Below are 128,428 nucleotides of genomic sequence, written 5' to 3' on the forward strand. Positions count from 1 at the left end.
CTAAAAACAGTCTGAATCTTCACAGCAGCCCACCTTTCCCTCCCTCCAGCAAACAATGCTCCCCGTCCCTGGCTTGTCAGCCGGACAACCGCCACCGCTGCCTGTGCAGCGGCAACTGCAGCATCAGCGGCGGCTGCTGTCGCAGCAGCCACGGCAATTGCATGCTTGTTCTGCTCCTTCTCTGACTCAGTAATGTAGGATCTTAGCCAAGCCGCATCGGTGGCTGGTATTTTACCCGAAGTGCTCGCCGGAGACTGAGCAACTGCGCTAGAATCTCTTAGCGACTTGCCAAAACTCCACCTTTTCTTTTCCCTCCGGTCTCCAGTCAATTGACTTGAATTTTCGACATGAGCCTTCTCCTTCTTCATTCCCAACAAGCCTTTCAACCATCTGGTAGCCTTTCCCATTTTTTCTCTATCTCTAGTGACTTTGGAGTGACAAACTAGAGAGAGAAAGTAAACAGCCAAAAAGTCCAAAGAGAAATAAAATGTTAGGTACAAAGTCAAAATCCCAGGTCGGGTTTCCACTTTCCCTAACAAGTCCCCATCTTTTCCCTCTCAAAAATTTGAACTGAAAATCAGAATGAGCTAAACAAGCCCAGCAAATCCTAGACAAACAAATGCGATAACAACAAATCCTTCAATGAGCAAGAAGCTAAGAGAGGGAACGGCGTTTCAGGAATAAAAAAGCGAGAGAGAGAGAGACCAAAATATTTCAAAAACTATGACCAAACCCAGGTGTTGTTTATTGAGATGAAAACTAAAAAGTTTGTACGAGAGAGAGGGAGGGGAGGGGAAGAAACGATCTGTAAGATCTCTAGAATCTTTACAGGTTTGAAGCAGGGAAGTGATGTGAGCGAAGTGTGGAGCATACGAATCACAATTAACAAAACAAAAGGCATCCAAACCTTAAAAACAAAAAACTTCGATGAAGATTGGATTTTTTTATATTTTGAAAAGAAATTCTGACAGCTCCTCGTGAAGAACTGTATTACAAGACAAAAAGATGTCACAGAAAGATACAGAGGGCTCAAACCCGTTAAAATATAAAGTTTCAGAAACTAACCCCATGTAAACAAACAAGAATTACAGACAAAAGGCATAACAATTAAAAAGTGAAGCCGAAGAAATAATCAGAGAGAAAAAAACTCACCCACCTTCTAAAATTCAAAAACAGCGCCGAATTCACCACCAACCTCCTCCAGCCTACAAAAAGCACAGCCACTTCTCTTTGTTCCTCTCTCTCAAATTTCTCACAAAGAAAGAATTTTCTCTTATTCTCTCTCTTAACTTTCTGGAGCAACGTGTACTCCTACAAACGAAAAAATACCCACTGACAATCCCGTGAATCTCTTCACTTTTTATTATGCTTCACTTTCAACCCGCTTTCGAGTATACTCTCTCACTGTCTGTGCCCGTCTCTTTCCCTCTGACTCTTTGCTATCTTCTACGACTCTCAAAGCCATAATTTTCTCTCATATCTCTGTCTCTCTCTTGTACGAGTGCACTGAAGAGCCATTAAAAGCTTATACCCACTAAAAGGGCTATTTTATTAGCTTCTCTTTGTCCCAAATAATACGACCAAAAAAGGCTGAAACTTCGCTTTCTTTTTTGGGTTGGAGAACGTCTTTCAGTCTCCGTATCACTCAGAGTGATTCCAGAAAATTTTGCCCAATGTACCTTTCATGATTCCTACCACAATCTCTCTGCCATTGTTCCTGCAGGAAAGTCTCTGAAACAATGCCTTGGGTTGAAAAAGGGCCTCTTTCCTTGTGTATGCAATTAAAGCAAATCCAAATTGATATGGAAGCAACGCAATAAATGTTGGGTTTTCATTTTTTTGTAATTCTTGGAATCCCGAAGTTCCTCGTTACCAAATAAACAATGTTCAGGATGTTACAAATGGCAAGTGCGGAGCCACTGGGATAGGATACCTACCTTACCTACAAGTGAAAATTCGGGTGTAGTAGCTGATTTGAAAGGATTTGATCGTAAGGACAGAATTTGGCTGACATCGACGGCAACTCAAGGAAAATATAATAAGAGCATATTGCCAATCCTCTGTCAATTGCCAAGTCTAAAATAAGTTAAGATTTTAATTAAAGTAGAAGTCATTCGAGATATTAATTTATATTGGGTTATCTATTTTAAAATTAAAATAATAATATAATAATATATATTTTAATAATAATATTTTTTAATAAATTTTTTTTATATTTTATGAATATACTCCATATATAAATTAATAATTTAATTTTTACTTAAAATTATTGTTTCCTAATTAATTTTTATATCGACTTAATTATCTAACGTAATATTTGATGAATAAATAGTGACTCTCTAATTTTAAAAATTTATTTAGAGTTACCGTAACTCAAAGTTTAAACTAAAGGTTTTTAGTTAGTTCAATGCAGGTTATTTATACAAAACTTAGCTATGTTTTGAATTTCACAAACATTTGACTAGTCTAATACTAGTGCTCTTAGATATTAGGTGGTTTCCTTCTTCTATTTTATAACCTAATTTCTTTCAATGCCTTACCTAATATTTTGAAACTGACTATTTTTAAATTATCTTATCCCTCATTTTACTACCAACTAATATTAGTTAATGGCGTTATTTCATAAAGATATATGAACCAAGTTTTGAATTTGACAATAGACTTCTGTGAAATATACTACAATTTGGTTAAAATACCAATAAATAAAAAGTAATATAGCATTTGGAGTCACATGAACAAATGAAGAAAGAATAATAGTCAAGAGGATAATGTCTATCATTTCTCCTAACTGAAAATCAATTGAATGGGATCATTCCCTATTTAAAAAAAAATAGCAACTAACTTAAATTTCAATCCTTTGAAATTGTTTTCTCCACGTCAGCTAATCAGTGATCATGTGCTTGTTATACCAAAATTGCACCTTTTATAAGTGAAAATGTTATCCATCTTCGCAATATTTATTCAAATTATTGTTAAAAAAAAAAATTAATGGCAGGAAGGTATAAATTTATATGAGTCGAAAGGGAAGGAAGACAACGAAAACATTATAACTAATCTTAAAAGTTTAAAAGGACGTCATATTTCTTAAAAAATCACTTTTATCATCATATGATGTAGTATTAGGTAATTAGAAATTATTTATTATATTTTACGTATAAACTTATTATTTAATGTTATATTATAAGATGATGCAAATTAGAATGATAAATAGATTTTTTCATTGATAATAGCAATAGTGATGAGGATGATGATGATATAGCAACCTTTAGGCTCAAGTGTAAGCCTCTAGTGGCAACCTCGGTAACGGCTCAGCATTTGAGCCCTGGTTGTCTCCCATGCAGTCCACATCGGCCCATAAAAATATCAGCCTTTTTCAAAATTTCATTTGGGCCCCCTTATTAAAAAAAAGTATTTGAGTTGGGCCAAAATGCCTCCGAGTCACAGTGTGAATGACAAAATGCACCTCCAAATGGCGAATAGTGGAACTAGGGCAAAGAATTCCAAGAGGGTGGATTTAGAGAGACACACATACACAAGTAACACAATAGTTGTGGAACTCAAACTCTGTCGGTGTTTCATAAAGACTGGGCAACATTAAAAAAAAAAATAGTAATGCTATATGCAGTTATCTAGTGTATAAGTATGGTGCAGTCGTTTTGAAAAAGATTAAAATTTACTATTAAAAAAAATATTATTTTTTCATGCTCGTATTTATTTATTTTTTAAAATAATTACACAGCGCTTGCGCACTCATAACTGTAACTATCATTTTCTTAAAAAAATAAGTAGGGATTCATACATTATATCTCTCTCTTCTAATTTTACAATAACGAATAATATCCATACAAGAAAAACTGTAAATAATGGTCAACTATTAGTCCTAATCCCATTCACTGATTAATAGAACAATTAAACTAACATTTTTTTTCCAATTTTTCTAAACCCAATGGTATAAAGAAATTAAGGTCTCGTTTGGATGTTGAGATGGTCTCAACCCATCTTATCTCATCTCAGCATCTAAACACTACTAAAATACAAATATTTTTTAATTTCAAATTTTGAGATTTGTAATTTTTTCATTTAGTCATTGCTTAATCATTATAATTTTTTCAAATTTCTAAACAAAACACACAAAATAATATAACATTTTCAAATCTAAAAATAAAAATAATATTAACAAATTTTATTCTAATAATATTTTTATTCAACTTTTTATCACTCATTTTTCAAAGGATACTGCTAGGGTGTTACCCAACATTGATTGCTAGGATCCCATTTTTTTTTCTTTTTCACATTTTTTAAACATCTTTAATTATTTTTAAATAATAACAAAATATCAATACACTATATCAATAATCACTTCTTAATCATTAAGAAAAAAGTTATATATATAGAAATACATAAGTGGTCAAAATGATAGAACATACTATCATTTTCCTTTCTCAAAACCTTATAAAATATCTTATATTATGATATGATGGTTAAAGGGCCTTTTTTTCGAAGTGGAGAAATAACCTCCATAATTTAATGCAAACCCCTTTTATGGTAGGGGCAGACCATTACAACGAACCCACGACTTATGCCAACAACATCAATTAAAAAAAAAAAAAAATCAGCAAAAAAACAAATCAGAAACCAACACCGTATATTGGGAAGACCAGTTTTTTCAAGATGCAAAATGCCTTTGAGAATTGTAGGCAGCTCCCGAGCAGACCACCATTGATTATTAGAACCCTTTGCCCCCAGCCTTGCCACGTAATCCGCTGATTTATTCTCTTCCCGGGATATGTGAGAGAAATAGGCATTAAAGCCCTGCAGGCTGCAACACCACCATTACCTCGTCCCAATAATCCTCCAAGTACCAGGTTGCACATTTTTTTTCCCTTCAGCCATTGAACTACTAGCTAGGAATCGAGCTCGACATCAATATCAATTAATCCCAATTCTTTCACCAACCAAAGTCCATGCAATAGCCCTATCAATTCCGCATAATTGTTAGTACCATTTCCCAATGCTACCGAGAAAACCAAAATGATATTTTCATCCGAATCCCGCACAACACCCCTTCCTCCTACTAATCCTAGATTCTCTCTAGAAGCACCATCCACATTCAACTTCACCCTTCATACAATTGGTCGATTCCATTGAACCAATCGAGTTAACATTCTCTTCGGAGCCTTGACAGAACTTGAAATTTCAGTAAAATGGCCATATCCCGCTCTGATTGCAGTTTCGTTGATTTTAATTTTTCTCCAATCTTTATAATCAAATGCTTCAGCTGAAACCAGACATGATGCACCGAATCCTTCTTCCCTTCCATACGAGCTCTACACCTTCTCAGCCACAGAAGCCAAGTAATAACTACAGGTAAAATCCCAAGTATCTGCCCCATTTGAGAGCTATTTGAGGCCTTTATGAACCATGTATCGATTAACTGACTCCACATCGAGGTTGATACACGACCTAGCCCCACCTGAGCAGCAGCTCGCTGCCACAATTCTTTTGTACAGTTGTCAGACACAAGAACATGATCTAAATCCTCGAAACCACCTGTCAAGCAACACTCACACTTTGACACAATTGGAATCCCCACTGATCGCAATTTATCATCAACACTCAGTGAATTATTAAATGCATTCCACATAGTAACATACATATTTTTTAGGAGACAAGAATGCCACAACCAGTCTGTCCATTGAACCTTTGAAGCACGTACTCCAACACAATTTCATGCACTCTTAGAGGAGAATTTCCTGTTCGTATTGTCTGTCCATACTAACACATCTTTCCCATTTTTACTTTTGCTCAAAACTCCAAACACCTCAGCAACTTTATTCTCACCAATTAACCTAGTAATCAAATCCACGTCCCATACATTTTCAACCCGTCAATCTTTAATTTTCAAATTAGGACTTTCCATAATCGCATGTGTTGCACCAAGAAGACCATTCTCCAACCACTTATCCCACCAAAACGACACATTTTCTTCTCGAATTTTCCACCTAAACTAGTGAGAACCTTCGAAATGCACGAATGCACTTTCCTCCAAAGCTGAGTTCTCTTCCCCTGAGGCAAATTAGTATCCAACAATTATAAGGCTTTTGGATCAATAGTTGGATCTTTAATAACTAATATCAGAGCAAAGATTGCGTCACGAGTTCAAGTTTTGAGGATTCCTTGTTTGTTTTCAGAAAATATATCATCTCATCTCACTTCATCATTACAACTTTCTCAAATCCCTACACAAAATAAAATAAATAATTTAATTTTTTCAAATCCCAAAATAAAAATAATATTAAAAAATATATTCTAACAATATTTTATTAAACTTTTTAAATTTAATCTCATCTCATCTCTGAAAACAAACGAGTCTAACCAAATTAAAATCCAACAGTCCCAAGACTTTTGGATCAATGGTTGGATTTTTAACACTTAAGTCAAACAATTTCATTACTGTTCACAAATATGTCACTATTATTTACAAATTTATCATCCAATTTTATTTTATCTCATATAATTTCAGTGTCCAAAAACCTTATAAAAGCAGGAAAAATGGGGAATTCTCCATATATTTGCAGAACCTAATCCATCTTCTATACAGTCGAACCCATCTCTACATTCATTTCAAAGCAATTATGAAATCGAAGATCATAATCAATCAGCCCCAATCAGATCACTTTTCCAATTGGACAAAAAGATCCGCACAAAAATGCCGTCCCCCGTTACTGAAACGCCCCGTTTTAAGGTTTAAACAACAACATCTAGAGGAAAATTATCCCCTATTGAAAAAGAAAATCAACTTTCCTCCCATCCGCCCCAGCCACCTCTCCGTCTCGCTCTGTGTCTCGCGCCGACCCAACCTCTCCCTTTCCTACATCGTTTAGGGCTCCTCTCTCTCTCTCTCCCTCTCCCTCTCTCCCTCTTGCTGTGTGGCTGTGTCTTGGTTTTGTTTCCTTGTTCTATTTGATCTCGTATTCCCGATTTCCTTTACGTATTTTTCAACGCCTTTGGTTCTCGATCTCCTCAATTTTCTCTGCATTCTCTGGGAAAACTTTCTTTATATGTCTTCTGTGTTTCCTCCTCGTTATTTGGTCCTTCAATTTCACATTTTGTCCTTAAATTGCTTCCAAATTTCCTTTTTTTAGTTTCATGTTTCCAATCTCCCATTTCGTTTCTTCAATTTTAGGGTTTTGATTTTTCGAGTAGTTTTCTTTCCTATTTGCGATTGTCTGATTTCATGAATATCTCGGGTCTTAGGTATTAGTATTTTCGGATTTTTAAAAAAAAAAAAATTTTTGGGGGTACGGTGATGGTGAGTTCAGAGGGGCTGAGTCCTTCGCCGGCTTCGGCATCGAAGCAACACGGCGTGACGAAGCCAATATCAACGGCGGGGCCCAGTGAAGCCGATAGACAGAGAAACAAAGAACTGGAGAAGGTTTGCATTGTCTTTCTTGTTTTAAGAGAGAGATCTGTTCTCTACTGTGTTCATGTTTTATGCTAAAATCTTAGTTTCTTGGTGTGAAAGTTCTTGGTGGATGCTGGGCTTTACGAGAGAAAAGAGGAAGCTGCCAAGAGAGAGGAGGTTCTTGGTCGAATTCGCCAGGTGAGATCACTCAATTCTTTTTAACGGGAAGTTGGATTTTTGTGGTAAAATTGCGAATTGAATGCCAGTGGGACCTAACAAGTTTCGGCCTAGAAGAATCACATATTTTTATTTTAAAAAGTGCGTTATCAAAGTTAGGCTGGTATTAAAGTTGTAGAATGGTAGAGGAAACTTATGAGTTTGGAATTTCAGGAGCTCACCCTCCCATGAAATAATTTATTTGATTTCTGGGGCGGGAGCCCATTAAGACGGCAACATACAGAAGACGAAACAATTGTATAATCAATGGAACCCGGTAGCCATGGTTAGTTTGGAAAAGACGAGGAAAAGTGGTGATCATTGCTAATCTGAACATTGTGGTTTTACTAAATTTTGTTATGTAGACAGCAATGTCAGATGATGAGGTTGACGAGAATCCATGGTGTGATTTATCGTCTGAATCATGGTCGAGAATCACAATCTGATGTATATATCAGTCCGGCCATCAGGATATCAAGATTCTTTTTTTTGGTAAAAATTTAGCTACCTAATCGGAAAGGGCCATGTGTTTTCATAGTCAACGTTATGCACACTTTACCAAGTCCCTATATTGTCGAAGCCAATCAACTCTAGTCGGATCTTCCACAAGCACCATTGGGCCATTTCTGAATGGTTACCATGACCTATTGACTACATAATGAAACGATGATTGTTGACTCTTTCAAGACTAACTTTAAGGCCTCGTTTGTTTTCGCAGATGAGATGAGATGAATTGAGATTAAAGTTAAAAGTTGAATAAAATATTGTTAAAATATATTTTTTTAATATTATTTTTGTTTTGAGATTTGTAAAAGTTGAATTGTTTATTTTATTTTGTGTGGGAATTTGAAAAAGTTATAATGATTAGATGAGATGAGGTGAGAATAGTTGTGAAAACAAACGAGACCTAAGATTTTGGAAGGAGAAGCAAAGGAACTGATGGTTTGTGGAGGAAGTTGGAGTATTGAAATTTAAGGTAAACGAATAAATGCCAGTGTGGCAGACAGTAAGTGCAATCTATCTATTTGGAGCCTGGTGGAGATTAGGGAAATAGCTATCATCCAGGTTTGGTAAGGGGGTGAGATGGAAAAAGTTTCCAAGTTGGTTATTTATTGTAAAGACTATTAAGGACACGTATAACTTTTTTGGGATTGTTTGGCATCAATCTACTTTCATTTCATTTCTTTTTTATTATTGTTTTTGGGGTAGTGGTGTTCTGTTTATGTTTTTGGTGACACCATGAATTTTAATAATGTTGGTTTGAGGGGATTGCTGAAATAATTTTTTACTGGGTAATGATTGAATACGCACTAACTTCATTACATGCCGTGATATTGAGGGAGGTGTTGCACTTTATATTTAATGAATTTTATTAATGTTGCACTTTACACTTCGTTACATGTCTTGAATGATCTTGCATCTTTATTCAAGAGTAGAGTTTACGGGATCTCAATCAATGGTTTTGAAAAATAAATAACTTTTTGACAGACAAAGTAAAGTGTGACACTCAGGTTAGATGGAATGGAATATAAGATTTAATATTTTTTTGAGAGTAATGGTGTTGATATTATTAAAAATCTGAGAATGACTTTTAGAACTCATTTTATGCAATACAATTGAAATACATGTTCTTTTTTTACACTGATATTCTGATTTGTGGTTATTTTCAACTTTGTGTGCTAATTAGTGGTAAAAGTTATGTTTATATTAGATTGTAAAAGATTGGGTGAAGCAACTTACTCGGCTGAGAGGATACACTGATCAAATGGTGGAGGATGCAAATGCTGTCATTCTTACTTTTGGTTCTTATCGACTCGGGGTGAGTATGCTCTTTATGGTTTTAGTCCGTTTTGGTGAATTAAATTGCTTCCTTGAAACAATGCTCTAGACCATTCAGTTTTCTTTCCTATTATCTCAATCATCATACTTCTGCTCTTCAAAATTTTTTTGTTGTAGTATCGTTTGTTGATGCATTTGATGTTCTTTTGTAAGATGATCCTTCCAAATTATCTGCAAAGCAAACTGAAGGTAGATTCTTGACAGGTACATGGTCCTGGGACTGACATAGACACGTTGTGTGTGGGGCCATCATATGTGAATCGGGAGGTAATAATATAAATTTGGGCAATTTCTGTTATGGCTGTTGGACTCATCATTTCAGTATTTGCATCTAATTCTTTCTTGTTTTCACCAGGAAGACTTCTTCTTTATATTGCATAACATCCTGGCAGAAATGGAAGAAGTCACAGAACTGCAACCAGTTCCAGATGCTCATGTCCCAGTAATGAAATTCAAGTTTGATGGAATACCCATTGACCTTCTTTATGCAAGTATTTCTCTCTTGGTTGTACCAGAAGTAAGTTCAGAAGACTAAACGTTCTGTTAACCATGTCAATTTGTGTTCCACATCTAGCTCCTATTTTGTAACTCGGTGTTCTCAGTTGTATACTTCATGTGTACTGGGTTATGCCTTGTTACTTGCTTCAATAAAATTTTATTTTACTTAAAAAAAGCATCGCCAGTTTTGTCTAGCCAAAATGATGCATTATGTAAAGACAGCTTTTAGAATTGTTTCTTGGGTAGTAACAGTTGAATTTATTTTTTTGTGTGAGATCTTCCCTTAGCCTGATTATGGAGTATATGAATGAGAAGTTTTAAGAAAGAGTGCTCTCTCTTTCTCTCGACTGCCAGACCAAAGAAAGTGATCTTCTCTCTGTTGTGGTTAAAATCAACTTCGTATATATTTCAAATTTCTATGAATTTAGTTCCCACATTTTTTTTTTGCACTTTTGGATGATTAGCTCCTTTCATGGTGTAGAATTGAGCTTAGTTTAGACCCCAGAGGTGCATAATGTTTTGATTAAAGATCTTGTTGCACACTGTTTCTTAGTTACTTTGCCCATTCATTTTGCCTTTTTTTGACGCTTGGTTTTCTGTAAGCATAAATAGATTTGTTTGTCTGACATTACCGTTGTGCAGCGTTACTTAATATCATAGATTGCTAACAGTTGTGGCAGTGTATGTAACTAACAACAAAAATCGTTTTGTTAGGATGACAATTAGTTGCCCTATTAAATTCTTTTGACATGTACTGTTTTATGTTAAGTTTGTCTACTTGTGGGCTTCTTTTAGCTTTAGAGTGCTTGATCTTTTGGATTTATCTAAGGTAACAAATGTGTCAACAGGACTTGGACATCTCTGATGTCTCTGTATTGTACAATGTTGATGAGCCCACTGTTCGAAGTCTTAATGGCTGCAGGGTTGCTGATCAAATTTTGAAGCTTGTTCCAAATGTCAAGGTGAAATGCATCCGCTGTTTTTAATGAGTAAACAAAATTGTTTCATATTGGTTTAGTGTTTTGTATTTAATTTCTATTTTTTAAATATCATTTCTTTTTTGGTCTGCCCATTACCTACTCTTTTGTGAATTGTAGCATTTTTGTACCACACTCCGGTGCTTGAAGTTTTGGGCCAAGAGGCGTGGTGTTTATTCCAATGTGAGTGACCTTTTACTTTCCTGATAATGTAATCATTTTGTTTTTCCGCTTCTTTTAACCTCTCTTGTGTGCATCTGTTCAGGTGACTGGATTTCTTGGGGGTGTTAACTGGGCCCTTCTTGTAGCTCGTGTATGCCAGCTCTATCCTAATGCAGTTCCCAGTATGCTTGTTTCTCGATTTTTTAGGGTCTATACACAGTGGCGTTGGCCGAACCCTGTGATGTTATGTGCAATTGAAGAGGACAAACTTGGATTTTCTGTTTGGGATCCACGGAAGAACCCTCGAGACCGGACTCATCACATGCCCATCATAACGCCTGCTTACCCTTGCATGAATTCTAGCTACAACGTTTCGACAAGCACTCTCAGGGTTATGATGGAGCAATTCCAACTTGGTAACAAATTTTGTGAGGTAAGAAGATTTATTGAGATGGAAGAAAACTTTTTTTGGTTGTGTATGTCTTTCACTGTTTTGTATTTTGGGTTTTTTTTTTTTTTGCCTAAATCCAGGAGATTGAACTCAATAAAGCCCAATGGAGTGCTCTGTTTAAACCATACTTGTTCTTTGAAAGCTATAAGAACTACCTTCAGGTAGACATAGTTGCAGCTGATGTCGATGACTTGCTTGCTTGGAAAGGCTGGGTGGAATCCAGGCTGCGGCAATTGACTCTGATGGTAACATTGATGCCTTGTTTTTTGGTTTATGGCACAAAAAACAGGGTTGTTAAAATTCATGTAGTAGACAGCATATGGGTGAAGAGTTGTTTCTTTTATCCCTAATGCTATCAATTCTGTTTGCAGATTGAGCGAGACACGTTGGGGAAGTTGCAGTGCCATCCTTATCCTCATGAGTATGTGGATACATCCAAGCAGTGTGCCCATTGTGCTTTCTTTATGGGTTTGCAAAGGAAACAGGGGGAGATGATTCAAGAAGGTCAGCAGTTTGATATCCGTGGGACCGTAGATGAATTCAGGCAGTCTGTAAACATGTACATGTTTTGGAAACCAGGGATGGAAATTTATGTTTCACATGTTCGTAGAAGGCAGATCCCTTCATATGTGTTCCCCGATGGTTATAAACGATCTCGACCATCGAGGCCAACTGCCCAGCAGCAGGCCAATAAACCCTCTCATGAATATGGTGAAGTTGGTAGGACTGGCTCTGGTGAGAGATGCCTTAAGAGGAAAAATGATACTGATGTGCAAGGTATCCCTGAAAAAGGGCGATCTATAACCCCTCAGAGTCAGGGTTCAATTTCTCCTGAGAATGGCTCCAGTGAGAGATGCCTTAAGAGGAAAAATGGTACTGATGTGCAAGGTATCCGTGAAAAAGGGCGATGTATTACCCCACAGAGAGAGGATTCGATTTCTCCTGAGATTATTACTGATGAGTTCAGTAGTGTGTCTCCAGAGCAAATGGCGTCTCATATGGTGGGAAACAAAGCATCTGCTGAAACAAACAGAATATTGCAGGGTTATAACAGTAAGGTGGAAGGTCTGGCAACAAATGGATTGAGAACTGGGATTGGATCTGTTAGCCGAGAGCTGCGCTGGATTGACGGTGATAAAGGTTCTGCTGGGGAGCTAGCTGAAGCAGAAAAAGGGATGCTATGCCAAGAAACTGAGACTGCATGTGCATCAAATTCGAGCATAATAACAACTCCTACTAGTGAGGGCAGTTTTTGTGAGGATTCTGGATTTGTACCAGTGGCAGGTAGCAGTGTGGGAGAAAGCATTGCAGGGGCTAATAACCTGGGTTCTTCTCTGGGCGATTTGTGTGAAGCACATTCCATGTTGCCTTTGGAGGATGGATGTGTTAATTGTGATGGAGTTTTGCGAGATGGATCGCTGGAAGAGTTAGAGGTTTCGGATTTAAGTTCCTTCACTTGCCTTGATTTTCTATGAACTGCCATTTTTCTCTATCTTAGTCATCTGTTCATTCTCTTCTTTGGCTATTTGGCATTTTACTCTGCTAGTGGATTTCTTATTTCATCAGTCTGACCCATAGATTGTAGAGTTTTATGGTCCTTCACCAGTGCTGTACAATCTTAGAAGGTGGACAGTTGAGAATCACACTTTAGTAGGGACTGTGTCTGAGCTCAATATATCTTTTACCTAGTATTTTTTTCTTTACTTTTTGACTTATTTAATCTTGGATATGTATTATGTTCTGACCAATCGTAACCTAATTTCTTGTATTTGTCTTTTGCTTTTTAATGTGAAGCCAAATGCTGCACTTGAGATGGTGATAAATGCATCAGGTGGTGTGAACTCAGAAGCTGTGCAGAAACAAGTGTTAAGGCATGTATTTTGAAATTTTAGATGTCATATCCCGGGTTCTTCTTATATTGTCTGTCTTTATACTGCTTTCTTGGTTTTTTTTCCTCTCTCAGTAGCAGATTGAGTTTAACAACTACGGCATGAAAGATTAGATATTGGATCAATGGCAATCTTTGGCTGTGAAGACATGTTGATCTGAACAGAAAGATAGAAAGCCAGCAGTTCCGGTAAGTGTGATTTTAATTGCTGGCTTTCATTTCTTTCGTTTTTTCAGGCATGCTTGCATGGTCTACCTCGCGAAGTCAAAACCAATCAGCACCAACTAAAGAGCCCTGTGGGGTTAGTTCTGCCATGCGTGTACAGTTTATAATGTTAAGAATTATACTCCCAAGTACTGGATGCTCTGGAGCTTAGCAGATGATCATAGGTTTGTACTTTTTTTCCTCTTTCTAGCAGGCTCTGTTAAGAGCTTTCTAATTTGAAAAAAAACCACAAAAAAGAAAAAAGATGGTTGGCATTGTGTGGCAGGGTGTCGTAGTGTTGCTTGGTTAGATTGACTTATTGTTTTATTATATGTGAGGAGGGACTATGACGTGAGCCTAGGCTTATTAACTTTGGTTGGGTGTGTGCTTCTTATCCAACCTTGTGTACACTTGCTGCTTTGCATTAAACATTACAGTATTGAACTCTCTCTCTCTCTCTCTCTGTGCGTGTTCATGGACCTTGCTGCCTTGCATGTTGACGAAGTTATGCTTTGGTACAATCCATGAACACTGCTAGTAGCGATGCAACACTGTTGTTTCAGAGTCTTGGTATCTGATTAATGGAGTAACTGTTTTGACATGGGATTTCTAGAGTAGTTGTTGCTGGCTTTATTATATCCACAGATTGGATGGAATTGATGGCATGGTTGCAGCAAAAAAGACGGGACATGGAAATACGAGTGGTGCTGGCAACTTTATTTTTGTTTTCCTTAAATCGCTGTAACGCTTAAACAAACAACTAATCAGAAAGAGACCTTTTCAGGTAGTGTCAAAAACTCTGTAAAGATCTTCTTGTGGCCGCCAGTCTGCTTTGTTAGCTAGCCTTATTAAAAGGTACTGATAGCAAACTTTTAAGGAAACGTTACAAAAATTATATGAGCGCGATCATTGCCGCCTTGTCAGCGCCCAAAATTGTCATTGAGAAGGTCGATTCCTATGTACTGCACAAAACTAATCCTATTGGTGCTGTCGCATTAACTTCACATATCCTCCGCTTTTAATTAGAGTTGAAAGGCTGACATCCTGACGAAGGAGCTGAGGTGTTGAAATGTGATGCCTTCATGATTCATTTTATTAGTGGTATTGTTCTAAGATTTACGTCCATATCCAGACCAGGACCCACCACAACAGCAATGGTTATGCTCTGTGGATCCAGAAAGAAATGGTCAACCAGATGCATAGCCCGTACTCTCGAGCCTTATTGAGTTTAGAAAAAAATCACTCCTTTTACCCCCCTTTCTTTTCCTGCCCCACGGTTACTTTAAAAGTGAGGCCGGTCTTAGTTTTCGATCCTAAGTTAGGCAGCTATCAACGACAATGACCCTTGAATCTATCAAACAAACCCAAACCGTTCAATCTAGCCATGTTCTTCAGCTCATAGAGAGCGTTTAACACAGGGCTAAGGCATCTTAGTTTGTCGTTTTGGTTTGCAAGCAAAATGATCCGAGGGTCTTAAGAATGATGGATGGATTGCATCACTGTCAATGGTCTGTTAGGGGATGTTTTTTTGGTCCCACCCCCTTCAAACAAAAAGCATTTACTGTTTACACTTTCTCCCCACCCGAAGCCGAAAGTAACCTTTGAATCGTGTGTACTCTGTAGCAATGGATGTGGATGTGGTATCAACTGAATCTAAAAGGGAAAAAAGTGCAGGAGCTTTACATCCCATCATTGTTTCAATTGCTGGAGCTTGTGGTGGATCACAGCATTGATCAGTCTAAGAGCCTTGAAATTGCATTTCAGATGGGTGTTTAAAAAACCAGCCAGACTGCATTTTCTTTTCTTTTCAGCTTGATTGTCAATTCAGAAAATATTGCATTTACAACAGTAAGAAAACAACAGCCCATCATTTGTCTCTACCTGTCTGTCAGCGTTCAAATTTGTTACATCATGCTGAAACTGTCTTCCCCACCCTACCAACTCTCTCTCGACCAAGTCGTTTCCACATTGCAATGACACCTTTGGAAGTTTACAGGTTCCATTTTGGCAAATCTTTTGAGGGTTTGAAAGTATAACCAATACAATACAACCAAATGTTTAGATTCACCACGCCCACAATTGCCCTATATGCGCTATAATTTATTAATATTCCCATTCTCATCGACATTCTTCCCTACTTTTGTATCCCCAAAGAACAAAAATACAGACCAAAAACATAATAAGTCACTTGTTACAAAATAACGCATCGTCTGAACAAACATTTGTCTGGCTAATTAACTTTCTACAAGAGCCAAGACGAATACCATTAGGAATTCTCAATAAAAGTAAAACCATTCATGAAACATTACTTGGACTTGTAAACTAGAAACATAACTTGGACACGTAAGCTGATAATTTTCTCTTCACCACAAAAATATGCATCAAAATGTGGAATGGAAACACTTAAAACATCAGCGCAGTTTTCTTTTTTCACCTCCTTGGAGATTCAAGTGATGATACCTTGACTTGCTTGCTGCTGCCAACTGAACAACAATGAAAGCCATCAACCCACAAACAGCAAATAATATCAATACCACTGGTAATAATAATAATGATTCAAAGCATCTATTTATATGAAATTAGAAGATGAACTTACGGCTAAGAGCAGAAAGTTCAGAGCTCTTCAGCACCCGCAGCCTCTTCACGGTAGATACAAACATGCTGTAAATTACAAATTAAGATGTTCCAAGTCATAAAACAACTCAGTCAATTAACTGTAGAAAGTGCCAAATTAAAAATGGAATCAGTCAATTTTAGTGAAAGAGCTTTGAGATTTGGATAGGATAAATTGTACATCTGTGTAAGCAAAGCAGTTCCAGGCAATATTTATAACATAGTAGCAAAGAGTATTATGATTAAAGATAGTTTATGATTGTTATGATATTGGGAATCAAATACTATTCTTGAAATAAGTTAAAAGGAATCTAATACTATATTACCGGGCAGATTAAACAAAAATAACAACGTAAACGGGGTTATTGTGTGCCATAGGCTCATGGCTCATTAACCAGGCGAGGATATATAATATAGATAAATAAAATCTGAACTGCATTAGATCCACAGTGGTAAGATGCTTACTGCCATGGGACATCCCCAACAAGCATCCTGTCTCCTTCATTATCCTCATAAACAAGAGTATATTCACCCCTTCCGTCCAATAAACCGGTAATTGCTTTGTCTTCCTCTTGCTTGTTCTGGATTCCACACTCTCGGGAATCTCTTTGAGCTAAACAAAATCAGATAACTAGATCTCAGTGTTTTAGTCACGTTAACGCAGATAGAAGTCACTAATCCAAGAAAAAAATTAGATGTTGAGCACGTGCAAAAACTTAGGTAAAAAAACAGAACATTAGTAATAACAATAATTGGAGGAAATCACTGAATGTATAATCCCTCATTACCCCCAACAACCCCCCCAATAATTTCATGGGGCCGCATGAAACCCAATTCATTAAATTATTTGTTTGGTGAAGAGAATTTGACCAAGGGCCACAGCTACCTTACAGAATCGGGTGACATCTTTAATGCAAATACTCTTTGTTTAAGGTAAAAGACTGACCAAATTGACATCACCAAGCATCACATTACATATTTAATGTTGAATAAGTGGATATTGCTGCTTAAGGAAGAAATTTATTTAGTAAGCCCTCTATTTCAACTATATGCACTAATATATTGACTAAAATGATCAGTTAATAAAGGAGAAAAAGACGTGTAGATAACCTGCAAGTAGGCCTCTGAAGAGTTCATCAACAGCAGAGGAGAGATGCTCATAACTGTCATAGGCTTTGAGATCCACTTTTCTCCCAATTGGGACTCCATCCATATTGATCTTCACGAATAGGCCTTTGGTGCAAGACTCAACCGGTTTTTTACAGGGAACCTTGTCTGGGACCGCATTTTGCGACTCAGAAGCTGGTCTTGAAGAGCTACTGCTTGCTAGGTTCTTCCTGAATGATCGAATTGGGGGCCAACCCACGACTGGAGAAGGAGCAGTCCTATTTTGTAGAGCAGAAGACAGAGAAGCGCAATAAAATCAGTACAAAGAACATAGATCTTAAGCAGCTTTCACAAAGTGGAAAAAATGTTTCAATACCGCAAAATTTTGGTCAGTTCTGTAGTTGCTATAACACGACTAAAACAAGACAACAAAAAAACCAATGAAACTTCTCATTCGCAAATATAATCAAGAAGGCCTAATGCTTATAAATTTTGGTGTACCACATATTTCCTTTTCTTTAATCTAGATGAAGAAGGGGATGCATATATACCTCGCGAGAAAGAAAGGATGGTCAAACATGCATTGATGAAGAACAAATCGGCATTTCACATCTTTGGAGATGAAGGCTAACAAAAAAGGAAGGACGAGGGGCTAAATCTTTAACAAAAAAGGAATCGGAAACCAGCGATGACTGTTGCACCAACGAATGAATATACAGCTCTATTTGTTACCAAAACAATGATTTCATATAAAATTCAGAAATAAAAGCATTAAAAATTGGAGCAATTATGCATGGACCACAACGTGATCTGGGATTGGATATCCTGCCCAAAAGATTTTTTTTTTTTTTTAAATACGCCTACGAGAGGACAAGCGGGAGCACCTTTTTTGGGAGCTGTTGGGCATAGCTGTCATTGCAGAAGATTGTGAAAATGCTTTCTTCTCTGCACTCTGCAACTCTAACACGTTACTGCAACGGGGCTGCGACGCTTCCTGAGACAAAACCGGCAAGCTCTGAAGTGTTGACGGTACCTGAAGAAAAGATGGAGCTTTTGTCTGCTTTTGATTGTGCTGGGTCTTTCCCTGGAAAGCTGAAGAAGACCATGGAGATGACAAATTAACAGCCCCTACAGGGTTTTCAGAGGAAGAGAACATCTGTGTTTGGCTTCCATTGCTGTTGTTATTAATGCTAGTGTTTTGGGTCATGGAAGTAGTGGGAGAGAAGTACCCAAGAGAGAGTAGAGACTCGCTACTCTGTGTTTGGTTTTTCATTGTATTATCTGTCATAGACCAGTCCTCACCCGGAGGACCAAGCCTAAGCTCTAACTTGTTCTCCTCTGAAAGACCACGCCTTCTTTGTTCATCTCTGTTGACCAGCCACGCTCTCTCTTTGGGAACCAAATCTAAGAACTGAGGGCAGACATCATTTCTGGATGATCCATCCATCTCTAAACCAGGAAAGACTGTCCTGGAAATAAGTCAGATGAAAAATCTCCTTGCCTCTACAACTGTTAATCAGCACCAAGAGGCTTCGAGCACCTCACTGGAAAATGCAAAAATATTCACAGATTATAAACTTGGACTTGCAAAGGAGTATCTAAAGACTTCAAAGCTCGGTTGCCGAACAAAGTGACACGTGGAAAAACCAAAAGACAAAGTTAGGCCTGCAGAGGTGAACCGGAGCTCAAAACTAAAGCCCACGTCCTCAAATAATAAAAAAAACAGTTATAATGACCGCTGAATCGAACTTACCCAAAAAACAGACATCCGAAACCAAACCCAGATGAATAAAGTGGAAGAAACACACTGATATCTCAGGGACCGAAGTAAGAAGATAAAGGAACACTAACAAAAACCACAAATTTTAGGAGCTTCAACCCATGAAAATCTTCAAAACAAACGCCCCGTCCCTGAAAGTTAAACCTAGAGCACCATATTATAAAGCCCGAGAGAAACCCCACCAAAGAGAAAGAAAACCCAATGCGATAAACAACCCAAAAGCAAAATAGAGAGCAGGGGAGCTATTATAGCACGGGATTGATACCTAGCTTTTCGCTTTTAAAAACTTTTATTTGCACGATTAGTGGGCTCCTCTCTCTCACTCACTCACTCACTCACTCAAACTTGGTATATAGATGTTGCAGATGGAGATTTCGAACAGAGAAAAAATAGAGAGAGACGATGAAAAACCCAGAGAGATTCCCCCTTACTCAGAGCCCAAAACAGGAACGGAATTATATCATAACGCACGCAACCAGGACCCCCTAAAAAATGTTAGGTAGTTCGGCATAGGAAGCAACCAAGCGTGCTGTGCTGACCTCCCCCTAAAGATGCCTCCCCTCTGGTCTACCACACTTCACCAACAAACAAACACGCAGACTAGCCTGAGTAGCCTCTCTTATTAGCACACAATCCCAAACATCTCCCCCTTTATTTAAGTCTTGTCGAAAAGAGAAAGTTACTCAGGCGAAGACTAACGTGACATGCTGGCTACGAAAGTCACTTGCACCATTAAGTCCCGTATTAATTAAGTTGATTTGATTACACCCTATAAAAAAAAAAAACAGAGAGAGACTAAGGTAACTTAAATTGAGAGAGAGACACCTGAGACTTAATTAAATCTTGGGTTGCTTTTTAGGGAGTCATGAATTGATGGACGGTATAATTTACTCGTATTTAGTATTTTATTTCTCTGAGATAGAACCTGAAAATGATAGAGATTAGAGAGAGAAGGGGAGAGGATTCGCAGGGCTTGTGCGATAAAAACGAAGTTTAATGCAAACGAACTTTTACATCCCTGATTAAAAGGATTGGGGCTAAATAATATTTCTGTTTTATATATATATATATATAGCCACTCGACATTTGATCGGGAAAACCCAATTTTGAGTTTAGACACAAGGCTCGATAGAACTCTGATCCCTCAGTCTAAAGGAGACCTCCTTTTGATGCGCTTTTTGTGTATGAATCAAAACTGCCGTCCGTACACCACCTAATCGTTCTGAATAACTCGGCAAAAAAAAAGTCGCCCGATCATTCCCCTTTTACGTGGTTAGGTTAACCCACGTTCTAGGTGGCTAACTAGAAAAACGGAACTTAGAAACTATATGACGACAATACCCCCTTTATATAATTTCGGCTGTTGTTCTGTGATCCAGTTTAAGAACACAATCCTCTATTATTATTATCATTTCATTAATTCTATATAAAATTATAAAGTATGTAAATATCATGTAATTATTTTTAAAAAGTATAAAATTTATTATTAAAAAATTAATTTTTTTTCATATAGATATCATATTTTATTTATTTATTTAAAATAATTACGCGATGGTTGTTCAATTCACGGTTACAAATATATTTTCTCTTATTATTTCATATAAATAAATGTAAAAAGTGATTATATAAAAGTAAATTTATAAATTGACTTAATTTTATAGGATCATTTAGATTTATTTTACAATAAAAATAATTTTATAATCTAACGTACTATATTAAATTACATCAATTTATAAATTTATTTTTATATAATTCCTTTGTATCTAATATATTTTTCTTTCGTATAACTTTGGCTGAATGAACCTAACATGCCGCATTTCGTAAATAGACAGAATTCCTAGTCAACTTAATTGGGCATATTAATGGTATATTGTGTTTATATATATATATATATATATATATATGTGTCTTCTGATCATTTATGAATGTTTCATTTAATTTTGAATAGTAAAAAGGACAAATCCCACATCCCCACGTGTTAAGAAGTGAGAAATGAAGTTTGGAATGTGTTGTTTTCATCAGGATGATAGTACCCGATCGGTGAAGCATTCAACATTAAGTTCACTATATTCCAAAAACAATATCTCTGGCCAGCGATGCATGCATGGGTGCATTTTCTATCATGCGTGTTATAATCAGCTCAACCTGAGCTGCACGAGGGATACAAGCTCGGAAAAGAAATCTACGTGCCTGCACATAGCTTTATGATGCTAGAAATTCCATTCAAATTTACTGTTCCTCTGCTACAATATTTATCTTGTACTGCTCTTATGTAGGTATGACTGTCTTTTTGTTTCATTAGGTATATAGATAATAGAATGATAGGTCGACAAAAAAGCATGTTATAATGAGAGAAGATAAAATATTTTTTTGTATGATGGTAGATAAAAGTAGTTGTTACATGATGATCGTGTTATTGTACTCTTTTGATGTTGAGGATATTAGTATATATGCCTAACAAAACACATGGCAGAATTGGAATATTGGTACGTAACGATCATAAGATTGGATCGAAGAAATGTTGAACACGTAATAAGAATCAAGATAAGAGCAACATTAACAGTTTCTTTGTGGACGAATGCTCATATGTAATAGAAGATATGCAATTTTCCCTCCATTTAGCACAAAATAAGCAATTGCTCGAATCTATATGTTAACAATCAATGTTGTATATAGCAATATTACTTGTATAACACTGCAAGAGATATGGGCTTTTCTCATGAATTTTTCTCCATGTCTACAGTTTGTGGGAAATGGTGATAAGAAAATACAAAAAGATTCCGCCGCAATATGTTTTGTCAATACGCACGACATTTCGTGCGACAAGTGCAAAATGGTGGCTAAAAGTGACTTATTGCGACTAGATTTTAAAATCGTGATAAAAGGTAAGTGCTTTTTCCTATATACAAAAGAAAACTTACATACAAGTTGATATATCTTGACGTTAAACATTGTATATACTTTATAATAAATAAATAAAAATATATCCAATCTAACGTCTCATCTCAATTTATAAGTTCACATTTATAAAATCTTTGTGTAGCCCAACTATTTCTATTTTAAATATACAATACGAACTTCTTAATTTTAAAAAATTTCCTTAATAGATTTTGCGTCACTCTCGATCCTCTAAGACTAGCCATTTGATCAATATTCATTGTTACGTGATGGGTCTATGCAATTTTTCTAAAATCCTCCTCATAACTCGTTCTTTTCTTCTTCTTCTTCTTTTTTTTTTTTTGTAATTTCACTTCCTAACTTGTAAGGATAAAAACAAAAAATAAAATATAGGGTGCAACACCATAACTTATTTTTTGGCACGAGAATGTGAAAAGTTTGGATACACTGGCCACTGAACACACGCACACGCACACACATATTTACTATTTTTCTTATAAGTTGGCCGAACTCGTTTGGAACACTTTGGTTTGACGTATAATCATAAAAACCGCTTTTCCTTTATGGTAAACTACTTGCTTGAACGGAGAAGAACAAGCACCAAAAACTTGGAATATTGGTAAATGTAAATTTGCATTGTTCTGCACTTCTCTCTCTTTTATTAGTAAATGTAAATCTACTTTTCTTTCTCTGTTCACAGTCTTTTCCTTTTATTTGTTTTCCTTATATTTGAGTTGATCTCCTATGGATTCTTCCATTTATATTCTACATATCATTTCCTTAGATCCAATTTGGTTTCAAGTCTCTACAACTAAGCCATTATTTGGTTTTCTTGCCACTTGTGCTTGCCTTTTTTGTTGACTATATTTCTATAGCTTGTGTTTGTCAATATGCCATTCTAACATGTAGAAAGAGTTTTTGTTGTTTTCAGTCAATTTTAAATTTTCTTTTCGACAAGTACTTGTCACTTTCAAAGACTAGATATGAATCTAAAAGTTCAGGTGCTTATTGTAATTTTCTAGAGACCATAATATACGTGGAAAAGATAATCAAGAATAATGATCAAACTTTGGTTATAGATCATACACCAAAGCTTGGACTTGAGTTTGATTCTGAACAAGAGGCATGTAACTTCTATAATGAGTATGGACGGAACTATGGATTTAGTATTCAAAGAGAGCGGTATAATAAAAGAAAAGTAGATGTCCTTGTGACTTCAAGAAAATCTGTGTTGTAAAGAGGGACTTCGAGCCCAATAGGAGAGAGATGGACAAAAAAGATATGAGTGAGCTGAAACAAGCACAGGCTGCAAAGCACATATGATAATTCGACATGATAAAGAAAAACAAAAATATTACATACATAGTATTGAGCTCAATCATAATCATGCTCTCCATATTCCACAATGTGCTCACATAATGCGATCACAATGAAAGATTTCAAAAGCACAAACATTGGTAATTGATTTGGCAGACGATAGTGGTATAAAATTAAAGGATTCCTATGAGTTCATGGGTAGGCAAGTTGGTGGGAAAGATGCTCTTGGTTACACCAAGCAAGATCAAAAGAATTATCTTCTTAACAAATGACAACGAGAGCTAAAATATGGCGAGGCAGGGAGTTTATGGAGATACTTTCGAAAGCAAAAACGAGGGAATCATTCCTTTGATAATGTTGTACAATTAGATGTTGTAGAGCAAATAACAAATATTTTTTAGGCAAAGGCCAAATGATTGTGGATTATAATTTATTTGGTGATGTAGTTTCTTTCGATACGACATATAGGACTAACAAGGAGTATCGACCACTTGCAATGTTTGTTGGGTTTAATCATCACAAAAGAGATTGTTATATTTGGTACCGCACTTCTTTATGACGAGATCATAAAGTCATTTAAATGGTTGTTTGAAACTTTCTTTGAAGCAGTGTCAGGAAAGAAACCAAAGACAATATTTATTGATCAAGATCTAGCAATGGCAAAAGCTATCTAAATGGTAATGCCAAGTACCTATTATCATATGTGTAAATGGCATTTAATGCAAAATGCTATGAAATATGTTGGCCATTTATTAAGAGGTGAGAGTGGCTTTAGAATTGATCTTAGTGCATGTTTTAAAATTTTTGAAGAGGAAGAAGTGTTATTCAGTGCTTGGGATTCTATGCTTCATAAGTACAATGTATGTGACAATTTTTGGCTACAACATTTGTTTGAATCGAAAGAAAAATGGGCAAAATCACATGTGAAAATGTAATTTTCTGCAGGAATGACTTCCACACAATTGAGTAAAAGTTTGAACTCTGATCTGAATGATTATTTATAGTCAGATTATGCTATTGTAAAATTATTCATACATTTTGAAAGGTTACTCGATGCTAAACGCTACAAAGAGTTGCAAGCAGAGTACAACTTGAGGTGAAAGTTACCAAAAGTTAAGATTGCATAACCTATGTTGATGCAAACAACAAATATATACACTTCTCAGTTATTTTTAAAATTTCAGAAGCAATATGAAGAGTTTCAATGAGCTTTTGTTAAAGAGCGTAGTGAAAGAGACTCATCTCATGAATATGTAGTCTCAATATATGGGAAGCCTAAAGACCGTAGAGTCATATGGAATTCTTTGAAAAACAATATTTTATGTAGTTGTAGGAAGTTTGAAAGGTGTGGGATTTTGTGTAGTCATGCTTTAAAAATTCTTGATGTTATGGATATTAAAATACTTCAAGACAAATACATCCATAAGAGATGGACAAAAGAAGCAAAAAATGAGAGTGTGCAAGACTTCAATGGACATGATATCATAACGGACACTAATTTGGAAGTCACAACTCGATTTAAGTCTTTGTGCCCCATGTATGTCAAGCTTATTAGTCGGGCAGCTCAATTAAAAGAAGCATACATGTTAGCATTGGGAGATTCTAATGAGTTGAGCAAAAAGATTGAAAATATATTTAGAAAAAACATGATATTTGCCAAGTTGAAGATTCTCAACAACATTCATCAGAGTACATTATTACACCCATAAGTGTTAAGGGTCTTAAGAAAAAGCAGGGTTGTAAATGAAGATATCGATACAAAAGTTGCATTGAAATGGTTAAAAAGAAGAAAAAAATTAGCAGCCATCGTCCCTCACAAGAAAATCAGTGTACCCTTTATGCTAAAAGAAAGAAAAGAAGTAGCAACGACCAACCTCAGCAAGAAAAAAAACATTTACAAGAACAAATCTTGACACTCTATTTTAAATTTATATATGTCATTTATAATATAATCTTAATTTAGTGATTATGAAACACGAAATTTGGTTAGAGTGTAACTTCATCTATGCGAGTTAGTGGGGTGTTGATAGTTCCAATCCATTGTTTCCATGTCATTCATACCAAGTATTAATCCTTGCACTTTTCTTCTTCTGTTTTCATTTAAGGTGATTTTACTTTAATAAATTTTATACTGTTATGGATCACGAGTAAATGAAATAGAATTTGTATATACCCGATTCTACAAATACTAATCATCCTTATAATATTCACATTTACAATATTTACCCTTCATCACTATATATAGTGGCTAGCATATAGAAAAAACAAGGAAATATCTATGCGACATGAGTTTGGCCAGCATAACTCTACACGAGGTCGGTTTACTTAACATGAGATTTCCTGTTATTGTATAAGAGGACCCAAGTCGAACTCTTTGACCTCGTTCACTTTCACAAAACTTCTCAACTCATCTCATCTAATTATTATAATTTTCTTAAATTTCTATACAAAATAAAATAAACAATTTAATTTTTTTAAATTTTAAAATAAAAATGATATTAAAAAATATATTCTAATAATATTTTATTTAATTTTTAACTTTTATCTCAATTCATCTTATTTCATCAATCAAATTAGGCCCGAGACTAATCTTGCGAAGCAACTTATAACTCATAAGAGAAATGATATCTTACTATTCCGTACAATTTTTTAATAAAAAAATAATTTTTTAATATTTATTTTAGTTTTGATTTTGATGTAATGTGTTTAAAATTTTTAAAAAATATTATTTTATTAAAAAATTGTAGGTAAATTACAAATGAGGGTATGGCTATCATTGGTCATTGTAGAATTCTGATGAGATCGGTGAACTAAATCTGGGGTAATCAGACCGTTGAGGTTGTTGCGGTTAAACAATATATTAAGTAGTGAAGTGACTTTTAAAAAAAAAAAAAAGTATTGATTGACTTGATTAATAATGAATTATTGTAATAAAAAATGATTTTTATAATTATAAAATGTGTAAATATTACGTATTTTTTGAAAAAAAAACATAAAATTTATATAAAAAATAAAAATTTAATAATAATTCATAAACTCTACATTTGTTTTCAAACAGGAGTGGACGAGAATAACCCAACTCATTAATGTATAGAAGATTACTCGAAAGTCGAAATCAATATATTGAAGTAACGAAAAACGAAAAGAAAAGGGCTTCAATGTCATTTCTTCGTCCAATTGTTCAGAGATAAACTCGGCGATTTTACGGTTAGTGGATAAGTTAATGAAGTGCAAGTCTTAACCATGGTGTAAACAAACCGTACCACAAAGGTTTCAGAGGGGTTAACCTGGAATCGCTGACGGGGGAGTGAGCAGTGGTCGGCTGGTCTGATTGGATACTGGGAAACGCATCCTACTCTATCTTTAGCCCTGCGCCTCTCCTAAAATCTAAGACTTTGCCCAACACGTGCCATTGCCAGTGCTCTGAATAAAACAAAGCTCCTGCTTTACGTGGGAGGCGGGTACTGTCTCTCTCTCTCTCTCTCTCTGTGTCTCGTGATCCCCTTCACCTTTGGCCTCCGACCACCCAACAGGCACTCTTTTCCCAGTCGGCGGAAATTATTTCGCGTACAGATTGTTCGTATGGTACTTTTGTATTTATTTTTTGACGCTCTCTTCACCAATTTAGTGGAACCGCTCCCACTTTCAGTTCCAGCGCGTTGAATTGAACTTAAGGAGTAAAAAAAATTAAATAATAGATTAATTTTTTATATTCAATCCTTAGATATAATTTAAGATAAAATATTATGTTATTTCAACCCATATCACGTGGTAATCCCTTAATTTGAAGTCAATTTTTTAGGGAAATAGTATAGTTTTATTTCTCGAAATAAATAATTAAATAATAGACATTGAGTGAGTGTGAGGTATCATATTGAAAAAGGATCATGGAATGGTTTAACTATATAAATATTAAATAAAGCATAACTGTGATTTGGTATTTTTCTATTTTTTTATTAATGTCTCTGGAGTCGCGTGGACATGGAATATAGAATCTTTGCTCTGTTATTATGCTGGCTTTGCGAAGTGCAGTAAATTTAATGTATGCATATATATATATATATTAATATTAGTATATCTGGACATGTTGTTGGAATCCGTGCAATAGCTTAGCCTGAGAAAGAACATCTTAACAAGGGGATTAGACAATGATCAAGTCTCAAGATCAGCCGTTGAGTTAGGCATGAACAGTGATGAAGAGATTGTGTAGTAAATGTCGTACCAAAGTTCATCTCTATGAGAAGAGGTCGTATATGTAATGATTTTTTGTCGCACAGGGGAGAGATATGCATTGGAAGGCAAACGCGGCGCACTCAAAGCTCCGAGTCCCATCATCCAAATAACAATAAAATGGTAGTGTTTTTTTATCTGCAATTTGCTAGACAGAATAGTAGTTATTTCAAGAAAGTAATGTTAGAGAGCTGCGCAAGTTGCGCAATTTATGCGCACTTTTTTAAAAAAATTAAATAATTTTGATAAATAATTTTTTTTTTTAAATTATCATTCTCACAGGTATTAGTTGAGATTTTTTTTTTAAATATATATATATATCCTGAAAACTCGTATGCTTTGTGTGGATAAATGACGACATTTGATATGGTTATACCCTTAGCTCCGAGCCATGGCGCAGGATGATGATAAGGCAGGAATTGACATGCATCGTTGCTGGGATGGATTTGGAGGACATGATCACGAAATTAAGAGTATGTTATTAACTTATTTTGGTAATCCCGGCTGAGCCGACAACGACTACTAGTGCCGTCCATTGTGTTGATTACGACCCTTCCTTGCCGTTGTGTTGATTACGACCCTTCCTTGCCGCTTTATGATTTTAGAGATTCCATTACTTTTCCTTCTCCACATGTATCTCATTGCAAACAATGGATTTGATTGCAAGATTTTTGCAAGGAAACAAGTGTTTATAGGATGCTAAATGCACACACGTACATGCTTCAAACCGGCTTGTCTTTTTATTCACAAACTCGTGATTTGTTTGCTAGTTGGATTGTCTTCCTTCGAAGCAAACAATATCTCGGCCTTACAAAAAAAAAAAAAAACAATATCTCGGCCTATTATAGGGAAAAAGAGGAATGAGAATCAGTAGGGTTTCTCGAATACCAAACAGCAACTGCAATTCAATGACAATATTTGTCAATCAGTACTAACAGTAACCTAACACTACGATTAAAAGAAGCCTCGGAAAACCATCATTATGAAAAAGTTAAGTTGCCGAAAGCCAAACAATTCCTTGATCCCAAGGTGGCATTATTAAAACCTCCTTCCTTGATGTCCTCTCTCTCTCTCTCTCTCTCTCTCTCTGTCTGTCCTGTGCTTTCCACATCAATGTTTTTCTGATATCACTCTTTCATGCCTTTTGACGCTTTTGCGAGCAGCGTGCTAGTAAGAGGGCTGCTGTGTTGCTTAGCCCCCGCCCCATCTGTGAAGAAATCCATCCTCTTACCTTTTCCCACGTTTTTTAACATCAAATCATCCACACCACCACCAACAACAACTACAACCATATCGCAATATTAATGCATATCCCCAAAATTGTTCTTGGCAGACCCCACCATTCTTTTCATCTAATATATATTATGATAAGTTCACTAACAAGATACATTCCCACATCCCCTTTTTTTGGCTTTTCTTTTGTTAGTTTTCTTCCATGTATTCATTGCCTCCATCACTTGTCCATTTTAATTTATTTCTTTTTGGCCCCTTTTTCGTGTCCTTAACCTAAAGATTGTCCCCACGAGCCGCTGTTGTACCCAATTGTATTACAAGCAGTGGGATCCACTCCTAATTTCCTCAAAAAATGATTTCACAGGTGAAAAAAACCGAGCTTCAATCATCACACCAGCTGAATCTAATAAAACTTCTCCTTTGTAGAAGAACGTACGTACGAGATATACATTATGGAACAGACACATGCCATTTAATATTGCACCTAACACATCAAATATCCAGTGTCACGATGGTATTTCTCTGCCTAGAAATGTTCTGAGCACTGCTGTAAATGTGTTTGGCTAGATCCTCTAGCTAGTATGGGATAAGTAGACGCACGCCGAAGAAAACTTGGGTTTTTATTGGGTAGAAAGAAGTAGGTGTTGTTATTAGATGTGTGAAAAAGAAATAAGTGAGAGTCGATAACTATCATCATGAACCCTCTTCCGACGATCATTATATTGGTTAGGACTTGCAGGGAGATTACTTTTTTTTTTATTATAAATTAATGTTTATCTGTAGTGCATGTAGTCTTTTCGTATGCGATTCTGCTTCGATTCCAGAACAAATCCAGGCCTAGTTTCCGCAAAAGGGGACCATTATGTAGTCCTTATCTAATAAATAAAGCGTAGTAGTGCAATTAACAATACAGCTATGATTAGATATATAATTAGCAAGTCTGCTTACTCTGAATCTGATCGATAATGATGACTTCTTTTGATTCTCGAACGGATTACGTCCAGATTATATTTAGAAAACAACTCTCTCTCTCTCTCTCTCTCTCTCTCTAACAGAAAAGGGCAAAAGAGAATATTTCACAGATTTCATAGGCATGCTAAGGAAGAAACTTAGGTTTTGCCACTTGGGCGAACGATCCTGATCCCCAGGATCTCAACAGATAATTCCAAAAGACTAGCTAGAGTCAATATAAGGCCAGGAAAGGCACTCGCGGTATAATTATTTCATACATACTTCTTGTTTTGTGCAACTTGTATGTGTTGTTTTTCCTTAATGAAAAACTGCATATTTACGATCTTTATTTGCATTAAACCATGCGCACCGGCCTGCACTATTTTCTTCAATCTCTACATGGAAGCTGATCAGCCATCTCTTTCTAGTATATGGTGCCTTTATCATTAAGATCAGTAGCATGTCTTTTGCCTTTATGAATAAAAAAGCCTTTATGCTCGGAATGACTAGTGGGAACGCACTATCATGTGCCATTGAATCATTGCCTTTTAGAAAGAATAATGTTCATATCATATGTATACAGGTGTTATGTTTGTCTGATTAATAAAATTCACGATCCTGCCAAGACGAAAAAAACGAAAATAAGTTTTCAGGGCCGGAGGTACTGGTTTAAGCAAATTAACTGTTTGGCCGATAAGAAAATATTAAATAACAATGGATTTTTCTAAAAACTCCTTTTAATTTGAAAAGCTTTTCCCGTTTTATTAAATCCAGTTATATAAAAGCAATGGATGGAAGAGGACTAGGTTATCGTGGTGCGTCTAAAAAACGTGGGCGGTTCATCCGGACGTTGACGAAAGTTGACGGCCGGGAGACCATGTCAAGGAACAACCAGGCCATATCCTAAGGGGAAAAGTGGCGAGTTCCCAACGTTGCAAACTTAAAATGGGATCTTGATATGATTATGAATGAAGTCTTTAAAGTTAGTTTGAGGACCCTAGTCCACCTAAAGAAAAGTTTCTTCAAAAGGGTTTTTGATGATTTGATCACACGTATAGTCCCTTTTTCTCATAATGAGAACACCGTCTTCCTTTTCTTTCTGAACAGCCATATATAGGGCATGTAGGTTTGCTGGTTTAAATGATATACATTGTCTTTTTATATCGTTTATAAGAAGAAGAAGAAGAAGAAGAAGAATAATAATAATTATCGTTAATTTTTTTCTTACTGTTAACGACCATATCATGATTAGATTTTGTTTTTTTTAATCAATGAATCTGCGATAGGTTGAGCCCAGGTTCATGATCTCATGTTCTAAAAGTTGGAAAGAAATTATTATAGATACAGTCATGATCTTGGACTTCAAAGTATTAAATATCATCACCTGATCTGTGAATTCTAATATTTTAATAAGTGATTTGGATTGAGAGATTAGTTGAGATTATTATTATTTATAAATTTTATTATTATTTACAAATCATTTCAATTTATTTCATTTTATCTCTCAATCCAAACCGTTAGTATAATAGTGATACCATGTTTAATTATATATATATTTGAATTGTGACGAGCGTTTTTATACTAAAATTATAAAAAATAACGATTCCAAAGTCATCGGTCAAAAGAACAGTAATTGTGTAGGTCTTGAAAGTGATCTTTGCTCCTCATGGTCAAGAAAAAGAGTGTCATTCCTCAACGACAACAACCTAATTGTGTTACACGCCACGCCATGCCATGCTCTCTTGAGCCTTGACTGACTACAGTACTGGTGAGTTCCATCCACATTCTCATGCAGCTTTTAGACTTAGGTTTGGATACACAATTCATATGAGATGCAATGAGAAGTTTTGAATAGTAACGAAATTTTTTAAGTTAAGATGAGATGAGATAGTTTGTAAGAAAATATATGTTTGGATAGTAAGATAAAATGAGATAGTTTGACTTTTTGGGATTTGATAAAGGAAAATATTAAAACCACAATTGGATATTCCCAACTGGGATCCCGATTGACTTTTTTTTTACTTAATGATTAAGTAAGTAATTTTTATTGATATTGTGAATTTTAAAAAAAAATTAAAAAAGATAAAAAAAATGCATGAAAAAAAAAGCGAAAAAAAAAAGAGAAACACACTAGGCGCCAGGCAGGATCCCCCATGCGTGGGTGTAGAAGCACTCTTTGATAAATGGGTGAGTTCTACCAATGATTTAGTAATAGTTATAAATATATTAATAAAAAATAATAATATTTATGAGTAATTAAAAAATCTATCATAAATAAATTTAAATCCCAAAATATATTGGAAAGTTATTGGCCATAATTACTCTATAATTCCAAAAAATAATTTCTCTTTTTTAAAAGATATTATTTTTAAGGATATTGTTATTCTAAAAAATAATTTAAATCTCAAAATATATTGGAAAGTTATTGGCCAGAATTTATAATTTCTCTTTTTCTAAAAGATATTTTTATCTATTTATTTTTATATATATAAGAAATTCGTCATTTTTTATTCTAATTATAAATTATAATAATTTTGTTTATTGTAATAAATAAGTATATGAATTGTGTCGCAGATTTGTTTTAAATAATTTATTAATTTCAAATTTTCTAATAAAACCTCAAAATGTACTTCTATACAATACTCACAAAATTAGCAATTTTTTGTGAAAATATATTATTCTAATAATGAGTTATTGATTATTCTATTTTAATCACAAAGGATTTTTTTACTGTGTAAGATTATTTTTACTGTTTATGTCAAAATGTTATGAGATGAGTTTGAAAATTTAAAGATAAAATAGAGATATGAAATTAACTGTTTAGATAGACAAAATTATCTCATCAGTACAGACGAGAACTCATCTAGCAAACCAAACCGGGAATTCTTGTGGGATTTTTGTTGTAAAGATCGGTCCCTCTTTCCTTTTTTAGCCGTTGGTCAATCAAAGTACTTGTAAATTTGTAATATGTGTCATTGCTACCAAACATCAGGTACTGAGTACATTTGTACAAGCATGGCAAGATAAAATGAAATTTGCTATTCAAAATCAATGTGGACAGAGAAAGCCGAGGAAGTTAGCCATCCCAAAATCTGAGCCCAAGCGCCGCGAGTGCTGATCTTTGAAACCCATATGCTGGCTGTTGTTCTTTAGGGTCCAAAACCCACATAGAACTTGCAAGAAAATACAGTGCTTTTCAGCAATGTGGAAAACTTATATAAGCCCATGGATTCGCATCCGTTTACAATTCTCTAGAAATTTTTAAAAATAATTATATTTAAAAGTCTTTATACAATACATATTTTACGTGACATAGTTTAATTTAAAAGATAATTTTTTAAATTTAAATCTTAAAAATCAAATTATACAATATGGATGGTGTGTATTGTAAAAGGCTTTTAAATAAAAATAGCACTACCATTTTAAATAAATACTCTAAGATAAACTTTCTAGAAAGAGCGGTGCTAGTCTGCTGTCAACCGTTCCTTCATACCTCTAGTTATTTTTTTTTCACATTTTTTTAATATTTTTAAATTTTTTAAAAAATAAAAAAATACACCAATATACAAATCACTTTCTTAATTATTAAGTAAAAAAAAATACTCAATGATATACTATAGCGGTCAAGTATGGGCGGCATAGTATCTTTTCTCTTCCAGAAATCTTGTCAGAATCATTTTGGTTCTACTAGGTTATATTAGATCAGATGGGGCATGATATGCCAATTGCTAAAAATTCCGACACCTTTGGAGTAATGGTTCCACCTTTATTTTGCTCGAACATTTCCAATCTGTTAAATTTATTGATAGCATTTAAATTAGCACTTCGATTTTGCTTCAGAAGGTAAAAAGACAGGCGAGGATTTAGATGGGTTATTCAATATTCCGATTGTGGAAAGAAGAAAAGAGGCCGCCTAAAGTGATCCACTGCCGACTAGCATGAGAAAAATTGGGCTTGGGCTATCAAATAGAATAATTGTACACGAGTCGGAGCAGTGACCTCTCAATTTTATTTTCTGGTCTACCCATTATGGATGGCCCAAATCCTTAACATTACAAGCCCATAACAAAATATGGGCTTGGACTCTGTCTGTTTAAAAGCTGGATCCAACCCATTAAAAACTCTTTATCTGTTGAGAATTCTGCCATAAAAGATGCAAAAATCAAGGACCTGCTAGGAGCTCCTCTCTGCAAGGTATAAATAATAAAACAGCAGTAAATTAAGCCTAAATTTAAAGTATTCTCCTAACTTCAAACTTTTGCTACAGCCCTCCTGATTAAAGTGGCTGATAAAAAAGGGACCTACCACCCTTTCTTTCAGGCAAATACATACAACCAAACACCGGACAAAGATCGATCCAATTGTAGTGGGGGCCTCTCCAGCACAGATATTATTGATCTTCTACCCATAAACTAATTTATAAAACAAAAAGAATAGTGCTCGCTTTTCTGTACGACATGCATGTCCAGTCTGGACGTATAATTGATTACCTACTGCACAGACAGTTTCAAAACAAACTTTCATTAATACACATCAAGAAACTCCATGCATGTTCTTTCTTTTTGGCCTACTGCCCCTCCTTCCCCCTTCCGTGCCAACATTGCCCTGAGTTCCTAAAAATATCTCCAAAAATTATATTAATCTAACATTTTTTTTAGTTTTTTGCTTGCATGATAAATAATATATATATGAGAAATATTCTAATTGTAAAAAAATTATATAAAAATAATCTTACAAATTGATATGACTTGATATGATTCGTCATATTATAAAATTACTTTTATTATAAAATAGATCTAACGGATAAAATGAAATCACATTAATTTGTGAGATTATTTTTATGTATATAACATTACTATATATATATGAAAAATTTTATTTATCATTTTACTCGTACATATTTGGTAAGAGATACCATACTTTTTTATTATTATTATTAAATATAGATAATGATTCGAAAAATTCAATAAGTTTAATAATAATAAAATCAAAAAAATTTTGAAAATAATTTTAAAAATAAAAAATAAAAAATAAAAAATAAAAAAAGTGTGATGTAGAATGGTGCGTGAGGTTGAGAGTGGAAAAGTTGTTGTGTGTGCTTGTGTGTGTGTATATATATATCTATATATGTTAATCTTATTTTTGGGCTTTGTTGGAATATATCTTGCGTTTGCTGCAGGGTAGATCTCTCTGTCCCCTGAGGCTGGATATTATATTTTTACAGTTGTGCGGGCCTACCCCAGTCAGAAGCGGGTCCCCGAGTTTTCAACCCTCATTCAATGTATCGGCATTACCCGAGGAACTCCATTCTAGTACGTACATTATTATAGTCATGTTTGAAATCATGATCATCGTAATAATCATTCGGGTGCGTTTATTAATTGATAATTCGTTTAAACCGCTGTTTGTAATGGAAAATTTGGACTATCCAATAATGGTCGAGTACACTGTAGACGATCGGGGCCTATGGCATCTATGTGTGAGTTGTCGGTTAACTTGAGGTCAAAGTTTTGAGTCAACGTAGTTTTTATTTATTTTACCCTCTGACACGACGAGTCCGTGGGTTTCTCGGCAATTCATCGGCGAGTTTTGGAAATATTGGCGGGACTTTGTGGGACCAACCCGACTGTGTTTCATCCTTTTGCCAGCCCTTCGCAACTTCTGCCCAAACCTTTTTATTTTTATTTTTTTGACCTCCCCTCATAGCTGGCCTCGTTACCATTCCCCCGTGAACTTATTTTCCCTATTTAGCCTTACCCTTTCCAGCAATTTACTTACGACTCCTCTACGTTTATTTATTTTATTAAGTGTTAAATAAATATAACTACGTCAATCAAATATTTTTCTATATTATCACTAATTTAAGCTGTAAATTATTTTAAAAAACACTTACTTTATAAATTTTAAAATAAAATAATTTCAGAATATTAGTATTGCAAGTAAAATGATGCAAATCAAATGATATATTTGTAAAGAAATTATAATAATGGATTGTGGATAAAAATACTCTTTCTCCAAACATATATTTCGAGAAAAGAAAGATAAATATTTTTAGGCTTCAAAACTATTAACCATATAGTTAAAAGGAAAAATGATAAAATTACAACTATTTTATAAATTAATGTAAGAAACAGTTATTGATATTTTATTATTATAGCAAAAATATGAATCCTAAATTTTAACTTTGAAGAAAATATATGTCGAAAATTATTTAATTATAAAATAATTATATAAAAGTAAACATACAAATTGATATGGTTTAAAATGATACGTTAGATTATAAATTTATTTTATAATAAAAATAAATTTAATAGATTTCATAAAATTATATCAGTTTATAAATTAATTTTATTTAATTTATTTGTGTTTTCATCTACAAATAATATTTTAAAAAAAAAGTTAAACGAATTGCACGTGTTAATAAATTAACGTAAGGGTGATTTCGTAAAACAGAAAAAAAGGCACTCCAAATATCTGCACTTGGTGCGTCTGCAAAGTGCGAACTCTCTTCCCCACGCTCTCTGCTTCTTTCTCTGCTACTGCAGAGTCGTTCTCTCTCTGTCATGTTTTTTTAGTTTAGTTTTGGTAACAAGCAGTTTACGCTCAGAGAAAAACAGTTTACCCTTGTCACACTCACCGTAACCAAACCAAAGACGTGCTCTGTTTTCACTCCTCTTTCCCTGTCCTCCTCTTTCACGCCCCCTCTGATGCATCAAACTCCTCCATATTCAACTACTTGTTTTCCTATCAAAAATTAGGATTCTCTCTCTTACCTTCTGACTCTGTCTTGTTATTTTCCTCGTCTATCTAGCCCAACTTCTTTAATCGATTTCGTTTTCTAATCGTTGTTTTCCAGCTTAAATTTTAGCTGCTGGACCATGAGTTTTCTACGGGCGTCTCTTTTGTTTTCTTTCGTTCTTGTTCTTGTTCTACTTCTTGTCCAAATTCACCCTCTATTTTCGTACCCGTCCCCAATGAACTGTACGGACACCACGCGCCTGTGCACGTCCTTTTTGGCCTTCAAGCTTCGACCTAACCAGACCCTGGCCGTGATCCAATCCATGTTCGATGTCCTCCCAATGACATTACTGTCGAAGAGAGCAGTGACGGCCTTAACTACCTCTTCATCCGGAAGAACTGCTCGTGCTTACGCACCACTATGCAGTACGCGACCAACACCACGTTCACGGTGAGATCCAACGAGGGGTTCGTCAATGACTTAGCTTTCGACGCATACGATGGCCTGGCTTTCTTGTTGCCCAATACTTCGAGGAGGGCCAAGGTCGGAGCTGTCGTTTCGTTGAGGCTCTTCTGTGGCTGCTCCAGTGGGTTGTGGAATTACTTGTTGAGCTATGTGATGAAAGATGGGGATAGTGTACAGTCTTTGGCGAGCCGGTTTGGGGTGAGCATGGATAGCATCGAGCAAGTGAATGGGATCGAAGATCCTGATAATGTCACTGTGGGTGCTCTCTATCACATTCCTTTGAATTCGGGTTAGTCTGTTTCTTTTTCTCTACTGTTTTTGTCATTGTTATTGCTTCATATGGTTTGCATTTGAAACTTTCCATGGGTTCGGGTTATATTAGCCAATCAAATCTTCAGGTTCTTTGGGGGCAAAATGCAGTGGTTATATATTGTTTGCATGACCAATAGTAGGTAACGAAATTCTTGATTAACAAAGTTAAGGTTTGAATTTTGGGTTTGGCTTCAATTTTTGTGGGATGCAAGTCTGTGGTCAGGATTCCTATTGACGTCATTGGTATTAGAGACTTTGTAATGCGCGAAAGGAAGGATCTCAAATTGTCTAAGTTGGGGACAAAGAGTAAACTACATTATTTGCTAGAAGAACTGAAGAAATACCGAATAATAAGTAAATCTGTTGCCAGCGCGTAACTTATCAATGGTTTTAGAACTATTTTGGCTTAATCATAATGGGGAGAGAACATTTGTAATTGGCTGCACACTTGTGATTTCTTTATGTTAGTTTTTTTTTAATGATGTATCAATTTTATACATTTTCTTATAAATATTGGAGTTGCAAACCAGAGTTGATGTTCCATCATTATCTTAATCATACGATTAATGTTAATTAATGTTCACATTTACATTTTTCAGTTCCTGGTGAGCCTTATCCCCTGGAAAATGATATTCCTCCCACTCCTGTTCCCTCTCCAACTGTTGACAGTTTCTCAGGTATCGATGACAGTATCTTCATCAAAACATTCAAAGAATTTTGCTAGAATGGTGCAAAGTGTTTGTTCTGTTCTGTCCTGCATACCATTGTTAAAACATGACAACTAGCTACTTCAATAATAATTGTGTTTTCTGGTTCCAATAAAAAATAATTGAGTTATGGCTTACAATTCTATAGATGTAAAAACTGTTTTGGTCTGAATGTAAATGAGCAATGCTTATCTTAACATTCAAGTATGCATTGCATATGTATAAATTAAACAAAGTTGCTTTCGCTGCATACTTATTAGCAACAAGGTGGAGTTCTTACAAAATTGCATATAAATCCCTGTTGAGGGGAGACACATATTGGCTATGAATAATGCTAAGTATTTAGTTATACTTATAGTTATTTTGGTATTTTCAATTTATGGCACAGTGCATCATGTTAATGATACTGAACTAAGGCATTCCCTTTTGAGATTGGGGTTAGAAGTATCTTGGTTTTGTGTGATTTCTTAATTTCCTATTTTAATTTGCTTTTTTAAAAAATAATTTCCAGCTTGTTCTTTCGTTTCCCAAGGTCTTCCAATCGTTCTTAAACATAGGCGTCATGCTGTTGCAGTTATTTCTTATAGGTATAATAGCTTCGATACTATTCGTTCGCAGGTAATCAACAGAATCACAAGGATCATATGCCCTATGGATGGATTGTTGGGGGTGTGGGGATTGGTCTGGCACTGATTGTATTAAGCATAGTTGTTTGTGTTTCCTTGAGGTTATCAAAATGGTTCACTGAAGCTGAAAGGAGTCGCACAAAAGATCGTGATGACCAAGTTTCTCACAAGTTTCATATTCTTCGAAAGCCCAGTTTTTGTTGTGCTTCAGGAAGGTACGTCTGCTGCAAGTCTCAGGATGTGAAGCAAACTAATGGGGAATCTAGCAACCGCCAGACTACTACTCCAAAAGGTATTTTTTCCTAAATACTTTTTCTAGACTCAAAATCGTACCCAGTTCCTGAGGTTTCAGTTAGAAGTTGCGCTGTCCAAATGTTTGTAATGTGTACTTTATAGCAGGGCAATATGTTAAATTGATTGGTTTAACAAGAAAAGTATATACCTGCTCAATTGGGTTCATAGGAATGAATTATGGAAACTAATTGCAAAACTACCTATATGGCGTAGCCCAAGTCTCGCAGAAATGCTAATCTTGTATTTTCTGTATGTTTGCTTCCATTGCTAAAGGGGAAAAAATGTCTAGTTTTTTTCTTCTTGTGGCATGGATGATCATAATTGTAAATTATTCCATGTACAATGATGAAGCTTAACTTTAGATCTACTTATAAAAAATAGTTTTAATTTTAGATTTTCATAACCCTGCTGTGCAAAATTGGGATAGCAATTGATTGGTTAATCTTAAGCTCCTGCCACGCGCCATGCTTTTTCTAGACATCTACTATTATGATATTTTTCTTATTGTCTTTATGCTTGGGATACCTCACTGGTGGTGTTATATTATTTCTTGCAGCTCTAGGGACCGATGTGTTTGACATGGAGAAGCCTGTGGTTTTTACATATGATGAGATTTTTTCTGCAACCGATGGATTCTCTGAGTCAGGTCTTCTTGGGCATGGAACATACGGTTCTGTGTATTATGCCCTCCTTCGTGACCAGGTTAACAGCTCTCTACTTTTGTCATAATAACTCTGATTTCCTGTCTGTCTAAAGTAAGCTTCCACTGTGAACTTAGTAATAGATTTGAATAATTCCAGGAAGTTGCTATTAAAAGAATGACTGCTACAAAAACTAAGGAATTCATGGCAGAGATGAAAGTCCTGTGCAAGGTTCATCATACAAATCTGGTAAATCTCTTTGTAGCAATAACAATGACCGAGTATCTTTTAGCTTTGGAATTTGTAGCTTTCAGCAATTCAAAGCTTTGACGCCTGCTTTGGATTAATTTTGTCAAGGTAGAGTTGATTGGCTATGCTGCTACTGACGATGAGCTCTTCCTTATATACGAATATGCCCAGAAGGGTTCCCTTAGAAACCATTTGCATGATCCTCATAACAAGGGTAAGAATACACATTAATTCTTTGCCGAGCATATATTTTATTGTAAGTTTGTAACAAATTAGTTGTACTGACTTAAATAGTTTAAGAGGTCTCATCTCTTTAAGACTCGATAAAATCACTCCCTATGAGAATACTTGTGTCTTAATTAATCAGAAGGATTTTGTTTGCTGTGACTAGTATGTATACAACTGTAAATAAAGAACACTTAACATAGTTCCAGCCCTCTAACGGAGATACAGAAAGCTCAAGCAAAAATGTGTTTTTACTTTTTAGCTCCAAGGAAGGTAGTTTCTGATACAGATACTTACTTGTCTTCAAATATTTTTGCTACATATGTTGACAATTTATGATAACAAGTTAGCGTGAGAATTATAATGAAATAAAAGTGGATTTGAAACATTAGAAAATGTCCACAACATTGATGTACTTATTTTTTTTAAAAAAAAAAAAAAAAAAAGAAGTCCCACAAAATTGATGTTGTAATTAGTGGGAGCAATTTTTTGGTTTGGGGACATCCAGCTAGTCCTTCACCCCTGGTTTTAGAACAAGGTTCAGCCTCGCCTTAAATGCCTAATGAGATCAGGTCGGCCGATATACTGGCTGATTTTGTGGCCATTTTTTGAAATTATTTATTGTGACTTAATTACAAATTTTTAGCCGGTAGTGGAGTGATGACTGGTATGTTATACTTTTAACTAATTTAAAATGTATTTTACATCATGAAATGAAATTCAAGGTATATTATATTTTCTCACCCTAATGTATGGTGTTGATTGCATTGTCTTTCCAAACTTGGGATAAATTTGAACTACCATACCCTAAACTGGATGATTGGTTGTCATGACCATCCCACTATTGAAGTTTGTCCAATTTCTGTTAAACATCCTATATGAGAGCCTAGTGTATGAGGTGGTTTGTTCAAGTCCTGCGAATCCCCATTCTGTTAGTTTCTTCTGTCTCCTTGTATAAGGCCTGCAATTGGTTTAATTTTATTTGACATGCCCATGTGTGAGGGGAGTTTATTGCTGGTGTATATGTGAGATTCATATTTGTGGGCGCACAGTCTAGCAGTTTTTTTTTTTTTTTTTTAAAGATTTGAAGGTTACTAACACTAGGCTAAGCCAGACATTTGAGTGGGGTTGAATCCATTTCCACTAGGAGTTGTTGAGGCTTGTGCATGCCTGACTCTCAATAAAATGGTATCTGTGGATGCATTGAAATATGTGCACAATTTCTGTCAATCAATTTCCTGATCCTCTCACCCTCTCATTTTTTTTTTTTTTTTTTATCGGTAAATAAGGATTTATTGATGAGAACTAGGCATAGCCCAGGTACATGAGACATATTCAAGAGCAACAACTAAGCATGATTGACTAGGGATACAAGGAACACCCTCTCATTAAACCTGGCATTTTTAAAAGGTCAAGGCATGGTGCATAGTTCTTGGCTTTTAGATCTCCAAGTTTGCAAAATGACATCCTTGCATGCATGACACATGCATACTTATATATACTATTAAAATCTGAAAGGGATTCATTTGCTTGTAGATCATACGCCACTTTCTTGGATCATGAGGGTTCAGATTGTTCTTGATGCTGCTAGAGGTCTCGAATACATCCACGAGCACACTAAAACTCATTATGTACATCGAGATATCAAGACAAGCAACATCTTACTTGATGGTACCTTCAGGGCCAAGGTTCGAAGAGTCACACTCATTGTTACACTTGCATAGTCCTTATGTGCATGTAGTCCATCCCACTAAATATGTTTTCCCCATCTGCATTTAGATTTCAGATTTTGGGTTGGCAAAACTTGTTGGAAAAAAAGGTGAGGGAGAAGCTACAGCAACCAAAGTTGTTGGTACATTTGGTTATCTGGCTCCAGAGTAAGCAGCTACTTAGTTGGCTACTGTGGTCCTTAACAAGAAGGTTATCTAGCTTAATTGCTTTCCTGTTTCCATGCAGATACTTGAGTAATGGTCTTGCCACCACCAAAAGCGATGTCTATGCATTTGGTGTTGTTCTTTTTGAAATTTTATCAGGGAAGGAGGCAATTATACGAACAGAAGGTGTGATGATGAAAAATCCTGAAAGACGCTCACTAGCATCTGTTGTAAGTTCTCCCAATGAGAAATAATATGTATGATTGGTTCATGAAATTTTTTCTCCTGTGAATTAGGGGTTGTTTGAATGTTAAGATGGTTTTATCCGATCCCATATCATATCATCTCATCTCTTCGCATCTCAACATCCAAACACCACTCAAATATATACTGTTTAATTTCAAATTTTCAACTTTTTCATTTAATCATTACCTAATCATTACAACTTTCCCAAACTTCCAAACAAAACACAAAAAACAATTCAACTTTTTCAAATCTCAAAACAAAAATAATATTAAAAAATAATATTCTAATAATATTTTTATTTACCTTTTTCTCTCTCCTTTCCCAAAACCCCTTAAAACATCATAACTCAAATTATTTTACTACTATTCACAAATCATTTCACTACTATTCACAGATTTCTTATCTCATCTCATTCCCCAAGCATCCCCTCAATGTTCTTAAACCCACATGACTTGACCTGCTCATTGTACTGAATCTGGAATGACAGAAGATAAAAGAGTCTTTTGTAGAGTAGCTTGAGTTTTTCCTTGTGAATACTTCAATGCTTGGTTCTCTAGGATAAATGCTATGCTCACTACAGTTGGTTGAGGTTCCAGTTTTTTTTAAGACTAGGCTTGAGACAGTGATTAACAGCTTCCTGTCAAATAAGTTTTTTTATAAGTATTCCCGTCAAATAAGCATTTCCCCACCATAACGCTCTGCGCCTCTGGTATCTTTGGAACTGAGAAGATTAATCTGTTGAAGTCACTTAAATTCCAATCTTTGGGCTTAAATATGTTGTACTTAACTTTGATCTAAGTCACTCTGCAAAGCCTTAGATTTCTGCAAAGCCTTAGATTTGTGAATGATTCGTTTTTTCCTTCAATTTTCTCATACAAGGATGCTTTGCCTGTATTGTTTGTGAAGTTGTAGTACTAAAGGTTTTGTTTGTATGTTGGAACTGTTTCCTTGTGCGAGCATGCCTGTTGGTTGCTGCTTTTCTGAAGCTTGTGTGAAATTTCAGATGTTAGCAGCTCTAAGGAACTCACCTGATTCCATGAGTCTGTCAAGCATGAAGGATTACATTGATCCAGATATGATGGCATTGTATCCACATGATTGTGTATTTAAGGTATCTATAATCACCTTTTGGTCTCTGTTTGTGTATTTTCATTGCAGATAGATGTTTATTTTTCTTAATTAATAATTTGGCAATAAGAATCTAATGATTGCAGCCTTCCTAGGGAGAAAGAGTCAGTTTTTACCAAACCCCGTCCAATACAAAAAGGAATTTTTTGGGGGAGGGGGATGATCAGAAGAGAAAATTATAATGGTTTTCTGACAAAACTTAACATATAAATTGGGTTGGCAAATTGATCTGTTCAAGGGTTAGCACAATCTATACCAATAAATTGGTCTGCACTAAGATCCACCAATTGCTTGGATTTTGAATATCTGGTTTGGTTTTGCAATTGATTCCCACCCAAGAAAGGGACCCTGCTTCTATCCTGCTATATAGTGATCCGATATATCTTCTCTAGCTTGGAATCATATCTATATCTAGTTATCATGCTATGGAAACCTGGGTGTTGATGCTTTATTTATATTAACAACTTTCTGGCAAGGGAAGTCATATGATTCTTTAGGAAATATGCACTTCCATTCCGTTAATTTTTTAATTGCACCTGAAGTCGTGCTATAGTGACTTACACCTCATTTTCTGTTTGTCATTCTCTTTGTTTAGGTGGCCATGCTGGCGAAGCAATGTGTGGATGAGGATCCCATCCTACGTCCTGACATGAAGCAAGTTGTGATTTCCCTGTCACAGATTCTCCTGTCCTCTGTGGAGTGGGAAGCAACTCTTGCAGGGAACAGCCAAGTGTTCAGTGGCCTTGTCCAAGGGAGATAGCGGCAGAAGTAGTTTCTTTTCAACCCAATACCACTTTGAAGTCTTCCCTATTTATTTTTATAGCCATGCGTGTATAGTATAGCTCTGGTACTCCAGTGAAGTGGTAAGATAGCGGTATGCTTTATTATCTATTTTGCCTTCATTTTTTTTTTCTTCTTTTCAAATGTTGTATTCTTTTTGAAGTTAGCGTGGGGAAATTTTGATGAAAATATCATGATGTAGGCTGATGTAGCTGAGGGAGGATGTTGTTTTGTAATACCAACGATATGATCAACTTACCGTTTTTATCTTCACCTCGATCCTTTATTATGTTTCCCTTCTTCTACATAGTTGTTTCACCATAGAAACTCTTTCAAAGGCAAATTTTGGCTGAAGAGTATGGTCGGGAAAGCAACGCAACTTCAAAAAGTTCAGCCCTACAGATAGATAGATATATGCTTTAAATGTTGCTTTAACGCTCTCCTTTAATAAAAAGAAAAAGTTCGAGCCAGCTGGTGTTATAATTAAATTGGATTTTTTTATTTATTTATAAGCAAGCAAGCATTTCATTAAAAGAACAAAAATGCTGGACCCAACCACCGAAGGGAACCGTGGCGTAACTGCGTCCCACGTGGAAAAAAATTGTAAATGTTTTCATTTCCCCAATCCAAAACCAATAATAAGCCAAATTTGTCTTCTTCCAAATCATAGAGGCCCTTTGTCTTTCCCAACTCACAGAGCATGTCTTTCCCAAGTACGTGAAACCGAGATTAAACCCCGAAGCAGAATCTGAGCAACTCTTAGGCAAAATTAGCGACACAAATGAAAAAGGAATGGTGCCGTGGTCGAGGAATAAGCCTCCGAATCTGTGGAGGAGGAATGAATCAGTGTATGTGTTTGGATTGGAGCATAGGAATGAAGCTGTGAAAGCGGCCAAAAATTAAAGCGACCGTGCACTGCAAAGCGATGAAAGCGGCGGTATAGAGAGGTTGCTGGATTTGGTTGAGCTAATGGAAGTGGTGTTTGAATTTCAGTAGCAGCATCAGTTTTTTAAGGGTAGTTGGAGAGAGTGGAGGAGGAAGAAAAAGAATGAATGAAAAGAGAAGCTTGAAGTGCACGATCAGATAATAGAACCAGATTTGAGAAGAGAGAGGGACAACAGGAACTAGAATAGATCGAATTGATAGTGTTTCGTTTAATGGCCTCACACTCACCTGGAGTTTTTCATTGGGTTGTAGTTGTAGGAGTTGGTGGTGCCGTCCTTTGCTTCTTCGTGTTGTGTTTTGTCTTGTCCTTTTTTTTTTTTTAATAATAAATCGGCTAATTGGACATAATCGATTTCCCAACAGTTACTCATGCCGATCACAAAATACACAAGAAAGGGTAGCACTGTATTTTGCTATTTTGAACTTACTCAACGAGAGTCTTATATCCTCCTCTTTCTCAAAAGAGAAATACCCTAACCACAATGTGATTACATAAAAATAATCTTACAAACTGACGTGTTTTGATATGATATGTTAGATTGTAAAATTACTTTTATTATAATGCAGATTTGACGGCTCATATAGAGCCACATCAATTTATGAAATTATTTTTATATAATCTTTTTATAAGTATAGTACTCTTCTTCTCAAAATCTTTCAGCAATGGAAAGTACAAAGATTGTGAGATAGATAGCCACAAGCAACTCATATAGGCAGTGACATGAAAAAATTCTTTCATTGCTTTGTGGGCACGTGGAACCCACACACCAAGGTTCAGAGACTCTCCAAAATTCTGACATTCCTCGTTAATTTAGCAATAAAAAGTTATGTAAAAAAAGGTGGTTCTACACCACCACTGGGACCTCCCGCTAATGCATTATGTATTTTTTTTAATATTTTTTAAAAAATAAATTTATAATATTATTAAAAAAGTACTTATTTAATCATGAAATTTAAAATAAATAAAAAATTGCCAGCTAGAACCCAACGGTAAGCATAGCATTTTCACATGAGACATGAGACTAATGATGACTTCAGCCCATTACAATAGTTTCTATATGTGAAAATTTAAAGAGAAATAGTGGAATACGTGCTTCTTCTATTTATTTGTTTCTAACTTTTTAAAAATTTTAATAAAAAAGCTTAAAATAATTTTCTCCAAAGAAATTTGCACCCTTAACCTATCAAAAAACGAATGAATAGATTTTTGTAATAAAAAAAATATTAGACGTCAATTTTTTTAATCCCAAATATGTTTTGTTCTCCACAATTCATATATATGCCCATTGATTCATCATGTAAATTCAAAAATTTTTTATGATAAAAAAAATTCAAAATTTTTAATTTGATTGATTATGTTGTGCATATATTTAAATTAGTTTTGAATATCATAATATGACTTTTTATAGGTCATTTTCTTTGCTGTTTCGAAACAAAAAAGAAAAAAAAAAGAAAATGACAACTTTCTTATAAATGATTTGTTAGTCTATATTGAGAATGAATGTGAAAATTAGTGACCTTTATTTGTTAAAATAACATTGAAATCAATTGTCATGTTAAATATTTTTATTTTACATTCAAACATGAAACTTATTATATACTAATACACGTTTTTACGTAATCTTTTAATTTTTGTTATATACAAATTTTTATATATCATTCGGTCCCTCTACATAAATCATGGCTTCGTCCGCCAAAGGTGTTAGGGTGAGGTGGCCGGGTTAGATCTAAAACATGTAACAATATTGCCAAACTTGCAGGCACCGCGTGTCATAGTTAGAGGCGCGATGGCACGGGACACTCACAAGTGGGCTAGGCCGCACATGAGGATCACACGTTAAGAATTTTGCGATGATACTTCTGTCTTCTAACACAGATTGACACAGCTAGGGAGAAGGATAAGGTAATGCATGTCTGAGCTTTGTCGTTGAAAGGTAGCAAATCGGACGGGACCAAGTTGTGGAGAAGAAAATAAAAAATCTATAAACAACCTATAAATATGGGAGATGGAGAAGAAGGGGAGGAGAGGAGAGGAGAGGAGAAGTTGAAGCTCCTATCTCCTTACCTGCGCACATGGGTAAGGGAAGATTTAATTAGGACTTTTGCATAGAATTTCTAAGGATAGAGAAACTGGGAGTGTTAAAAAAAAGATTAAATTGGATTTGAATGGGAAGGTCTTAGCAGTATTGTGTGAACCTGCTGTCTGTGGTGCTGACTCCACCTTTGTAGAGGCTAGAGTTGCATTGAGTGCATGTGTGTTCTATTGAGAGATGGGATTCGATCAAGTGATGCTAGAAGGAGATGCTAAGTATTAATGTCTAAAATTGCACAACAGACCGAAATGGAAGAAATAATTATCTCCAAACCATGACGGCGATTTGGGTTTTGATACGGTACTCTTCGCATTCATCCATAAAATAATGATAAATAATCAAATAAAAATAAATAAAGAGAAACTCAGAGATTTATGTAGTTCGACATAAAAGCCTACGCCCACAAATTGTTTAAGGGCAAAATCCACTATGATTGGTGAGTTTACAATCTCACATGGCCTCACATATCGTTCAATACAATGGAGGAATTTGGTCTAGGCATAGAGAAGTCGTCCCCAGCTTATGGAGAGTCCCCTCCTTATATAGAGGTCTATTTTTCTGGAGTAATTAAGTCTAACTTGTTTCGTGAAGTCTTTTTCTTTTAGGAGTATGAGCTAACTACTTTTGATTTATCTCTTCCTTGCCTTATCTCTTCCCTCCTTTTCTCATGGTTTTATCATTTCCTTAGTATTAGTGATAGGCTTTCAATGGGTTAGACCAGTCAATTTTGTCCCTAACACTAAGTTAGTGGTTGATACAGTAAAGAAATATGAGGAGAACTTCCACCAAGTTTGGGCACATTGTGGTGGAAATCAAGCAAGTCCTAAATGGGTTAGATGATTGGCATATTTGCTATGTAAAGAGGGATTTTGATCAAATTGCTCATCTACTTGTTAAGAGGATGCTTTACTTTGTCTGTTGAAGTGTGTAAATTTGGGGTCTGTACCAGAGTGTATTAGAGGGTTTGTATTGTCTGATTTGGTATTAAGTTAATGAAAGTGGATGTGTTTTTACTGTAAAAAAAAAAAGGATTTGAATGAATGCTTTGCTTAAAAATTTTCAAACTTCAATCCCTTTGTGCCTTCGGTTTCTCCTTGCATTTGAAGTGGTGACGTGCAGTAAGGCTTGGGTCCGACCAGACAGGTGAGTTAAAACTTTCAACCAAATTTGTAAAGGTATTGTTTATACATCTCTCTCCACAACATGGCTTAAGTTGCACGCATAGTTGCATGCGAATGTGCCAATTTTATTTATACATTTCCATAACATGGCCTAAAAGGAACATGCATACAACCAAAAGCCCATACTACTTGCAGAGTGAAGCTAGTATACGGCGAGGTGTTTTGGATGATCTTCGGGAGTGGAGAACGGCCATATTGTCCAGCAAAAGAATATCACCTCTCTGCCAAGGAAAGGCTAGAGATTCCTCTTCAAGGATGTTGACACAGTCGTTGATGATGTAGGCTGGTATAGGTTTGCCATCCCCAAAGGTAACAGCTTTCCCAGAATCATTCCCTGCATTATAGACTGTATAAGCAAAAACCATTTGGTTAAACCAAACATTGCGCTGTCTCGCCTTGTCGTACTTAATAGCTGGCATTGGACCCCTTATTGTCTTAACTGCATCATCCTTTAGCCATTCCAACTTCATACCCAACTTAGCAGCCCTGCCAAAAATGTCGGGAGAGCCATATTACATCTAAGATGATATATAGGACCTCAATGTCCTCAACAATGGCGCATGGCAATGAGCTTGGTATTATCTACCAAGTCACAACAATGGAAGGTGTGCAACATTTTAGTTGCTCTGATGAGTTTGAACATAATAAGTTCTGCAACAGTTTACAGATACGATCATAAAATACATAGATTGAACAGGACTAGATAAGGATGAAATCTACAGCTTTCGTACTAGTGTATATTTCACTTCTACTTATTCCTCTTATATCTCATTGCATGCATTCCCGATCAGATTAACCACCATAAAAAGTCCAACAACATGGGACTTTGTCTGGTTTGTTCTAGTTTTATAGGAATCCCGAATCAATATCAAATGATTTTATCCCATACTATTGAAAGAAATTTGGCACCTTGCAGCTCGTAATGCAGATAGAATTTCCGGAAACAAAACAGTTCAAATTATCAAACATTAATTGGTCAATCACAAACCTTTGCTCGGCCACACTCTTGTCTTCAGTCAAGAGCGTAGACTTCCATCCACGTCCGATTGGAGATGAAGGGTCGTCTTCTTTCTCCAATACCCGCGTATATACCAATCCGTGCTCTTCCAGTCGTCCAACGAACTCTGGGTGTCTCTCTTTCATTCTTTCATAGACAATGTGGCTAAGAACTATAGGAGTTTCTCCCCCACTTCCAGGCTCTACTTCACAGAAGAAGAACAATTTGGAGGGAAACTCCGGAAGCTATTCAGAAAATCCCAGTTGAACTCAGATTCCGAATTCTCAAATAAGGTTCACACATTTAAAACTCGTTAACTATTTGCAAGTTGGGATGAAATTACAGAACATACCTGAACCATTTCGTGGTGAAAAGGAATATTCTGGTCGGGCGGGGACTCATTTGCCGTGGTAACCCGACCGACTACTTTGGTCCGAGGGGCGCCTCCTCCCACGTACGGAAGCTCATCGAAACCAAAGGCCTCAACGACATCGTTGAAGTCCGAGGCTGTACTTACCGGGAAGCCCCTGAAGAGTAAGGCGCCGGACTTGCGGAGCAAGGATTCGAGAAAGGGTTTCTGGGATTTGATGGCTTGGGTGAGAAGATATAGAGATAATGGAGTTTCGTTGGGAGACAGAACGTACGGGAATTGGATTCCGTTGTAAAACTTTTGATGCGGGATTTGCATTTCCACGAAGGTCTCCGACTCCGGCATGGTTTTCACTTGGTTTGATCTGAGAGTAAACAACTGATCAGGCGTGGACTTTGGACTGCACGGACGTGATACTGTGGATGTTTGTCTGTTGTGGCTGTAGCATCTGTGAGTATACCTTTGTATTGATACCAGCTGCCCCCGTTCGATGATTCTATAAAAAAAAAACGAGGGGTCTAAAAAACGAGGGATGTAACATTGAGGATTGGTTTGGAAATTAAGTTCATTTCAATTTATTTTAATTTATTATTATAATTTTTTTTAAATTATAAAATATAATAAATAATTTAATTTTTTAAAAATTTAAAATAAAATAATATTAAAAAATAATATTTTAATAATATTTTATTATTTCAATTCAATTCAACTCATCTCAATTCAATATTTAAATATAACGGACTCTATAAATTTGAAGACCTTTGCATTTCTAGTGGCGTCGGCAAAACACTGTACATTCTAAATTTGCCTAAAAGCTGATCAAAATCAGCCTGGCGTTTGAGACTTGAATAGCGATTCCGTTTGATTTTTGGCATTTAAGAACAGTGACGTGATGATACAGTACTTAGGCAATTTTTTTTTTAAATATTATTTACATTTTGTGCACACCAAACATAAAAGGTCAAAAACAGACAAGTTAGAAATTAAAAAATATTTATATTTTATTATTATAGATCGACAAATTAATGTGAGATTAAATTTTAAATGAAATAGAAAAAAATAAAAAATTATATATTATGTAAAATTTGTCCAGCAAGATAGCTAATCCAATAATAATATTCTAATGTGCATTTGCACCTATTTTTATTTCAAACTAAAAGAAGAATATTGTTATTATGCCGTCTCAGTTACATCATTCATCTTGTTCTATTGAAGTAGCATCACTCCTAATATCATGTGATTATATTAAAAATATATATATTCAAAACAAAATGGGAATAAAAAACACCAAAAACAAAATAGAATTTCTCCTTAAAAAAATATCACGAGATTAGGTATACGTCATAATCAGCTTAATTTTAATATATGTTTAATATTAATAATACTTATTAAATATTGAATTAATCCACGCGCATCAAGTTATACTATTGAATAGATATAAATATATAAATAACAAAGCAAATGGATTCTTATATTTTCAATCCGATGAATAGAACACATAATTCCCGTCAATTAAATGTCAATTAAATGATAATATTTAATTTTTAATATTCAAATTTTAAAATTTATATTTTAAATCAAATTGTATCATATAAGCTCTTTAATATATATATTCTACATACGACTTGAGAATATGATTGTTTTAAAGCAAAATAAACCAACCACGAGATGATTTTTCTTAGCGAGGTGTGTTGTGCAAATACCGAATACGCGTCCCCAGCTGCCTATGTTAGTATTTATATATATTTTTTAAAATAAAAATATTTTTAAACATTAATATTAATATTACATTCTTAATTTTATTAAGAATAATCTCAAAATGGATATTATTACTCTTATTTAAATACACGGTCGAATACGGAATGGATTTGTATCCAAGCAACAACTTGGGTGCTTCCTGGGCCAGACTCATCAAACCCAACAGCACCAAAGACTGGGCTGGAGCTGAAGACCCAAAACAAAAGTCCAAAGGTTTTCCTTTTGCACAGTTATATATCGGGTAACTGTGTTGCGCTGCAATTCATTGTTTTGAAACATATGATAAAGACACCTAATCCCTCTTTTTCACGCAATCAGGAATCCCTCACGGACGGTTGTGTCAATTAGTGGAGGCCATGAGCCCATGATAAGATGGGTGGCGGTAGATAGGCTGCTTTTGGATGTTAAGGCGATTACATGATCTGAGTTAATTTAAATAGAATAAATATAAATAAAAGTTATTATTAGGAATATCTATTTTACATACATGATGTGGCATCATCTACACCACACATCTCTCCAAATGCGTGTTAAGAATAATCAACTAGAAACAGTCATGCAGTGAGTGTAAAGTGTGTACTGCTACAATGGCTTCTCTCTAGCATTATTCATTTAAATAATAATATTTTATAAGTTTCATTGAAATGTGTTTGAATGTAAATATATTAAAATATATATTTAAATGTATGAAATAAGTGGAGATAAGTTTAATTTTTTTTAGAAAGTTGAAAAAGTAGTGGATCTTATCCATAATTGGTTTGAGATGGATTGAGATCAGTTTAACATCTAAACATAATCTTAAATTATATGAGTACATGAAATCTCTTGTGGAAATTGAAATCGAGCCTTAATGTGGACATTGTGGAGTGTGAGGTGATGAAGTGCTAGACTCTGTATGATTTAGGTCTCGTTTGAATATAAAAATGATTTCATTTTATCTCATCTCATCGTTATAATTTTTTTAAATTTGTACACAAAATATAATAAATAATATAACTTTTTTAAATCACAAAATAATAATAATATTAAAAAATAATATTTTAATAATATTTTATTTAACTTTTAATTTTTATATAAAATTATCGCATCTCATCTCACTATTCAAAGAGAAATTTAATCTTTATATATCTCGTACACCAATTTTTTGCATAAATTTTTCTTGGTGCCAAAAGATGACAAGTTGAGTGTCAGTCGTTCATGGCTTGCAAAGATTTGGAAAAAAAAGATGAGGAAGAAGATTCTGATGATGAATGTGCAACGTCAAGACCTTATCTTTCTAAAGCTTGGGAGGTTTTGGATAGAAGAACCTAGACGGACTGAAGGGTTAATATGAAATGGTGGCTTCACATCGTTGCTTCCACTTTTAGATGATGAAAATCTTGTAGAAATGGAAGAACGAGAAATGTGCGCCTTTTCAACACGCATCGTTTCATTGAAAGGCTGCATTCCATATCATCTTCGATGCGCATGGTGCACGAATTCACTTTCAAGTAGAATTTTCTAGTGTGTAATTGGCCTCATTTTCTTCTAGCAATTCTTGTAATTTATACCAAATATTTGGACCAAATTAATATAAGTTTTTAGGAAACTAACTAACTTTTTTACATATGAGTACTAGGTTAACACCTTATCTTAACATAATTTTTATTATTTCCCAAATTCTCCTTTTGAGAAATACTAATTCGATTCAATTAGCAAGAAGACCTTGAAAATAAAAATAAATAAATCGTATATAATCAAAGTATCAAATAAATAATAAAGATGAAAATGTTTATTTAATTTAATTTATGAGAGGTTTGTATTCGCAACCGTTCTCAACTCATTTCAACTCATCTCACTACTATTCATTACTATTTATCAATTTTAACTCACAAATCTTACTACTATTCACAACCTATCTTAATTCATCTCAACTTATTTTCAAATCCAAACCACACCTTAAACTATGCTAAATTTTAAATATAAATAGCCCGCTTTACAGAAACCAACAAGAAATTCAAACGCACAGCGAGAGCGGGAGAGAGAGATGCCAAGGAACGAAGGGAAGGCGAAGTCGGGGAGGAAAGCACTGAAAGACGTATCTAACAACAACGATGTTGGAAGGATCTCGAAACTGATGCATTCAAAGAAGAAGTTACCGGAGATGGAGAACGAGGATCTGTCCAGGAAGGCAGAAGAAGACGACGCGCTCGACCGCCTTCTTCTCGTCCAGTCCGATCTCTCGTCTCTAACCCACCAGGTAACAGTCTCAGAGCGAAAGAGAACCCTCAGGATCTGTTTGGCTACCCGAAATTGTGAGTGAAAAACGAAGGTGAAAAAGGATTTAATCCGATTTAATCCTAAAAAATCTATTTGTACTCATTTCTATTTCTTCACCTTTTGTTTTGATCATAGGTTTATGTGCGTGAATCTGTGTGTTTGTGTGCTTAGGATTGTTCACTTTGTCGGCCTTTCTTTGCTGTTTGGTTGCTGAGAAAGTGTGGGCGTAGGCAAGAAATCCTTTCTTTTTAAGACAGAGAGACGCAGCTTATTTTAAACTTTTTTCAATAAATTCCTTTAAACGAGGGAAGCACTTGGAATAAATTTCAAATTATAGAATCTTCAGTGCTGTAGGTACTTGAATCTTATAGTTTGACTTGTTGCTATTTGGGATTTGGCTCTGTTTCTTGATTTGTTTAACTGCCACCTTTGGACGACGTTTGTGTAACTAAGAAATGCAGGAAACAAGAGGTTTTGTTTGTGAATGTAGTAGGAAATGCTTCATGGAGGCTCACGGCGCAATCTTTGTTACAGTTTCTATTACTGTATAACTGGATTTCGAGTTGCTTAAGTGACCAAGATGTGTATATTTTTGAAATGGGGGCTTGGAATTTACATTTTTTTTATCCATGTTATTTGACTGGAATTATGTTGGAGTTTTCAAGTCTAAACGATTGCGCTTGTGATTGCATACCCCATAGTTTTGTTTGTTTTTGGGAGTGGGGGGATTTTTGGAATTAATGGTATAATTGCCACAAGGAGACATGCGGTACAAGATGATCCATTCCAATGTATGTTTCGCAGAAATTTGTTACCAATGAACACGACGGATGAATGTGAGTAGCAACTCATCGTCAATTCGTATTGATATAATCGTTTCGTGAGTTGATATGCCCTGTTAATACTATAATAAAAGTTATCTTGGAATGCTTAAAACTGTACGAATAGTATGAGAAGAACACGTATGTAAACATGCTTAATTTGAAACGTAGAATTGCAATTTAGAGAAAAGTGATTTCTAACATGTGAAAAGTCATAATGGACAAGAAAACAAAAGGCCAGAGCAGCATCGATAAATTTTGAAGCAAAATAGGGATATTTATGCCTCTTAAGGGAGGAATTCGACTAGCTAGACGGAATATCTTCCCTCCTTGTGGAAAGTGGAAAACTGTGTATGTTTGCGATGGTTTGCGTCACTGATGTTCCAATATGTGTTGATCTTGGAAAACCGATTAATTTGTTAACTTCTCTCTTTTTATCCCCATGCATAAATGGGGAATAAAATATATTTGAATGTAGCACCCTTTTTATCCATAAATGATAGTTACATGGTGTTTGCATCGCTGCACGTTGAAAGTGGAGTGTCCCAACTTAAGTTTTTTCATTGAAAGTTTTTGATATATTTCACTTAGGCAGCAGATTTATTTATATTATTCAATAGGGTTTCTGTTGAAAGTTCACAGAAAAGTTATAGTTTTGGTATATATGCAAATACTTTAACTGGCTGTGATATTGTTGTGGAGTTGTACTAAGAATGAATATTCGCTCTCGATTGATTTACCATGCTGAGCCACTTATCGTTAAACTCAGTTTGCTCAAACACTTGTTATCTGACAGTGGATGACAATTCTTTGTTGCTCTTATTGCTCCTGTTAAATTAAATGGAATTCCTTTATCGTCGAGTTTTTCCTTTATATGTTGCTAGGTTGTTCATGACTTAGATATGTGAAATGGCAGATTGATGAACTTGTCGTGCAAGCATTTGAACTGAAGGCAACAAGTACACAAGGGAGGAAAGCAATTGAATCTTTTACGCATTTCTTGTCTGAAATGGTTTCCTCTTTAAAGGTTACTTCTCCTGCCGTTTCTGTCCCCGTATTTCCACTTGCGTGCATTATTTTCCTGATATGGATTATTATCTTCCCAAAATGCAGCCATGGTTTCCCAGATTTCAGAAGGTGCTCCGCAGTCCTCCTGTGGAATCTGAGAATCAGTTGGGGCAGACTGGGGCAACTCAAATAGTTTCTTCGACTAATAAAGTTAAAAGCGATGCTCATGATAGTACAAAACAAACCAAGTTGGATTCGTTAATCTCTCCTTCCCCTCTTGTGTCATGGCGTGCTGAATGCACTATTGAGAGAGGTAGACAGCTGTTCCTACTCACACCTCTTCCCATATCAAAAACATTATCATCAAAACATCAGGGCCCATCAAAATCAGTGTTTGAAAGGATCACTACGAATTCTACTGCTGGGCCGCCAACTTTTTTAACTATTTCAGGGGATATAAATGATGATTTACTTGAAGGTGTACCTATAATGCCAACTCCAAGTAAGCCATCTGATTCTGCGGTGACCGAAATGGAAAACACTCTACAGTCTGAATCTTCACCTATGTTTTCAAAACGAAACTGCTCCATGCTTGTTATGACTCCATGCTCGAAAATGTCACCTCCAAAATCTTGTGTATTGCTTGAACCTATATCTGAGTTCTCTCATCAAGGTAATCCTAGGGTTCGTAAGTCCACCCCATTTCCCGTTGGAGTTCATTGCAGTGATTCAGAACTTTCTGAATCCTCTGGTGGTGATACTTCTCAGGGTCTTGCATTTAAGTATCCAGAGCTCTTAGGGATTCAACAGGCCTATAAACTAGGAATTGGAAAGAAAAAGGTAGAAGCATCACCTGATTGGTTTGTGTCACCACCTAAAACATGTGTCTTACTGGACCCGCCCAATGAGAAGTCATTGAAGAATGAAATTGATGACTGCCAGATGCCTATAGCTTCTCATGTTTCCAATCAGCAGGTGAACTTGGCTTCATTAAAGGGAGCCAGTGTTCGATGTGGCCTTCAGCAAACCAACAAATCTTGTAACCAGGGTATTGTTTTTCTATTTTCCTGAACTTTTGATTAACTCAATTGCCATGCGTTGAACATGATGTACAAAACTAAAAGTCTCCTTTGTTTTTTTGTCCCCATAGAACCTCTTGGAGGCAATTTCGCATTCATGGACAGCACTCCAATGTGGAAGGAACCTGAAAGCATAATGCAAAGGGGCAGACATGCTGGTGAGAATACACTAAAGAAAGAGTTGTGGACAAGGTTCGAAGCAGCATCTACTCATGGGCTTCGTTTTAATGTATCGGTGCCACAAAATACTGTTGAGAAAGGGTTTCTTGATTTACTGGATGAAGCCTCTTGTGATGAGTGAAGTTAAATGCATGTGGGTTTGAGCCGGCAAACTTAATAATTTTGATCTTTAATTGTTGATTTGTAAATGGTGGTTCGTGTTGTATGTTGGAAGCAATCAGGGGCTCAGTCATGAGTTTCGCACAACCTATGAGTCTATGACCCCTGTTCATCTTTTCGTGGCGCTTTTGTTTTTTCTCTTGATAGAGCAGATATGCTGCTGCTGATTGTTTTTCTCGAGTCTTTAAGGTCCCTTCAGTATACACATTTGAGGATGGACGCAGATTGCAGAGACACTCTATCTGTCAGTTTTCTGCATGCTAAGGCCTAAGATGCAGACGCACTTGTTCTAAAATCCAAAACAGTGCTATGTTTGTACTAAAACGTCGTCATCTTTTTATTTAGAAAAATGCTATGTCTTTGATATCTATGAAACACATTTCATAATACGAGTAGTACTATGGAGTTGCACTCTTTATATACCTTACGTGGTTTTTGCCTCTTTTTTTTTTTTTTTTTTTTACCATTTTTTTTAACCAGAACGTGCGTTTTGATTCAAAACAAAATAAAACGACGTGCATTTTCATCTCCATTCGAATTTGCCCATCAAAACCCCCTCCTCCCTTAATAACAATCCGTGTCAGGTTCCTCTGCCAAGCGCCACCAGGTGACGCTGTGTCTCTCTTTAGCACCACCTCGCGCCGCCCATCCCTCTGTCTTGTGCTGCCCGTCGTTCCTCCTCTGTCGCCTGTCAAATTTACACATCTCGTGTCGCCCCAGCACCTGCGTCGCGTCGCTTGCCCAGCGCCACCCCTCAACGACCAACTCTCTACCCAGCGCCACCCATCGACGGTCACTTTCTCAAAAAGAAGGTTCGGGTTGTTGAAGAAAGTATATGAGATCTCTGTGCTTTGTGATGCTAAGGTGGCTTTAATTGTTTTCTCTACCAAAGGGAAGCTCTTTGTGAGAGGTGACTCCACTAGGTAACTCGAATAATATTTTCCTTTCGAATAAAGCTCTCTAGTTGGTGCGAACCCTGTATGACTGATGTTATTTGGTCTTAGTGAATTTATTCTACATGTTCGGTTGAGGGGAGTTTGGATTAAGTGCGCAACAGAGTCATCTATCATGTGTTGTTTAGAAGTCAATATTTGAACCATATTGTTATATCATTCACAGAAAATACAAACTTTCCATAAGGACATCATTTTTTAGTAGTCTTTGCAAATAAAAATGTCTAATTCCTTATCAAAATTGATTGTTATAGTGGAGTTGAATGGCTAAAGAGAAAAGTTAACATGCTTTCTTTAAGTTAATGGTTGCTGGTGATGATCTTTAAACTCATATATAGCTAAAGTGAGTTGTAAAAATGCAAAATGGCATTGTTATGTTTTTAAACTCAGATATAGCTAAAGTGAAAAAGAAACATGATATAGATCATGTATATATGTAAGTGGTAGGAAAGAGGTATTGTCTTTATTTATCATGTGTTGCTGTTGGGTCTCAACTCAGGGAAATTAGGTGAAAGGGTAGATTTATGTTGGTTTTTTGTGTTTTTACTTTTCATTGAAAACTAGGCAAATGATTTGATGAAAAGTTGAAATATAAATTTTTTTTGAGATTGGAAAATGTTTGGATTGAAATTGAAAAATATTTTGAAAATTTTGAAAAAGATTCTAACCAAATATGGCCATAATTTTATGGTGTGCAAAAAGATTTGGAAGCTAGATTGAGAGATCCTGTTCTTGAAAATGCTTGTTTGTTTTGATTACTTTATTTAAGGGAGAAAAGTTCTTGCTGCTGTCACCTGGAAGCTACAGAAGCAATACTAAAATGGATGGTTGTGACGGACCTTCACAAAAACTTGCAATTCCATTCACTTGCATGAGTTTTCCTTACATGTTTATGACTACAATTTCTTGCAATTTCTTCTTTCCATTCTATCCCACTTTTTCGGTGCAATATCTTATCATTTACCACTTTTGGTTTCAGTTGCAGGCAGTAAATTGCACCTTTATTGGCATTCTTAGTTTTATTGTGATGCATATGTTTTCACTGGAGTTGTCTGCTATCTTCTTTATTATGCTAGTACTCTGTCATTCACATTTGGTTGACTAATGTCATCATACTTTCTGGTTCACTAAAATAAATAACTAAACAAAAAACTGAGAAATCTCAATTTGATGACTTTACATATGCAGGAGTACGAATATATTTCATCAAAGAGAATTGCTTCCTTATTCATCCGAACCTCAGCCTCATCAATTTACAATACTAGTATGCAGTATCCCAATCCCATCTGGAGGCACCTGCAGTGAAACTATCGAGTTATTCAGATTATGACAAGAATTTTATCAGTACTTGAGTTGCATCTCAATCAATATCATGAGGTTATTGTTTTATTTTATAGCAAGTGGTAAAGGAGAGGATGAAGTCAAGAGTTATAATCTCCATACGTGTTTTAGAAGAATAAAAGAAGAGAGAAATGTATGCTAAATCATGTCCATTTGTAAATCATATATATACAATATAGAGAGGCACATTTGCTTATATTACATTTGATTTTGCCACTCATGTCTCTTGAATGCCCCTGTATTCAAAAACAGCTTAGGGAGCATGACTATATTATAGGTCCTATCTATGATTTGCTTAGATCATTAGTTTTGTCAGACTGGTTTAGGGGCATCATATCTCTATTGTAGAAACACAATGGTCATTATCACAAAGAGCAAAAAAAGCTTAATTCATCGAATGATTTCTTTAATAATTTTTTTTTTAAAAACTAGATGATCAGGCATTGGCCCATTGTGCCAATCCGAGTCCCATACAACAACTAACTTGGGGAGGTTGGAAGACCACCATGTGAGAGTGCAGGAATTTTCAAATTTTTAGCCCTGCTGTTAATGTTATGTATTAGTGTTACATGATTTTTTTTTTCCTTTGTTGCTACAGGTACATACAATGAAGGTTCAACATGTAAAGGACACTAGAGGTTGAAAGGAGAATGACTTTTTGTAAAGAAATATGGAGTTGAGAAATATGACAAATTTGTATTTCCAGTTGAGAAATTTGTATTTGAAGTCGAGAATATGTAGTGCTGATAATGCATCTTTGATACTGACAACTGTAATCTTTTATTGTATCTAAAGTTTATATTTTGATATTTGTATTGCAAACACAGGTAGTAGCTTTAGTAAATGTACAAACAAAGCAAATGCCTGGGCAGCATAATAAAATGTTGCCGATGTAATGAGCAAACTGTTGTTCCAGGCTCAGAAATTTGATATGCATAGAGCCAACTCCAAAAATCATAGATGTGCCAAGTAAATCATAGATGTGCAAAATCTCCTTCAAGTAAAATTTGATATGTTTCTCACAGATGAGCCAACTCCAATTTTTTTTTTTAAACATAGATGTGCTTCTTCCGACACTTTTGAGTGCAAAAATCATGCCAACTCGAAATCCTCAATAAGCATTTCCCTACCACATTTCATCATGCAAACAGTGTTGTGGTGGGGAAAAAAAAAAACCCAAGTGATAGAGTTTTATAACCTGTTTGAAGGACTTCAAATAAGCTACGAATTACTAACATAGAAAAATAAATGCAACATAATTGAATGAACAACAGAAAAGTCAACTTAACATCTATAATAAGCTGTCATAATTATATTCGTAGAGAATATACCATACATGTTAGAATCCGATCAATCTATTTACATTTAAAACTAACATGATACATCTACAGTCTGAACCAACCGAAAACTATTACAAAAGATACATTCAGTATTGACATAACAATAACCCCTATTCTCTACTATCATTCTTTGATGTTCGTCCTCTTGCTTGTGAAGTTCATTCTCTCTCTATTAGTTTGTCCTTTTGTTTTGGAGCTTCATACTCACGCAACAATAAAACATCCCCTCTCTTCTGAAGTTCATTGTCTATTGTCAGGATTTTCTCAAGTAATACCGATTGAAGTATACGTGCCCAAAGAAGAATTGACATCTTGCTTTTTGTTGCGAACAATTCAAGAAGAAATGAAAAGCTGTCTCATATATCTAACATCAATATGATTATGATTTTTAGCCTTGGTGCTTATAAAACATGAAGCACTTAGATTAGCATGCTTACATTAATGATTAGAACATGACAGTTAACTAGTGGAATTTTGTCAATATTCTGCACTCAAACAATAGAAAACAGTATCATAAAGTGGTGATGATTTGTCTACTCCAAGTCTGTATTATTCACTTTGAAGCGCAAGAGATGTACAGTATTGAATTTGTACTGTTTAAGTTATGCTATTTAAGTTGCTAGCAAGAAATGCCAAACCTAAAATTCCATCTCAAAGAAAAAAGAAGAAAATGTTGTATTGAATTTGTTAAATAGAAGAGTAGAATGGGTATTAATTTAAACACTGTAAAAACACTATCATCTTGTTGTGGACTGCTTTTAGGGTATCACACCAAGAATCAATCAAAGCAAATAATAGCTTCTTTTTTCAATTGATTGAGGAAACATTGATATGGGACAAATTAAGTCTTGAATAGGAGTAAAAATTGAAGGATTGCTCTATGTGAATCGACAGAACTTTTGCTATTATCCATGACTATGAGGAATTTTTTCCAAAAAAAAAAAAAATGAGGATTTCTCAATTTCGCTATTATCCACGAGATCTTGACTAGTCTTTTGTCTTATGTTAACAATGTTCACTAATCAATCGGATTCATTCCCAAAAACACGTTGACTCCTACGCAATACACATGTTCTTCGAAATTAATACAAGAGGAAAAATTTAAATTTGTTCTAATTTCGCTAAATTATGTCAAAAACATATCAAAACATGTACAAAAATATTTGAAGAAGATTCTTACCGTGTTGAGATGCAGATCTGGAAGCAGGGACGTGTTCTACCTTCCAATTTTTGTGTGCAGCCACAAAATCATAAAGAGAAAAAAGAGATGAGACTTTGAAATGTATGCCTAAACGCTAGAATTACAGAGAAAAAAATAGATGGAGTAAACCCTAGAATTTCATAGAATTTGTCGCAACCTTAGAATTTCATATAATCATTTTTTAAGAAGCTTATTTACACGGAAGATTATTTCTTACAAATCCTAGAAAAAGTCACAAACCGCAGATCTCTTTCGCAGATCTTTGCTCCAGATCTCTATCGCACACCATTGAGAGAAGATGTTACATTTTGGGGGAAATGTAGTGGACTACTCGAAGAGGGGGAGATGAAACCCAGGGAATGGAGTGGGAGCTGCAGATTTCGAGGGGGAAATCACAATGCATGTGAGGGGACTGAGAGAATCATAGAGAAAAAGGAAGAAGAAGAAGAAGAAGGTGTCGCTGAAAACATATTCCGTGATTTGGGGTTTTCGAAATAGTCATGGAATTTTTTGCTATTCACAGAGAAGAATAAGAAGGTTCAGGGTTTTCTGAGGAAAGTTGAGGGATTTACAGTGAAGAAGTTAGATTAGAAACGTGCAGGGATTGAGGGTTGAAACCCAGAAGCAGTTGAGGGTTTCCGTCGAAGCACTCTTTCGAATACGAGACCGACTGAGGGGGTGGGGGCGACGTGGGTGATGGGGTTTAGAAGAATGAAAGAAGAAAGAAACGGGGAGGGAGGAGAGGAAGAAAGGGCAACGCGGGAGGTTGGGGGGAGAGGAACGAAAGAAACGGGGAGAGGAGAGAATGAAAATTCAAAACGTAGCCCCCCGTCTGAGAGAGGGAAATGACACAGAAGGTGTGCAATTCGGATGCAGCAAACAGGGGCTGATCCGAAGATTTTCTCTTTTTATAAAGTGATATTATTTTTATAAAATATTTTACTAAACTATCATTTATTTTAAAATATAATTATGTAATTTGTTGTAAAAGGTGATATATATTTACTATTTTCCATATCTTTTTGCTATTATTCTTTCGGAAAATGCTACTACGACTCTTACTTTATATCATTCACTATGCCTTTCTGATGTACCATTTATTTAAAAAATTAAAACACAAACGTAAAGGTAGTCTTTATTTATTTATTTTTTTGTATTTTTGAAAGCTATTTTATTTTGAATATATATTTTTAAAATTTTTTTAATAAGACACGTGACACCTCATTGTAGTACCATATTAAGAGGATAAAGTGAGTGATATAAATTAAGAGGCATAATAACAATACCTTAATTTTTCATCATCCTATATCGCCTGATTAAATTATTACAAAATTATTTATAATTTATTACTTATCATTTAATTATTAAATACCAAATAAGAAGATCCCGAAGGAATGATATTACTTCCTGACTTAATATTAGATAAAATTAATAAATCAATTTTAAATTATTTGATGTCACACCAATAAACAATAAAATAGTGATAACTAAAAGACATTACTCCAAAATTAAATTACAGGCAAATATGAATATCGATATAGTTGAGCAGTACAAATAGGATGAGTTTTCGTGGAAAGGTACGTGACATAAACATGCAGCTGCTTGCCTTATTTTATTAATGTGATTATTTAATAAATCTTTAATTTTAATATGGCTTAATAATTATTGACGGAAAAATCTACTTTATTATTATTTTTATTATCATTCTCTCAATATTTTTTGGTGTGATATTAAATGATAGATTCATAAGTGAACCATAATAAATAATTTTCAATTATTTAATACCATATCATGAAATTATGATAAAATGAATGATGAGTAGCATTATTTATTATTAACTTAAAGAATATTGAGGTATTATTAACTCAGAATACCTTATTATTATTTATTATTTTATTATTATTTTTTACATATTTTTAAATACTATTTATTATTAATACTATTTATTATTATTTAATATTCTATTATTACTTTTTTATTAATAATCACAAAATACCTGAAAATATCTCGCTTAGATGTTCTAACATTTTTCATTAATTATACAAGCAGGAAGGGCGGATTTCTAACATTTTTCATTTATGATTTTCTTCGGTCACACGTACAGGATACACACCCCCATTTTGATGTTTCTGTAAGCAACTAGTGGAGATTACTATTTTGGACGGTGTTAATACGAAAGAAGCAAGAACGGGGTGGAAAATAATAGAAAAGTAAAATAAGTACAAAGTAAAAATTAAGACTGTATTTAGATAATAAAATAAGATAATTTTAGATAAAAATTAAAAATTAAATAAAATATTATTATAATATTATTTTTTAATATTATTATTGTTTTGAGATTTGAAAATTTTAAATTTAAATTTGAAAAAATTGAATTGTTTATTATATTTTATACGAGAATTTAAAAAAATTATAATGATAAAATGAGATGTGATAAAATAAATTAATTTGAGTTAAGATATTTTCTTAATCCAAACGGGACTAAGCCTTCTCGTCGATGTACTTAATAGTAATATATTATTGATTTAGAAGTGTTTCATAATATTTTATATTTTTTAAAAATTTTAACAAGTTTTACAATAAATGTTGTATTTATATAAATAGAGATTTTTAACAATTTGGTTATCCAAATATTAGTAATAATTAGAACCGAATAGACTCTATTAGGAATATATTAATATCTACATTTTTTTTTATAGATTATGGACAATTTTTATACACTGAAGCTCACATAATATGCTTTGTTTTTTCTCTTAATTATAAAAAAGTTAGAGTAAAAAATTATAAAAAAGAAATCATGCCATTATTTAAGCACTAATTTTATACGGGGTTAGAACGAACAAAAATTAGATATTTTTGAGTTTTGTTATTTATCATTCATACGTATCATACATTATGCTTATTTTTATTTATTTTAATTTTAATCTTATTTTAATTTTATTTATTTTTATTTTAATCTTTCTAAATTAATTGAGTTTTTTCACTTATCATTTATATACCAGGTAAAAATAAAAAATTTATGTGTGATGTGTGAATAATGAATATAATTCTTCTTTTTATAATATATTTCACAATTATATTTTAAAATAATTATATTTATATTATAAATTATTTTAAAAATAATCATAATTGTGTAAAATATCTATAATTAAAAAAGGGGTCCCATTCTACTCCACAAATTCCGTTTTCCTTTCAGTCGCAGTTGAGCTTCTAGACTCCGGGGCGCGCGTTCTTCTCAAGCTCCCAAAACCCTCCCTCCTTCTCTCTCGCTCTCTCTCGCTTCTAAAACCCTAAATTAATTTTTGTCTTTTTTGATAAGTTAATTTTTGTCTTCGAATGGCAGAATCGTCTCGGTTGGGTCAGTCCATTGACTCCTTCGTCGACTCGTCTTGTTCCCTTACGCAGCAGGTTCACTCTCTGCTTCCTTCTGCTCCAAGTTATCGACGTTCATTGTAATTATCTCGTGTCTTAAGTATTTGAATGCCTTCTTATTTGCCTAGAAAAATCATTAAAAATGTAATTTGACCTAATTTATATAATTATGGGATAAGCCGCTATCTATCATGCCTTCAATTACGTGATTTTATTGTTATTGTTATTGCAAAGACTATGATGAGTGTGTGATTAGGGAAAAGTTAAGTTTGGTGGAACATGACAGTGCTTGTTCTGTTTTTTAGTTCCATATCTAGTTGTCAAACCAAAATCTTAGTTCCATATATTCTTTCTTGCTGTGAACACGAATAATTTATGCGTGTGTTAATATGGCCATTGCTTATACGTTTGGGGTGTGTATGCATGAGAGAGAGAGAGAGAGAGAGAGGACTTTGGAAATCTAGGAAATTAACGAGGTGCATTGGAATAATGGGGACAGCTTCCAAGTAAAGGAATGGAAATAATTAATGGAGTGGTAGGATCAAGTAAAGAAATGAAAATAATTAATTGATGCTAGGATCTTTCGATGTTGAAGCATTTTAGAAAAACATTGATACAAGCACTTGACCTTCTAACACATGATTAAGCACGGTGATCTTATTTAAAAAATATAAGAATCATCAAGCCTATCTAATAATTGGTTTAAATTGCCTTAGTGATAATGTTATATTTTGCCCAAAATGAAAATTGACTTTATATCTGCCTAAACAACCTTATTAAGAATTTTTAGGTATTCTGTTCCCTAGAATCATGGTAAAATGCCACACAAAAAGCTTAACTAACTCAACCATTCATCCAAATTCATTCCTTTGTTGACCCTTATTTGTAAACAAACCATAGTGTAGTACTGACTCCTTTTACCCATCACTTCATAGATGTCCAGCACAAACTTTTGCTTACTGCATTCACTTCACATGCTCTCTCCGCTAGTGTCCACCCACAAGGCATTTATACTAGAGACCAGTGCTACTTCCTCATTCAGAATATGAGCCACCACTAACAGTTTATGTGTTGCTGTGTTGTGGGATAGGTTAAATTAATTTATTCAATTTGTATGTGCGCTACAGGCTGCTAGCTTGGACACAATCACTTCTCTTGTGAAGAATGGTGTATTATCTGTGGAAGGACTGGTATGATCTACCTGTATCATTAGTTTTATTTATTATTGCAAATTTGCATGCATGGTTGGTATATTAAATATTTTCGTTTGTATTTAGGTCAGAGAGATGGAGATGTATTTGACCACAACTGATAACATCATTCGTGCTAGAGGTACCTCAGTTAACCTTAAGACGTGTTGGTTTGAATGATTTTTTGGTGACTATTATAAAAATAAATCAAGTTACACTTTGTGTGAGTAGTGCAATACATATTTCCTATGCAAATCTATGTTTGTGATGGTCCATTGTAGATATCTGCAAGGAAAATTACTGTTTTTTTTTCCTCCTCTTTATGGTAGTGGTGGGGTTGGTGTCTGGGGAATAAGGGCCTTAATTTAACTATGAAACACTAAATTGTTTGTAAGCTTCTTTTCCTTCTAGGGAAATGAAGCCAGCACCTAACAATTTCTAGAACATGGTAATCCTTTCCAGGTATCCTTCTTCTTGGAGAAGTACTCGCATGTCTTGTATCAAAGCCGTTAGAGAATGCTACTATACATAGCTTGATAGGTTTCTTCACCGACAGATTGGTGAGTATGATTTTTTTTTCTGCATCATCATTTACTTAGGAAATTTTGATTTCTAATTCCTGCTTCTGCTTCTGATTTTCATTTTCATTTTTTGTTTAATACTTCCAATTTTTTCCTTCATTTCTTCATCCTTTTTCTATTATTCTCATTTTTTCCTTTTAAATTCTACCTGGCATGTGTGATTTTTATAATGGTATTGGAGCCTTGGATAGATGCTGCTCCATGGGTTTTTAACACATTTACAAATATCATAATGGTGGTGTTGTAATTTTTTTCTTAATTCTTATCTATATGATTGATATTTTCTAACAAGATCATCAAGTCTTTGTTTACACACACACACACACACACACATATTGATGATGTGAAACCTCATCAAGGTGGGTCCCTTTGGACCCACTCTAGGAAATAAACTTTGGATACATGACCTCACCCACCAGAACTATGTATCGGGTAATCTCCAGGGATTTTCATTGTTTCTTCTTATTATTGTGATTGTTTATAGGATAATATACATGCATATATGCATGTGCATGCTTTCCAAATTTATCAAAAGGGGTTGCGTTTGCATGGTCTCCGGAATTCCTCATTATAAAAAAAATCTGTCATAACATGGAAATTGCCGAGCAACAAGAATTCTTGGTGTCATCTTTGTGGCAGCAAGCCTCTCTGCATGCATTCTCAAAGTGTCCGGGCACGAATTTATTCAAGTGTCACCAATATTGCTTGTTCTTCCTCTTGTTGAGATGATTTTTCTATCGTGAAGCATTTCCTTTGGTAACTTGATAGCATGGAATAAGGGTTATTTCCATGAGAGAATTTTTGTGATTTGGATTTTGATTCATAGGTTGCATCTGGTTTCATCATAGTTAATAATGTAAATAGCTGTAGTAGCGATAGAGAATAGATGTTATATGTGTAAAGGGCGATTGAACTTGGTTGCTCACTCGCACATTACTCTTTTCTTATCTTTTCAGCTATAGGCTTTTTAGACTTTGTGTGGGACGTGAAATTATGATGGGGGATTCTTTCTCCCAATGTGCCAAATTTGAAAAATGTGCTTTTGAATTTTGATAGCTGCCAATTATTTTTCCTATTTTTTTTTTTTCATGCATATGGACAGTGAATGGTATGTATTCTTTTTGACAAGTAATATTTTTTAAGAAGTGAGAAGCACATGTATTCTTTAATTTTTTTTTTTTTTTTTTTTTTTTGTTTTTGAATTATTCTGTATAAGGGAGTTCCATATGGAGTCTCTTTGCTTGATTTTTTTCTCATTTCTTTTCTGGTTGTACACGTTGTGAGAAGAGCTGTCAGTAGTTTTAGACACTCATATTAGACATAATGTATGTCTTAACAGTCAAATAGTCAACTGTAATAGATTTGAATGGATTACGTGTCCATGAGCTTCTTGTATCGGTTTGCAGGGTTACATTCAGATCCTACCGCATTGTTGTTTAAGAATTATGTACTTTGTTGTTATATCGAGGTATAATTGATAATACCATATCTATATATAATTGATAATACCATATCTATATCAGGCAGATTGGAAATGTTTACGTGGTGCACTAGTTGGTTGCTTGGCACTGATGAGGAGGAAACTTGACGCTGGGATGGTCACTGACACCGATGCAAAAGCAGTTGCCCACTCTTTTTTACAGAACCTACAAGTGCAGTCTTTAGGACAGCATGATAGGAAGGTGATTTTTTCTTCTCACTCAGAATGATGATAAGGTATATGTAATGCGCGATATCTCATCAATTAACCATACCATAAGGGACAGGAGTATGCAACTTTTTACATGAATGATGGACTATTTTTTGCAGCCATTGTTACTGGCAGAAAATATAATAGATCTGCAACGGTACCTACCAATCCAATGCCTTGTTATGGTTTCAAAGTATTTGATGTTACAATAAAAATGTTCTTGCAGCTTTGCTTTGAACTTCTGGAGTGCCTGTTAGAATGCTACCCCGATTCAGTTGCTCCACTGGTATTGTTTCTAGTATATATTTCATTTGCTTTATGCTGTCCTCTTTTTATAGGATTGGCATCACTTTCGCAGGTCTTACCATGGCGAGTGATCAAATACTTTCTCCCGAAACCTGTTTAATTTTAGAATTTAGCATGTCCATTTTTACTGCAACCATGTATGATGCAGAGAGTTTCTTAGAATATCAATTTAAGATTATGATAAAAGCTTTTGATTTCAAGATCCCATGCATCGACATTGCACTTGTTGAGTTATATTATATGAATCACGTAAAATCTAGAGTTGAACATGTCTATTTGGCATTGCAATTTATGTTACCGCTGTCTTCAAATAAAGTATTTTATTCCAATTCTTTAAGCTAGTTGTTAGTCATGTCATTTTAAAATTATGATAAAAGCTTTTGATTTCAAGATCCCATGCATCGACATTGCACTTGTTGAGTTATATATTATATGAATCACGTAAAATCTAGAGTTGAACATGTCTATTTGGCATTGCAATTTATATTACCGCTGTCTTCAAATAAAGTATTTTATTCCAATTCTTTAAGCTAGGTGTTAATCATGTCATTTTAAAATCTTTCAGATTTCTTGATAATGAACTGTTGCTTGCAACCAACATTAGAGAGATTTAAGTTGTCTGATGGCGTGTCATTAGTTAATGTTTCTCTGTAACATACTTCTTTTTTATACTAATCATGTTTTCCTTTGTTATCTAGGGTGATGAGCTTGTTTATGGAATCTGTGAAGCTGTTGACTCAGAAAAGGATCCTCAATGCTTAATGCTGACATTTCGCATCATTGAATTACTGGCACGACTATTTCCAGATCAATCTGGTCCACTTGCTAGTTTTGCTGGGGATCTCTTTGAAATTCTGGGCTGTTATTTTCCTATTCATTTTACACATGTAAGCTGAATGTATGGCCTTAACGCTTGTTGCATCCTTTCTTATTTCTATGTATTTGATTAGTGCAAGTTCCTTTATTTCTTCTAACATAATTTGTCAATATTTCTTATGCAATTATTATTTTTAATTGGTAATCAAGGTATTTTATTCATAAGAGTAGGCAAACTGGCAAAGCCCAAGTATACAGGGAGTATACATGAGAAATACCTAGTTAGTGTTTACAACTGATAGTAAAAATTCATGTACAGTTAGTCCGTTACAACCAACGGCCCCCACCCATGAGAACAATGTTAAGAAAAAAACTTTCAGCTCCTCCATTGTCTTCTCACGGTTTTCAAAGCTTCTATCATTTGGTTCCCGCCATATACACCAACACATGCAGATAGGGACCATTTTCCAGATTGCTGCGACTTGTGAATTACCTCGGAGACTTCTCCAACTAGCTAGAAAATCCACCAAACTAAAAGCCATGACCCATGATAAACCAAGTCCTGTGAAGAAGTAATCCCACATGTTTCTCGCCACCTCACAATGTAGAAATGGATGATCTATCGATTCCCCATCTTTCTTACACATGCAACACCAATCCAACACCATTATCCGACATTTCCTTAAGTTATTTGTGGTGAGAGTTTTGCCTAATGCTGCTGTCCAAACAAAAAAAGCAGCTTTTGAAGGAGCTTTTGTTTGCCAAATGCTCTTCCATGGAAATGTGTGCTTGCCTGGGCTCATTAAAACTTTGTGAAATGATCTGACAGTGGATTTACCTTTCTTGGATGGACTCCAAATCATCCTATCCATGGTCCCTCGGGGTCATATGTACAGAATACAGTGCCGCATGGAGCTCTGTGATTGTCTCCAACTCCCAGTCTTGGGTTGCCCTAATAAAATCAACATTCCATTGAGGGGAGCCACCAGAAAAAACCAAGAGGACCGCTATCGTTGCATCCTTCGCTCGTGCGAACTCAAATATGGCAGGAAAGGTATCTTGGAGGCTTTGTTCACCACACCAGTTGTCATACCAAAATCTGACACAAAAGTGATCACCCGCTACAATATGTTTATGTCTTCGGAAGAACTCCCAAACCCTTCCTAATGTATTTCCACAGACCCACCCCATATGGACCATGTACCTCATTCGAACACCAACCGCCCCACGCCTCTCCAACCTGCGCATCTCTAACAGACTTCCACAAGGTCCCCCCTTTTACGTTGATACCGCCACAACTATTTACCCAATAGAGCTTGGTTGAACTTCATTAAGCTACCAATTCTCAATCCACCCCCTGAAATTGGAGTACAAACCATTGACCAATTAACCAGATGGAATTTGAACTCATCCCCCAAACCACGCCACAAAAAATCGCACTTCTCAAGACGGTTTGCAACCTTTGCTAGTAACGGGAGCAAGGATAAAAAATAAGTGGGTAAGTTGGATAGAGTACTTTTAATCAAGGTGAGCCTCCCACCTTTAGACAAATACAACCTCTTCCAAGATGCTAGTCTACGCTCCACCTTCTCAATCAATACATTCCAAATCTGCTCTTATGCAATTATTATCTTCCCTCGAGCAATATTGCATCATTTCTTACTTCTATGCATTAGATCTCGATGCCCTTAGCTATTTTTCAAAATCTTCAAGGTGATAGTTCCATTATGTCCCTATATGCTCATTTGATGTATATGGAATGAAAGACATGTTAAAATCTTCGAGGAACGTGAACAGAGGACGGAGGAGCTCAAGAATTTCTTTATCCATAATCTTCTCCTGTAGAATGCAACTATAAATGGACTTAGGCCCTGTTTGGATTCAGAGATGGTCTCATCTCATCTCATCTCATCATTACAATTTTTTCAAATTCCCACACAAAATATAATAAACAATTCAACTTTTTCAAATCCCAAAACAATAATAACATTAAAAAATAATATTCTAACAATATTTTATTCAACTCATCTAAAACCATCTCATTTCATCTCATCTCATCTCACTATCCAAACCAACTTTTCTAGAATCTTTTTTTTTTACTAGTTGGGTCTCTCATGTATACTACCTGTGTATTCGGGTTGTCCTGTTGCGCTTATTAATAAAGATCTTCTTACTTATAAGAAAAATGATGTCTTCTAACATAATCTATCACTATTTCTTATGCAATTATTATCTTCACTCAAGCAAAAACTAGGGATTCTTGAAGACATTCAGCAAAATGAGAAACCAATGACTTTCTCTTATAATGCTCATAACACAACATGAGAGTATCCAAGGATTTCAAAGACTACCTTCTATGCCCATCTACTTTTTCAAAACTGAATAAAATCTAGTCTATCTTCCTCTACTTGGTTAAACTTATTTGTAAATGCTATGAAAAAAAAACTTATTTGTAAATCCTAATGACGAAGATATGAAGCCTTATAGGTGAACTAATGAGTTTAATTAAATAAAAGTTACTAAAGTTATGAGTGCAAGGCCACCTTCAAGTCATTTGATATCCTATTGTTTGATATGAAAGTTGAACTTTTCTAATTCTTGGATGAAATTCCTGGGCACAATATCATGTGACACTTTACAGGCTCTTGCCTGTCACTGATATGTGATATTTGGGTTTTTTTTTTTCCCCATATCACAGCCAAAAGCAGAGGATCTTGGTATCAAAAGAGATGACCTATCAGAGGCACTAATGGTATGTCCCGCTTACTTTTGAGTCTTCTTAGAGCTTATCATACTTAGTCTTATGGCTGAATTTCATTACTGTAATACTTTTTTCACAGTTTAGAGTTTCGAAGTGACTTCTTGTGAAAAGATCTTTTCCCCCTCTTGTTTTTGATTCCTCTAGTCATATGTGATTCATACATTACATATATGGAGTTGGGTGAAGTTTCATGTGCTCTGCTAAACAGAATAGAAATTCTCTCATTGCTAGATTGATTCATATGATTTGATGAAGAATGAGCAAATGATGGGACTTTTTTCTATAAAAGGGAAATGTGATGCTTGGGTGGAAATGTGGTAGGACAATGCTTAATCTTAAGGGCATACAATTTGCCTTTCCAGTTATTTGTGGCTGTTGGAAGATGTTTTTCTCTGCATGAGAATAAAACATTTACAACTACCTTGCTCATTATTTCATCTCTTTCTTTGGAATACCAGTATGGTCCCAGGTTCTTATATTTAATTGAAATTTTCAATAAAGTCTTCTGAGCAATTTTCTTAAAATTTGACACAAGGTTGAAAACATAACACAGGAAGGAGGTGTGTACTTTGTACCTGTACGTGGGAAGCATAAGCTCCCTATTTCTTTTTTGCTTCATGTTTGCTCTTTCACTATGTGAAGCTTTGATCTTAGATAGCTACAAAAGTATGTAGTTATTATCTGGAATGGATTGTCAGTAGTAAAGAAGGTAGGCAAGCAAGGTGTCCTACCAACTTCAGCTCCCTGCCTGGCTCCTCGAAGTTGGATCTACGGTCGGGCTACTACCAAGTGCATATTGTGGAAGGAGACAAGCCAAAGACAACCTGTGTGACAAGCATTCAACCTTAATAATAAAGGGATGTTTGATTTGGTTATGCCTTTTGGAGTAACCAATGCCCCTGCCATGTTATGCACCCTCCACAATGAGCTATTCCACTTTTTTTTAAGAAAGTAAAAATATGGGTATTTATGCAAAATCAAAAGAAAAGCGTTTGCGAAGACCATGTTTAAATCAGAAAATAAAAACTGTGGTTTTTCAGTTGTCAATTTATTTGATTATGACACAGCAGGACGCCACTCAATAGGTGTTTATCCCAACTGTGTGGAATTGGCATTTCGCATGGCATAGGCTGAGTCACTTTAAAGAGTTTATAATTTAAGCAAATTAAGTTAATCACTCTGTGTGAGGGAAGTGATGATCATATGCATAATTTTAATTTTCTGATAGTAATGCTAATGCATAATCCAAGTGCATTTTCTATGATGTAATGCCTTTTTCTTATAGTTTATTTGTATATAACAACCCCATTTCTTGTTGGACATGTTACTCTCTCATTTCTCATTAACATCAACTGTATGTATCTTTCTGCAGTTAGCATTCTCCTCCACACCCTTTTTTGAGCCATTTGCCATTCCATTGCTTCTTGAAAAACTTTCTTCTTCTCTACCATTTGCAAAGGTTGGTGCCAATTCTATGTAATTTTATGTTCTATGATTGTTTTTTAAGTAGCATTTTTTTACTATTATGCTTTAAAATCTGCTGAGACCATCTTATATGCTCTTAGGTTGATTCTCTAAAGTATCTCAGCAGTTGCACATTGAAGTATGGAGCAGAGAGAATGTTAAAACATGCTGGAGCTATCTGGTTGGCAATTAAAGATGCAATATATAATTCAATACAAGAGCCGGCTTTATCCTTTACTTCAGAATCACTAGTTGGTCTTGGCTTTCAGGAGAATGAAATTGCTAAAGAAGCTTTAACACTTCTCCAGCGGGTTATTGTGCAAAGTGATAGTTTGTATTTAAGTTTGATTGTTAAAGATGAAGATATAAATATGATTTTGAACACCATCACCAGTTACGAGAGTTATAATGATATTTACTCGCAAGGCAGGCTGAAATTACATGTAGTTGGTCGTTTCCTCTCTATTTCTGCAAGGAGTTCCATTGCTTCCTGCAATAGAGTGTTTGAAAGTTTCTTCCCGCGATTGATGGAAATTCTTGGGCTTCCTGTAAAAAACTTGTCCGGGGATCACTCACCAATTGTCAGTTCTTTAATCTCCAAAAGACTTAATTTTGGAGCTCTTTATCTCTGCATTGAGCTTCTTGCATCATACAGAGATTTGACTGCAGGCTCCAAGGAAATTGCTTCCAAATCCATTTCTGCAAGTGAGACATGCTACTGCATGCTTCAGAGCTATTCAAATTTATTAACTAAGGCCTTTTGTTCTACCTTGGTGACTAGTCCTCAAGATGCAGATATTTATTTTGGAGGTGAATGCTTCTGCCTTGGAACGTCTTTGGAATTTATCTATTATTATTATTTTTTGTTAAATTCTGGTGGGGATACTAGGATTTTTCTTTCTTTCTTCCCTTTTTTTCTCTTAAAGAAGAAAATCAGAATCTAATGTCGAGAGTAATACCAGTAGTCAGTTCTCGTGTGAATTCAGTCATTCTGAAATTTTTCATGGTCGGTTTTATCTTGTTTCTTTTTGTTCTATCATGATTTGCTTTTTGGGTTCTGATCGGTTCAAGTTTTTTGATATCTGAGAATAAAGTACCTGTAAAATCCTGACAGTATTGCCCTTTTCTCTTGGATATATATGTAGTGAAGGGTTTGCAGATTCTGGCTACTTTCCCAGGATATGTTTCTCCAATGCTGATATCTGAGTTTGAGAGTATTTTGATCACATTCATGTCAATTATCACCCTGCATTTCAAGAAGACATTATTATGGAAGTTGTCATTGAAGGCGTTGGTGAATATTGGCTCATTTATTGATGAATATCATGAGTCTGAGAAGGTTTCAAGCTACATGGGTGTTGTAGTTGAAAAGATTATTTCCTTGGTGTCTCTTGATGATTTTACCATGCCTTTTCCACTCAAACTGGAAGCAATATCTGGCATTGGCGCAAGTGGACTGAATTATATGCTGAAAATTGTCCGAGGATTGGAAGAAGCTATATACACCAATTTATCTGAGTTTTATGTATGTATAACATTTTACTTCTCTATCGGGTAGTGTAAAAAAACTAGGTCCTGGAATGTCCTGTGTAAGAAGTTGGTTCTTATGTATTTGTGACATCCTTCAGTGGTGTTAATTTACTTCAAGATGATGTTATTTACTTGGTTTCTCTGTTATGAATTCTGTGGGGAAAATCAGTTTTCTCAAGGCCAACTTCGGGGCTGAGGACATTTCCTGACCTTGTATTTATTGTTGGTTTCATTTTGTTCTTTCCTTGCACAACTTAAATTTAAGATCATTTATTTTCTTGATCTTATGGCAGTTCAACTTCACATTTGTTTGTGTAGGCACATGAAAATATGAAGTCACCTGAAATCACCATCCGGCTCTTGGAATGCTACTCTAATAAGGTGCTTCCACGGTAAACAGTTAAACCTGAATGTTCTCTTTCCATATTCTCAGTTCCTTGTGCTTCCACTACGATGATATGCATTGAGTGGATTTGAACTTATTTTGCAAATGTGATATGCTTACGATATTTGATATTAAGGACATTTTTCTTTAAGCTTTCCCCTTCAAAACATAAGATTTGATCCTCCCCTCTTAAATTATCAAACACCACCACTGGTCCACTACTACGAAACAACATTGATTTCTAAAGATGTCTAGTGAATTCATAAAAACTTCCTATTAAAAATGTTCAGAGCCATATTATTGCTATTGTGATTCCCATTTTAATGCCCCCCCCCCCCCCCCCCCCCCCCCCCCCCAACTTTTTATGGAGCCATTCGTTGTGATTTCTTTTTGAATTACCTTTACATATTAGAAAAAAAAAAAAAGATTTCCTGCTGAGCAAGTCAATCCTTTTGTTGGAATGGTCTGCAGGATCCATGAAAATGGAAGTTTTGATGAAGTTTTGTTGCGCTTCCCTGTTAATGTATGGAGCCAAATTGAAAGTCATGTTGATTTTAGTATTCAAGTCCAAGAAATGGTAGGTAAAGCTGCTGTCTTGTTTTATACCCATAAAAAAACTGCTATCTTGTTTTACGATCTTTATTATTATTAGTTTTAAAAAAAATTATTATGTCTAACTATGATGTCTGATGTGCTGAAAACCTCCAAGTAAATCTGACATTGCTGGTTGGGCTGCATTGGTTACCAATTAAAGATCAAACACATTTCTATTCTGAGAAGTGTTATTGACGTGTTTATTTCTGCTTTAGGAGCTTCTTGATGCAACAATGACTGCAATGAGGCATGCTGTTGCATTTTGTTCAGTGGAAAGCCAAAACAAAATAATCCAGAAAGCTTACAGTGTTCTTTCATCAAGCACTTTTTTTCCACTGAAGGAATTCACGTCCCTAACCATTCAATTTCAACTGGGTGGGCTACAGCTTGCTCAGAAGATAGACAATTTGTCCTATAGAGATGAATGGATTCTTTCATTATTTGCATCTGTAGTTATAGCAGCTCGTCCTCAAACTCCCATTCCAAATCTTAAAGAAATATTGCAATTATTTATGACTACACTTCTCAAGGGTTCTGTTCCAGCAGCTCAGGCATTGGGTTCCATAGTCAACAAATTGGGTAAAGAGTCCAATGAGTTAAAGATTTCAAGTGACTGTACCTTGGAAGAAGCTCTAGAAACCATTTTTCAAACTAAGTTATGGAATTCTCATGATAATGGTGCTTTAATGAAATCTAGTGGAACAAATAATGGAAGTGAAATGAGCTTTGCTGATTCATGCCTTGGTATGGTGAACAATAATTTGCCCCAGATACATGCCATTGCTGGACTATCATGGATTGGAAAAGGTTTGCTTCTGAGAGGTCATGAAAAGGTTAAAGATGTAACTATGATTTTTCTGGAGTTTTTACTCGAAAATAACAAAGCAGATGCTTTTCCATTAAAGCAGAACTCACTAGAGAGCAGTAGTGAGCGGGATTTGCATCCTTCTGTGATAAAAAGTGCGGCGGATGCATTTCATATTCTAATGAGTGATTCTGAAGTTTGTTTGAACCGAAAATTTCATGCAGTGATACGACCACTCTATAAGCAACGTTTTTTCTCGACCATGATGCCCATTTTGCAGCCTTTGATAATGAAAAATGATTCATCACTTTCCAGGTACAGACCCTATTCCTACTCACTGTGAATTGAGCTTGGCTTTTCTTGGCGCTCATCTGATCAGTGTAGCTATTTTATGTTACTGTGCATTGTCTGTCTTGAAAAATTCTCAAGTTGATTTAAGGATTCTTACCTGATTATTTATTAAATAAAAAACTGAAGTTTGATCCTTTACTTGAGATTATCCTAGTAAAAGTTTGAAAAGGATTAAGGGTACTCGTGAAGTAATTCCTCTATAATCTCAGATCTATGCTGTGCCGGGCTTTTGCACATATCATATCTGATACTCCACTAACTCCTATCCTGAGTGAAGCCAAGAAGGTTAGTGTCAGAATATCTCAGTATCTGCAGCGATTAGATTTCATGTCCTTTTCCATATTTTGGACTAAATCAAGAAAGTAAGATGCCATAAAAATTTTGCAGCTTATACCTATCATTCTGGATTGCTTGTCCATGCTGAACAAGGATATTCAGGATAAAGATATATTGTACAGTCTCCTGCTAGTCTTATCTGGGATATTGACGGATAAAAATGGTAAGGCTAAATGTATGGTTGGTGCAATTCTTTTGTTATTTTTCAGGGTAGTTGTGCTTTGTGCATAACTGCATGCATTTAGAACATTGCGTCATTTTTGTTCAAATTTCCTTATCACCCATGTCAAAATAGCTACAAATATTACTTACCAAAACGTATCTATGAAAGATATTGCCGTGAAAAAAGTCCAGTGTACTTGGGCTTTTGCCTATCCGTATTTTCTGTATCTTATCATTTCCCTGCACATTAGGACTTTAGTTTTGTGATCTAATAAAAAAATGTTGCAGCTAATAAATAAGACAGTACTGAGGTGTATTTCTCTGGTGGGGCTGTTAGAGGGTGCGGTTTTGTAACAACCCGATCCTAAGATTAGACCATAAGATAGGTTTTATGTATTGTTCATATTATTATTATTATTTTATTAGATTTTACATTTATTTATTTTACTTCTATTGTCATCTTAGAAAATATGCTAACAGTAAATTAGTGATTTCCTGAGGAGTCACGTCGTTTCCATTAGTTTCCATATTGAATTAGTTTCCTAGTTTGAAACCACAACTTGATTCCTCAAAATCCTCTCAGAACCCGTATCCTCGTAGGAATAATTTCCAAGTGTACCAAACTTCAAACGTCGCATATCTTCTGAGGAGTCACGTCGTTTTCCTCCCCCATCGTCTATAAAATCTCACGTAAACCCACTGTTTTAAAACACACTAAAATACCCAGATGAACAACAATTTCGCGTAAGCCTTCGTTTCTGCCCAGCCGCCGCCGACCACCATAGGACGTCGGAGCACCACCCACGGTGCCAGAAACTGCAGGCCAGCCCAACCCCGTCGAGCCCACTCCCTTCAGGTAAGCCCATCGCCGTCAGCCACCATTTTCTCTCCCTAGTGTTTTTCGGTTTGATGGTTCTCTCTCTAAACTCTCTCTCTCTCTCTCTCCCTCTCTCGGTGTCGCACCACCATAGGGACCCTCCTAGTTGCGTCGCCGGTCACTCCCAGCCACCCAGAGCCGCCGTCGCACTCAGTCCCTCTCTCGGTGAGTTGCCTTCCGTCGCACGATGGTCCTCTCAGGAGCATTTCTTTCTCAGCCCTTAAGGCTTTTACTTTACTGGTATTAGAATGGGCTATGGGCCTTAAGCCTTTTAGCCAGGAGCCTTATAAACTTGAAGAGGGCCTATTAGCTACACGGGCCATGTTTTAAGCTGGACCCAATCTTACAGAAACTGGTTTATTATTTTAGAAGACTGTTTTCTAATGTGGGCCTTCAATATTATTAAACCTGAGTTGCAAAATCATTACAGTGCTATTTTATAACATACATAATATGTAGATATTTTCTACTATTTTATATTTAAAGGACTAGATATGATAATTTAAGTGGATGAACTTGGGTAGACAGAAACTGTTTTATGGTTTAAAGTGGGCCAGTGGTGCTCTACAAAAACATGTTTTAGTATTTTATTGGGTTGGTTATATTCTCAGAAAAACATTACTTTTACATGGACTTTATCTACTTGAATAATTAAGAGCCTATAGACACAATTTTTATAAAAGGTATTTAAAGGATTTTAAAGTATATTATGGAGCCTATTATTTTAGTTAAATTCCACTATACTTATTTAATTACGTAGAGCATTACGACACGTTTTGCTAGGAAATTAGTAACACCTAGTACCTCCTATAGGTAACGCGCTACAAGTTGGAAATCAGGAAGCAATGCTAAGACGTAAATAGTATGATCATACAAATGCATGCGTACTGTGAATATGATTGTTATTATTATGTATACATATTATTGTTATGTATGAAAATATGATGTGCTTATGATGATTATCTACGTTACGCTAAGAGACAAGTCAAGGTTAGATTCCTTTCACGATCTTGATGAAATATGAGATTATGCTTGAATGAATGAATTTGTTTGATCGATTGAATGTTACTAAGATCATATGAAAGTCATGAGATGTTCATGTAGTAATTCAAATCAAGTATGCCATGTAATAGAATAGCCAGATTATGCAAGCCATGCTCATGTAACACTTAGATCATGTATGCCATGTAGTACTTAGATCATGTATGTCATGTTCATGTAGTACATAGATCATGTGTGCCATGAAATGTTATAAAATGTTCAGATCATGTTATGATTATGTCATGTTATGCCATACCATGTACAAGAAAATGCCATGTTATGCTATGCCAAGTACAAGAATATGCTATGTTAAGGAAGTTCATGGAGCTTAATGAATTCTCATTGTTCATGTAGTACTTAGATCATGTATGCCATGGAATGTCATATAATGTTCAGATCATGTTATGTTATGTCATGTCATGTACAAGAAAATGTCATATTAAGAAAATTCATGAAGCCTAATGGATTCTCATGTATTAAGAAAGATAAGAAGTTTTAAGACAGTGCCACGAACTCAAGCGTGGTTAACCACAAGTTAAGTGAAACACTTCACTCCATGTTATTCAGTTAAGTGGAATACAGACCCAAGCGTGTTTCACTCCATGTTAAAACAAGATAAACAAGTTATTATGCATTCACATTACATATTTGCCATGATTATGTATGCTTCCGCTCATGTTAATGATGAATATATATATACCATGTGAATTTGTGATGATATGTATACGTATGCAAAGTTTTCAGAAAGTTATGTTGTGTGTATGATTGTGAATCTGTGATGGTGTAAATATGTTGTGAAGAGTCTTTAGAAATTAAGTTCATGCTAGGCCAAATTATATTTTACGGTATGATGTGCTACTTACTGAGTATTCGACTCATTTTTATTTGTCTTCTTGTTTTCTTTCGTGTGTAATTCTCGTAGATAGGGGTGGGCAGCGGGCCCCGCCCCCGCTGCCCCGCCCGGCTTCTGCCCGCCCCGCATAGAGAGGGTATAGCCGGGGCGGGGGGCGGGATGACATTAAAAAAAAATTTTTATTTATATATATTAAATAAATATATTGTATATAGATATACACAATTTATAAAAGACTTAAAATTATATTCAAGTCATTGGATTTAAGTCCCACATTGCTTAAGGATGACTATTGTATTGCCTTGGCCTCCTATATAAAGATTGGCCTAGGAGGCCAAATCAATCCAAAATCTAACTCTAATGAGTTTAAATTTTTTTATATTTATAAATTTTAATTTATTATTTAAAATATATTATAATTTTGGTCTAAAAAAATATTTTTAGACCAAAAAAATTTTTTTTTAACATAATGGCGGGGGTTGGGGGAAAATCCCCAACCCCGCATGGTGCGGGGCGGGGTGCGGGGAAGGGCACCCCCCGCCCCGCACCATGCGGGTAGCAGGCCTACTCGCAGATGGTGTCTATAATGACGTAGAGCTGGATGGCCAGGAATAAACCTAGTATAAAGACTTAGGAAGGAATAAGTGATATTCACACAAGAATTAGATTTCTTTTATGTCACTCATAGGATTAGTTTAGGTATGTTCTTTTACGTTACGTTCTGTTTTCGAAACAATCATGTTCAATTCAGTTTTAATATTTTTTATGAATTTCAATAAATGAGGTATTTCAGGATATGAATCTCTTTACCGGGCATTAGTAATATCTCTATCCTACGGGAAGGAGGTGTTATATGTTTGGATAGTGAGATGAGATGAGATGGTTTTAGATGAAAGTTGAAAGTTGAATAAAATATTATTTTTTAATATTATTATTGATTTGGAATTTGAAAAAGTTGAATTGTTTATTATATTTTGTGTGAAAATTTGGGAAAGTTGTAATGATGAAACGAGATGAGATGAAACACTTTTACTATCCAAACGCCCGCATATGCCGCTGCTGCTGCTTTTCATGGGGAAACAGATATGCATGATCCTACAAAAGCCATAGAAGGAAACATGTTTGTCTGACTATGAAAAATGCAATGTTGTGTCTCACTCCTTTGAATAGATGATTATTTCAAAATTATCTGATTATGCTGTGTTCTACAGTGACTCTTCACCCAGTTCTAGTATATGATCTATTCTGTTTGTACTTGCAGGGCAAGAAGCTGTCATTGAGAATGTTCATCATGTTATTAATAACCTTACCAAGCTTATTGCCTACCCTCATATGATGGTACTGATTTTTTCTTCAAAAGAAAATCAAATTTACGATGTTGCTGACTTGTTTTAGAAATAAATTCACTTGTTCTTAATTACTACATTGTTGAGTGTATTTTTTTTTTTTTTTTGGTTATGCTGTGGACTAAAGCTTTATAATAGAACCAAATTGCAAGTATCTGAGATTTCTTTATCTTGTATGTCTTCAGCTTGTTCGGGAGACAGCTATACAGTGTCTGGTTGCCATGTCCGAGCTGCCCCATGCAAGGATCTACCCCATGAGAATACAGGTTAGTAAAACTTAGCATAAGAGTGGTTAATATTACCAAATAGAACTATCCTACGGATATTTACAGCAATGCTCCACTCTAGTACTTTTAGACCAACATATCTTTATTCATTTTCTTTTCCCTTTTTATTCTTTAATAAGAATGTTTTTTATATGGCTGTGGTGCTCGACTTTGTGATTCTATGCATTTTCAGGTACTTCGGGCTATATCAAATGCTCTTAATGATCCCAAGAGGGCTATTCGTCAGGAAGCTGTCAGATGCCGGCAGGCATGGTAAATGCTTTGAGATCTAATGTTTTCTTCTTTTTGGGAGGATTTTTGTGTTTATTTCAATTAATTTCTGTTGATCATTGACTAGGGCATCAATTGCATCGAGAAGTCTTCATTTCTGAAGGAAGGCAGCCAGAGGTTTTCTGAAGCTGTTTTGGACAGTCTCGGGAGTCTGGGACGTGTATTTTGTTATTTGTCGTGTTTAGTCAGCATTCTAAATTTTAGGCCTAGTTCGCAAGATTAGTATTTTTTTTATTAGTACTTAACATTAGTTGACTTTACCGCCTGTATATATATCCAAGTGGGACAGGAATTTTTGTGGTAATTGAGAACATTGACGGGAAGTAATTTGATTTTCCCTGGAAAAGAGGAACTTTTACAAGATAATAGCCAAAATAAAATGTACAAATAGCGGTGATGGGGAAATATATTGAGACTACGAAAATGATCAAATTGCCATTCAACCTGTTGGACAGGCAAAGACTGAGAATAGACGCAGGTTTCGCAACTGGAAATGTTAGAAGATGAGAATCCATCCCAACTGGCAGGCCTGTGATGCTGCTCTAGCCGGACAAAGCAGGTATGGTTTTCCACTTCTGTTTCACTATTGCAGCCCCTTAATTTTTTTTTTTAATTTAATTTAATTTATAGTTTTTTTATTTGCAGCCTCTCAACTAGCAGGCCATCACAAAGGAGTTAGATTTAGTTGGAACCATTCCTAAACGGTAACTAGTCTTACCTTGATCAAATCCAATTGGTATGAGTTCTAAAAGATATTTAGTTTTAACCGGCTAGTGAATGCAAGCCGTTGCTTATTTTTGCTGGCACTATAAAAGAGGATAATAGGAAGGCAATGACCACTTCCAGAAGTTTGGGGGAACAAAAAGGTCATTGCAACATAATCCAAATATAAGAGAGTTCAGTGCACTGACTAAAGAAGGCCAAATTGTATATGATATCATCCCCAATATGTGAATCTCCAGCGCCAAGGGAGTTGCTTGGTATTTAATACGATATTCAAGCGATTTCCAATCAATAAAGTGAGGACGTAAACCTTTTTTTTTTTTTTTCTCAAGAACGGGACAGATCAAAAAACATTAGTCTACTTGAATTGCTATACCAAACACCTTTAGTGCTTTGAATAAACGTGTTCGAGAACTAAAAAAATTCGATTATGTCCTGCTGCTTTTTTACAGTACCTATTTTTCACTTTTTCTGTCAATGGTATCAAAGGAAAAATCTATATAAACTAGAACATGCTACAAAGCACAACCTGAAAATGCGTTTATACATATTATTGGAAGCTGGAATGAACATATATAAGGCTTATGTATATCACTATTTACTCACGTCTCTGCAGCATATAACACAGTAATACACAACCAAAACTGCCACCAGTTTACCTGCTTGAAAATTTTGGAAAACTTCATTTTTCAAGGCAGCAGAATTTGGATTAGAAACAATCAATCAGCCATTTCCTCTTCAGCACCACTAGATTGATCAATGTCCTGATGTCGAGCAACCTTCTGCAGCAATCCACGGCCATCTTCAATGACTCTCTCTCTCTCGCTTAGAATTGGTAAAATTCCCCTTTGAATTGGAAAAAACCTGGAAGCACGATAAACATGATGAAACTCAACGATGTCCTTTACTACTAGTTTAATCTTCAATAGATGGCTCCATAGTCATACCTTTGAATCCCTCAGTTCAACTGCAGCAACAGCTACTCTCTGCCTTACGGTAACTCTAGAAGGCATGGGAAAATGTTCAACCTCATCGCTAGATCTTCCTTCTTTGGCCCTCTTTTTCCTTAAAACAAGTTTTGTTGAAAGAGGCTGCATTAAAAGAAAAGGCTGACTAACACCCAAAATGTGTGCTCGACACGGGGAAAATGATATAAATCAAGGTTAAAGTGGATACCACATAGCGTGCTTCTGCTTTGTCAAATGAAACAAGATATGTTGTGGGGTCATCCGCATCATCCAGACGTAACTGTTGAGGTGTAAAAAGAAACATCTTTCTGTAAGCAATTAAATGCTTGGTTGCCAGAGTAATATATGAAAAATCTAGGGACATACTTCATAATGGTACTCGCGAACCCAAGAGTATCATATATCTTCATGTTCATCATAGATATCCTTAGATAACTGCCACCATAAAACATATAGAGACTGATAAATTGATAAGAGTTTCCCAACCATAATCAATATGACAAAAATGAACAAAAATGGCTATAGAACTTCATTACTTAATGTGCTTTAGATGGATCATGACAGATGAGGTTTAACAGTAGCGCACATCACTAGCACAGTTAAAATTATTAAAATATTCGTAAAGGTTGGGAGGGTTTCTCCAGGTTCTTGTTTTGAAGTAGGGACGGGCTCTAGAATTTTAGTTTCTGGCATGATGTTTGTCAATTCAATATAAATCAAATTCAATGAAGATGGGCTAAAATCAGAAGTAGCTTTCAAATTTATCCTAGTCATTTGCATGCTCATGATAGACCTACCATTCTGTTGCAATCATGCAACATCCACACTCAACTCACCTGTGATTCGTAGGCATCATGAACAGTTTTGGTCCAACTTGCTGTGGACTTCTGAATCAGCAGTAGGAGCGCTATCAAATGCCGCAATAACAAATTGGTCATCATACCTAATGCCGTAGCATCACAAACAACATATAAATCAATATGAATAAGGTTGAGTGCAATCATTAAAGGTCTTCTAATTATCAGCTAGCAGCAAAATCCTTGATTTGCATCATTCTAGGAAGAAATAGGATTTAAAGTAGAGGACTACCAATAAATAAGTGTGTTTGTGGTAGCAGCTTTTTAACCTCCAACGCCTAGACCCATTAATCAAAATAATGAACTATTAGTGAACAACTCGGATAGAATTCAAGATACTTCAGTTTTCAGCAACACATACATAAGAAAACCATAATATGAGTTGATGTGTCAACAACAACAATTTCACAATATAAACATTCTATGGCTACCAATTAATAAACAAACATGCAACAGACAATAAGAAGCTGTTGCTCTTTTTTGTGTGCGAGAGCCAAGGTGACTTGCATTACATGTACTCAGACTACATAATAGCTTTTAAAAAAAATACATACCGATCAAAATCAGGCAACAAAGGCAGAACCTCTAAGGTATAAAGATCTTGATTAGTTGCATGAACTGGTTGTGACTTGCATGCCTCAAACGAGGCTTCTATTTCCTTGATTTGTCTTTCCCTGAAAACAAATAGTTTTATGCCAATTAGTATAACTAAAAGAATCTCATGGTACACTTCTAATATAAAATTGTCTTCAAATGGAGAGTTTTTTTTTTTTTAATCGGTTCTTCAAATGGAGAGGTTAGAGTAAGAACATACCTATTGTTAAGGTGCTCCAAAATGTTACGGCCTCCCCTCATTTCTCTTAGTTCTTTTGATTGTTTCTCAGTTAAAAGACTGAAAACACCAATGCAGTTAGCTATGAAAAAGAACCAAGGTATATGTGCAGAAAGCATTGTTCTCTAAGAGTGGCTCATGCATTCAATTGTCTTCTTTGTTTTTAGCCTAAAAAATACCTGCTTTGTTGACTCCATGCTAAGAGGAGATATATACGGTGTTTTCACCAGCCAGGCAACGCCTTTATCAGTAGGCCTTTCTTTTCTTCTAATGCCATTATTCTTTACTGGTGTCACTGCTACATCATCATGCAACAATTCCTCATCTTCTGGAGCAAGGGAAGGTCTAACACTGGTGGGGCTAATTAAACGAGTAAAAGAAGATATCAGAGTTGTTTACCTACAGTTAATTGTTGCTGTTCTAAAAAATGTAAAAACTATTGAGGCACAATACTTGTATACACTGAGGTCAAGAAGGTCAAGAGATATCCCCAGATCTGGCTCAAAAAAAAGTTTGGGCTTGTAAGTTTTCTCCAAAGACGTTGTAAAGAAAGTAAAGAAGAGTTTTGAAGAATTGTGTAATGCTCATTCGAATTATTTGGCAGATTACAGAAGGTGTATATATAGACATAATTACAACTGATTTCCTACATTTATGCAACATTCTAATTTGAGTTTGACAACTATCTAATTCAAAATCAAATCCGTAGGATCACAGCTCCTCATCCCTTATCTATAGCACTGATTTCGGCAAGTGATGATTGGAGGTTTGGCTCTTCCTGATTTTCAGTGATATCAACTTGAACACGAACATTCAGATTGAATTGAACATTCTTGAACTTGCTTGGTGGCAACGGTTTTGTCAAGGCATCTGCTAGCTGATCACGACTTGAGATAAATTGCACAGATAATTGTTTGCGAGACACTTGATCCCTGACAAAGTGGAAATCGATTTCGATGTGTTTTGTTCGAGCATGAAACACTGGATTTGATGAGAGATAAGTTGCGCCAATATTGTCACACCAAAGCACAGGCGGGTGACGTACAGAGATGCCAAGCTCGGATAAAATGGACTTGATCCATGTGATTTCGGCCGCAGTGTTTGCAAGGGACTTGTATTCAGCCTCAGTGCTGCTTCGGGCCACTGTGTGTTTTTGTTTGCAGCTCCATGAAATGAGATTAGGTCCTTGAAAAATGCAATAGGCACCAACAGATCTTCTATCATCTCTATCAGCCGCCCAATCCTAGTCTGAATAGGCTTGGAGTCGCAGATCTGCTGCTTTGGTGATAAAGAGGCCTGTTGAAACTGTATGTTTGAGATATCTAAGTATTTGTTTAACGGCTTGCCAATGTGATTCCATAGGCTTATGCATGAATTTGCTTACTTTGTGTACTGCAAACGCCAAATCAGGCCTCGTAAAAGCTAAGTATTGCATGCTACCCACATCAGTACATGGAGTGCCATTGGTTGCAGTAAGATGACATGTAGAAACCATTAGAGTGGTACACGGTTTAGCTTTATCCATGTTGCTTCTTTTTAGTAAATCAACTACATACTTTCGTTGAGTGAGATAAAGTCCCTCTGAGTTGCAAACAGCTTCAACCCCGAGAAAGAAGTGGAGATCTCCCAGCTCTTTGACAACAAACTTAGCTTTTAGACTTTGTATTATTTTGGCGATGATAGTAGAGCTTGAGCCTATAATTAATATATTATCAACATATATCAAAATGTAAATAGCCTCTGTTTTTGTCTTTAGAATAAAAAGGGAGTTGTCGGCTTGACTTTCATTGAAATTCAAAGATTTGAGTTTATCCGAGAGCTTCGAAAACCAAGCTCTTGGGGCTTGGCGTAGGCCATATAGTGACTTGTGTGTAGCTTGCACACATGATGTGAGTACTGTGGGTGAATGTAGCCTTGAGGTTGAGTCATGAACACTTCTTCGTGCAAATCGCCATGCAGAAATGCATTTTGCACATCTAGTTGAAGTGTAGGCCAACCATAAGAAACAACAAGAGATCGAACCAACCGAATTGTTGCATGTTTTACAACAGGGCTAAATGTTTCTGAAAAATCAACTCCTTCTTTTTTATGGAAGCTTTTGGCAACCAATCGAGCCTTGTAACGCTCAATGGTTCCATCGGCTTTCTTCTTGATTCGATATACCCAGCGACAGCCCACGATGTTAGCGTGTGGTGAAGGTGCAACAAGGGACCAGTTTCCATTTAGTAGAAGAGCATCGAATTATTTGTTCATTGCTGCACGCCAATGAATATGCTTGGATGCTTTCGTAAAAGACGTTGGTTCTGGAGCTGGAGTGGTTGTTTCAGTTATCAATGCTCTTGGAAGAAGGTATCGAATATAGCAATCTGATTGCTTCCGGGGCTGATGAATATTATTCTTTGATCTTGTAATCATAGGGTGGCTGTTTGCAGCATGCTGTGATGGAGTAGTGCACTGAGTAAAAGCCAAATCCGAAGTTGGAGCTGCTATGTATGGTTGGCGATCAGGTACGACAGTAGCATGTTGAGTTGAGCACTCTTCCTCTGTTTCTACAATAAAAGGTAAACAAGGTTTTGATTGTGTTCGTGTGGGAAGGAGGTGAGGTTGCAAATGTGTGATGCTAGTAGGAGCCTCAACGTTTATATTTGAGGGAAGAGACATGATTTGAAGAGTAGAGGATTTAGATTTGGAGGGGTTGACAGGGAGAAAAATTGTTTCTTCAAATATAACATGTCCTGAAATATAAGTCTTTCCAGTTGATGGATCAAAACATTTATAACCTTGATGACAAAGACTGTAGCCAAGGAAGATGCACGTACGAGACCGAAAACTGAGTTTATTTTTATTGTAGGGTCGCATGTTTGGCCAGCATGCATGAACGAGTAATCGGGTAGACGATGATACAACAGTTCAAAGGAGGATTTGTGTTTTAGGACAGGTGTTAGGAGTCAATTGATGATTTATGTGGCAGTTTGGAATGCATCTTCCCAGTAGGCTAGCGGCAGTTTTGAATGAGCCAACAGATTTAATCCAACTTCGACAATATGTCGATGTTTACGTTCAATTGATATGTTTTGTTGATGAGTATATGGACATGCTAGCCGATGATTTATTCCATTTTGTTGAAATATGTGTTTAAGCGGCGGAATTCACCACCCCAATCAGATTGAATGACTTTAATTTTTCTTTCAAAATGCTTCTCAACATATGCTTGAAATTGAAGAAAGAGTGTTTCAAATCAGATTTGAACTTCATTGGAAACAACCAAACAAATTTTGAGTAATCATCGAGAAAACTAACATAATATTTAGCTCTGGTGGTGGAAACCACGGATGTAGGTCCCCACACGTCACCAAATATTAAATCTAATGGATGACTAGAAACATGTGGAGAATATTGAAAGGATAAATCATGTCTTTTGGCTATTTGACATTTGGAGCAAACAGAAGGCAGTTTATTATTGCTAGCCGAAAGATTATTGTTGGAGAGGACTTTGTTGATGATAGGTTGTGATGCATGTCCAAGACGACGATGCCATTCACGAGAGGAGACACGGACAATTGATAGAGCATAAGGGTTGCGAGAGGTGGAGCTGAATTGATAGAGGTTGTTATTGAGTTGGCCGTGATGATGGACCTTCCCCAAGTAATCCTTCACAAGAAAGAATTTATCGTGAAATTCAAAATATACATGGTTGTCAACACAAAATTGTTGAACAAATAATAAGTTCTTTTGAATTTCAGGAACAAGAAGAACGTTATGAAGAACAAAAGAAGATGTGGGAGTGGAGACTTTAGTAGAACCAGTTTTTGTAATTTGCAAACCTTGACCATTCCCCACTTGAACATTATCGGAACCATTGTAATCTTCATTTTTGAGATTCAGATTGCTGATGTCGTTTGTGACATGGTGAGTAGCTCCTGAGTCTGCATGCCAATCGGTTTCCTAGTTTGCACCATTGGATACTACCATGGCTTGTTTGTTTTTAGTTTTGATTGAATCTTGATAAGAGAGATCAAAGCGATGGTAACATTTTCTGGCCGAATGGCCTGGTTTATTACAAACCTAATAGATCAGAGAAGGCAGATCATTGCTACTGGTATTGTTGTGGTAGCCACCACGTTGTGCACGTCCCTTTCCACGACATCCATCGCGTCCTTGAGTTGTGAATTGCTGAAATTGTTTTTGAGCAACATTAAGAGATGCTTGTTGAAGAGGTAAAGCAAGTTGGTGCCGAGAGATGCATGCTTTTAAGGTGAGCAGCAGAGAGTAGATTTCTTCAAGAGAAATCATGTCTGTCCGAGCGGAGATGGAGGCCACAAAACTGTCATACTCATGGTCTAACCCTGTGAGCACATATGTGATCACGTCTTCACAGGTCATAGGTTGGCCTACAATGGCTAATTCATCGGTTAGTCTCTTGATAAACAGAAAATATTCAGTTGCGGACTTATTGCCTTTGGTGGCAGTCGCCAATTGGGTGCATATTTGCACTATTTTTGCACGAGATCTGGATGAGAAATTCTCGTCGAGGGCATGCCAAACAGCATGTGACGTGGTATAGTTAACCACTTGAGCAAGGACTCCTTCAGAGATGGAGGACATTAAGGTGCTAAGAATGAAGTTATCCTGGCGTACCCAGTGGGAGTAAGCAGGATTTGGTATTTCAGAGATGGTGCCACTGTCGGGGTGTGAGGTAGAAATGGTTTGTGGAGGAAGAGTTGTGGTGCCATCGAGATAGCCAAATAGATCTTGGTCACGAAAATAAGGCACAAGTTGCGCCTTCCAAATGAGATAGTTTTCGGAATTAAACTTAACAGTAACAATATTGGTCATAGGAACGACAGATGGAGATGTTGTTTGTTGAGTAGGCATGTTGGTTGAAGAAGAAGGGGATCAGGAAGACATTTGGTAAACGTTGGTCATTTGATGGTCAGTCTGATACCATGTAAAGAAAGTAAAGAAGAGTTTTGAAGAATTGTGTAACGCTCATTCGAATTATTTGGCAAATTACTGAAGGTGTATATATACACATAATTACAACTGATTTCTTACATTTATGCAACATTCTAATTTGAGTTTGACAGCTATCTAATTCAAAATGAAATCCACAAGATCACAGTTCCTCATCCCTTATCTGTAGCACTGATTTCGATAAGTGATGATTGCAGGTTTGGCTCTTCATGATTTTCAGTGATATCAATTTGATCTTCTACTGATGTGATTGTGTATTTTGTACATCTGCAAAAGCAGAGGATAAAAATGACCACAATATTTCCTGGATGCACTTATATCTTTGTTTTTTGAAATATTTCCACGACAAAGAAAAATGATTATGCCCATAAACTTATCAGACAAAACCCTTCAGTGTCAAACAACCATATTTCCAACTGTATTCTACAGAACCAACTTAGGTTGTATTCTGCAGAACCAGCTTTGGTAAAGATTGATCTTATGTAGCAATTTATTTATTTATTTTATAAGTAGACCTTATATAACAATTTTTGGCTTGGCCCATACCCTAAAAGACTAGTCAATGTTTCAATTAGAGTCCATTGAAATCATTATAAAGGGCTTGAACTTCTCCCTCCCAGCAATGTGGGGTCTCATTCACCCCTTATACTCACTCAATACGAGGGGTATCACAAGATTCACAACCTCAACCTAAAATATTTTTTCATGTGAAGTTCCCATGAATTTAACTGTAAACTGCTACATCATCAAAAGCTAGCTCTACTTAGAGTTATGCATGCTTACACACCACCACAACCTTGAGGATTCAATCTTTGGGGAAAAAAAAAATGCAAGTGGCATTGCCTTCATATTATCACAATTTGTACATTTGCAATGCTATTCTTAATCCTTATAACTTCTAAATGCTCTCTTCATATCATCTAGAAGGCTAATCTTGTTTGATGTAAGCTCACCGAGACAAAGGCAACATAGATTGTTGCTAGTTTTGCATATACTGCACTAGATGTAAATTACCTTCCTCCTTTGATCATCGGCCTTCCTTCTATTTCCTTTCCTCTTGTCCTCTCCCTTGTACTTCTCATGTTGATCGTTTCTCACGGACGCCGTTCGTAAGAACGAGTCTCCAGCTCCCTTTAATTTTAGGAGCTCTTGAAGTAGTCCACTCCGATTGTTCATCACGTTAGTAGAACGTTTGAATTGCCCCATGATAAACTGAACACGTGGGACACGTAGCCACCAAAGCTTGATGGAAGCTTTGGCTATAAATACTACGGTTTAGTCCCCAGACTCAATCACTCAATCTCCTTCAGTCTTACAACATCTAAATAGAGTGATCAGAGTTTGGAAGTGCCAAACATTAGTGAGAGAACGCAGCAAAATCGTGAGGAACATCAATGGCTGGAGGTACTGTTTCCTTGGCATTAAAGCTTTTTGATCCTGTTTTTAGTGTTTATTCCGCATTATAGAATCGTCGTTATGCTTATATTTGGTATCAGAGCTAGGTTTTATTCTCTGCCTTGGTGTTTTAGTGATACTCTGTTTTTGGTCGAAAGTTTTGAAAAAAAATTTAAGTTTTGATTTCTGGACTTTTTTATTCGAAAGAAGATTAAAAATCATGTGGAAATAGTCTTTCTAAGCTTTTTGTGATTAAAAACATGTTTTTTGATGTAAAAAAAGGTCTAAAAAATCGTGACCTGCAACCCAGTCTGGAGGTTGAAGACCACCAAAATGACATGTAGTTTTGATTTTGGACAAAATCAAAACGACATGTCGTTTAGTTGGGCAGTCTTTTATTCAGTATGGAGCTAAATGACACGTAGTTTTTAGTTTTGGTAAAAACGACATGTCGTTTAGTTGGGAGGCCTTTTATTTCGTATCGAGCTAAACGACACGTAGTTTTCATTTTGGTAAAAACGACATGTCATTTAATTGAGCCAGCATTCATTCCGTATAGAGAAAACGACACGTCGTTTTTAAGTTTTGGAAAAACGACATGTCGTTTATATGAGTCGGGTTTTAAAGGATGAAAAACAACACGTCGTTTTCATTTCTGAAAAAAGCGACATGTCGTTTATTTGGGTCATTTAAAAAAAAAATCCAAAAACAAAGACAAACAACGATATTTAGTTTCCACTTTTATAGATGGTCTAGAAAGTGGGTTTTTGGGCCCACGTCTTTTGTGCTTATAATTATTGTGCTATATTGTTTATGCATATAATTTTTATTTGATTTAATTATATGCAATTTGGATAATTTTTGTACAAATTTATTTATTATGCTCATATTTAGTTTGTATGAATTGATTATTTCTGCCCTATATTAATACATGCAATTTTTGGATGAGTATATATATAGTTAAAGGCATGAAATTAAATGTTATGCATAATATTATAGTTTTAATTATGCAATATTTATGCTTATATTATGGGAATAGTTTGTGCATAATAATAATATGTTAGTATTAGTTAAAATTATGTAATTCATAATTATTCTCATATTAAGCTAGTGTTTATGCGATTTAATGTCTAGTGATCCATATAATTTTAATTAATTAGAGAATAGCCACAACATCTTTAATTAAATAAAATTATATATTATGATTGATTAGGATCACATAAAAAATATTAGATATTAATTGTAATTAATTATACTTAATATAATAAATTTTATCCCACATGAATTTTTATTATATTTTTATTATTAATTATGATAAAATATCAAGTTATTCATTGCTGACCCACAGGAATTATGAATTTAGTAAATAATTTGATAGTTTTATCATAAAGTTTAATCTAAGATAGAATATATATCAAATTATAATCATAATATATCCTTTAGAATTATGAATTAAGTAAATGATTTGATAAAGTTCTGTCATAAAGAATAATTGAATCTACTTGAATTAAAAATTTAACTCACAGACATTTTTTATGTCATTAGATTCAATTTGTAAGTATGATTTACATTGGTAAAGCATGAAATTTTATTTAGGCCTCAGTTTTAACGTAAGCATGTAATCTATAATCTTATGTAGTTGTACAACCTGAAAATTTCTCTAATATTCGTTATGATATCCTTGAACTTAAGGGAGATAACTATAAGGTCATGAATGAGAGAGTTCTTCTTCATTTAGGGTGGATGGACATAGACTATGCTATTAGGAAAGACGAACCACCAGCACTCACTAATACCAGCATTGCAGTGGATATCACGCTTTATGAGCGATGGGAGCGATCTAATCGCCTCAGCATGATGTTCATTAAGACTAGAATTTCTGCTAGTATTTGTGGTTCTGTCGATCAGCATGAAAAGGTCCGAGACTTGCTGAAAGCCATTGATGATCAATTCGTCACTTCAAACAAGGCACTAGCAAGCACCCTAATCATGAAGTTCTCATCCCTAAGGCTCACCAGTGTGAGAGGTGCGCACGAGCACATCATATAAATGAGGGACAATGTGGCATAATTGAAGAAACTTGAGGTTGAAATGTCGGAATCGTTCCTGGTGCACTACATCCTGAACACCCTTCCACATCAATATGGTCTCTTCAAAATCTCATTCAACACACATAAGGATAAATGGTTAATTAATGAACTCATGACCATGTGTGTTCAAGAGGAAGGGAGACTGGTGATAGAACAGGGTGAAAGTGCAATGTTGGCAACGAGTGGAAATGGCAAATCTCAAGCCAATCAGAAAGGGAAAGGTAAAATACCTCCCCAAGCTGGTATCTCAAGAAAGATTCCAAGTGTTTCTTCTGTAAAAAGAAGTGACACATGAAGAAGGAATGCGCCAAATTTTAGAAATGCCTTGTGGACAAAGGTAATCCAACCTCATTTATTTATTATGAATCTAATATGGTTAATGTTAATATTAACACATGGTGGATTGATTTTGGATCAACAATCTATATTTCGAATTCCTCGCAGAGTTTGCAAAATCTAAGGAAGCTAGTGGGAAGTGAGCAAAACATCTTATCAGGAAATAAGATGGGCTCGCATGTGGAAGCTATAGAACTTGCTATTTAATTTTAAGTAGTGGTTTTGTTTTAAAGTTAGAAAATACCTTTTATGTTCCAAGTTTTTCTAGAAACTTGATTTCAGTTTCAAGGCTTGTACCTTTGAATATTTCTTTAATTTTTCAGATTCATCATTCAGTTTATTTTATAAATCTAATTGTGCTGGGAATGATACTTTGTTTGATGGTCTTCACTGCATTAATTTACAAAACAATGTCACTTTTGATTCAATGCATGTTCACACTAGCACTAAAATATGTGTTATTAATGAGAATTCCTCTAAATTATGGCACCGGAGATTAGGTCATATCTCCATAGAAAGAATTAAAATATTAGTAAATGAAGGGGTACTTAATACTCTGGATTTTATTTATTTTGAGACTTGTGTGAACTGCATAAAGGGAAAGCAGACCAACAAGTCAAATAAAGGTGTCAATAGAAGTTCGGACATATTAGATATCATACATACTGATATATGTAGTCCAGATATAGACTCACATGGTTAGAAATAATTCATCTCTTTTATAGATGATTACTCACGATATATATATATATATATATATATATATCTCTACATGCTTTATAACAAGAATGAAGCATTAGATGCCTTTAAGATCTTTAAGGCCGAAGTTGAGAAATAATGCGGTAAGCAAATTAAGATCGTGAAATCAGATAAAGGTGAAGAATATTATGGTAGATACACAGAGGATGGACAAGCACATGGGCCATTCGCAAGGTTTCTTCAAGAGCATGAGATTGTTGCCCAATACACCATGCCTGGTTCACCGGACTAGAATGATGTAGCAGAAAGAAGAAACCGAACATTATTAGGAATGGTGTGGAGTATGCTTAGCAGCTCCAATCTTCCTAAATCCTTGTGGGCTAAAGCACTTAAGACGACAGTGCATATATTAAACCGAGTTCCAACCAAGACTGTTCCTAAAATGCCATTTGAATTATGGAAATGTTGGAAACCGAATTTGCGACATATGCGTGTTTGAGGATGCCCGTCTGAAGTGAGAATTTATAATCCACAATAGAAGAAGCTAGACCCAAAGACCATTAGTGGATATTTCATTGAATATGCTGAAAGGTCTAAATGTTACAGATTTTATTGTCCATCTCATAGCACTAGGATTGTGGAATCAAGAAATACAAAGTTTCTTGAAAATGACTTGATCAGTGGGAACGATCAAACCAGGAACATAGTTTCTTAGAATGATCATTCAAAATCTCAACCTTCGACCTCAAGTGATAGATTGGTTATTGTTTACAACACCCCTCAAGTACAAACTGGTGTTAAACAACCAATCATTGAAGTTCCACAAGCTGCTGACGACATTCCAGAAGATTAGGTAGTTCAAGAGTTGCCAAGAATTTTTGAACGAGTTGAACCACATATTTCTTAGGAATATGATGGTACAACATTAAGAAGATCTATTAGACCAAAGAGATCAGCAATTCCTAATGATTATGTTGTGTATCTGCAAGAATCTGACTATAATATTGGGCCGAAAATGATCTCGAGTTCTTTTCACAAGCCATGAGTTGCAAAGAATCATAATTATGATACAATGCCATGAAGGAAGAGATGAATTCTATGAAGAGTAACGGAGTCTGGGATCTTGTTGAGTTTTCTAATGGTGTAAAAGTCATTAGATGTAAATGGGTCTTTAAGACAAAGAAAGACTCATTGGGCAACATTGAGAGATACAAGGCAAGACTAGTTATTAGGAGATTCACTCAGAAAGAATGAATCAATTACACGGAGACTTTCTCTCTTGTATCTAAGAAAGATTTCTTATGCATTATTTTGGCATTAATAGCCCATTTTAACTTAGAGTTGCAACAAATAGATGTGAAAACGACATTTCTCAATGGAGATCTAGAGGATGAGGTTTACATTAAACAACCTGAAGGATTCCCCTCTAGTGATGGTGAGCAATTGGTTTGCAAGCTTAAGAAATCCATATACGGTTTAAAACAAGCATCCTGCTAATGGTATTTGAAATTCCATAATGTAATTTCTTCATTCAGTTTTATAGAAAATATTATAGATCAATGTATATACTAGAAGGTCAGTGGGAGTAAAATTTGTTTTCTTGTTTTATATGTGGATGGCATTTTACAAGCAATCAATTATAAGAGTTTGCTATATGAGGTGAAACAATTCCTCTCTAAAAATTTTGATATAAAGGATATGGGTGAGACATCTTATGTCATTGGCATTAAGATTAATAAAGACAGATTTCGAGGTATCTTTGGTCTGTTTCAGGAAACCTATATTAATAAAGTTTTAGAGAGATTTTGGATGAAAGATTGTTCACCAAGTGTAGCTCCCATAGTGAAGGGTGATAGGTTCAATTTGAACCAATGCCCGAAGAACGATCTTGAAAGGGAACAAATGAAGAACATTCCATATGTTTCTGCTGTCAAAAGCCTAATGTATGCTCAGGTCTGTACAAGACCTGACATTGCATTTGTTGTGGGAATGTTGGGACGATATCAGAGTGATCCAGGTTTAGACCACTGGAGAGCTGCAAAGAAAGTAATGAGGTACCTTCAAGGAACCAAAGACTACATGCTTATGTATAGACGGACGCACAATCTGGAAGTGATTGGCTACTCAGATTCTGACTTTGCTGGCTGTATTGATTCACGCAAATCAACATCAGGATACATTTTTTTATGGCTGGTGGTGCTATATCACGGAGGAGTGCCAAGCAGACTTTGACTGTCACTTCCACTATGGAAGCCAAGTTCGTCTCCTGTTTTGAGGCTATTTCACATGGTGTATGGCTTAAGAGTTTCAATTCTGGGCTTAGAATTATGGATTTTATCTCTAAGCCATTAAGAATGTATTGGGACAATTCAGCTGCTGTTTTTATGGTTAAGAACAATAAAAGTAGAAGTCGAAGTAAACATATCGACATTAAGTATTTAGTCATAAGGGAACGTGTTAAAGAAAATAGAGTGGTCATTGAGCACGTCAGCACTGAGTTAATGATAGATGATCCATTGATTAAGGGCATGCCACCGTTGAAATTCAAGGATCATGTAATGAATATGAGACTTGGTTCCATTATGTAATTTTTCATTGTATGAACAATGTTATTTTAATGAAATTCTTAATTATTGTCATATTTTTCTCATATTTATGTGCACCTTAATTTTAACAAAATTCATCTATGTTAGACCAAAAATGAACATAGAGTTCATTCATTAAGAAATTGTTGCCACATAAATTATAATATTTAAGAAATAAATACATAGTAATACATGGAAGGTAATACTCATCATTAGATGACCTATCACCATGATTCATGTATTTATTATTTAAATACAAATTATCGATGGTTTAAGTGTGGACCAAGTGGGAGAATGTTGATTATTTCTCACGAAGGTCGTTCGTAAGAACGAGTCTCCAGCTCCCCTTAATTTTAGGAGCTATTGAAGTGATCCACTTCGATTGTTCATCACGTTAGTAGAACGTTGGAACTGTCCATGATAAACTAAACACGTGGTTGAGTCTGGTCCTCAGACTCAACCACTCAATCTCCTTCAGCCTTACACTATCTAAATAGAGTGATCAAAGTTTGGAAGTGCCAAACATTAGTGAGAGAACGCAGCAAAACTGTGAGGAACATCAATGGCTGGAAGTACTGTTTCCTTGGCATTAAAGCTTTTTTATTCTGTTTTAAATGTTTATTCCGCATTATAGAATCGTCACTATACTTACATCTCAATCACTTTTTATCACCAATGCAAACAGGAAATCTAGCACAATCTTGGAGTCATGGTAGCACCTTAACAGATGGGGCAAATATTCTTCTTGGTAACATGAACTACAAGCAAAAACATAATTGCTCAGCTTCCTTCTTTACTCTTTTGAAACCAGTATTGTTTGTTTCCTTTTGATGAACCCCCAGGCTCTACAGGTTACACCAAATGTTCTTGTTTAATTGTGATTAATTTCTTTGGAATCAATAAGTAGTTTTTCAGTTAATAAAACAAAATAATTTTTTTTATATAAGTAAGAAAGATAATAAAACAAAATAAAATTCTAATAAAACAAAGATAAATATAAATTTTACAACTCATTTATGATATCGCTTCTCAACCTAGCAACACCTAAATATGCACTTTAACTCGTCCAATAGTCACAAATGTTGCCTCCACAGCCTAACCAACTAATGGATTACTCAACCCATAACCATTCTATGATGCTAGAATCCATGATTCATTCGTTAATTCTTACAAGCCTAAAGTAGCTGCATGCCAATGAATATACACCACATGCACCTAAGCATGCATGAGTCAGACATGTATCGAGATATATATATTCATAAAATTAAGTCTGAGAGAGAGAGAGAGAGAGAGAAGGGGGGGGGGGGGGGGGGGGGAGGGGGAGAGACTTATTGATCTTTTTCTTTCTTCATAGCCATGAGCTTTGGTTGTGCACTAGGATCTGGGAGTTCATTGCGAAACCTTAAATGAGCAAAAAAGAGAATATTGCATATAAAGAGAATGTTAGTATAGGAAGTGAACAATGTAAACATTGTCACATGGGAAGATGCATGAGTGTCGATTCAGATCAAAAGATTACTAACCAACATTAGTGTCAATCAACACAATTGCACAAGTGTTTGAACTTTGCAATATCCCATGCAAGTATATAGATGGCATGCATGGGAAGTAATCACGTGAAAAAGCCCAAAGTCTTTTCGTACAACCCCCACCCCTCAACCCCCTGGGAAAAAAAATCTACACGTACTCCTTGGGAAAAAAATCTACACGTACTCCTAGCCAAGCCACTGCATATAAATTGTCAATTACACTTAAATGAGAACTCCAGTCTCAGCTACCTGGTTTTAGTAACAGTCCCATTCCCATATTACTTTGATTATAAGTGGAATCTAAAAAACAGATAAGCAAATGTGAAACCCAGGACTATCATCAATGTACTCACTTCAACTTGCACAAGAATGTTGTTGGCTTCTTCAATCTATTTTCAACCCTCTCACTGCTCAACAATGGAGTAGCTCTCCTATCCCCCATCAGTGACCCCACAATCGACCCATGTCCTTTTGCAGAAGACAACATCTGGGTCTTTTGCATAACCGAGTTATGGGACTCCTTCAATTGTTGTCTTTGCTTCTCTTCCTGTTTTTGCTTCTCAAACTCCCTCTTCTTCCTCAACCTACTCTTTTCATCAGTCTCCTTTGTCGTTAATTTCTTCACCGGCACAAGGGGAACCAAGGGCTTTTGTTGCTGTTCAGAAGGGAAAACGTGATTCGAAACTCCATGGTTATGCCTTGCAGAAGGCAATACCTCCTTGGAAGCCCCTTTATCACGCTCATGAGAACCCCTATCTAGTCCAATCTCCTTGTTCTGTGGAGGAGCCAAAGGAGGAAGTGGTGGTGAACTCGGGGGAGCTGGCGGTGGAATAGAAGAACTTGGTGGTGGAGGTTGTGGCCGCATTGGCTGCTGACCGTACTGATTATACTTATTAGACGGATAAATATGACCTTGTGGGGGCTGCATATTCATCGAATTTTGTGGCATAGAAGGTGCTGGGAGCGGTGGGGGTGGTGGGTAAGAAGATTCTGGAGGAGGTAGATATGGATACTGGTGAGGAGGAGGAGGTGGAGGAGGGTGTTGTTGACCAATGGGCAGACTGTACTGTTGGTGGTGGTAATTCGAATTTGGGTGCATTTGGGTGGTGTTGTAATTTTGGGTATATGAAGAAGATGGAGGTAGAGCCGACGACATAGACCCATCCATTAGTAGCAGCAGCACCACCACCACCACCACCACCATATCCACATTCTAATTGTACTGAGTTCATTGGTGCGGTGCATGTGGCGGCGGTTGTGGCTGTGGTGGTGGAAGGGGGTTTTGACTCGGCGGGGGCGTGAATGAAGTTTGTGGAGGGAAGGGCCTGTACGAGGCCATGGCTGACGAACCGACAAATTATATATATATATATATATATATATTTATATTATACGTGTATAAATTGACGTCGTTTCACTCAAGTAAGTGAAATGACGTCGTTTTAAACCTAGGGTTTTAAAAAAATATATATGAAACAAAGCCGTTTAGTTTAATACACCAAACAACGCCGTTTTGGGCTTCAACCCTAACCCCCGACCCCCGCTCCTTCCCCTCTATCATTTTTACTGCGCCATTTCCCTATCATCTCTCTCTCAAAGCTCTCTCTCTCCCTCTCAGATCTCTCATCTCCCTCTCAGCTCTCTCATCTCCCTCTTAGATCTCTCTCTCTCTCCAATGCAATCTCTCTCTCATCTCCCTCTAAGGCTTCCAGACCTCTCATCTCCCTCTCAGCTCTCTCATCTCCCTCTTAGATCTCTCTCTCTCTCTTCGATGTAATCTCTCTCTCATCTCCCTCTCAGCTCTGATAAGACAACACACGCATAGAAGGCCGATGAAGGGCTACCTCCCTCTCCAATTTATTTTTCTATTTTTTGTTGTAATATTTGATTATTTGTTTTGAGATTTGCTAATATTTGTTGTGAAATCTCAAATTTGTGAACCGAGGTTAACCAGCAGAAACTACGTTGGCCGGTTTTACCCCCCTTCATCAGCCGGTTTCAGTCGATATCACCCCTTGAAAAACATGTCGGTGTGGTTTCAATTTTGGTTTCCACCCCTATCCGGTTCCAACAAATAAAATACTATATTCACGCTATGATGGAAAAACTCTACAAGTCGCCTTTTTTAAAGAAAAAAAAAATTATCATATTTGATAATGCAGAAGATGAGCTCGGATTTAATATGCAAAGCTAAAATTGATTTTAGAATTCTTTGTTTAATTAATGGTGTGCCAAAAAAATACAGAAGCATGGCAAAACAAGCTCAAATGCTTTGATGAGCCCAGCAACTAATTGCTGAAGGGTTGGGTCTGCCTTGGTGACTGTGACTATCCATCTTTCAGCCCAGCAACCGACTGCTTCAAGACACAGCTCTGGTCTGAACCTAAAGGTCTGGACTCTGTTTCATGTTTAGTACACTTGATGTTGATAGATGATCCAAATTTCATTTTTGTTTTTCAATTTAATGTCTGGAAATACCTTTACTTAGAAAATAAAAATCACATTTATATTTTTTGTGGGTGTCTCTAGTCCTCCTGATTTGCGCACACACCTTTGGCCCCCACCCATTGCATCAAGATAGTCATCACAGAAACACAGCAAAACAACTTCTGCAGATTTATTTAGAAGATAATATACCTAAAACATTGGTTACAGAAAAACCAAAAACCTTCTTGGGGTGAATTTGTACATATGCAAGGCAAAGTTCCCCCACATTACACTTTCAAATCTCTTAATACTCCAACATCTGGATCAGCTTTCTTTCTGATCAAATTCCTTACTTGGGTGGTGATGCTGGCTCGGCGAGCCTAGCTTGTCTTGCTAGCTGCATTTTTAGGAATAAAAGCAGTGAAAAATGGATACTACTAGTACTCTTTTCTATATATTTGATAGAAATGCTATGGAATCCCCACTCAATCAAAGGGAAAATAGAAAGGTACCTGAAAGTAAGCTTCAAGTTTCCTTTTTAGTGTGGCATATTCTGTCTTCAGTTGTTGGAAAGTCGTCCTGCATCTGTTCTCGTTCGTGCAACACAATCACAATGATTATGACTTAATAATTTAATTATCAGATTTAGGGTGCATGTTTATCCCTACAAGCTAATTGTGAGATACTGAACCTGTGAATATCTTTTCAACAACTTGGAGATGTCTAGAGGGAGTCAGAATACTGTTTACCACATAGGAGCTTGGCCTAGAACACACAATTTCTAAAAACTTTTCAAAAAAAGAAAAGACTTTTTTTCTATTACCCGACCAAAACTTTTAACAGTCTACAGAAAAGACTCAGGGCCTCAATCCAGGCGAGTGCTCAAATTGTACACCAATCCATGCATGGAGTGTGATGATGAGTTGGAAGAAAATTAGTTACCCTTCTGCGTTTTCTGCCTCGCAATATTCCCTGAACAGAGCACCCTCGGCTCTCACCTTTTTGGCTCCGAAGCTGCATCAATTGGGAAAAAAAAAAAAAAAAAAATCAGAAGGGACAGAGATAAAAACATGAAAAATTATTCTTATCAGCTACTATTCATCACTTCACACCTAGATCTTACGAAAAACACTCCATATCCTATGAAAAATACCACCAATATTCTGTGAAAAAATTATAGATGTAGAGTGTGAGAGTGAATAATCGCTGATGCATAGTAGATCCCTAAAAATATTATTATTTACTGAACCCAACAAAGAGAGAGGTACCTTTCAGAAATCTAATAACTGTTATTTTGCTATTTTATCCTTTAAAAAAAAAAAAAAAAACATTTACCTTGTGCTCCTTCCATTTAGCTGATAAATATAGCCATCCAACTGATCGAAATCAAGCGGCCTCCTCTCCCTGGAAAGACACAAATACAACACTTTTATCTCCACCACCTTGACAGAAAAGATAGAAAGAAAAAGATGTCTAAGGAAAAGGTTACAGGGTACAAAACTTACAATGCCTGCTCTATGTTGACGATTAGTCTAGAAGTATCCTGGTAGTACGATGTGACGACTTCCTCCACAAAATTAGGATTAGAGATGTCTTGCAGTTCCTCCACCCGGATAAATTGTTCGTCAACATATCCCTATAACGGCACAATATTCATTTCTCCATCACAGCAACGAAAAATAAAAAATTCATGGAATAGAATGGATGACATTTAAATGTGCATGCACAGTTTGTATCATCTTATCCAGAACAATGCATCCATGTTGCAGCTCCCTAGTGTTTTAAAATAGTATAAACATATATATGGGTGCATATAACACATTTATGCATTTTTTTTCATATCAGAAGACAAGACACAGAAGATCATGACTTGTGGGTGTGGTGCTGTCTTGAGAAGAAAAACCTGATCAAAGAGGGACTGCTTCTGGTGGGCAACCTGTCTGGCCAACCGGTTCCTATCCATTAGAAGGAATGTCCAAAAACCAAGCAAGAAATATGTCTGTCTGAGGGAGACAAAAAAGAAACAGATGATCGAGGAGAAGGCTGCAACCTTATGGCTTGAGTGAAAATGCTATATGGCAATGGGGGTTTATATAAGACTGGAGGAGGGGGAGAAATCTAGAGCCTAGAAAAGGACAAACAATTCTTTGATTTTCCCTTCTTTCCCGTTAGCTAGAATAGAGGGCGATGTTCACGTACGTGGACTGGGTAAAAGGGAGATTCCATTAGTATCTAAGCAATGTTGGAAGGTATTGGGAATTTGCAGATATGATTCTCAGGAAAATATAATTATCGGGTTGTTTATGATCATTTATGCTTATTAGTCATGAGCTAGCTAATTAAAGGCGTACGTAAATGCGGATTCTAAATATAGGCGCGTTTTTTGCGCTTCATATCATGCAGCACTCAGTCCACCATATTCCACTTGATATTGAAGAAGAGGATCGAAGTGGTGAGATGGCAATAATATCTCTCACAGTTTCAACTGCTCACATAAATACAAACACCATTCTACAAAATACAACTACAAATTAAGCTAAATGCCTTTTTTTTTTCTGTCACTCACTGATTACATTGTTGAGATGCTTAATTAAGCTATCAATTCAGATCAAACAAAGAGTTTGGTGCAATCTCTTTCACTCAACCTAAACTAGACGTACATCAATGGGATATATTATATATATAGTTTGGTGCAATCTCTTTGGCTCACCTAAATTAATGGACTATTGTTGTCAGTACTATATATATAATTCCATCCCATGTACAAAAATATAATATATGCAACACCATCAAAGCAAAACCAGCTTACCCGGCCATCATGAGAAATGGAAAGAAAAAACCAAATCAAACAAAAAATAAAATGCTTTTCCTGCAGGCTCTATTTTTGCTGATTTTTTAATGGCAGACAGTAATTAAGCTGAAAATAAAAAGTGAGTTGATCCACAAATACAAGGGTTGGGTGCCCAATATGAAAAGAAAAAATGAAGTGGCATATGCGATATCCGCTTCTGAAAGTGATAATAATAACAATAATGGGCATCGTAGGAGACAGAGAATTTATCCTGATCAGCCAAAAAGCGAGTCTAAATTATTGACGAAATAAATCCCAAGGTATAAAAATTACACCCACGAATGACACACGGTTTCATGTATTTTTTGGTTGGAGAGTACTGTGGATGAGCAGAACAGTTCCCGCGGACATGACCATTCCGCTCTCTCAAGTACAACTTACAACGGCATGAGAACTTTTCTTTCTTTTTTCAATTCTCACACTCACAGAACAAAATTATTCCTACTTACTTTTCTTCTTTATAACGCGTTACTTTCACTTCGATCCATTACTTTCTTTTTCCCTTTATTTTTTAGATATGCCTTCTAACCTTTGCATGAACATCGATCGTTCATTGTAAGCTTTCATATATATATATGTACGTTGTAACATAACCATAAAGTACTTCGATCTGTTGTCATCTGTTCTAATTTTTCATGCATCCATCCAAACAGCAGCATATATAAAGAAAATGGCAGGGAAAACGTACACGTACGAGATGCATTCCCTCAATCCTTAGAACAAAAAGTGCTGACAAAGTATGTATATATACATCCTGGCCTTCTAAACATTCACCCAAACCTGATCCCCTCAATCTTGACGAGGATGATGATCATGTCATTCACCCAAGGTAAAAAGAGATGAGATGTCCTAGTCACAAGGCTACCATTTCTAATGGTACTAGTACTACTGGCTTTTCAGGGTCACAGTCACCGCGCGCTTAGTTCTAGAATAGATTATTATTAGTAAATGACCAAATTAATGTTGAAGGAACATGATCGCGCGATTGCGTGTGTGTATCACGTGGAATGGCAAACGGGGAATCCGATTAATTAATTAATTAAGAGTTAGTTGACATAAACTGTTAGTGATATATGCTGACAAGAAGATAATTCAGTTGACGACACAAAACATCCATCATTGGATATTACGTGGATTGACAATCAAAATCCAGGGAATCCGACGTCTGATCTAAAGAGTTCTTTAATTATTTCCCTTTCCTTTTCAGTATAGTACTATATATAGATTGCATTCAATCTAATTTATTTCTTTTATTAATTACATGTATAATAGCTATGAAAACGCTTTTTTTGTGGTTGTTTCCAACTAAATAATGTAAAACAAAGCAAAGATTCCAGTGCTTTTATGGCACGTTTTGCGTCCTGCCACCCAGCTATATAATATGGTAAGAAAAATTCTTTAATTATAAAATTAAATGTACGAACTCACGTAACTTTTATAATATATTAGATTGTAAAATTATTTTTATTGTAAAGTAGATCTAACATATTATTTTAAAGTTTATAAATTTATTTTTATGAAATTTTTATTACAACTACAGCACTTCTCATGCAGTAATAGCCCGTTTATTTAGTTCTAGAAGTGGCAAAGAACTTGTTCTCCAGTAGGGAAAAAGGAAAAAAATTAAAAAAGACTTCAACAAGTTAGTCCTCGGTATACAAATTTACGAGAATATTATTCTTTTGGGCCTTCAAAGTTATATATGAAATTGATCGACGACAAGGCATAGATAGAGAGGCTAAGGCCCGAACAAATTGCAGCCTACATTCCTTATGTTGTTGGTCTGGATCTGGGCCATCTGGCCAATAAGAATAGAACTGGCGAACCGAGACTAAGCCCAGCAACTTAAAGTACTATTAATTAAAGCAATATTTTGGACGGAAGAGCGCGAAGAGGCCAGGCCGCAGGGAGCAAAACAAACATAGCATTATCGTTAAAGAAAAACATAGCCTACATCATAATCCCACTAGACACTAAGCACTTCCATTCATTTGGTGGGTTAGAACATGAAACATGTTAATTGAAACTGGCCCATTCACATCTTGTCACGTCGGATCCTTCTCTGCCATGTGCCATCAGTTCATCCTAGGGCGACATGCTGTCTCTGAGGGCCCAGCTTGTCTTGTTTGCTGAATGAAGAATAATCAGGGGGGAAAAAAGGTAATTAAGTGCAGTTTCGTGGCTAATTTGAGATTACACAATAATTTCATTCAATATTTAAATGGAAAAGGCACCTGAAAATAAGTTTCTAGCTTCTTTTTGAGAATGGCATATTCTTTCTTCAGTTGTTGGAAAGTCCTCATGCATCTGCTTACGTTCATGCAGAAACCGTTATCAAAAACTCCAAGAATGATCAGTGCAACAATGAGAATTCGACGCAAAAAACCATCACATCACATCACAGGGCATGAAATTAATTTCTATGCCTCTTCCTCTGTCTAATGTACAGATGTGAATACGACTGAATTGATCCTGCCAATTAGCAACATGTACAGAAACAGCCTAACAGGGCATAATCAGGATCATGGGAATAGTATCTGGGCAGTTGAGGGAATGTGATGATAGAATGAAGAGGAAAATGAATTACCCTTCTCCATTTCCTGCCCTGCAATATTCTCTGAACTGTGTGCACTCAGCTTTCACCTTTTTGGCCCCAATGCTGCACCCATTATAGCAGAAAGCTTTAGATACAGAACAGAATATACTTCATAAATATATACTAACTTGTATTTTTTGTTTTATTTTACACATTTTTAGTTCTCAATTCTATCTACCTGGTGCTACTCCCCTTGAACTGATGCATATAGTTGTCCAGCTTATTGAAGTCAAGAGGGTTCTTCTCTCTGCATTAACGACAGAAACATTGTCACTAATACATTAAGAAGATAATTAGCAAATAAAAAATTATAAGATAATTGAAAAATGAAGAACTTACAGTGATTGTTCTATGTTAAGTATAGTCCTGGATGAATCCCGGTAATATAGTGTAACAACTTCCTCCACAAAGTTAGGATTAGCGTCGTCTTGCAGCTCCTCCAGCTGGATAAATTGGTCGTCAAGCAGTCCCTGCAAACGCTCCAATATTCAAATATCCGTCATAAACATGAGAAAAGATATATAATCGAAACTTTAAAATGGAATTCGAGTGTTCGTTTACAACTCCACTCTTTGTGCATATATACGGCTCAAATGAACCGGATCCGGTTAGAAAGATTAAAGAATGGAAAATAACTAAGCTGAAAAGGCACTCTACAACTTTGCAAATAAGATATATGCATGCTGAATAAACCTTAGAGATTAACTGATAGACGAAATTGCTCCAATACATGCACGTGGAACAGAGATTACTCAGGGTGTTGGAAAATTTAGTAGTATGTTATTCATGTATATGTTTTTTTATGCATGTATCGTGATCATGAGAATGAACATGTATTGCATATTTGCATGCAAAGTGTTTGTTCTGTGTGAGGTATTATGTATAAAACAGGCAAGCCTTAAATTGTATGTATTTCTTCAATAGCCAGATAAAAAGAAATAAAATCAGGCCAGTACTGACAGCAAGAACTGTTGAGAAACTAGCAAACCTGATCAAAGAAGGATTGCCTCATGAGGAAAATGTGTTTGTGCATCTGGTTCCTCTCCATTACAGAATGTGTCTGTGTGTGTGACAGAGAGACAGAGATGAGAGAAGTGCAGAAGTTGGGTGAAGGCTTTAAGTAAGGCTCGAATGATAATGCAATATGGCAAGGCCGAAGTGGGTTTATATAGTGGAGACAAGGGACCGAAAGTGATAAGTAGGGGAGAGGGAACGCCTTTATTTTATCATTATTTTTATTTTTTTCTCTTATCTATTGTTCGTTGTGTCTCAAGAGCAGAGAGGAGGGTTAACAAAGTATATGATTTTACTATGGAGTGAAAAGGCAGATTTAGGTCATGTCAAGAATGTTAGAAGGGAGGCCTAGGAGTTAAACTATTCTGTCATTCCAAACAAATAATTATTTTTCATAAGAAATTACGGCACTGTTTGGATAGTGAGATGAGATGAGATGATTTTAGATGAAAGTTAAAAATTGAATAAAATATTGTTAGAATATTATTTTTTAATATTATTATTATTTTGAAATTTAAACAAAATTGAATTGTTTATTACATTTTATATAAAAATTTTAAAAAAATTATAATGATAAGATGAGATAAAACTATTTCTACGTTCAAACGGAACTACATCTTCTCTCTAAGCGTTTTATATTCTGCACCACAAACTACTAATATCAACACATATTGTACCCTTCAACTACAAAAATAAAATAAAAAATAAAACCCACATCCGAACCGTTATGATAAATAAACAAGGAAAAATAATTTATACAAGATATCCAAATTTCATGTACTTTATTTAAAAAGTTAATAAATTTGATATCCACATAAAAAAAAATTACATTTAATTTTAATTGTGGGTTCCCCTATTTTTTTAAAAAAAGTGCACAGGACTTGTACATTTTATAACTGTATCTAGCATCATTCTTGTGTTATTTATTAATTTGTTATTGTTATATATATTTTTGATAGTTCGTAATTATGGAGGAAAGTTTATTTTCCCTTTGTATTTATATAACATCCTTTTATCATTTCTGTTAACCAATATATAACAAAATAGGAGCTGCAGATTCTATATATACCGCTTCCCCTTTTTCGAGTGAAACGGATTTTAGCGTTTTTTGTACTCAATCCAACCAAATATTCTGTGAAAACAACTGAAGAATGAAGGGTAAGTAATGACGAATAACAGCTTTGCATGTCAGCCATAAAAGAATAATATATAGAACTTTCTTCAACGTCATTGCAAAAGAATGGTATGGTATATTGGCAATACATTAGTTAGGGAGGGATATTTAAGGATATTCTTGACCAAACTAAATAACTAAATAAACGAAATAAAAGTGAACTATCGTTCAAATATGCATATCTTTAATTTCTTATTATGAAAAAAATCAAACAGGAAAATGAAAAAAAAAACATAAATGAAAGAAAAGAAGTTTTAGCTGAATAGAGATGATCAATGAGAGAGTTGAGATGAAATACATGTTAGCTTGATCTCATTGGAATCAATATCTCAATTGTTTATCGGTGACAATATGTACATGTATTATAACATATATATGTGTGTTAAGCTACAATGGTATGTATTAAGATATAAACTAAATAATAAAATCTATTTATTTCTTTCGGTTTAAACTTTTAATACAAGTGATAATTTCATATATTATCGTAATATAATTCTTGAAATTCGAACTTTGATGATAATGTTATCTATTATGTCATTTTTTCTCTGGCCTCATTGTCAAAAGTGATTAAAACATGAAAAAATCTATGCTGCAGTGCTATAATTTCATATATTATCATAACAGAATTCTTGAATTCGAACCTTGATGATAATGTTATATATTATGTCCTTTTTTCTCCCTCACTGTCAAAAGTGATTAAAACAAGAAAAAATCTATGCTGCAGTGCTGAGTTTGGTGGGTGGAGAATAACCAGAAGATGCACGCACACAAAGGAGAGAATCATCGAGAGTGACCAGAAAAGGAAAATTAATATTAAGGAGAGAAAAATCCCACCAATGATTGGCATAAGAACTTTCCCTTGCAAACAAGTGGCCCTTTCATGTCCCCCCACCCCCCCATTCGGCTATTCAGCCTGCAATTTCAGCAATATGTTAAAAAGAGAGAGTGTTGCAGAAAAGATTAACCCTTTATTCCAAGTGAGATGAGGGAGAAGCAGATGGATGTTTTACATTCACTCGCTAGATCTCTCTTTCTCATTTTCTTTTGCAGATGTGTGGTCACATCTGCTACTTTGTTATAAAGCTGAAGGATTTTGGGTGGGTAGAATTGGGATCAGAATATGGTAATATGTTCTCTATACCTGGCATTGATTGCGATTCTTTTCCCCTATCACTGTCTTACATGTTGATAAGAATCCCACCCTGGACAATGATCAATCATCTCCATGCTTGTCCATGAAAATATGATTTTGTGTAAATAAAACAAAATTCAAAATTATACAATTTTCATCCTCCCTTTTTATACTTGGTATCCAACTAACAAATTATTAAACCAATATATTCATATTGCACCCTCAAACTATTAAAAATTATAATTTACACCCTTGTTTAATCCTATTGCATGCTAACTGTTAAAATGATTGAAAAGTGAAATTAAGTTAAAAGCAAATCATGGATGGGGTCATTGCATGGTCTTTCTCACTACTAGCTTGTACCCTGTAATATTAGCATTTATGTATACTTTCCTGGAAATTATAACAATTGATTTAGATTTCTCATTTCACCTGTTGGATCTGATTCTAAATAGTCTTGATAACAATCAGAGATCAATCACGTTCGCATGAGATGGTTTTATACAACCCTAGCTAGTTTGTTTGCTTTTATAATAGCCAAAAGTAGGAGTTTAGCTTTAGCAACCATGCATGTCATGCTTTTATAATTTTCTCCGAAAAATTTTGCAGACTTAATCTATCAAAAAATGAGTAAAGATATTTTTGTAATAAAAGAGTATTAGATGTAAATTTTTTTAGTCCCACATAGGTTTTATTCTTCATAAATTATATACATGCTCATTGAGAATGAACGTGATAATTAATGACCTTTTTTTGTTAAAAGAACATTGAGATCAATTTATATATTAAATTTTTTTATTTTTTATTCTACACTCAAACTTTTTTTTTATAAGTATTCTACACTCAAACTTGAAATTTACTATATACTTATGCACACTTTTAAAGTATGAAAAATATTTTAACCACAAATATATTATACAGAAATAAATTCACAAATTAATATTACTTGATGCAATATATTAGATTGTAAAGTTATTTTTATTGTAAAGTATATCTAACAGATTACATGAATCCACGTCAAAATCTTTAGATTTTTGTTACCTGCAAATTTTTATATCCTTCGGCCCCCTCTATATAAATCCGGCTTCGTCCTTACTCGCAAGAACAAATTGGGAGATCTTATGCATCTATCACAAGCTTTATCCCATACATATACAAGGGATCTCATTCCTCTCAATTTCTATAAAGAAGATGTGACATTTTTTAAGATATTTGTGGAAGAGGATCCACCAAGATCTTTTCAAAAATCGGGAAAACGGTTTGTTGGGCAGAATTCAAATGTTATATCTTCATTTTTCTTCTTAATGGACGGAGAAAATCAGGCTCAAGAAAATCTACTCATGTTCAGAATTCAAAAGAAGCAGTGCAAAGAGTCAATCTATACAACACGCCTGATCAAAAGGCATCTAACCACGACTCATGTTTCACACTTTGTCATTGGCTCGAAGAGAAATCTGTTTGATTCTTGGAAAGCCAGCTAACGCTTTTCAATGGTAGCCGAGGAAAACATTCCTATATTAAACTAAAGGATAAACGTCTTATCCGAAAGAAGTAAAGCTGGAGGTAGCATCCATGACAAGAAAGGAACACCCGGTTGTCACGTCAATGCCATACTGTCCTAGAAGGCGGAGCTTGGGGTTGCCACATCAAGGAATTAGCTGCTCCCAGAACCTCCACGAATAATCCAAACTTGTGGGCATTGATGCAATCATACAGAAGCTAGCTTTAAACTTGCTTTCTTTATAGTGACCCTTTCATAGATATTCTCCTCTTTTTCAGCATCAATTCCACTCATCTTTGTAAGAATCCATTTCTTGTATGGTACACAATATTGAAAGCAGCATCCCCACTATCGGCAGCTTTTGCTCCAACCTCCAAAATTTTATCCAAAAGTAGCCCAAACTAGACGCGATAGACATCAAACATGACGAATAAACAATCAAGTGATGGAGATTCATTATCATGAATTACACTACAACAAATTTGAGCTTTTGAGACGAAATTATTTAGGGACGAAAAAAATTTCATTTCTAAAAATCATTTTTTGGGACGAAATTTAAATTTCATCCCAAAAAATTGATGACTTTACAAAATCGTTTGAACGGTCAAATTACCGTTCAAACAGTTTTTTCTGTGACGAATTTAATCGTCTCAAAACATTTTTCCCATTCGAACGGGAAAAAACATGTTCGAACAATAAAATCTTGGCTGGGAAGTAATTTATTATGGTCGGGAAAGTTCACAACCGTTCGAATAATAATTTGTTGTGTTCAAACGGAAAATAATTGGTGGCAAAACATAGCGGGAAGGTTTCTAAACAGTTTGAATGGAATATATTTAGTTAGAACATATTCAAGCACTACATTTATACATTCGAAGGTATAATATTAATCTCGGTACGAAACTCAAAATATAAAAATTATATATCATATATACAAATTCATTAATTAATTTTATGTAATTAATTTAAAAATATTTTAATGATTTCTTTTATGTTAAATAAGATTTTTAGTTAAATAAATATTATCAACCATACACCACATAATCGTTCGAATGGTCAAATTACCGTTCAAATAGTTTTTTCTATGACGAATTTAATAGTCTCAAAAATTTTTCTCGTTCGAACGGGAAAAAACATGTTCGAACAGTAAAATCTTGGCTGGGAAGTAATTTATTATGGTGGGGAAAGTTCACAACCGTTCGAATAATAATTTGTTGTGTTCAAACGGAAAATATTTGGTGGCAAAACATAGCAGGAAGGTTTCTAAACCGTTCGAACGGAATATATTTAGTTAGAACATATTCAAGCACTACATTTATACATTCAAATGTATAATATTAATCTCGGTACGAAACTCAAAATATAAAAAATATATATCATATATACAAATTCATTAATTAATTTTCTGTAATTAATTTAAAAATATTTTAATGATTTCTTTTATGTTAAATAAGATTTTTAGTTAAATAAATATTATCAACCATACACCACATAATATAAATCAATAATTACTCCATAAAAGACAAAATATTTAATTTACAAATAAAACAAATTATCAAAACACCATATATACTATCCATAACTATAACAAAAAAAAAAATATAAATAAAAAACAGAAACTACTGTGATGCGAGGTCTCTACACACATCCTCGACTGCAGCTAATTCTCTCTCTAACTGTGCTAGTCGAGTACTAAGCATGACCTGAGTTGCATTATTGGCATTAATATATGTACATAACTCATTAACCTCTGTACGTAACCCAGAGACGGTAGCCATAATCTCTGTACGCAACTCAGACATGGCAGTATGCATTGCATCAATCATTGCTGATATGTGTACACCGATCTCAGCATGCAATATGTCGGCCATCTCCTCATGAGTAGATATGCGTGATGCCTTGGCCTGTGCAGATGTCTCACCAGCCGAGACTCCAGTATCTCCCGGCTGTGCATCTCTTTGAATCTCAGCTCTGTCAGGAACAGCTCCACGAAAACAAAATCTCGAGTGTCCCATGCTCCGTGACAGGGTGGTGCTGTTGATCGATCCCATCGGCTCCGGGGAACGCATAGCAGGTTTGGGCACGACCCCGGCATATAGCAAAAATTGAGTAATGAGGATCCCAAACAGCAGTATATATGTCGTAATGAACTGTGCCTCTGATCGAATCCTCTCAAATATATAACCCACGAGGTCGATAGGGATGCCACGAGCGACCCGTATCATAAATCTCGCTCGATCCATGCCGACCTCGATCTTGTGCTGCCGAGGGTCAATATTGTTGGCAATGATCAAATTCATGATCTTGAAGAAAGAAGATAAATCTGCCTGTCTAATACTCTTCGTTCCATCGTACACTGGAGCATCTGAACCAACAATCAAGTCTCTGACCTCATGATCAGCAAGTGTATCGATCTCATCTGTGTAAACGGGTCCCTCGTCCTGAGACATCTCTGCATTATCTGAAGGATCAGACTCTTTAGGCTGCAGGTTCGGGTAGGCATCAAGAAGCCTAGGAATACCAAGATATGTAGCGAGTCCGTCTGCTGAAAATATAATAGGAGCTCATAGGACACAGATCTTGTATGTCCCTCCATTGTCTGGGCTGGCACTACCGAGCTCTTTATAGAACTCAATAACGATCTCAATGTAGGAAATGAGTTCCATTCCTTCTTCTCGCTGATATAAGATTGGTGCCTAACCACGATTATTGAATACTGATGGGAGGGAATGACCCTCCCATATAAGAGCTACAAAATAAGATAGTTTTACCTATCGCTCAAGTAAAATAGTCCGCTCTCGAACTGTTTGGATGGAAGATTCCCCTGATCTAACACGTTTACGGGGCCCTATAAGACATTATTATGAACCTGAAATTTTAAAAATAAAATATATATTCAACATTAGTGATAAAATCTAATTATGACGAAAAGATTTATAAAATTATATAATTTAATAAATTAATTGATAGAACAATTCAATGAAACGATGAAAGCAATTTAATAAGCTAATATAAACAAAATGGTTCAAATTTAATATAAAACGTTCGAATGATAGACTATATGGTCGAACGGACAATAAAAACCGTTCAAACGTTTTAAAGCTGTTCGAATGTAAGGGTTAAATCATTCGAACGCGTTTGAACGAAAACCAGATCGAGCTCGGCCATAGCTTAGTCAACTCAGCAGCCATGAAAACACCAAAAAATGCATCAATTCCGTGATTTTTTCGACAAAACACATACTACTCTTCATTTCTAAACATCCTACGATAGATTTATGGTGTTCTACGGTGACTATTGATGAAAAAATACAAATTTTCTAGAAAAAAAAAAAGAATAAAACCATAAAATAAACGGTAAAATAACTTTTAAAATGCACACATTCACTTGGGAGGAAGTGTGTTTGACGTAGGTGCTGATTACGGCGACAGACAGCGGCTATTGATGGGTGTTCAAACGTTTTCTCTTGTTTTCAAACGGTGGGACGGCGGCATGAGAGAAATCTCTATCCGCGATAACTTATATGTGCATAACCGTTCGAACGTTATATTGTACCATTCGAATGGTTTTAAACTAATGTTCGAAAGTTATTTGTTTTAAGTTCTGTAAAAATTTATATTAAATGTATATTATATTTATAATCCTATAAATTAATATAATATATATACTATTATAGTTGATTATATATATTGTAATATATATGTAATATGATAATATATTATAATATATATTATGATAGTATAATACTTTAAATGAAAACATAATAACTTATATGTATTTTATTATAGTATAATAGTAATATATCATAATACTTTACTATCAAAGTGTTATATATGAGGTTGTAATATATATATATATATATATATATATATATATATATATATATGATAGCATATAGTACTATATGCTATGAGTTTATACTTAACTAATATATATCATACTATATATTCTATTATACTTTACTATATAAGTTATATATGATACTATACTGCATATATATATAGAGTATAGATTACTAATATACTATCATCTTATAAATTTTTCTATACTTTACTATGTGATCTTAGTATATTTGAGGCTATATATATGTGAGTATATATTACTAATACATATAATCTTATATTTTCCACTATACTTTAGTATAGGATAATATATATGATACGATATATATGATATATAGTATAGATTACTTTATATCATATAGTATATATTACTAATATATTTTCCTTTATACTAATTTAGAATAGTATAATATATATGATACTATATATATGATATATAGTATATATTATTAATATATATGATAGTATATATTACTAATAGCTATCTGCCTCTTATATTTTTATAGTATACTTTAGTATACTATACTATATCTATGATATTTAGTATACATTACTAAATATATGATAGTATATAATACTATATATATGATAGTATATAAAACTAATACATATGATCTTATAGTACTTTTCATTTAATGATGAAAAAAAATATATTTAAACATTAAGGTGATGTGTTCGAACGGTACTCGTAAACCGTTCGAACACATTATTTGCGTTTGAACTTATGAAAAAAACATTCGAACAGATTATTACAATGGTGGGAAAACATCCCGCCAATTAATGACTTTGGATAACCGTTCGAATGTTCTTTGTTATAGTTCAAACGGATTATTGCAGTGGTTGGAAAACATCCCACCAATTAAAAACTACTGGATTACCTTTCGAACGTAATTTTTAGCCGATCGAACGGTAATCCAGAAATTTGTGCTGGCGGGAAAATTGGCGCGCTGAAATTTTTCGCGTTCAACCGCACTTTATTTACGTTCGAACGGATTGTCATAACTTATAATCTTCCTGCACGCCGTCAGTCCCTCATTTTTCTCTCCTCTCTTTCACTCTTTTCCGTTTTCTCTCCAAAATCTTACTTTTCGTTTATACAATCCTTCATTCTATCATCTTACAAAGATGATTGCTTAGTATATTTTGCTTAAAGGTATGAATTTCTTTCTCATTTTACTTCTAAATCTATCATTTTTTTTTATTGATTTTGTAGTTTATATATATATATATATATATATATATTGTGTAGGTGTTTGTTAGATTAAACACAAAATATGTTTAATAGAGGGTTGCTATTTGAAATGTATATGTTGTATATTTGTTAGAGGGTTGCTATTCAAAGTATATATGTTGTATGTTTGTAGTGTTTTCTGAATATGAGTTTATGATATTTTGTTATATAGTACTCGTTTGAACTGGCTGGTGTTTGAAATCTAGGTTGAGACCATTCGAACGTGGTTATATACTGTTCGAACGAATAAACATGTTCGAATGGTACGTAACCATGTTCGAACGGATGTAAAACTTTCTTAAAGCGTAATGTAAATATGTAATATTATAATAGATTATATATAGTATATATATGAAAGAATTGATAATACTTAAAGTCATATTAATATTTAAAATATAATAGTTGTAAAAACTATTGACAACTAATTACTTAATATGTGTTAAAATTATATTATAAAAATATAAGGATTATTAATACTTAAACTCATATTAATATTTAAAAGATAATAATTGTAAAATCTATCTTACAACAAACTTAAAATGGATAAGATTATATTATAAAAACATTTGAATTATTAATACTTAAATTCATATTAATATTTAAGTATTAATTAAACTATGAGGACTAACTTAACAAATAATAAAAGATAATTAATATTAAACTATGAGGATTAACTTAACAAATAATAAAGGATAATTAATATTAAACTATGAGGACTAACTTAACAAATAATAAAATTAAATTTTAATTAATACTTAAAATTAACTATAATGTATAATTAAGCTAATAAGTAATACCCATGATATATTTAGGATACTTAAAATACCCATGATATATATGGAGTTATCATATTGTATTCTTGCATTTTTTTTTATTATTGTTGTATTTTAATATCGTATATTCTATTTTGCATTGAAATAAACCTTAGACCCGTTCGAATTGTCCAGAGTGGACAGTTTGGGATTGTACGATCATTTTCGTAAACTATCAAACTATATCTGTTGCATCCGATATTATGATTTTGGTAGAGTCATTTTGTTGGACGTGACAAATAATAATTAGTAGGTTGACGATTATGATCTTACAATCCCCGAATGGAATAGGATCAACTACCCGGTTAAATGAAGAAATTGCACTACATGTTAGATAATTGATTGTTTGTTATGTACGTGACTGTATGCAATAGGATATTAGACATGGATAAGAGTTGGATGCAAGTTAGAGATCGGTTGGGTGAGGATTACAATGTATACACTGAAGGAGTTAAGAAATTTTGGACTTCGCATCCTGTACAATTGGCAGTGACGGTCGTATTAGATGCCCATGCCGACTTTGCAAGAATTTACGTTCTTATAAGATAGAGTTGATGAGAGAGCATTTGTTTGTCAAAAGTATTGACCAAGGTTATACAGAATGAGTCTTACATGGAGAACTGTATCCAACGTCATTTGAATTTAGAGATGAAGAAGAAGACATCGATGAAGATGTACATCCTGAGGTTGTTGGTGACGATCCCGGAAAGGATATGGAACAAATGCTGGGCGATATTGGTGCTGAAATGTTTATGGATGAAAGTGGAACGGATCCATCAAATTCAAATGATTCGTGCCATGACACTTTTACCCGGTTGTGAAATGATTCACAACGTGAGTTATATCCAGGGTCTAGAAGGCACAGTAAGTTGTCATTTATAGTTAGACTACTTCATATAAAATTCATGTGCTGAATATTTATTAAGGCTGTCAATATGTTGCTCGAGTTGTTTAAGCACTTTCATCGGACAATATTTTACCCCAAAACTTTTACGAAGCAAAACAGTTGAAAAAAAGACTCGGGTTTGATTACCAAGTAATACATGCATGTAAGAATGATTGTGTGTTATTTTGGCGAGAGAATGAGCAGTTAAACGAGTGCCCCATTTGCCATGAATCAAGATGTACAACTAAGAAGTAGAATATGCCGCGGAAGGTTGTACGTCACTTTCCATTGATACCTAGATTACAAAGGTTATTTATGTCACGTTCAACGGCTGTGGATCACGGCACTCATCATCTAGATCCAAGAATGATAATATTTTGTCACATCCTGCAGACTCTCAAGTTTGGAAGGAATTTGACTTGGAACACTCATGGTTTGCTGAAGAACCTCGTAATGTTCAACTTGTGTTAGTAACAGATGGATTTAATCTGTTTGGGAACATGAGTACTAGTCATAATACTTGGTCAGTTGTACTTATTCCGTACAATCTACCACCGTGGAAGTATATGAAAGATCCATATTCCATGATGAGTTTGCTCATTCCAGGTCCGAGATCACCAAGAAATGATATAAGCATACACTTACAGCCGCTGATAGTATAATTGAAAGATTTGTGGGAGAATTGGGTCATAACATTTCATTCATCAATAGACAAGTCGTTCAAGATGCATGATGCGGTGTTATGGACAATAAATGATTTTTTCGCTTATGAAAACTTGTCAGGTTGGAGCACTAAGGGGAAATTGGCATGTCCGACTTGTAACAAACATACCCAATTTGAATGGCTTATGTATGGGAGGAAACTATACTTCATAGGTCATCGTCGATTTTTACCTGGAGACCATAAATGGCGTGGAAATAGTAGGATGTTTGATGGCACTGTTGAATGGGGGCACCCTCCACCATTATTGTCTGGCGAATATGTTATTGCACAGTTTATGAATGTCGGAAGTAATGATTTTGGTAAAAAAAAACGGAAGAGAAAACGAAGTGGCGAATGAGTTGAATTGGGCAAAGAAAAAGTATATTTTTTGAACTTCCCTACTGGTCGACATTAAAATTGCGGCATAGTCTCGATGTTATGCATATTGGAAAAAATATATGCGAGTTCGTGTTAGGAACATTGATGTTAATTGAAGGTAAAACGAATGATAATATAAACTCACGGAAAGATCTAAAGCGGTTGGGAATTAGACCTGAAATGCACTTGCAACAAAGTGGTTCGTCTGTTTACACGCTAATTGGATGGTATACATTGTCAAGGAACGAAATGGCTATATTTTGTGAGTGGTTGCAGAAGATTAATTAACGGACGGGTATGCCTCGAATTTAACAAGTTGTGTGCGAACAAATGATTGAAAAATTACTGGACTAAAAAGCCATGATTTTCATGTATTTTTACAACGTATCTTGCCTGTTGGTATATGTGGGTTCTTGACCAGAGATGTGCGGGTTGCGTTAATTGAGCTAGATGCATTTTTTAAAGATTTATGTGCTAGAACATTGAATGTAGAAGTTTTAAAACGTATGGAACGGGAAATTGCAGTTATATTGTGTAAGTTGGAAAGTATTTACCAACCGTCATTTTTTGACATCATGGTTCACTTAGCCGTTCATTTGCCACGTGAGGCTCGACTTGCAGGACCAGTCCAGTATAGATGGATGTATCCCATTGAACGGTTTGTTGGAAAGTGGGTAATGAGGCCCGTCCAGAAGGATCAACTACAGAAACATATATTGATGATGAGTGGCATACATTCTGTTCCAATACTTTCATGGCGTTGACACAAGGTTTGATCGATCGAAAAGAAATTTTGATATTGACCAAGCAAGACAACGGAATGGATTTTCTTTATTTTCCTAACAAGTACGTCCACTTAGTACTTAACATGGTTATGATTTGTGTGAAATGGAGTTCGAGAAAGGTCAGTGGTACGTGTTAAATAATTGCCTAGAGATAGAGAGCTACTTGAAGTAAGTTCAAATTAATTGTTAATTAATCATTGAATTTACTTATTAAACAATTATACGAATATACCTATTGTTGATAATTTTTAATTTCAGTGATCATATTAACGTGCTAAAAGAACTGGGAGTAAATGATATGGACTAGAGACATGAAAATGAGTTCCCGAAATTGTTCGAACAACGGGTAATGACATTCATATAGATGCAATTTTGCACTAAGATATTTTAAATAGAGATGATTGTTAACGGTTGAGTGTTTATACTTTATTTAATATGTAGGTTGTACAAATGCATATGAGTAATCCGAATGATATATCAGACGAACTATATGCACTGGCGCGTGGCCCCTCTAGACGCGCTGCTCGATATTCTGCATGTATTTATCGAAGAAGTAGATATCATACAATTGATCGAGAACTTTATATGAAAACACAAAATAGTGGTGTCATTGTCAAAGAGAGTCATGATGGAGACAATGTTGATTTCTATGGAGTTATCATAGATATGATTGGAATGAGATATGTGGGGGAGCTTGTGGTTTATATATTTAAGTGTGATTGGTGGGATTTAAACAATCCTCTAAGGGGAAAATGCCTCAAAAAAATGGTATGAAGATGATCCTTTTATTTTGGCTTCCCAAGCATCTCAAGTATTCTATTTAGACGATCCTCAGTTAGGAAATCAATGGCAAGTAGTACAAAAGTTTTCTCCTAGAAATATTTATGACGTTATCTCTGAGGCGAAGGGACAAGATGAAGAAGAAGATGATCCCTCTACTCAAGAAGCATACCAAGAGAATCAACATGCCTTTAACTTATTTGTGGATTTGAGCCAGTATGAAATAATCACATTACATAGGGAATATATTGAGGCTGAAATAGTTGAGGTGACAGTTGATCAAACTGTTGACTCATCTAAAGTATCTACAGATGATGAGAGCGAATCTATAGATGAAACTGATATAGATGATTGATCAGTTTTGTGTTTACATTATACAGTATCTCGCAATTATGCCACCAAAGAGGAAGGAAGTTCGTATCCCATCTCCACCTGTTTCTAGCTCTCCGTCTAACTCACCATTAGAGACTGACTCCACGGAATAAAGTAAATAGTTAATACTCATTTTTTTAATTAAGATATATGATAATTGATACAAGGTAAATAACTAATATTATTTTATAGAGATAACAGTACAATCTCGTCACGAACGAGGCGCTACTAGAGGCGTGACGTTGGAGAAATATCGTAAAGTAGATAAAATTAAGGTTAACATTCTTGACGAACATACTGGAGGTGAGGGACAACAAGCAGCTTGGCTTGCTTCGCATGTGGGTACTCTTACACGGACTTATGCACCTTTGGTTACGAATTCAAGACATAAAGTCCTACAAGATGTGAAAGAGCTTATAAAAAAACGTTGTTTGGTACGTAATATTTAAATAATAAATTTTTATTGATATTATTTAATATTCTAAATGATAATATATTTGTGTATATACTTTTTCAATGATGAATTCGAACTAAATTTTGGTCGGAGAGATGAGCGTAAGACTGTCGAAGAGGTGATGTGTAATGTATTTCGCAAGTATAAGGCGAGATGTCACGAGCATCACAAGAAGTACGAGAACAAGGAAGATGCACGCCAGCATCCTTTTCAGGATGTCCGACCTGAAGAATGGAAAAACTTTGCGACATATTTGAGGATCCATCATATAAGGTAAATTAAATGAATTCTTTATGTGTCATATTTATAATTTTTTACTTACTAACTTTTACAACTTCTATGCAAAGCGAAGTTTTATAAACAAAAAGAATAGATCAAAGTTAAAGATTCATCATCATGCAGGCTCAAGATCTTTCCATTGCCTCTCTCAGAAATTGGTAATGTACTTTTTTTTAAAAAAATATTCTATGTAGTTTGTTTTTAATATAGATTTTATATCTTAACAATGTCTCTTGTAGAAAGAGTTAGACACCAATTTTGATTTGACAAAATTATATGCTGCATCACATACTAATAGTAATGGAGAGTGGACTCATCCCGATGCTCTTGAGAATTATGTAAGTATTATAATTTCTTTTAATTAACCATATTTAAATTATTGTATCAATATTAATTTTATATGTTATGTGTAGGATAAAATGGTTGCCCTCCGTGCTGAAACTGCATCAGATCATAATTCATCAACAAGTGATGTTAAAATTTTTACACAAGTTCTGGGTCAACGTTCAGATTACTTGAGGGGTTTGGGTCACTGTGTAAAGCCTTCAAGCTTTTCATCAACGTCAAGCACTACTGTCATTGCGTTAGAGAATGCAAATTTTAGGATCGAAGAATTGATGGCAAAACAATAGGAGTTAGAGGCTCAATTGACGAAACAAGCAAACATGGAGATGTGCATAAAACAACAAGAAGATCAAGAAAGAGAGCTGCAACTCCAAATGCAAGAACAATAAAGACATATGTAGTTTCAAATGCAGATGCTTGTACAACAATTCAGGCCCCCAAACAATTGAATTTCATTAGAAGTGTTTTTGCATATTGAACAATTATATATCACGTACTGATAATTTTATTAGTATTTCATTTATTTAGTTCTGACTTATTAGATAGTATTATTTATTTAGATTAGTATTTTATTAGTATTATTATTTTCAACAGTTTGTAATGTATTTTCGAAATATAAATATCTATTTGGTTTTAAGTATTGTCCAAGAAAATAATAACCGTTCGAACTCTCATCAAACGTTCGAACATAGATAAATAGAACACAACCGTTCGAACATTGAATTTAGAGTTCGAACGGTAAAAAAATTTCACATCGTTCGAACGCTTTCAAATAACTAATTCACTATTTGCGTTCGATCATCAATTTTTTTGTTCGAACGTTTCTTCATGTGTATTTGGTCGAACGAACTAGTATCGATCGACCGGTCATGAAATACCCTTTCGAACCATTCCTCATTGTTCGAACGTTATTTCCGACGTTCGAACGAATTTCTGAGACGAATTTAATTCATCCCAAAAAAAAATCCGTTCGAACACGATCAAACGGTCCAGCTTAATTTCGTCCTAAAAGATTTTTTTTGGACGAATTTGTGATTTTCGTCCCAAAATACCTTTTGGGACTATTTTATAGGGACGAACTTGGGACAATTTTTTTTTCATCTCAAAATATTTTTTGAGACGAAATGCCAGTCTTTTGGGATGAAACTTTTTCTTTCCAAAAGACCTTATTTGTTATATTAAATTTATTCTTATAATTCATCTTTGTATCACATGCTAGTCACATGAATTTTATTTTCCTATGTACTGCTATAAATATTGGCTTTTTAGTCACTGTACACAGACAGTTTATTTTCAATTGATTTCTTTTTCTCCAGAAGCTTGTCTTAGTCTCGACCTATGCTCTACTAGGGTTTCATCCCCTGTTGTGCTATGTTTTCGCCCCTTTGTATTCTTCTAGGGTTTACATTTTACATGGTATCAGACGTCCTTTTTTTATTGCTTCCATGGCGCCGTCTCACAAATCCGTCTTTGAGGATACTACTTCTCTACTTTCTTCATCCTAGTGATAGTCATGGTGTCTTGTTGGTCACTCAGCTTCTTCTTGGTGAGAACTATCATGCTTGGTCCAGTTCGAAGTCCATGGCCCTCTCGGCGAAAAACAAGCTTGGATTCGCTGATGGCTCTATTCCTAAACCTTCGGATTCAACGGATTCACTCATTTCTCCATGGCTCTGATGTAACAATATAGTGATATCTTGGATCTTAAATTATGTTTCTCCTGAAATTTCTTTTAGTATCTTGTATATTACAATTGCTTGTGAGATCTAATCAGATCTTAAGGAATGATTTTCTCATAAAAATGAACATCGCATTTTTCAGTTGCAGAAATCGTTTTCCTTTCTTTCTCAGGGTTATCTTTCGGTGAGTAATTATTTTACTCATCTTAAGGGACTTTGGGATGAACTTACTAATTATAAGCATGTTCCTACTTGTTCTTGTGGAGTTGTGTGAACATTGAACTCCTATGTTCAATAGGAACGTGTTTTACAATTTTTGATGGGATTGAATGAATCCTTTGCACCTGCTCGTGCACAGATTCTGCCCATAGAGCCTCTGCCTCCTCTTAATAAATTTGTTTCTCTTTTTTACAAGAGGAATAACAACAAGAAATCTCTTCTGTTTCTTTGCCCCTGTTGATTCACATGTTTTTGTTTCTCAAATTGATGGAATCAGATCTGCTAAATCATTTTCTAAGAATGATAGATCAGTATGTAAACACTGTGGAATTACTGGTCATATGATTAAAAAATATTACAAGTTGCATGGTTCTCCCCAGGCTACAAACCGAAATAGAGGCAATAGTCTATGGCTAATAATGTTATCTTTAGTATTAGCAATTCCTCGATTGTTTCTCCTTTTTTCTTGACTGAGGCTCAGTATCAGCAACTTATGTCCATGCTTCATCCTTCTAAATCTACTGATGAAGGTCCTTCTGCTGTCAACACAGTTGTTTCGAATAATTTTTCGTGTATTGTTTTTCCTCATAATAATACTCACTCTGTTTTTTCTGTTGCTCAATCTACTATATTTGATTCAAATTCCTAGATTCTTGATACTAGAGCCACTGATTATATGGTTTCTTCTATTGATTGTTTTATTTCTATTACCAGTTCTATTAATGCTTCTTCCTAATGGTCAATCTGTATCTGTTACATATATTGACTCTATTTCTATTTCTGAACATCTTGTTTTAGTGATGTTCTATGTGTTCCAACTTTTAAATTCAAATTGATTTCCATTAGCAAGTTAACACAATCGCTAACTTATTGCTTTCTGTTTTTCTCTGACATTTGTCTAATATAGGATCTAATTCATTGGAGGCTGATTGGAGTGAATAGATTGATGGGAGGCCATTATATACTGCAACAATTAGGCCTTTCTATTTCTAAACCTAATTGAACGGTCAAAGTTTGTTAGATCCATGGATACCAACACTAGAAAATTTCAAGCCCAAATCACAGAACCAAAATATAGAAGCCATCCCTACTTTGAAAGTTTCTGATATGAGTAACCAAATATCCCATACGCAAAAGCTGCATAACCTTTTTGAGCATGACAGTATAAAAGAAATTCAAAAAATCTCATTGCCCCAATCCAATTAGCGAACAAATAGTTTGATTTGGATAAAAAACCAAAATGGAGAATTCTCTATCAAAACAGCCTACCACATAACAGCTGGAACTGCAAATCCCTCACCGCAAAACTTCCCAAGCAATTTGCTTGGAAAAATTTGGCAGTTAAAGATCCATGATCGCCACAAGCTCATTCTATGGAAAATCATCTAGAATATACTACCAACAAGAAATGGGTTGAAGTGCTATATTCCAAGTCTGTTTTGCTCTAACTGTCCATTATGTGAAGATCAAGAAGAAACAACATTTCATCTTTTTACAAATGCCCAATGACCAGAATATTATGAAGCCAAAGCAATTGGTCACTAAACCTATCATCTATGGCAATTGATACAATACAAGAATGGATCTCGAACGTAATCAAGCCCGAGTCAAAGTTTGGGCTAGGCGTCCAAGCAGAACACCCCTTCCAAATCTTTGCTGTATTGATGTTAGATTTCATTTGGCGAACGAGGAATGACATTCTTCACAACAATTCTGTTATTTCTCTAAAGAAAGCAAAGGAGCAACTGTATTTCTTATACCAAGAAAATTTACAAACGTGGAAAACAAAGTCAAATTCTGCAAAAATTATGAAATGGCAAAATCCACCTGAAGGGCACATAAGCATATCCTTTGATGCAGCGGTGAGGGATACATTCTCCACTTCGTCGGCGTTAAGCCGAAATTCAAATGGAGAAATCATAGAAATCTGGATGGAAAGAAATCACTCCACAAATCCGCTAATTGCAAAAGCCTACGCAGCTCTCCTTGCAACAAAAATGACAAAAAACTTGCAAAAAGTGAGCACAATCATGGAAGGAGACTCACAACTTGTAACCTTGGCAATTCAAGATGAAGATCAAGCTTGAAAAATAAGGCCTATCATGGATGATATTGCTCGAATGCGGGAAAATCAATTAGGCTGGAGCGTTAAAAAAGTAAATCGTTCTCAAAATCGATATGCACACTCAGTGGCGCAATAGACAGCAACCAACTTTATTTTTGGTCGCATACCCATAGATAAATTACCTACTTGTATCTTATATATAGATAGTGGGAAGGACCCTCTCTCAAGTAGTCTGTGATATTTTTAATTTTATCTATAATAAGGAGGCTTGATTGGGGGAAAAAAAAAGAAGAAGAAGAAAAAAAAAACGTTGGTGACTTATATTACCACATATCTTAAAAGTTCAAATTGATGCAATGAAGTCTTTGGTCCTTTATTCAGTTCAGCGTTTCCCCCGGGGTTTGATTAACTCATAACAGTCAAACCAGCCTCGGTTGACTGGTTCCCTATCATTGGGAACCCATCATTCATGTGGTTTGGCTCTGTTAAAGCCAGACTTCTTTGAATTTGGCTGTCAATGGCCTCAGGCTCAGGTAGACGACCTGTTTTTGTTCGTCAAATCAAATTTCAATGCTTCAATAGTGGTTTGATATTTCACCGTCGTCGAAGTCAACAGGGCCACACGTTTCTCTCACCTTTCGGATCCATCTGCATGCATCTTGAACGGCACCGTCTCAATGGCACGCCCAAAGGTAAAAGCGAAGAACAAAACAAATAATCCATTAGGCAACAATCATTTAAGGGCCACCGACTGTTCCGCACCAATGGGCCCGATCTCCATCCTAACAAAATGTCAAAAACATTAACCTCCTGGAGGGCCAGGTTTAAAAGTTGTAAGACCACAAAAACCATCAAATGCTTTTTGTCCGTGTGGTGTATCTCCCTATAGCCGAAACAAAAGTCAACAAATTCCCCAGGGAGAAATTGAAGCTGTTCTGCAAAAAATACCAAGATCACTGATAAAGATAATATAGGTCCTTGGAGGGCTAGAGGCCGAGATTGAGGGCTGGGTACTACCTAAGGACATACCACAGTCTGGCAAACTTTTACCAAAGGGCAGCAGAATTAACTGGCGGATTTTGAACCGCATTAAGAGATTTCTTTATAAATAATAGTGAATGTAGAATAAGTTTTGTAAGACTCACTTAAAATAAATTT

General features: G+C 35.3%; 9 protein-coding genes, 1 long non-coding RNA gene and 1 pseudogene across 14 annotated transcripts in view; 5 read left to right on the forward strand and 6 right to left on the reverse strand.

Annotated features, from left to right (window-relative positions):
- Positions 1–1,850, reverse strand: part of LOC121259916 (protein IQ-DOMAIN 14-like) — a 4,107-nt gene extending 2,257 nt beyond the window's left edge. The window contains exons 1-2 of one of the 3 annotated variants that reach the window (XM_041161727.1): positions 1,157–1,850; positions 1–442 (exon numbers count right to left, since the gene is read on the reverse strand). The exon at positions 1–442 is cut by the window's left edge and continues 10 nt beyond it. In XM_041161727.1, coding sequence (XP_041017661.1) covers positions 1–407 — 407 coding nt within the window. In that variant the 5' untranslated portion in view covers positions 408–442; positions 1,157–1,850. Of the gene's footprint in view, positions 1,119–1,152 lie in introns of those variants that run through there. The other 2 variants (XM_041161743.1, XM_041161735.1) reach the window with 2 other exon arrangements.
- Positions 1,851–6,779: 4,929 nt separating this feature from the next.
- On the forward strand, positions 6,780–14,087 carry LOC121258167 (nuclear poly(A) polymerase 4-like). 2 transcript variants are annotated; one of them, XM_041159564.1, is made up of 12 exons: positions 6,780–7,435; positions 7,526–7,603; positions 9,333–9,440; positions 9,665–9,727; positions 9,816–9,977; positions 10,807–10,920; positions 11,056–11,118; positions 11,201–11,530; positions 11,629–11,793; positions 11,920–12,981; positions 13,343–13,419; positions 13,512–14,087. In XM_041159564.1, the coding sequence occupies exons 1-12, from the start codon at positions 7,310–7,312 to the stop codon at positions 13,540–13,542; spliced, it is 2,379 nt and encodes a 792-aa protein (XP_041015498.1). In that variant the 5' UTR covers positions 6,780–7,309; the 3' UTR covers positions 13,543–14,087. The 2 variants fall into 2 exon arrangements, with proteins under 2 accessions (XP_041015498.1, XP_041015491.1); XM_041159557.1 differs by having other exon boundaries at positions 13,673–14,087.
- A 1,715-nt stretch (positions 14,088–15,802) lies between these two features.
- LOC121260170 (auxin-responsive protein IAA7-like) lies at positions 15,803–19,777 on the reverse strand. Its single transcript, XM_041162014.1, has 6 exons — positions 19,114–19,777; positions 18,245–18,904; positions 17,364–17,638; positions 16,719–16,866; positions 16,237–16,301; positions 15,803–16,123 (listed from the first exon to the last, which is right to left on the reverse strand). The coding sequence occupies exons 2-6, from the start codon at positions 18,805–18,807 to the stop codon at positions 16,071–16,073; spliced, it is 1,104 nt and encodes a 367-aa protein (XP_041017948.1). The 5' UTR covers positions 18,808–18,904; positions 19,114–19,777; the 3' UTR covers positions 15,803–16,070.
- Positions 19,778–36,265: 16,488 nt separating this feature from the next.
- Positions 36,266–44,328, forward strand: LOC121258545 (lysM domain receptor-like kinase 3). The gene is given in 12 exon segments (XM_041160084.1): positions 36,266–36,846; positions 36,849–37,262; positions 37,885–37,962; positions 38,611–38,910; positions 39,469–39,614; positions 39,713–39,802; positions 39,911–40,016; positions 41,564–41,715; positions 41,807–41,904; positions 41,984–42,131; positions 43,151–43,258; positions 43,871–44,328. Coding segments are annotated over 12 exon segments (2,004 nt in total). The 5' UTR covers positions 36,266–36,647; the 3' UTR covers positions 44,036–44,328.
- Positions 44,329–48,237: 3,909 nt separating this feature from the next.
- LOC121260374 (clavaminate synthase-like protein At3g21360) lies at positions 48,238–50,117 on the reverse strand. Its single transcript, XM_041162228.1, has 3 exons — positions 49,624–50,117; positions 49,263–49,516; positions 48,238–48,760 (listed from the first exon to the last, which is right to left on the reverse strand). Exons 1-3 carry the CDS (start codon positions 49,984–49,986, stop codon positions 48,400–48,402), a joined length of 978 nt encoding a protein of 325 aa, XP_041018162.1. The 5' UTR covers positions 49,987–50,117; the 3' UTR covers positions 48,238–48,399.
- A 3,270-nt stretch (positions 50,118–53,387) lies between these two features.
- On the forward strand, positions 53,388–57,293 carry LOC121259357. The gene is made up of 4 exons (XM_041160920.1): positions 53,388–53,638; positions 55,396–55,506; positions 55,593–56,535; positions 56,638–57,293. The coding sequence occupies exons 1-4, from the start codon at positions 53,426–53,428 to the stop codon at positions 56,865–56,867; spliced, it is 1,497 nt and encodes a 498-aa protein (XP_041016854.1). The 5' UTR covers positions 53,388–53,425; the 3' UTR covers positions 56,868–57,293.
- A 125-nt stretch (positions 57,294–57,418) lies between these two features.
- On the forward strand, positions 57,419–59,203 carry LOC121262153. Its single transcript, XR_005940049.1, has 2 exons — positions 57,419–57,828; positions 59,047–59,203. It is a non-coding gene; the product is annotated as an uncharacterized LOC121262153 (long non-coding RNA).
- Positions 59,204–64,918: 5,715 nt separating this feature from the next.
- LOC121257789 (MMS19 nucleotide excision repair protein homolog) lies at positions 64,919–83,530 on the forward strand. 2 transcript variants are annotated; one of them, XM_041159026.1, is made up of 21 exons: positions 64,919–65,148; positions 66,240–66,302; positions 66,390–66,444; positions 66,765–66,862; positions 68,407–68,565; positions 68,800–68,859; positions 69,578–69,766; positions 72,394–72,447; positions 73,829–73,915; positions 74,022–74,730; positions 75,066–75,445; positions 75,769–75,842; positions 76,307–76,412; positions 76,645–77,549; positions 77,795–77,870; positions 77,973–78,084; positions 82,116–82,192; positions 82,386–82,466; positions 82,660–82,739; positions 82,825–83,316; positions 83,403–83,530. In XM_041159026.1, exons 1-20 carry the CDS (start codon positions 65,077–65,079, stop codon positions 82,856–82,858), a joined length of 3,471 nt encoding a protein of 1,156 aa, XP_041014960.1. In that variant the 5' UTR covers positions 64,919–65,076; the 3' UTR covers positions 82,859–83,316; positions 83,403–83,530. The 2 variants fall into 2 exon arrangements, with proteins under 2 accessions (XP_041014960.1, XP_041014967.1); XM_041159033.1 differs by lacking the exons at positions 64,919–65,148; positions 66,240–66,302 and having other exon boundaries at positions 66,404–66,444; positions 68,411–68,565.
- A 416-nt stretch (positions 83,531–83,946) lies between these two features.
- LOC121247743 lies at positions 83,947–100,949 on the reverse strand (annotated as a pseudogene).
- A 1,387-nt stretch (positions 100,950–102,336) lies between these two features.
- LOC121261598 (histidine-containing phosphotransfer protein 4-like) lies at positions 102,337–104,248 on the reverse strand. Its single transcript, XM_041164048.1, has 6 exons — positions 104,076–104,248; positions 103,678–103,808; positions 103,508–103,576; positions 103,115–103,186; positions 102,685–102,757; positions 102,337–102,569 (listed from the first exon to the last, which is right to left on the reverse strand). Exons 1-6 carry the CDS (start codon positions 104,133–104,135, stop codon positions 102,522–102,524), a joined length of 453 nt encoding a protein of 150 aa, XP_041019982.1. The 5' UTR covers positions 104,136–104,248; the 3' UTR covers positions 102,337–102,521.
- Positions 104,249–106,931: 2,683 nt separating this feature from the next.
- LOC121261568 (histidine-containing phosphotransfer protein 4) lies at positions 106,932–108,741 on the reverse strand. Its single transcript, XM_041163998.1, has 6 exons — positions 108,608–108,741; positions 107,959–108,089; positions 107,798–107,866; positions 107,611–107,682; positions 107,258–107,330; positions 106,932–107,152 (listed from the first exon to the last, which is right to left on the reverse strand). The coding sequence occupies exons 1-6, from the start codon at positions 108,665–108,667 to the stop codon at positions 107,099–107,101; spliced, it is 459 nt and encodes a 152-aa protein (XP_041019932.1). The 5' UTR covers positions 108,668–108,741; the 3' UTR covers positions 106,932–107,098.
- Positions 108,742–128,428: the final 19,687 nt, after the last annotated feature.

Source organism: Juglans microcarpa x Juglans regia, chromosome 1D, assembly GCF_004785595.1.
Source record: "Juglans microcarpa x Juglans regia isolate MS1-56 chromosome 1D, Jm3101_v1.0, whole genome shotgun sequence".
NCBI classification, from domain to species: domain Eukaryota; kingdom Viridiplantae; phylum Streptophyta; class Magnoliopsida; order Fagales; family Juglandaceae; genus Juglans; species Juglans microcarpa x Juglans regia.

What these genes read in the sequence shown, in the direction of transcription:
- LOC121259357 (XM_041160920.1), top strand. Translation starts at nt 53,426, where the DNA reads ATGCCAAGGAACGAAGGGAAGGCGAAGTCGGGGAGGAAAGCACTGAAA. An exon ending in TCTCGTCTCTAACCCACCAG is followed by an intron (nt 53,639 to 55,395) that starts GTAACAGTCTCA and finishes GTGAAATGGCAG; the next exon opens with ATTGATGAACTTGTCGTGCA. An exon ending in AAATGGTTTCCTCTTTAAAG is followed by an intron (nt 55,507 to 55,592) that starts GTTACTTCTCCT and finishes CCCAAAATGCAG; the next exon opens with CCATGGTTTCCCAGATTTCA.
- LOC121260170 (XM_041162014.1), bottom strand. Translation starts at nt 18,807, where the DNA reads ATGGATGGATCATCCAGAAATGATGTCTGCCCTCAGTTCTTAGATTTG. An exon ending in CCCAACAGCTCCCAAAAAAG is followed by an intron (nt 17,639 to 18,244) that starts GTGCTCCCGCTT and finishes TCTACAAAATAG; the next exon opens with GACTGCTCCTTCTCCAGTCG. An exon ending in CTTCAGAGGCCTACTTGCAG is followed by an intron (nt 16,867 to 17,363) that starts GTTATCTACACG and finishes GATTTTGTTTAG; the next exon opens with CTCAAAGAGATTCCCGAGAG.
- LOC121261568 (XM_041163998.1), bottom strand. Translation starts at nt 108,667, where the DNA reads ATGGAGAGGAACCAGATGCACAAACACATTTTCCTCATGAGGCAATCC. An exon ending in AGGGCAGGAAATGGAGAAGG is followed by an intron (nt 107,331 to 107,610) that starts GTAATTCATTTT and finishes GAACGTAAGCAG; the next exon opens with ATGCATGAGGACTTTCCAAC. An exon ending in AGCTAGAAACTTATTTTCAG is followed by an intron (nt 107,153 to 107,257) that starts GTGCCTTTTCCA and finishes TTCTTCATTCAG; the next exon opens with CAAACAAGACAAGCTGGGCC.
- LOC121261598 (XM_041164048.1), bottom strand. Translation starts at nt 104,135, where the DNA reads ATGGATAGGAACCGGTTGGCCAGACAGGTTGCCCACCAGAAGCAGTCC. An exon ending in GTCAACATAGAGCAGGCATT is followed by an intron (nt 103,577 to 103,677) that starts GTAAGTTTTGTA and finishes GTGTCTTTCCAG; the next exon opens with GGAGAGGAGGCCGCTTGATT. An exon ending in CTAAATGGAAGGAGCACAAG is followed by an intron (nt 103,187 to 103,507) that starts GTAAATGTTTTT and finishes CAATTGATGCAG; the next exon opens with CTTCGGAGCCAAAAAGGTGA.
- LOC121258167 (XM_041159557.1), top strand. Translation starts at nt 7,310, where the DNA reads ATGGTGAGTTCAGAGGGGCTGAGTCCTTCGCCGGCTTCGGCATCGAAG. An exon ending in CATCATATGTGAATCGGGAG is followed by an intron (nt 9,728 to 9,815) that starts GTAATAATATAA and finishes TGTTTTCACCAG; the next exon opens with GAAGACTTCTTCTTTATATT. An exon ending in GATCGCTGGAAGAGTTAGAG is followed by an intron (nt 12,982 to 13,342) that starts GTTTCGGATTTA and finishes TTTAATGTGAAG; the next exon opens with CCAAATGCTGCACTTGAGAT.
- LOC121260374 (XM_041162228.1), bottom strand. Translation starts at nt 49,986, where the DNA reads ATGCCGGAGTCGGAGACCTTCGTGGAAATGCAAATCCCGCATCAAAAG. An exon ending in TTCACCACGAAATGGTTCAG is followed by an intron (nt 49,517 to 49,623) that starts GTATGTTCTGTA and finishes TTTTCTGAATAG; the next exon opens with CTTCCGGAGTTTCCCTCCAA. An exon ending in AAGAGTGTGGCCGAGCAAAG is followed by an intron (nt 48,761 to 49,262) that starts GTTTGTGATTGA and finishes CATTTTTGGCAG; the next exon opens with GGCTGCTAAGTTGGGTATGA.
- LOC121257789 (XM_041159026.1), top strand. Translation starts at nt 65,077, where the DNA reads ATGGCAGAATCGTCTCGGTTGGGTCAGTCCATTGACTCCTTCGTCGAC. An exon ending in CTTCTCTACCATTTGCAAAG is followed by an intron (nt 73,916 to 74,021) that starts GTTGGTGCCAAT and finishes ATATGCTCTTAG; the next exon opens with GTTGATTCTCTAAAGTATCT. An exon ending in CCAATTTATCTGAGTTTTAT is followed by an intron (nt 75,446 to 75,768) that starts GTATGTATAACA and finishes TTGTTTGTGTAG; the next exon opens with GCACATGAAAATATGAAGTC.